We start from the raw sequence: 128032 nt of genomic DNA on the forward strand, positions 1-128032 counted from the left end.
TAAGGTATATATTGTATGGGCGTTAGTTGTCTAGGCAGATATTAAAGAACATTATTTGTACAATGGAATTCAAAACCTTTCTTATACTACTGTAAGAAAACTAAAAAACGTCGCTTAATAACGAGCTCGACTTAAATAAAACCACTGCCTCAATAACGGAAATAAAATCTCAACTAAACATCAGACGTGGGCCAACAAATTACATATATTTGCTCTATATACATGCATTATTTGAGTATAACTATTGCAAGTAACAATTTGGCCCGCAGTACCGTTGGAGCTATAGATTAGCTCAGGTGTTGTCTGCCTGCGGGCGTGTAGTATGGTGCAAGTTATGAAATGATGTACCTAACTGAAATATTTTATGACTATTAATTGTCTTGCTGTTTAGATAATGAAGTATTATCACTTCCTTATAGGGCTTAACGGCCTCTGTGGTCCAGTGGTTGAGCGTTGGACTCCCCGGGGCCCCGGGTTCCTGGAATCCCTAATGGTTTGGACATTACAGGCTCATCACCTGATTTTCCGAAAGTGAAATGATCCGTGCTTCGGAAGGCACGTTAAGCCGTTGGTCTCGGTTACTTCTTACTGATGTAAGTATGTAGTTGTTACATGAGTCATTCTTTTGGCGGGTGAGTAATAACCCTGACACCAGGGGCCTGTTTAATAAAACTTACAATTGTAAATTACAATGATAATTTGATGTACATTGTGGAGTGGATGATCACGAATATTTTGCAGTTTCATATTAGAACACCAAATTGTCGTTGTAATTTACAATTGTAAATTTATTAAAGTCTTATTCCACTTCACAACCCACGCGATAAGAAGAAGAACTATCGATAAAAAGGAAAAGCCGAAAAGAATAATAAAAGACAGGTTGTTTAAAAACAGTGACGTAGTGGCTTTTACAGAATCGCATTTAGCTTTATACCTAGACCACAGTATAGGTATAAAGAGTGGCAGGTGAGATGGTATGTTATTGCAGCCACCACGCCCGGCCATATGGATGAGTGCAGTGCTGGTAAAATATCATTGCTGTGGTTTACGACTCGCAACTGTCAACGGACTTGTACCCACATGTATTTGCTATAAAGCTTCACTTGCAATCATGACAATTGACAAACTTGTTGCTGTCTCTTTTTTTAAATGCGTGTTCTATCTTTTAAAATAGTCCCAGTTATTTGTAAAAAGAACACCAATTATTACTGCGTTTTATTATATTATATTGATACATACAAACATACATAAACTCACGCCTATTTCCCACCGGGGTAAGCAGAGACTATAGAATTCCATTTGCTTCGATCCTGACACACTTCTCTTGCTTCCTTCACATTCATCAATCGCCATATATTGATATATGTATGTGTGCATATATTGGTATATTCTATTGTTTTATATTGATAAGTTTAAAAAACGTTAAAAAACTATTATAGTTAAGATAAAGAAGGAAATGTGAAGTTGGTTTGGATACATAGAGAGGATGAAGGATATTATGGTTAGGGGTATTATGTAGGGATATTATGGAGAGGGAGACCTGGAAGGGCGTAAATTGATCAAATTGGAGACGTCCTTAAAAAAGGTAAAGTACGATCTACTCTGAACCGGCGTGCGTGTATGAATGAATGTGGAACAAGCAAGAGAATTGTGTCAGAATCGAAGCAAATGAAGTTCCACAGTTTTGTCCGGCCAAGTAGTTCATGCCATCTGCGGCAAATCTACAATAAGTCACATAAAAAAAGGAGTTCCACAGTCTTTGCTTACCCCGGTGGGAAATAGGCGTGACTTTATATATGTATTTAAAAACTAAATGCCGACTACGGAAATATCGCGTTTTAAAAAGTATGAAACAAGAAAATAGTTCTCTGAAATTCTTCGGAATAAGTAGTGATGTTTGGAAGATAGCCGTCGTATGCCAATCTGTCCTAAGAGTTTACTTACCACGACATACCACCTTTTTGGTTCACCGCAGACGGGTAAATTATTGTTTTTTTTTTAAATATCATCGTCGTTAAAGGGTTCTCTAATTCCATTTTACTACGAACAAACCCAGTTACTAATAGACTACTCTGGGCGCCATCCCACTTGCGTCAGACAGAGTACTGCGAGGCGGAAGGCAAGAGAGAAACCACTGCCCTATTTTTTCTTAAAAAAGTAGCATGGAGAATGCTACACCGACAAGAGCGTGGCTCTTAAATTAGTGATGATGAACAAACCACACTTCAGTAATTAATTTATAACTTCTAATAACGTAAACAACACAATCCATTCTCTCTGAGGTAGGTCTTTCATCAGTCAAAAATTAAAAAAAAATGAACAGCGACGGTAGATTCGACTGTATTCGGACACTATTAATCTACCTACATCAAGTTAGGCACACCACACACTTAGGGTAGTATCAAGTAAGACCTACCGACTGTCCACCTAACAGATCCACTATGGTCGATTAATTCTTTTAAATATTATCTTCTCAGTTGACGCCCTGAGCCGAAGTTCGCGTCCAACTAGGTACCCTCAGGCCTTTGTCTTAAATTTTGTTGAGAGCGTTCAGCGCTCCTCATTTGTCCGGCCAAGTAGTTTATGCCATTTGCGGCAAATCTAAAATAAGTCACGTTAAAAAATCTCTATATAATCAAGTACTTAGTGAATAGGGCCAATCTATACTAAAACAATAACAGTTCATCGTAAATCCTTCTTAAGACTTTCATGATACTCGTTTTATGTCTTCAACTTGTTATCTTGCGGATTTGCCCGTATTTACAAGGTCTGCTAACCTAACATGATGACTGGTCTGGTTTTTACAGAAGCGACTGCCTGTCTGACCTTCCAACCCGCGAACAAACCAGCCCAATACAGGTTAGGTCACATAAACCCGATGCGCATTTCTCCGCAATGTGGAGTTCCTCACGGTGTATTTCTTTACCGCCTGGCATTGCGCACTGCGACGGGGACAAACGCATACTATATCTGTGACTGTGTAGGATTATTATATGTTTTTTTTGCAAAATAACTGCTGCAACAAAAATATACTATAGGAGGAGCGGAAAAAAAAAACGATTTCCTGGACCCTAAACTAGGAAGAACCTGTATCTTAGGGATCAGTGACTCAGGCAAAGTTTTAGCACTATAATACAGACCAGTGTATGACGTGCCTTAGCAGTGTTGTCTTAATCAATTAATTGAACTATATCGTATCCCGTTATAATGGGTCTACGATCAGATTGATTTGTAATATAATCGAATTATAACTTTTATAACCGACCCGTAATATATCATGGGGGAATAATTGAATTTCCTGTGCTTAATAGGTTTAGTGCATCTTTATAAAATACCGTCACCGAGGTTAATAAGAACATCTGAGTTACTCGTAGTAGCTACTGCAATTTAATCACCAAAAAGACCCACTATATAAACAATCGGTAATCATTCATTAGTAATACAACTAATTATGTAAGAAATAAGTAATATTTGTAGAAATGGACATGGTGAGGAGCTCGGTGGCGCAGCGGTAAACGCGCTCGGTCTGCGATTGTTCAAGTTAAGCAACTTTCGCAAAGGCCGGTCATAGGATGGGTGACCACAAAAAAAAAGTTTTCATCTTGAGCTCCTCTGTGCTTAGGAAGGCACGTTAAGCCGTTGGTCCCGGCTGCATTAGCAGTCGTTAATAACCATCAATCCGCACTGGGCCCGCGTGATGGTTTAAGGCCCGATCTCCCTATCCATCCATAGGGAAGGCCCGTGCCCCAGCAGTGGGGACGTTAATGGGCTGATGATGATGATGTAGAAATGGATTGTCAAAAGTTTATTTCTTCGATAAATCGAATAATTTTGTATATTTTACTTTCCTTCTTCTTCTTCTTCTAATCCTTTTATCCCCTGTTGGGATGGTGGGCCAGAATAATAGATTTCCACTCCTCGCGATCTTTTGCAGCCTTTGTAGCTTGGTCCTCATGATGTGCCGAGAGTTGTTAATTCCCGGTCAACCGAGTGTCGCCAAATCTCTTTGGGCCCTTTTGCGTTTTCCAAGCGCACACCAGGGGGGTTAAATTGGCCACATCGAAGCAATTCATCTAAAAAAGCAATATTGCAATTTGACATTTACGCATATGAAAGTAAGTGCGCAATGCAAACAAATGTCAAATAGCAATATTGCTTCCCTAGATGAATTGCTTCGAAGACAGTGGCCATTTTAACCCCCCAGGTCAGAGCTCGTCACGACGGCTATTTTGTATTTTGCAGAGTCAATCTCCACTGTTCTTTGTTTGTAATAGTTTTAGGTCAGAAGATCTTTAATATTTGCCGTAACGTTTATTAACAAACTCTTCGAGTATTACTTTTACCTACGTATAATATACATACATACATAAACAGCCTATATACGTCCCACTGCTGGCCACAGGCCTGTCCTCAATCAACCGGAGGGGTTATGGAGCATACTCCACCACGCTGCTCCAATGCGAGTTGGTGGAGGTGTTTTACGGCTAATAGCCGGGACCAACGGCTTAACGTGCCCTCCGAATCACGGAATCATCTTACTTTTTCGGACAATCAGGTGATTCATGCCTGAAAAGTCCTTACCAAACGAAGGACAGTCTCACAAAGTAATTTCGACATTGTCCCCATCGGGAATCGAACCCGGACGTCCAGATCGTGAGCCTAACGCTCTAGCCACTAGACCACAGAGGCTGTACGTATAATATATCAAATGATTATATAATCGAATTTCCTGTGTTTAATAGCGTAACTGCGACTACCGAATTCAAATTTTAATGGATAAATTGTAATTGGTATACGTTTACATGGTCGAAGACTATACGGATGTAATTAAAATAGCTAAGAAGTACCCAGTAGCTGTAAGTGGTACGTTCTCTGGAAACGATGAATGAAACCATAAGTCTCTACATATAGAGACCGAAAAACGGATATTACGTTCGAGTTATCATATATTTACCATTTACCTTAAAGGCCGTATCTCACTAGGACACCGTTGGCACTGCCACTGTCGCGTCACCTATAAAATGTAAGCATCCACTGTATTTTGCCCGGACACAAATCCTGGATGGCACGTAATACCAATTATCTACATCATAAAGTCAAATTCAGTGATTTAAAAGCGCTTCGCATCGTCCTTAATTATGCGCACTGCTAGGGAGTGGAATTCTTTGCCGTCTTCTGTATTTTCGAATGCATAACCCGGGTGCTTTCAAGGCCAGAGCGAACAGGCACCTTCTGGGCGAGCTCGCTCCATCTTAGGCCTCGTCAATGCCTTCGGGCAAGTCTGGGGCCAAGAGCAAACCCATCAAAGGTAAAAAAAAAAAAATTACAGCCCAAGCCAAGATTCGAATCAGACTACACACCAGAACATAAACAGAAAGCTCGGTGAGGTGCGGGTAATTACTTCATTTTGCGATGGATGAACCTGTTCCTACCCCAATTGGGATATAGTCGTAATGTTATATTACGTTATATGTGAAGCATCGATGTAAATTAAATGTTCACCAAACAGTGCTATCACGGATTTAGCATGAAATGTATGAGAGACGTAACTATAAAAACGGGACAAAACACGAGCCCACAGTCGATTTCTATGGAATTTCCGGACTAAAAACCCGCATGAACCATCCAAAACGAAGTGAACACCGGTAAGACACAAAAAAAAACACGTATAAAAATTACCAACGTAATTCACTGCAGATTTAATTAAATTTTTAAACGAACACAGTACCGGGTCGGCTTGTCTAAGCAAACATAGCTTATCCAACCAAACTTAATGTCAAGACATAAATCATTATCTTAGCCACTTCAGTAACCGGCGAGTCAAAGAGCTGCGTAGGCGACCGACGCTTTGCGGTTCGAAATAGTGCTGTCGATTACGGATATCGATACGTTATTCGGATATTTTATTTGATTGTTTTGTAATGAGTAGATATAATCAACAGCAGCAGCAGTCCCGGACCAAGCAGCGACAGGATTTAGCAGAACGTAGTCGGTAGCTCTTTAGGACGGGCTAACCTATAAAATGCTACTTAGGTTCCATGACGATCTTGTAACGTAGCGAGTAGGCGCCGCTACTTAAAAGCGCACCCCTGATGCCAGACATCAGCGGTATCAGTACTGGTTGGAGGCCGAGGAAATGGATTCTGGTAGGACTCTAGCTAGAACATCACCGATTGAGAAATTGGTCGGTGTACTGCAGAACGGAAGGCGATTGGGGCAACCACCGTTCTACACGCCCTATCTATGGAGTAATGGCGATTACTCCACCAACAAGAGCGCAGCTCTTAAATAAAGAGAGAGATATAATTACAATCAGTATTTATGTAAGTAGATAAGACTTGTAACTGAATAGGACTGACCGCATAATTTAACATAGTTTATCTCTTTTTGAATACATCTCCAAAGCATTAAACTAGGTGTTTATCATTTGCCATCAGTAGATAATGCCATCTGAGGCAAACCTACAATGATTCATGTCAAAAAACGATTTTGCTGTGTATTATACACTTCTCATCAAAAAAATCGAAACACCTTGCAAGTTTACGTTTTGTCAGGATTATCAGAAAAATGTGTACATTTAGGAATAAATGTTAAATGTCGTTTAATAGTGAGTAATATGAGCTTATCAAATCTTAATGTTAATGTTCTAAATTTAAATGAATATTTCATAGGTTTCGTATTTTGTTAAATGAGTCATTTTTATTCCGTATGGAGTATAAAGGAAATGGATAAAACAACACACGTAAATGAAAAAAAAAGCTAAAAAACGTTTATTTAATAACTTGTATTCCCTCCCCGAGCTCTAATTACTGCTTCCATACGGTTCTTCATCGATCGGATGAGAGTCACGATCACATGCTGTGGTATATTGTCCCATTCCTCTTGGATTGCATCTTGCAGCTGGCTAAGTGTTTCTGGGGCAGGATCTCTTGCTCGAATTCGTCTCTTTAATTCATTCATTCCACAGATGTTCAATGGGATTCATGTCCGGGCTTCTTGCTGGCCATTCCATAATAGAGATATCGACTTCGTTAAGATAATCTCGTACGACGCCCGCGGTGTGAGCCCTAGCATTGTCGTGCATGAATATGAAGCCGTTGCCAATAAAATGTGCATAGGGCATCACATGAGGCTCGAGACACTCTTCGACGTACCGATGACAGTTTAGTGCAGGCAGACGTGGCCCAGACACGAAAGCAAGCTCTGTCTTACCGTCGGCGCTGATTCCTCCCCAAACCGTCCACGAACCGCCACCATAGCTGACCTTTTCTTCAATGCAGCATTGTGCATAGCGTTCTCCGTCTCTTCTGTAGACCTTGTTCCTTCCGTCGTTACCATACAGCATAATTTTACACTCATCAGAAAAGAGAACTTTGCTCCACTGTAGGTATGACCAATTTAGGTGCTCACGTGCAAAGTTAAGGCGCGCTCTTCGATGGTCTGCAGTTAATTTCGGCCCATTTGCTGGCTTATGCGGTACCAGTCCACGATCCTTCAACCTTCTTCTAATTGTAGAGTCACTTACAGCCACCCTTCGTACAACACGAAGCCGCTGCTGCAGTTGAAAAGCGTTAAGGCGTCGATTTCTTAAAGAAGTTGTTACAATAAATCGATCATCTCGCTCAGAAGTGACCCGATTCCTGCCAGATCCTGAACGGCGCGTGAACAAACCAGTCTCCCGATAACGTTTATAGACTCTATGAACAGATGACAGGCTTAGATGCAGTCTTGCAGCCACAACACGCTGACTAAGGCCAGAATCCAGCAATGCCACAACTTGGGCGGCTTCTGTGGGCGAAGTATCCATACGTTTTAGAAAAAAAACCTTTTTTCAGACGTCCCAAAGTCACAGTATTGAAATAAAAAACAAAAAGTTTAAGGATAGGCGCCAATTTTTAGTTTTTAAACGCTAAATGTACTCCAACCCTAAACACACATTTGTCTCAAAACAGTGATTCATTTCGTTTATAAGATAAACAAATGAAATTCTAATTTTGAATTTAGAATTTTCGCTTATTACTGTAATGGCCAAACTGCCAGCTATAAATTTATGTATTTTTTTTCATCGTATGAATTCTTTTTTGTGTTAAATTCGGACAGAAACAATGAAAACGGAAGTGTTTCGATTTTTTTGATGAGAAGTGTATAATTATGAATTTTTGAGTTAACCGAAATAACTTATTGAATATAATTCTAATTATGTATTTACTGCAGGTTATTTTGTATTTAAACAGAAACCTCGTTCTCAACTATACGTCATACGTCTGTTGGAAATGAATATAGTTTACTTAATAAATTTATAACAGAACAGAAAATGTATGTGCATTTTCCTTACACAGGAATGTACGGGTGGATTTCACGAATTCGAAAAAATATTGCTTTTGATAAAAAATAAAAGGTTAAGGAATATCTTTAAGTGATCGTGAAATCAAGAATAATAATATCCGAATTTTCAAATTTCGAATACCAAGACATTACTGTCGAGTCTAGTTCATAATTAAAGTTAGCGTTAGTCGATATCGATCACGGTAATGACGCCGGCTCGTCCAGCATGTATTTTACGCGTTCTAATTTTAATTTTTACGCCCACATTTTTAATATAACTATATATTAATGTGAAAGTGTATATATAAAAATAATGAGTATGGAATTGTTATCTAGGTTTTAATTAAAATAAATGGGGTAATCACAATAAATAAAGTGCTTTTACATAGAGTATGAATATAGTTGTCGTGTTTAAATACAAAAAAAGATTTTAAAATAAGAATATATTATAAGATTTTGAATTGAGTATTATTACCAAGACTAGTATTATTATGATAAAAGAGTATGAAGTTTTGTTAAGAACTTCCATGTGTCTAAACAGATTAATTACCTATATTTAAATGCTAATAAGCTCTCAATAATATTTGTTTTATCTAACAACTAAAAGATAACTGCCTTGATTTATATACTTACTCCGATTTTAAGTTTGGTTTTAAATCGAGACTTTGTTACACTTTTATTATCTTAAAGAACATTAATTTACTTACATTAAAAAATTAATGCCAAAAAAGTGGTGTAATTAAAAAATATTGCCCAGAGGAGCCATTTACGCATATTCAATTAATAGTAAACACTAAATCATGAAAGAAAATAGGCGAAAAGGTGGTGTATATTAATAAAATAATTATTATCTACTGATTGCTAAATGTATATCATCGGAAGGCGTGGCAAGTTCACACGAAGAAACGATTTATGTGAAAGAATAACCTCCTTATTCGACCAAATGCAACAAAATGTAACGTAAAGTTTGATAAATTTCATATCGATTGCTTGTTCAAACAGAGTGGAATTTCAAACATTCCCAACTTAAACAGTAATGAACAACGTAACTTTTAACAAATTCTTTTGGAATGAGATGATATAATACAATGTTTTGCGTTGGTAGCACTCAACAGTAATTTTGATTTTATTTTAGTCAGAATACAATTTCCTGTAGGAGATAGAGGAAAGTACAATACTGAATTAGGAACACTATTAAATCGCCTTGTAAATTACTACCTACTTAATAGTGGTAAGAAAGGACAAAGTTCTGCACTTACAGGTATATTACTATGAAGAGCATAATATTATTTATTGCTATTTCAGCTAATAGGTAAGTAAAACATGATATTCTAATATATCACGATTTTTTGCAACCTGACTTGTAATATTTTTAATAGTCTGTGCTGTGCATATTGATGCATTTTCAGATGATTATAACCTCTTTAATACAATATAATTGATAGCTTTGGAATATTCTCAGTCTTTTATTAGACTCCAGACTCCAGTGCATTAAAATTAATATTAATAAGTAGTGTTTTTTAAAAGTCTAGACATTCACACAGTACCCGATTTGCAATAAACTTCAATTGCAATAAAACTGATCGTTTTAATCTGTCTAACATTAAAAACATATCAATCAACCATCCTTTCACCGAAAAATGGTCACAAAAGCCGTTTCCTACAAATTGTTCCAGTCAGAAATAAAAATTATTCCCAATAATACCAATACCACCTTATGGTCGAGTGAACATGTGGCGCACATATGTTCCCATAATGATATACGTACATAATAACAAATGATTTTTACTTATAGAGCCACCTTTTGTAAGGTTTTTTTAACCCTTTGACGTGTCTACAACAGAATGGTAGCAGACAGAACGTCAATTAGTACTATTGTGTACATTAGATTGATTAGTTAGAGACTTTTTGTGGATTTGTGAATGTGATTCATGAGTTTTTTAGGAGTTATGCTTCTTGTCTGTTGCGTTGGTGGTGTATTGTTACGGATATTAATCTTAGAAAATTTAGTACCTACCACATATTTAGCAGCAAATGGGTGATATTTTGCAACCAAGAGTACATCTTCTTCAATTTATATATCGTTTCAAATATTCTTTTATGTCTTCCTAGTAACAGAATTCAAGCTTTGGGTGTTTTGATTTCGCAGACTTAACATGATATAAGTTAGCGCTGGGTTATATAATATGTTTGTGCTGTTTATACTCATTTCTTGTTTTTCGTCTCTTTTCTTGCTTCTAACACGTACATTGTATTACGTTTACTGAATGGGTGTGTTCACTCAAGCTTGCACTAAGGGGTGCAATAAGGGCTTGCCTAATTCTACTGAATGGAAATTTCTACTCAAGAAATCATTCTACAGGTTTGCCATCTTCAAGTTACGCTGGTTTATTTGCTTCTGTTTCGAATGACCATGTTTATTTTGTAATTGTTTTACTTTTCAGTGTAACATTGTCACTAATGAAGTCATTTAAAAACATAACACCTATTACGAATAAATATTAACAACATATAACCCGAATGCTTTCAAGGCCAGAGTTAACAGGTACCTTCTGGGGGAACTCGCTCCATCTTAGACCTCGTCAATGCCTTCGGGCATGTCTGGGGCCAAGAGCAAAACCATCAAAGGTAAAAAAAAATACTTAACCACGTACATAATGTGACATCGTTATAAGTACCCCAAAATAGACTTCTTCGTAATAAAAGTATGCAATGAAATTTAAGCAACAATTTTATAAAACTATCCAACCCCTACGATAAAGAACATCTTTGCTCTAAATAGAAACGATATAGCCTTTAGAAGAGCTATATTTTTTATTCAGTTGTCGCCCTAACGACGTTTTTACCCGCTGCGCTGGCGCACCCGTCACGGTGTCGCGTGTTCGGATTCACCGCGGTCCATTGCACCTTGCTCTTTCATATTTTTTATACAATGTGATGTAGGCTTGTCAAGGGTTCTGTAGAATGACGTGCGGATAATAATGTTTTCATATTTTCTTTTAGTGTTTCCAATAAAATTGACTATTTTGAGAGTTTGAATCGTTTTGCAGGAGGGTAGCAGGGTTTAATAGTTAAAAAAATAATAGTCGAATGAGGTGAAGCTACTGGTGACATTTGAAATAATTACAGTTAGTTAAACCAAATAAATCGAAACGTGAAATAAACAAATACTATGCCTTCGATGCAAAAAGATCGTTAGGCTTCGCTATTTTTTTAGTGGAACCCGAATATAGTCACCTACTGTACAGTGACGAACGGAAATTTTGTGGTCCTGGCACGCGCGGTGTAATGGTCACCACAAAAAATTCCACGCTGTCTCAAACAAATTCGTGGTCACAACTTAATTCGATTTTGTTATATTTTGTACAATCTTAGTAATTGTGTCATACCGTCATTCCGGTTGGAGCGATTCTAATGATTAATCTATCATTTTATTTATGGTTCCGTTTTATTTCTTCTACCTCTTCTTTCCTTTACATCATATCTGAATGAGGTAGGTAGTTTAGGCTTAAAACATTTTTGTTTAACTTTGACATGTTTTGTACTCTTTAAAAAAATATGTACCTTTACGTATATCATTATTATGTGTAGTTTAGATGATTGATATTTTTTTTATTATTTTGCTCTTATTGTTTTTTAAGTATATTTAAGTTTCGTAATGTGGCGCCCAATACGGAAATAAATGATTTTTCTTTCTTTCTGCTTTTTTCTATATTTAGGCACATCTATAAACTGTTTGTTCACCCTTCACGTTTTTGCAGTGCACAATAAAATCACAGACTCCGTTTGATAAATGACGTATGTCTAGGTAGTTTAGGATATGTTTTCTCTTTAGATAGATAGATAAATAAAATACTTTATTGAGCACAATGGACACAAAATCTAATAATCTATTTGTTACCTATTAAAATTTTAATTTTAACATTCCTACTAATTAAAATACCGGCGTATTTTAACGAAACTATAAACGAAATCCACTCAAGGTCACAGACTCAGGGCATGTAAAATCGTCCGTTGGTCCAACCGTTTTCGACTTCCTTTCCTTCCCTTCGAAATAAAAGTAGGAAGTAACGGAAATTGTGTGGCTTGTATAACAATTTGAACAAAAGTTTTAAGCGTATCTTTATGAATAGGTAATAAATATTACATTTATTTTAATTCTGCGTGACCTATTTAAAACAAAAGATTCAAATAGAGATTTTAAATTTTGTACCTACTCGTTTACTAAACAAGTGTCTATATTACGCGACGGAATAATATGCGTTACTATGTCGATTTTATCGATGTGTTCATAAGAAGACATTGAATATGATTATTATCATTAATCTACTTGATTCCACTGCTGGGCAAAGGTATCACTGTCTTTTCACAAGTTGCGATCTTATACGAACTCTGTCCAGAACCTCTATAACAGCCAAGATCATTGCGCCATTTTTTCCTGAACTATAGGCCAGAAAGTATAATAAAACAAGGTATGCTCAATCCTACCTTGACCTAATAAGACACGACGAATTAATTAAAAACATCATAGAAGGAAAGCTAGAAGGAAAGAGAGGAAGGGGAAGACCAAGAAGAGCTTACATGGAACAGATTAAAGAAAAGGTTAAAGTCGTGTCTTATAGGGAAGTCAAGGAATTGGCCTTTGATAGACTGGAATGGAAAATGCTACACCGACAAGAGCGTGGCTCTTAAATTGATGATGATGATGCTCAATCCTATGAAACGTCGCCATTGCTAGCTGTTTGATGACGTTAGTGTTACCATTAAATTGGTATCTCCAACATTTTAAGGGTTTACATTTTATTATTGAAAATTAAGCGAGTTACTGACTAACGTACGCAATTAACACATATATCAAAGTCTAAATATATAAAACTGTAAGTAAATCTTTTACTAAAAGTTCAAAATTGTCTTGCAAACTAAATAAAAAACATTAGTCGTGGGTAATTTATTTTTATACAAAATGACGTCAGAGGGGGAGATGACGTCAGCGCGGCTAACCTTGAAATGTAAGCTGTCACTTTTGAGCATACCTATGGGTCAGATCACGCATTGGATCCCGATGGGTACCGATTTCGTGTAGGTTTGAATATGGGGTCAAAAAATAATTCTCATCCATTACCATTCACTAAAAATATCAGCCAGTAGCACACGTCACAGTACTCCCAATCTATTAGAGACCCCATACGAACTTAATCACATTCGTATGCAATAAACTCACTTATAATTTTCATTCCTACCTCGCGTCATTGGCTTGATTCGAAGCAATTCAACCGTAAGTTCATAGACTGAGACTGATTATCCATAATGACATAGTTCATTGATAAACAAACCTGAAAGAAGAGTGTGTAATGACTAAAATGGCGATTTAATTCCATACTCTGTGCGGTAGCAGTCGCTCACTCTTGCGCAGCTTCCGTCAATGAATAGCTAGTGATGTAGAAATGACTTTAGATAGGCAATCCGCCAAGAATCTTGGGTATTCTCGATTTGAATTCTAAAATCATCAACATCCCTATACTATTTATATCTTATTTTTCCAGGTTCTGCTTTTCTTCTGACGTGTGGGTGGAGTAAGTGTTAAAAGACTATCAATTTTCAAGGCGGGATATTTTTTACAATTTCATTTTTTATTATTAACTAGCGACCCGAAGCCGGCTTCGCTTGGGTGCAATGCTGAGGCAAAAATGAAATTATTTACGACATCACACTAAAATCCTCAAAAATAACAGTATTTCTCCACTATTTAATGGATGTTATTATACATATAGACCTTCTTCTTGAGTCACTCTATCTATTAAAAAAACCGCATCAAAATAAGTTGCGCAGTTTTAAAAAATTAAGCGTACATAGGGATATAGGGACAGATAAACCGACTTTGTTCTATACTATGTAGTGATTCACGATTGAACGCAATTATGTATCACTGAACGTTGCGTCGTCATTTTTTTTATCACGAATGTTCTGAACTGTACGGAGGTATTCTTCGATAAAAACTTTACCATACTTTACATAACTCATTGGCACGAACTGGGGATCAAATTCTTAACCTTTGAAACGGGAGCCTACTGCACCTGCAAGAACTATCACGGCTGCTAGCCAGTACCGAACAGTGAACAATAGAGCTATGGATATAAGTAATGCCTTCGGAAAATGACGATATCTGTTCTACCCATTTGTCCGGCCAAGTAGTTAATGCGGAAAATCATACAATAATATAAATTCTTTGTTCACGTAGTTTCCAGGATTTGTGCTCGGGTTAATGGCAATAGACTCGCCCATGGAAACATGGGACTTAAACAAAACTTAGCTAGCCAAGAGTATTACCTACTATACAACTCTGCCTAACTCTTCGGGAATATATTTTTGTAGGTTTATATAAGGGCCTTTCCCGAGGATTTCCTTGCAGCTTCTTTTCCCCGGCAGGCCTTTTATACAGGTTGTGAGAAGCTGCAATAGTTTTAGGCGGATGAGACGTTCTTTATATAAAAAAATACGGTTCAAAGTGTTTATTGAATTTGCCTATTTATTAAATTTGTGTGGAATTTTAATTTACATCCGTTATAATTTGTTATGTAAAATAAAAAGAATATAATAAAACATAAGTCTTCAACAGTACAGTCTCTTCTACATTTTAATCTTAACCACTCATCATGATAATTTTCTTAAAACATTAACAACTGCTCTACATTCGTATAAAAAGGCGGCGTGCAGTTAAGTAGACAAAACAACAGCACCCGTCAAATTTCCTTTAGACATTAATCACACTAGTATGTTCGGTAAGACGGTAGGGTGACCATGAGTTAGGTGTTAGATTAGATAGGCATAAAGGATGTAGCGAATAGAACAGATAGAGAGAAGATATAAAGATGCGGTATAGAAAGACCTGTTATTATTTTATGTAACCTTTCAAAACCGAAAATCACTATTTCTGCAAAATTAATACCTATAGTTCTTTTGCTATATAATCATCAGTATCATGATTTATTTATAAAATCTGAAAATGGCAATTGTCCATTAGGTTCAACCAAAAAAAGTCACACATCGTCTAATATTTTTCTTTTAATTTCGGGTGGTCTACTAAACAACTTTGATCCTATGAACAGGTTCTATCCAGTCTTAAAGAAGCCATAGCCAATCCGACCTTCTAGCCCAACCAAATATATATCCTTAATCGTCAAAGAACTCTTGCTACCCCACTCGCGTGCCAGCGCGGTCGCGTACTTTCTACCGCTAACGGTTGGCGCGTGCGCAGTGCACCTGTCTCGCGACCTGCCGGTTGGCATTGTGCCTCGCTCATTACATAAACTACTTATGGAGGGATAAGGGGCTGCAGTATACTCTAGTTCTTCTTGGTAGTCACCAAGTTTTACTACCAAGGTTTCGGTAGGCCTACCGAAAATCAGAGGCGTTTTGACCACGATTTACCTTGAGTTTAGTCTTTATTTCTGGACGCCAAGAAAATAATTTATTTTGTTTCTGAATCTTTCTTTGCATTTTCCGACTTCCACCGTCTTCTCCTGATTTGACTCAATGACGTCTAACATTGTATATTAGCTATAGTTTCAACAAATTTGTAATTATTTAGATGGGGATATCAAATAAAATTATCGAAATAAATGAAGCTATAGCTAAGATTACAGAAGATAGATTAGAGAAGATACTACACGTTCCCTCCTGTTTCAATATGACGCCTGGAGAAACCATTTGGAGCAATTTTTGTCTGCTGTGCTATTTATCCTAAAGAAGTAATACTGTGACAGTGAGAACATATCTATGTAATTTCTATCAAAAAAACTGAGATTGATAGGTCTCTCCTAGGTAAGCTTCTTTTTAAGGTTGAAAAACAATTGTTTCACATCAAAGAACAGTGAAACGTGACCCTTTTCGAGTCATTCTATATGGCACCCAAAGTAGCTTAACTTATTGATCGGATCCGTAACAACAAACATTAAGGCCCCTACCTAACGGTTGGCGCGTGCGATTTGCACCTGTCCACTGACTTGGCGGTTGGCATTGTCCAAGGTTCATTACATTTGTGAAATGCTACAAAGGTCTATCTAGTTAATGTGTGGGGCATTCTGCACTTGTTATGCCATGCCGGCAGCGTTATTTATGCGGTGGTAAAGTGGCACCTTTGTTTGCATTGGAGGTGAATTAGAGAGTTTATCTCTTGTTTAGGCAATTGCTTACCTTCCGCTATTTTGTCGTTGCGTTGTATCCAGGTTTGTTACCTCATGGAATTACAAATTATTTTTTTAGTTTCATTACCATTTTTTGTATCAGATCCTTGTTGATCCGAAAAAAATTATATGCTGTCCACATTTCGCACCGGATTCATCTAGTTACGTCAACAGATTTTTTTATTGACGTGACTTATTGTAGATTTGCCGCAGATGGCATTAACTACTTGGCCGGACAAATGGGGAGCGCTGAAGGCTCTCACCCGGTACAACATTTAAGACAACAGGCCTGAGGGTGCCCAGTTGGGCGCGGACCTCGGCTCAGGGCGTCGTCTGAGAGGAAAAGTATTTGAAAGAATTAATCGACCTTAGTGGGTCGATAGCGATAAGCGCTGAATGAGGGAGGCGTCAACAGAATGGTCCTTGTCTATTATGTATTAGTGATTCCGTAGAAAATTGAAAATTATGACAGCGTTTACTATGCGGAAGAAGAGCAAGCCACCAGCCAGCCAGTGTGCTAGTCAGATTTCAGCTTAAAAATAAATTTCGTGCATCTGTTAAGATTTGTCGGGCATTTTATTTAAGTGAACACGTTCTTATAAATAGTTGTTTATGTCACATCCTGTAAGAGTTAAATTATCATATCGTCGTTGCCAATTTAAAATCTATTATGTGCAATCGGGTCAAATTTACAGAAATTAAAAAAAATCTTCCGCCTGAATTTTTTTTTGTATGACTGTTAAAAATATTAAACGATAATTGATATTTACTGAAGGAGACAGCCCACAAAAACACTGATTCAACGCAATAAAGTTATATTTTTACCAAGTACACGTAAATATAACAAATATCTTCCGTTTAGCGCCAAAGCTGAAGTAGAATTGAAAGTGACGTTTTATGGTAGAGCACGTTACCTCCAGTCGGTGCCATCAGTATTGCCAGCGCTCGAAATTCGTTTTCCTTACAGTACGTACAAAAGAGTTTGTGCTGAATGTTTTAGGAGCAAAATGCTATTCGATCCTGATAAAAAATAAATTTGGTGAGAGCTTTTAAATTGGCAACGACGATAATATGATCTGTAGATAGTACGATGACATTACTAGTGTCCCAAAATGTGTCCAGGAACATCTACTGTGCCGAAACTTTTTGGCATATTATGCTGTAGTGATTCGTCCCAAAAATTCAAAAATATGTTGGCATCCTCAACAAAATTATATTTTATATTTAAGTATGGCAATACTTCCTTCTTCTTCTACAATCTGCATACTAACGTGTATCGTGTGTTAAATTCTAACTATAAAATTAATAAAAGTGCCGTCAATAACATTGTCCAGCTGTATTATTCAATCTATTCCATCAAGAAGAGCATCGCCAACACCTAGATGCCCACAAATATTTAGTGCTTGCCCTTTTACGCCTTTAAATTAGTGCCTATAAACGTATTCCACTTTGATTTCTATTAGAATTGTGAATGTAAATTTAGTGTTAATAACATTTCTAGCAAATCAAATTGCATTATTGGATTTTTACGAAAACGAATTTTGAAAGTAGATAGGTACGTTTCAGATTCGGAAATCTTTTAAGCGATCCTTTTTTTTTCAGTGCCAAAATTGACTGTAAAGCAAAAGTTTCGTGACATCCGTTATCAGGCACGATTTTGAAAATTGATTATCTAATCTTCAATATCACGGAATTATAATCGATTTCTAAGAATTGTGGATTCAGCAGCAAAAATCTTTGCACAATGATATATTCGTGACCTGCCAATAATAGAGAGCTAGATTAGTATTTCAATACCAATAATATATAAAGTAATCGATTTAATGCTTCACTGAAATCTAAATTGAGGTAGGACTGTTATGTGCTATAACTTGACAAGAATAAACTTAACAAGCCAAGATTTCTGTTCAAAAGTGCAGAATATGTCATTGACGTCTACAATCAGATTATAACTACATTTACTATTCCTGTAATATCGGCCTCCGTGGTCCAGTGGTTGAGCGTTAGACTCACGATCCGGAGGTCCCGGGCTCGAATACCGGTGGGGAAATATCACAAAAATTACTTTGTAATCCCGAATTTGGTCCTAACATTACAGGCTGATTGTTCGAAAGTAAGATGATCCGTGCATTGGAAGGCACGTTAAGCCGTTGGTCCCGGTTACTACTTACTAATGTAAGTAAGTAGTCGTTACATGAGTCATGTCAGGGGCATTCGGCGGCTCCGTAGTAACCCTGACACCAGGGTTGATGAGGTTGGTAATCCACCTCACAACCCACACAAGAGAAGAAGATTCCTGTAATATTTATTCGTTAACCTTTAACATTCCATTTAGGTCATTAATGATTAATTTAGTAATAATGGCAGTCGTGATAACATATTAATTTTCAAATCAGAACGTTTACAAATATTAGCTAAGTTGAGTCGTCGAGTTACATTTCAAAATTACTTTTCCTTTTTTTTTATTCGATCATGATTTCATGTAATTTGATTTATGGAAACTATTTTGAATTTGCCACAAAGGGCGTTAGCTACGTAGCCGAAGTTTTAGGCACATCTTTAACTAAAACACCGATGCAGATTATTTGATAAATTACTTACTACATTGCAATTTATTAATTTTTGACGTGAATTGTAGTAGATTTACCGCAGATGGCATTAACTACTTGGCCGAAACTTTTTTCTTCAAGTCATAGCTGCCAATAATTACGCGAAAGTAAGTTTGTCTACCTTTTCACAAAATGTCGAACATTGGCACATAATAGATCGAAATCTTTGGATTTTGTTGTAGCTGTTCAAAAAAAGTGATTACGGCGATACTTCGGTTATATCCATCGAGCGACAAAGACGCGACCTACTTTTTTTCCTTATTGTAGATGGCATTAGCTACTTGCCTGGACAAACACTCTGCGCTGTGGACTAAGAACTCTCCCTGGATACATAAAATAAGACCATTAAAATAACAACGACCACCTCACTATTCAACCCTAAAATCACCAGCTCTATGCAGGTGACCAATATGCCTCACAGGTTTTTTACTGATTTAATCATTACGTCACATCGTACGAATTAACGGTCGCGTCAGGGGGACGGGAGGGGGGTTAAAAGGTACATGCGCGTGGGCAACAGGTGATCACACACCTGCCCCAACGGTCGCTTCCTTTGTGCTGACATTACGATGCTTAGATAGGACAGGGACTTGTATGGAATGTATTGGCTCGTAGCTAATTGTATTTTGGCGTTTTGGAGTAAATTTTGATATTTGTGTGCAGGTGTAGGGAAGGTGGTTTTTGATGGTTTTGATGAGGTTTTCGGTGAAATCGTTAATTGGGCGGAAGAGTCAACGATGGTTTGCAAGTTGATCGGGGTTTTAGCTAATTAAGTTAATAATAAAATTATGTTAGGTAATAAGGCGATGAAAGAGGTACATCAGGAGGTTAAAAGGCCACGTTGAAGCAATTCACCTAAAAATCAATATTGCAATTTGATATTTGCGTAAGTATGTAGAAGTAAGTGCGAAATGATATTCGAGTGTTTTGTTTACTTAAACGTCTTTAAATCCCATGAAAACCTATGAAAGTATGGAAGCGGTAAAGAAACTTATTTTGATAAGAGAATCCCGGGATCAAATAAAATGTCACGATGATTTAAAATATTATACGTTTCCTTAAAACAAATAATTTACTTCAGTTATTATTTCTTTTATTGCAGTCCCATTTTCGCAAGAATTTTTCAAGTGCAATCCATTATCAGCTGAGCTGAAATTGTACTGTATTCATGTGTTATGTCTGATTGTTGAAATTTTAGTTCTGTGCAATAAAGTATATTTGATTTGATTGATTTGAGCTGAGCGTGGCTAGGAAAATGAAGTGATTCTATTGGTGGATTTTTTCCTCGCACACCGCTTAGCTACCTCACACAGCTCTGGTGGAAAAGCAGCCTTATAATGTGCTGAATAATATAACCTTTGTTTCACAGTTGAGTAAACACAGTTCCTTGTTTTACACCAGTTCCAATCACGATCAAACAAACAATAATATTGAAGCGTGCGCTTACTATCTTCAATTGTTAATGTTTCACCAACATTATATCTTAACAAATTTTAGCAATATAACCCTAAAAACATCAGCAATAAAGGCGAATAAAGCTGTAAGGTTGATGTGGGTTTGGTTAGAGAGAAATTGTTTTTGCGTTTCTGGCACGCGCCCTAGCTTAGTCCGAAGTGATTTGTAGTAGAGATGTACTATAAAATATCGACTGGAAATGTTTGTTATATAACTCTAGTTTGTTATTTTTTGCTTAATAATGTTATTCATGAATATTAGTTTGTATTATGTAAGGCATGCAAGAACATGTTGCAGCTCTTAAACGCGATTTAAGTATCTACGTGCTCTACAAAATTCTGGACTACTCGGGCAATAATTTGGTAACTTTTTCTACGTTACTTATTCTAGGTTTGCTTCAGATGACATTGACTACTTAGCGGGACGAATGGAGAGCCCTAAAGGTTCCCATGCGATGGTGGTGCCCAGTTGGTAATATTCAAAGATGCATTCATTGCGTGATGAACTAAATGTATCCTTTCCTCTGCGAGCTTTCTGTTAAACCATCATGATAGGCCACCGCCACAATACATATACCACCGTATATGCAATAAATATCGTATCAAGAGTGAGTGAGTGAGAGTGTGTGTATTGAGTTTGATGTGCTTGCAATAAGAATAATGTGAACTGATTAATTAAGTCAGCCATTTTGAATATTTATTTTTTTTAATAACTAATAAATTTTAACTTAAAATCGCAATTTAAATTCTATAAGTAAACAATAATCAACAAGTATAAACGTTCAATTGTAGTGTCGCGAGTTCAAATTTAAATATTCATTCACAGAGTAAAAAAAGAATGAAAAAAAAAGGGTTAAAAAAAAGAAAGGATTAAAAAGGATTAGGTGAAAAGAAATGGTTGGAATAGTGGTGGTGATTGAAATAGTATGGTAGGAATGATACTGCATTATTTTATTATATTTCAACTTTAAAACAGGTCAATTCCCATCACTAAACCACAATAGGGCTCAATATTATTGGCATGGTGTGATGATGGCCAATTGCTACGGTTTTTCCTCGAGTATTAGGTAAATTGCTCCTCAACTTGTACTATTTGCCTCAACGCAGTCTGTTTGCGGTTGATATAGCCCCGTGCGAGTGTTTGTTCTGTTGATTTTCACACTTATAAACTTATTTTAGTGCAATTATTTCTATATTGTTTGTGTAGGAGGCAATTTAAAACAGAGTCTAGCACTAAAAGCAGCGAACGCTTTGCTTCATCTTTGTGAAGTGAATGGAAGTGCAACATAGGTTCAACTTAAAACTTGAGTTCCTATAAGACAAGTTTAGTGTAAATAGGCACCTTCTGGGTAAGTTCGGTACACTGAAGATATTTTCTTAACCGCTTTAAAAGGCAAAGTGCTGTTTAGAGCATACCATCAACCCAACAACATACAACATTAATTTAATGATGAATCATTTCATTTCAGAATCATTTATTCAACGTAATTATCATGGATAAACTTGTTGAAGGTCAATGTAACATTTTTGAATTTACGTCATTTCGCAAGGTGTTATGGCCGAGGAGAAGAAATGACAAGAAACTGCAACAGCAACACATATTTTAAATAAATAAGGGTATACTTTACAAGTTATTTGATCACTAGAGGAACACATTTAATACCAGTCATTTGTATCATTTAGGTCATCATTAATCTTATAATAATATTTTCACAAGTACTACCTCCTGACAGTTACTGTTATGTATAACTATATTGTAAAGTCTATGAAATTCTTGACGCCCGCTGATTTAGCTATCTGACACATTGACAGCAACATTTTAAACCGCGCACACGCTTCTGTCTGCATTCGAATAAGTCACACCTTTATAGGATGGCCTACCGATCGCAGTGCTACTACGATAACTCATTCGAATATTTCGTTGAGACTTAGATGAGATCTCGTTATTTAATACGTATAATGGTAAGGACTTTCAGGCTTGAATCACGTGATTGTCAGCCGCTGGTGGGTTAAAAAGGCCACATTGTGCATTTCATCTAAAAAAAGCAATATTGCAATTTGACATTTGCGAATATAAAAGTATGTGCGCAATGCACACAAATGTCAAATAGCAATATTGTTTTTTTTTTTAGATGAATTGCTTTGATGTTTCCTTTTATCCCTCCTGTATCTAGTAATAAAGTTATTGTGTATTGAGTACTCATTATAGCAGTGGCGAAAAATGTATTGTGAAGTGCCACAATCCTTTTCAATGGTAATACGCGAGACCTGGCCATCATAAACACGGATTGCAGCTCATTCCAGAGTTATGTACGCTAAGCACGCCAACCCCGAGCATTACAACCGCCCTATAAATTAACTCTTCGCACCCGATAGTGCTTTGTGCAAATCGAACATCGATGATTTATCGACAATTATCGATTAATTCAAGCAGCGACCGTAACTTTAATCGAGATTATTAAAGAGCGCATTCGACTCTGCGAAATCGACAGCGACTAAATCAAAAACGCAGTTGAGGTGTTGGTTAATTATCGCTTTGTGTGATCTTTCTTTTTAGTTGGATGTTCTTCATAAAGATTTCAATTTATTCTCTATAATGGCTTGTTAGTCGGGGGTTGTTTGCGTAGTTTAAGTGAGGTGGGTACTAGATGCTCAGAAAGTATAAATTACTGCTTTATTATCTTTGATAGATATTGAAGTAGTCATTGATCTACCAAAAGCACACTCGTTACCTAATAAGTTACTGTATAACGTTATTTGTTTTGGGAATCGTGAATATAAGTTCTTTCACAAGTGACTTTTTCGTAGACAATTCTTAATATAAAATAATATAAATAATATAATAATAATAATAAGTGATAACAGCCTCTGTGGTCTAGTGGTAAGAGCGTTAGGCTCACGATGTGGAGGTCCGGGTTCGATTCCCGATGGGGACATTGTCGAAAACACTTTGTGAGACTGTCCTTTGTTTGGTAAGGACTTTTCAGGCTTGAATCACCTGATTGTCCAAAAAAGTAAGTGGATTCCGTGCTTCGGAGGGCACGTTAAGCCGTTGGTCCCGGCTATTAGCCGTAAAAACACCTCCACCAACCCGCAGTGGAGCAGCGTGGTGGAGTATGCTCCATACCCTCTCCGGTTGATTGAGAGGAGGCCTGTGCCCAGCAGTGGGACGTATATAGGCTATTTATGTATGTATGTATGTAATATTTTCTCTCTTTTGATTTCGTAATTAGTGTGCCTACCTATATATAAATAGATATATGTAATCCGACTGTCTTTCAAAAAACAGTAACGTTCTTTAATATAGGAGTAACATATCTCCTTAGTACCGTTAGTACTCATTTCTTACCCTCAACTGCAAGTCACTGCAAGAAGCAAGTACAAACAATTTCGATGGCCCGTCGATTGTGTCGGCTCGGACGCGCGACCGATAGGTTTTTTATCGGCAAAATGGGAGCAATACTCATCAGATAACGTAACAAAAACCTGACGACGGGCCCGATACAAAGCCACCGTCTCGCTTCGATTACGTCCTATGACATAGCAGTTTGCTTCGAACAACACCCCATATTGATCCAAACAACTTTGTACGAAGCTTTATTAGATTTTTTATGGCGAGCGTTTGATAGTTGCGTTAGAGGCCAGTGTTACTTGACCCATGATTGAGAGTAAGTGATTAGATATTGCAGGTCTGAACTGTCTGGTGATGAGTAATAGTTGATATACTGGCTCCCGTAGCGCGATCTATGGTATTGTGCGCTCGCGCCGCTCCAAATTGTTGGTTTAATCGACCTTTTTATAAGCACCGTTTGAATAGTGAATGCAATGTTTTCAAATGATCGTTTTCCTTTTGTGTTAGTGCAAAAAGAAATAATGTAAGAAGTTTCTGATTATCTTCGGAGTAAGTCACGTTTCGTACTGTTGAAATTGTAGGTACGTACGGTAACTATGTCAATTTATGGCGCTTTTAAATAGTTGTCACTTACCGGTTTTGTTGTTGTGTGTACAGAATGTTTTTGATATTTATTTTCTATTATGTTTCATGGATGCATTCATTTGTATGTAAAGCATGTATATTGATCAAAAAACATGGCTATCACGTTGGTCTAACACAAAGCTCAAGTGAAGCGCGGGTACTCAGTTCATCTTGCGATGGATATACCTCCAGCTCAATTGGAAATATTGATTCGTTTGTCTACGAATGTTTGCCAACCAAGTCTAAGTATACTTACTCTGTTACCTTTTTCGATCATTGAGAGAGTGGACTTTCCAGGCTTAGTTCCCAAAACCAATATGGAAAGAGCTGTTCAGATTCATCAATCATCAATTTAAGAGCCAACGCTCTTGTCGGTGTAGCATTTAAAATACTCTCCATGCTACTTTCTTAGGGAAAAATAGGGCAGTGGTTTCCCTCTTGCCTTCCGCCGCTTCTGTTCAGATTAACCGTGATAATTACCTAGTTTGTCATTGCTTAAAAATAGAATCTAATCGCAGAGGCATGTTAATATAGAAATGACTTGCTAAATTTTGGTAACATACATAGTTGGTAACAGTTCAAAGGAGATTGACTAAAGTTGTATGGAACTTGGTCCAAATATCCACCAGTAATGTGACTTATATAACCAAATAGGTTACTAAAAGCTGAATAACTTCCCCCAAAGCGCAATAATAAATGCAAAAAAAATATGCGCAAAAAAATCATATTTTTGAACATTTATGTGTGAAAATATTCACAAAACAACTTCATATATTAAACATAATACCACAGTTACAGGAACTACAGATTAAACTTTTTTTTTTAATTATTAATAAGTATTTATTTGAATAGGTCATATTTTTATATTCGTATTTATATAGGTCTCATTAGTGGAGGACATTTGGACTACTTTTGGTCAATCTCCTTTGAACCGACAATTTTTAAATATTTTTTTCTGCCTAAAACAAAAGATGCTACAGCAACATCTGAACTTGTAGAGTCGAAGTATTCTTGGGCTATTTTTAAGCTACAAGTAAAACCTCTTCTAATAGTTTTTTAACGATTACCCTAAACGTTACAACAATCAAACACCCACACTTTTCACTAGACATTACTGTCAGAATTAACTTTTAACTAATAGTTTATTTAAACTTCGTGATCGATTGTAAGTTAAGTATATTATCAACGAATTGAAACATTTTGGTGGTCCGATTTGGAGCACATTGGACTAGATTGGACCGCATTGGACCACCCAATGGAAAGGTATAATTGTTTTCGTGTAAAGATTTATAATGTTTAAGATTGACGCTGCGGATGGTATTGTTATAAGGTTTATAAAAGATGTGTTTTTAATATTTAATTTAAAAAAATATCCATTTAATACACTTCTTCTTCTTCTTCTATCGTGTGGGTTGTGAGGTGGAGTACCAACCCTATCAACCCTGGTGTCAGGGTTACTATTGAGCCGCCAAAGCCCCTGACATGGCTCATATGACGAATACATACTAACATCAGTAAGTAGTAACCGGGACCAATGGCTTTACGTGCCTTCCGAAGCACGGATTGTGTTACTTTCGGACGGTCAGGTGGTGTAATGTCCTAACCAAACTAGGGATCACAAAGTAATTTATGTGATATTCCCCCACCGGGATTCGAACCCGGGACCTCCGGATCGTGAGCCTAACGCTCAACCACTGAACCACAGAGGCCGTTGGGTTTGACTGTTATTAAATAGAAAAGTAAAGTTACCAAATAAAATAACAGTGACAGTATAACATTATAGTAACAGTTTACGGTATGACTGTTTTTAAATAGAACAACCTGTATATAACGGAAAAGTAAAGTTGCCACAATTAAATTAATCATCATTACGTGATCGATATATTGACGTGCCTAATTTATTTGTTAGATCATCTTAGTGAAAGTTATCAAAAGCATTTACATTGAAAAAAGTTTCTTACACCATTAGCAAGTTGAACCCGTTGATGTCTTTTGTAAGAGCGTTTTTAAATAATTATGATAAGTGAGATTTGGAATCGATTTCTCAAAAGTGAGACGGGAGAATAAACAAATGTTCCAAATTTGATTAGTTTTTCGTACAATATAAATTGTGTTATTCCATTGATAAGAAAAAAACTGTTTTATTATTAAAAACACGTTTTGGTACGTTTTACTTTTTTTGGATATTTTTGATGTAATTTGATATTACATTTGTCGCTCTACTTGGTTTTAAATTTATTACAATACAAAAATTTTTATTGCACTTAAAACAAACACTAAAAATACATTATTATAATTAGATTGGAAGTACAACAGGCGGCCTGTCCAGAAGCTAGCAGTCTCTTCCAGGCAACCTTTGGTATAGGAAATTAATTTAATAAAAACGTAGCGGGATAGATAGTGCAAAACAAAACTTCTATATAAACAACAATGGTCGAGCAAACTGTGTGCAAAACTGCATTCAAGGTAAATTACCATCAAATAATGACAATTATCTACACTCGGAAAAGTTCCTCGAGTCTATTTTTTAATTGTAAGTATTTTTATTTTTGTGTGTTCTTTGCAAATAAATAAATAAAAATATTAATAACTCATTGGTGCAAACTTGATACCGGGGTTTTAACCGGCGCTCTTCGTCTTAAATATTAGTAAAAGAACATTTAATTTGTGTTTATTATAAAGCACAGCGCCATTATTTCCCAGGCAAGTACTCCGAATGAAATGCTAGAAACGTTTTATCGTCGGGTGCATGTAGCGTCCTACGGGAGCAGCACAGCACTCCACAATTAAGACTTAATGCCCCGAGTGAAGTTGTTTTATGCTAATGAAGTCCCTGGTCGCATGTTCGCGACGCCTACAGTCCACGCTATATTTAAAACGAGTGATAAATTGTTTTGTTACTGATGCGTGATTTGAAGCGCCAGTCGTTTGCGTCGTGTGTTTTTTTTGTTGTTATAATTTTATACCACGTTCGATATTTGATTGAGCGGGAATGTGCGAAGGTGACGCATAAGTTTGGTTAGGTCCAATAGATATTTTGTCTCGATGTTTGCTTTTACTCTTACTAGGTCTGGGGGGTCTGAAGGGGGCGAAGGGGGTGTCTGGGGGTATCAATGATCGTCGAATTTGTTTTCGAATGTTTGGTCATAAATGATTATCACGTGGTCGTCGGTGAAGGGAAACGTCGCGAGAAATGCATTTTCAAATGTATGTGACCTAGCCTGTATTTCCCTTCCCGGGTTAGAAGATCAAACATGCAGTCGCTTCTGTAAAAAACCGTACTTGTCAAATCTTCACGTAAGGTAAGCGGACCCTGTGAAAAACGGAATAATGCTAGGGAGATGATGATGAGTTCTGAGGGGATAAAAATGCCACGTCTAAGCATTTCGATTGCCATTGCGCACTTACTTTTATATGCGCAAATGCCAAATTACAATATTGATATTCAGAAGAATTGCTTCTATGTGGCCTTATAGTCGCTGTCTTTGTCCCTGTGTGTGCTTCAAGCTTTCATCATCATTTATTTCAGAGCCACGCTCTTGTCGGTGTAGCGTTCTCCACTCTTGTGTATCAAAGGACAATTTTTACTTACTTACTTACTTTTTGATTTCCTTATAAGATACTTTGTCTTCACTTTAATTTGTTTCATTTAAGCTCTTCTTGGTTATCTCCGTCTTTTTTTTTATTCTCTCTTCTCCCTATATTTTTTTTAATAAATTGGTCATGTCTTATCAAGTGTAAACTAAACATGGGGGATATTTACCGTACTTTGTCGTCTTATGTTTAAATGATTATTATTGTCAAGCTCAGCGGTGAAGAAAAACACCGATAGGAAACACACTTTCCCAAAAATTGCTTTTCGAGGTATGTGGCTTAACATGTATGGCTAGGTTTTCCTTTCTGGCAGTCGCTTTTATTAATAAACCTGTCAATTCTTAAGGTTAGGTAAGAGGTCCCCGTGTGGAGGAGTTTATCGTCTCGTATTTTGACATTTGATTTTCATAGTCATGCACAGCTGCACTATTAAAGACCTTCACGAAGCCACTGACAATGCCGTAAGCGTGGCCAATTATTGGTCAGCAAAAATTTAGTATCGATCGCCATCGACTCACAAAGAAGAAAATAGTCATCACGCATATTTTCCGCCGGGGTAAGCATAGATTATGGAATTCTATTTGCTTCGACCCTGACATACTTCTCTTGTTTCCTCCACATTTACCAATTACCAAATACGCGCGCTGGTTCAGTTGTACATTTCAGTATTCGCTATTTAAGTAAATCTTCTTTAGGTTACATTATATCTACAACTATATACACAATATCATTTATATGTGACTTATATTGTAACTGTTATGATATTATTTGTTTATTTATTGACTTTTGATTTAAAAGTAATAATATGTAGTTTCCGCAAAGAAGCAGTGTGTATCAGATATACGTATATTTAAGAGATCTACATCATAATCAAAAAAATATATCTAAAAATAATGCTAATTAAAAAGAGCTATTATACTGTAGACGAATTTTTAAATGATAAGTTTTAATTTTAATACATACTTCCTCCCTTCCCTTCAACGTTGCTGTGCCCTACAGGGTCCATGTTTTAGTTCCTGTGCCTATGTAACACCCCATTGTACTACATGGAATGCAATAAATATTTGAATTTGATTTTTTTTAATCTCCGTAAATATATAAATATACAAACTCACGCCTATTACCCACTGGGGTGAGCAAAGACTGTGAAATATCACTTGCTTCGATCCTGACACTTCTCTTGTTTTCTCCACATTCATCAATCGTTTCATACACGCACGCCTGTTCAGAGTAGATTGTACTGAACCTTTTCTAAAGACATCACCTGCTAGCCCTACCACCAAACTTCGTTTCATTTACTGCTTGCCTATTCCTATTATCCTTCATCTGCTCTATGTGTCCAAACCAACTTAACATTCCTTCAATCTCAAGGATACGGTTTCAATAATAGGTTAATTAATTGTTTTCCCAGTGATACCTGATTGGATTATATTACAGGAATCGAACCTTACATAGTGTCAGTAACGACCTCCGTGGTCCAGTGGTTGAGCGTTGGGGTCACGATCCGGAGGTTCTGGGTTCGATTCCCGGTGGGGACATATCACAAAAAAAAAATACTTTGTGGTCCCTAGTTTGGGTAGGACATTACAGGCTGATCACCTGCTTGTCCGAAAGTAAGATGATCCGTGCTTCGGAAGGCACGTTAAGCCGTTGGTCCCGGTTACTACTTACTGATGTAAGAAAGTAGTCGTTACATGAGCCATGTCAGGGACCTTTGGCGGCTCAATAGTAACCCTGACACCAGGGTTGACGAGGTTGGTACTCCACCTCCAAACCCACACGATAGAAGAAGAAGAAAATAGTGTCAGTTTCAAGAGTAAAATAAGTACCCACACAGATAAAATGTAGAATACGTCGATTTTAATAAAAAATAAAACACGTTAAATAAAAGACAGGTATCGATAGAAAATATTTTATTATTCGAATAGAAACCTATTCATAGACACAAATATAAATTATTATTTTCATAACTTAATAATTCGTTGTACAAATGAAGCGATATGTACAAAATACGGACGGATAAAAATCACAATATACGTACGTACATTATGTACTATATAGTTTTTAAATTATATATATTCTACATAATACTATGTAGTTTTATTGTGCGTTTATTTACACGTGGATAATGTAAAATAACTTTAAATAGGCCAACTATCTGTCATGTTTGTGTTTACCACAATTTGCGGAACTCATTTGTGTACATTTCTCCAAAATTCGATGCGAAATAATAACTTAAAATCTTTCAACCCTTAAATATTTTTAAATAGGTCCAGACGAACTAAAAGTCAGCTAAGCTCTAAATTGACATTTCCAAACAGGTTCTTAATTATATTTCACCACTAAATCACTAATAATAAAGTTAAAAGTCTTTATTTGTTTTAAAAAATACCCCCATTCAATTCCCCTTAATTTTTAAGTTAAAACTTCCATTAAAACTATCACTATACAGAAGATAACACTTTAAAATAAATAAACGCTTAAAATTACTTAAAGTCTAATATCACACTTTGATATTGTAAAATATTTACAAAAATATGTAAGCAGTACGAAGTGTATTCGACTCTTAAAATTACGTTTTATTTTTGTTATTTATTGTAAAATGAATATAAATTGTCGTTTCAAGTGTTGCCCTCCTTGGCGCTGTTTCTTTGATGTTTAGCTGTAACAAAACAAATAAAATAAATTAGTAAACCTTCATTTTTATATTCCATATTTTTTGTTTTATTTTGTGAATTTTTATTTTATTCTTTTCAGAATTTGGAAGTAAGTATATTAGCTAAAATAATTGAATACACAATTATATAAAATATTCTGAATATTTATTATTGTATATGACAAACAATAACCCAAACATAACAAGTTCTAAGTAGTTATGCACATACCTACGTAACCATTATATGTTTAGTTATTGCACTTTGGCACTTTTGATGTCTTATACTCACCGGTATGCAAGAATAGGTGGTTCTTCAGGTTGGTATGCTTGGAGAACCCTCGGGAGCAGATGTGACATTTGTAAGGCCAGGAACCGCTGTGCACGTACATGTGCGACTTGAGGTCACCGGGGGTCGGGAACGACTTGGAGCAGAGGCTGCACTTATGAGGCTTCTCCTGTTGAAGAGAATTTCAAAATTAGTTCTTGAAAGTCAGTATTTTTCTTCTTCTAGGGTCTTTTTCGTGGGTTACGAGGTGGATTACCAACCCTTAACTCACTTTTAACTGACTTCACACACTATAATCTAGTATTTACTGGACTTAACCACACGAAGTTAAATAAAATAACTAGATTTAAAAATTTAGTATTCGCGTATGTAGATTTGATACTAAATTTAATAATCCACATACTAGATTATTAAATCCTAGTAGTAGTGTGAATGTGACATGATAATTATAAAATGTCATCGTGAAATATCGGGAAAGTAATGAAGTAATTGATGAGGTAATTTCATTTTATCTTATTAAATTAATACTACGCAAAGACACGTTTCATGATCCAGTTTTCTTTATTGATTATGAAGATGTGAATTATAATTTGGTTTTGATAAACTATGCAATATTCATTTTCTGACTCCATGAAAAAGCAAAAGAAAATCGACTACAAACTCCGTGTGAGTTAAAAGAAGAATAGTAAATTCCGACTACCCAATAAAGCTCATAGTGCTTAAACAGACCTTGCTAGAAATGATAATGGCTAGAAAAAGAAAACAAAATCAATCGTAGGAGACAATAAAATAGCTAATAATCATCATCATCTCAGTAATAAGAGTCATGACGTGGCAGTACGGGCTTGGACCGTGCAAATGAATTTATAATGAAAGACGGGTGCTGTGCCTCGTTTGAATATGTTCAAGTCACAGTCGAATTGTCGGTTCAAAATAATAGATACGCGAGATGAAAGTCACTGAATATTTTAAATGCGTTTTTAAACATTATCATGAGGTGCGAAATAGTTAGTAGGTAACAGGTTAAATTAAGATTTATATAGATTTCTTTTTGTTTGTAAATCGATATTTATTTATTTTTTGTTCAAATATTGAATATAGCTAAGCAGTGAAGGTAACTATGTGAATAAGATTGTCAACAGATTGCTTAAGTTAAGGTTTGGCTTACATATTTATCACAAAGTTTACTGAGACCCAAAATTAACAAATATACATTACAGTGAAAAGTAAAATAATGATATTAATAAATACAATGTCAAAGTTTATCCTTCTCAGACTTCTTTATCCAAATCAATCACACAACACGACAAAAATCCAAACGCTCCACGACACCCCGATCCATTAACGTCTGACAAAAAGCAGGTGTGTGCCAATCTTATCCATACTGGCTTTTACTGCCATATAATAACCTTTACCAGTAGATTTGAACGCAGCATATCGATAAAAGGAATCGAAAAAGTACGCACGGCAAATTTCTTTTAATTACTGCTTAAGGACTTTGACTCCTTATTAGGATAACACTCTGGCTCCTGCTCGTTATATTTTGCATAAATATTTCGTATAAAACCGTTCGGGTATTTTGTTTAATTAAATCTATACTCGGTATAATATTAATTTGTAACGATGTTGGAATTGAAAATATTTCGACCGTTATAGATGGTGATTCGGCTTACCACTTATCACGATTGTCTAACAGTAAGGTAGGTGAAGTTTAGGTACTTAGTTCAGGTTGCGATGGATGTACCTCTCAATACCTCAGTTGGGATATAATCAGGAGCTTATGATAATTATGTTAGTCCTTCTTTATAACAATTTAATATCATGATGAGAATTAAAAATATTTCAGTAAGTACGCAAAATATAAAATACCAAGAAAATCTTATCAACCCTGTCGAAACTCAAGTAGTCACTTTTAAATATTCACACACTTTAAATCTAAGGTGGTATTAATGAACTAATCTCAGCTGAGACTGCTCTCAAGATCATGCTCAAGTTCATGTTTTTTTATATGGGTAATAACTTTCACATTGGCATGATCTTAAGGGCAGTCATTGGTCAACTATTCTCAACGGCTCAATACGTAATTAAATGTTGAATAAGGTGAAAATACAATTAACTTAATAAAACGCAAGTACACAAGAAACTTAAATATTATTTAAGTATAATTTAAGTTTAGTAAATATTATTTAAGTTTAATGTTAAAGCTACTAAGTTCCCTAAACACTCGTCAATCGTTTAGTCCACGGTCTTAGCACATTACTACTGCATTAAGCAACATTAAGCGTGTACCACAAATGATGGAGGTAAACGACATCAGTATCAGCTTAGTGAAAAACAAAGAGTATGGAGTATGGAACGTGACGTGCGTTGTTACTCTAGTGATGGGATTTGTATCGATAGTTCTTCTTATCGTGTGGGTTGTAAAGTGGAATACCAACCTCATCAACCCTGGTGTCAGGGTTATTATTGAGCCGCCAAAGGCTACTGACACGATTCATGTAACGACTACGTACTTACATTAGTAAGTAGAGTCCAGGACCAACGGCTTAACGTGCCTAAGCAGAGATCATCTTACTTTCGGACAATCAGGTGATCAGCCAGTGACATGTCCCCACCGGGATTCGAACCCGAGGCCTCCGGATCGTGAGGTCGTTTATATCGATAGTTCTAATTCGGCCATTACATAGTCATGTAAGTACTTATGTAGTCAACTAACCAATGGTTGATGTGAGTGGTCATTGACGTTACTAAGCGCATCACGACAAGAAAAAAAAAGATTTCTGGATATCGTACTACTAATAAACACTTCTAGAGTATCAATTTGACAGTGAACCAATCACAGAATCTTGCTTCAAAGATTACGCAATTAACAATTCTCACAATAAAAATGAATTGAAATGCCTTTTAACGCAGTAATCTGTGACTTCATAAGTGACTTTACTAAATTGAACTACTTACTTAAAATTTTGCAATTCTCATGCTTAAACCAATTATTTGCTATAAAAATTTTATTCCCTGAAAAGGCAAATCATAAAAATACACTAATTAGAAAATCATCTTAAGAATGAATATACTCGTAATAAAACTGAATACATGCTTGCTATCACACTCGACTATAAAATTAACTATACTAAATTCCGTTAAATTAATTATTTAAAAGTACACTAATTGGTGGCTACTTACGAAATAATATCAATAAGTGCGATACGGAATAAAATAAAAAAAAAAACAAACTTTAAAATAACACTGTATAAAGGCTTCGGTTTTTTTTAAATAAGTACATCACTATATTCTGAGTCACCGAGAAATTGTTTGCAACAAAGTTTTATTGAATTTAAGAGACAAAAACTTGACGCCCTTTAATGTTATTCGTGAATATTAATAAGTATCATTTTTACATTTTTGCAATGAGACATTATAAAAATCAACGAAGTAAAAGTATGTACTGAATTTTTTATTTTAGTGGACGAAATTTTATATTTTAATTTTGGAAAAAAATACTTAAATCTTATTTAAATTGCGTTGTTATAAGTTAAATACTCATATCTAAATTCTATCATAGCATAGCATATTGACAAAAATCTTTCTATAAAGTCTCATACGGTTAGAGACTCAAATGTTAGAGTAGGGATGGGACTTATCGATAGATTTCTTAACAAAAAGAAATGTATCGATAAACTTTTTGTTATGAAATCTATCGATAAATTCCGACTCCACACTCGCAAAGACAGTAGTGTGAAATGTAAATTGAATGTTCAAGACATACAAGAGCCTGACGATGATGGCGTAGATGGTGTCACAAATTGAATAAACCATATCGTCATTTCCCTGCGGCTTCCCATGACTTTGTTCAGATTATCATTGCCCGGGCACTTAGGCCAAATGACTTTGTGGAGATAGTTGTGGTCGGGAGTGGAATATTAGGTTTTAATAACTGGAGTTTATGACGCTGCGATGGAAGATTGTTTTTGCTTAGAGAGTAACAGAGAGATAAGTTTTTATTCAAAAGTCGCATAGGTAAATCAATGACATAAACTTCGATTAACCGAGGCTCCACTGCAAGGTGTTTTTTTTTTATTGCTCATAGACGGCACCGTGACCACTAGAGCACGAAATCATCTTACTTTTCGAAAAATATGGTGATTTAGGTTTACAATATCCTTACCAAACAACCGACAGTCTCATAAAGTGATAATTTACAAAAATAAAGAAATACTTTAAACCACCACGATTTTCACGTTAACCAAAGTCCTTAAAATCACATCCTATGAATCAAAACAATTTCTTTTTATATAAGAATCAGCAAACTGACATTAGCTAATCTTACTAAGTAGAGAAGATAATATTAATGAATCAACTTCTTAAATCAGTTTTCTTTTCACCAAGACAGGTGTTACGCAGCCACATTTAGAACTTACTTAATTACATTACCATAACGAATTATAATACTCTAATCTTAATTTCCTGTAAACATCTTTACAAAAAGTTCCTAATCAAGCCATATAGGGCAATCCAATTTTTGTTCACCATTCGTTCCTCCCATCCCATTTTCGCTCGCCCGCCCAGTGCTAACACCCACCAAAAGAAACTTTAATTATTACAACACATATGAATAAAAACATCCAATTCAAAACTCGTCCAAGTATCAAAAGGATTGCTTTTGAAATCGGCCGGGTTACCAACCCCGCAGTAGCTCAATCAAGGCGTACAAAAAACGAGAAACGATATTACCCCGACCTTACCGCTACCGAATATTGCCAAGTATAAATCAATAAACAAAGAGCCATTAGTTGTCTGACAATTTCCGTTGGATAAATCACGGAGGGAAAAAACTGGTCTCCTGTGCCTTTGTAATGAAGAGCGAAGGAATTTCGCGACCGAACGATATTGGAACGATGCCGATGTTATAACGATATTTTGTTTTGAGAATGTGTAATTTAGATGAATGACGTTTCGTGTTTTTTGACAATGCGATTATAAAGCCGAAGGTATTTGTGTGGTCTTTTATTTTTATTAAAAAATCTACTACGCATTAACATTTCAAACTAAGCAATTTTTAATCGTGACACTAAGTACATTCCAGAAAAAAACGCTTTTTAAGTTATAAAAGAAAGTAATTTGAATTTTAAAAATCTCGTTACAAATTCGTTCTCTAAATAGCTAATCGCTCACTCGATCACCGATCGGGTTGTATCTCTTCTGAACAGTGACGTATGACCAACAGATACCCCAGGCTCACGTTATGGAAATCGAATGCAAATGTGCTTCGGTTAATTTAACTAAATAAATTGATGCAACGTGCAGAGACTATGTTTCGGTATTGCGCTCGTTAGGGCTTATTCTCGACAGTCGGGATAAAGTACTTGGTAACTTAAAAAATAAAGCGTTGTTTCTGAAATAATTTGTATTTCGAATGTCCAATTTCCGTAATTTGTGGTATGTACATAGTCTTCTTCTTTGCGAGTCCATACAAAAATGAAAATTTTGTCAGTACGTGCGATTCGAAAGAGTTCTTGTTGATCTGCTTATAGTTTTCAATAAAATTTTATAACAATGCTATCAGAGAATTTTAGTAAATATGAAATAAACGTAAAATATTTTTTTTTTTGAGAGAATATTGTATTACAATCTCTATTGTAAAATTATGAATTTAGAACAAAACAAAAATATTCTAAATTCATAATTTGTTCAGTACGCTCGCGTGCGTGTATGATTGAGAATGTGGAGGAAGCGAGAGAAGTGTCTCAAGATGGAAACAAATGGAATTCCATGTCTCTGCTTACCCCGGTGGGAAATAGGCATGAGTTTACGTATATGTGTATGTAGAATAAAATCACCTCCAAAAACAACATCGATATGACTCTTTCCCAATTTATTTTAATTATTTCCATGCGTCAATTAGACCATAAAATCCTTCTGATATGAATATAGTCAAAACGTAGGGCCAATTAATTACCCTCGTCCAATTATCTCGAAGTGGACTAATCAATATGTCGGGTACACCAAGACAGGCGGGATTAATTTAGCCTTCTGCCCCGATTATAGATTATAAATATTTATAATATATACGCTCATAATCTAATACGCCTAAAGTAAGGACTTCCTTACTCATTTTATCCTTCTTCCCCGATTATAAGTATAGTACCTATGACAGATAAAAAATATTTATTAAATGTAAGCTCATAGTCTGCCTAAAATAAGGACTTTCTAACACTTTTTTAATGCCAATTTTGTTCCATTGCTAGGCAAAACCCAACACTTTACACTATACAGTTAAAAGAATAGCAAGTTTGGTCAAAGATAAAAAAACCGGTCATGTTTAGGATGTGGTATGGCTCCTCAACTAGGTATCCATCCAAGTCATAGATATAATAGTCCAAATAATTAATGCAATTTGCGGCGAACCTTCAGTAAGTCACGCCAAAAGGTAACCACGCCTATTGATTTTTGTGAATTTAAAATTATTTATTTGTTTATCGTATTCTTTATTAAACAAAGTTGAAGTTAATATCGATATCATTGGATTTTGATTTAACAACACGTTAGGTTCAACCAATGGTGTTAAATGAAAAAGTGCTGGAAAGAGTAGAAGAAAAAAGAACCATAATAAAAACTATAGAGAACCGGAGAGGAAATATGATTGGCCACCTGATACGACCAGATTCGTTTATAAAAAAACATCATAGAAGGAAAAATTGAAGGAAAGATAGGAAGGGGTAGAGCTAGGAGAACATTTAAAAAACAATTAAAAGAGAAGGTGCAGGTCGTATTGTATCAGAAGGTGAAGGATTTGGCGGGAAGAAGAGAGAAATGGCGAATATTCCACCGACAAGAGCGCAGCTCTTAAATAAAGAAAGAGAGGTTCCATCAAGCGTCTTTAAGTCCAATACTATCAGTTGCTCTCAAGAAATAATTAACTATAAAATATATTATAATCCTATCTTAGAGTAGACCAATCAATATGGGTGTCGGAGTCAAGACAGGGAGCTTATTAATTGGAGAGCGTATCGATAGGCCTATTCTGATTACAGCTGAACTGAGATCCTCTTGCAATCGGATTTATCTGGTAAAGGTGTTTTGCAATGGGGTTCAAATAAAAAGCGAAACTTATTTTGGGTTGATTTAAAAATAAAAAAAAGGATGATTTTCATTTGTTTCAAGATGGTTGTGTGTTTGTATTGTCGCGTTTTCTTCGAAAACTAGGTAGACACCGCGGCGCGGTATCTTTATGGAAATATTATTTGCCTAGCAGTGGAAGATTAGATTAGATAGATTAGAGATTTGTTCATGGACTTCTTTCATGGCGCGTTATACTTCAACCAATTTCATCTGAGGGCACGGGAGTGCCACCGCCAAGACGACCAAAGCGAAGCGCGAGGGCAGGGTACTACCTACATTTCGTCGATTTTTTGAATCCTCATAACTCTGGTTTGGATATTACCAGCTTAACCAAATTCTCAGTATATGTTTCCAGCAGTGGATTTCTTAAATTCTTGAAAGGTTAATCTTTATATACTAACAGGAAAGTTTTATTAGGTAGATAAAAGTAGAAGATGCGTAGCAGACGGATCAGCTATATTACTAAATGAGTCGTGAAAATCGTAAGTAGGTAAAGCGAAGTTTTTTGAGTACGAAAATTACCTTATTTTTTAATATATGTCGCGTTTTTACAAAAATGTCCGCATATATAGACATACTCACGCTTATAACCCACCGGGGCAAGCGGAAACTATGGTATATGATGCGTAGCAGACAGATAAGCCCTATTAGTAAAAGAGTCGTAAAAACCAAAGTATAACAAAGATTTTTTTTGTCAAGTACGAAAATAACCTCATTTATTAAATATATATCGCGTTTTTACAAAAATATACATACATAGACAAACTCACGCTTATCCCCCACCGGGGCAAGCAAACACTATGGTTTTCTATTTTCTTCAATCAAAGAAACTATCTGCACTAAACACTAAAATACAATTTCTTTCTCTACAAATCTGTACTACTCCTTACAGCGGCTATTTCATTAAGTCACCTCTGGAATAATTTAATCAGTATGGTCGGCAAAAGAACGATAAAACATGATTGATAGTAGTGTAGACTGTACACGATCCGATCGCCGCCTGGACTCCATATCGCGTCTTTTTGTCGTATACCCGTTTCTTTTTTTTATTTCACCGTGTGATAATTCACGCTCGATAAGTGGATTCTGCTAGGTTTTGCGAAGGCAAGCTGTATTGTTTTAAATCTGTTAGGGAAATTTTAAGATGTTTTTAATCAAATCATCAAATCAATAATTTTATTTAAGACTCCATAATTGTTAGTAACAGTATAAACTTAAATACTAGTTAAGTGTTAGAGTCTTAAATATTAGTTAAGTGTTAGTGGCAAAAAACAAATCAAATCAAACAAATCAAATCAAAATTAATTTAAATTAAGTACCTATTACTATTAGTCCGGTCAATCTATACTTTCAAAGATACATAAATACTCAGTTAATATTTTAGTAAAAATCGGGAAAAACCCATTTTTTTATCTTTGCCCTCGAATATTTTTTTTCCAAGGACCGCAACGATTCCAAATTTTGAAATGTTGTTTTTAATTATGTTTTAAACTATTTCCCGGATTTTCAGCTGAATGGTAATTTATAAATCTTCATTGTGATTCTTTGGTTTAATTTGACCGGACTTTTAAGTAAGTATATAAACGTTGTATAAGGAGTTGATATCGTATTCTTGGTTCTACCCACCCTTTAAGAATCATAGGCGTAATACCATTTTTATTTTTAAATTCCTATTCGTGTCAGGTTTTTTCTTTATTCCCAGTCCGCATCTGAATGTTAAGGAAGCAAGAGAAGTGTGTCAGGATCGAAACAAATGGAGTTCCATAGTCTGTGCTTACCCCGAAAGAAAGTAGGCATGGGTATATTGTGTCTCAACTTTTTTTTATATAAAATAGATTTGGCATGTAAGCTATTTAATACACAAACAGCGTCAGTGGTCTTCTGGACACTTGTGGTTAGAGCCTTATGGCTCACGATCTGGACGTCCGGGTTCGATTCCCGCTGGGGACATAGTCGAAATCACTTTGTGAGACTGTAATTTTTTTGGTAAGGACATTGAACGCTTGAATCACCTCAATGTCCGAAAAAGAAAGATGATTCCGTGCTTCGTGCACGTTAAGCAGTTGAAGCATGCTCAATACCCTCTCCGGTTGACTGAGGAGAGGTCTATGCCCAGCGGGAGGACATATAATATAGGCTGTTTATGTTATGTTTATAGGCTATTTGTGTTTATGTTATAAGCCCTATGGCGTACCGTGACAAAACCCTATAACAATGCATACCATAATCACAGACACTATTACACGGAAGAATCATAAAATCACCGTTCTAATTGACACATCTGTCGTTTTTTGCCGTCCAAGTTAAGTTTTTTATATTGTCGACATCTTGTCATTATGCCACATCCAACTGAAGCGGAAAATGGTATTATCTGCACGCATTTCTTTTGATTGCACGCCAGTTTTGTAGCCAAGATCTAAGTTATATTAGAAGGGAGTATTTACTTTGATATTTGTGGATTAGGGGAAAATATTTAAAATTATCATAATTATGCGTGTATAATAGGGTAGATTCTAACCGGTGAAATCAGTTCATTTTTACTAATAGTCAAAAAAATAAATTGCTAGGTATGGAATTTGTATGAAATGCAACCTGTGACGTCATAGAAAAATGTGACAAAATATCCCACATTTTTTTAATTATAATTCGTTAATAAGTTAAATAGAAAAAAGGAAACGTTTTGTTACCTTTAAGGTATTTTAATAAGAGTATTTCTAGATGTTAGTTTCCTAGATCAAAAATAAATCATAAAAGTTTGATTACTTACTAAATAAAGAGAGATTTAAAGCCACCGAAAAACTCTTCTCTTTTTTCTATTTGACTTCTTTAAGAATTCTGACATTTTATCACGTTTTTCTTTGACGTCACACTGTGCTTTTTGATCCAAATTTCAAAGTAATTTCGTGTTTTGTCGTTTAGTAAAAAGTAACTAATTTGAATAGAAACTAGACTATTAGAACCCATAAGAACTTGGCATTTTTTAATCATTTAAACTTCTTTCACAATATGGTGGCACGCGCTTCTGTATAAATGAATTATGATTGTTAGTAATACACCATTGGTCATTATTTGTAAATCAAGCGCAGGTGCCACGGCACGCGATGTCATGATCTCATGCCATGCAGTGGCAGAAAAAAAAACTATAGGTGCAAAAAAATTAAATTGCCGATTGTTCTCTTACATGTAATATTGTATATTGTATTGTTTCAATTTTCTATATCGATGGCATGTTTGTTTTTAAAACGATTCACAAGTTACGTAACATGGCGTCACTCGTCTATCTCCAAAGGGGTAGGCTTTTGCTGCTGTGTGTAATATATACGCAACAGGAGGAGAGCTTATTGCTATTATCTGCGCATGAAATGCTGGAAACCACGTGATCCTAATTATCTATGATACAAATATATGAATGTAAAATAAAGGTCCGTAGAGCCCTAATTACCAACTAATAATCATTTACTGTATATCCAATCATCACTAATATAAGAGCCACGCTCTTGTCTATGTAAGTAAGTATAGTATTTATTTCCTCTACAAATATCTAACATTGTTCTTATACTAATTTATAATTATTATTTTTTTATTTTTTAATACAAAGATAGTAAAGAAAAATTGTAAGTAAAAGTAAGTACTTAGTGTTTAGAAGTAAGTAACTATGTAACATTATCCATGCTACTTTTTAGGGAATATAGGGCAGTGGTTTCCCTCTTGCCTTCCGCCCCGCAGTTCTCGAGTAGGATGGCGCCCAGAATAGTCTATTTCAAAGCCGTACTAGGACTCCTGTCCTCCGCCTCTGAATAGTACTAAAAGTTACTGCTGTCAGGTTCCAGATTACAGTCTCTGTGAATTTCTCCTTCCGTCCTGCATTGCCGTACTGATGGCTTCCATTTCCGCTTCTGCAACCATTGAGGTCTTTTTCGTATTATACCCCGATTTCCAATACGATTTCTCGTTTTTGTTATTATTTTTACATAGGTGCTAAACTCTTATACAATACGAACAAAAAACATTCATAGGGAACATGATATCACCTCATTAATAACAAGAAATATTTCTATATTGTATTTTCCGTGACTGTGCTATGGAAAACTTATAGGTCGATTGTCTTTCATCATAGAAATGAACAATACGTTATATTTCTTCCATATATAATAAACTAGAGCAAATGAAAGGGCCGCAAAGCTGTATGAATTGTTTACGGTCGAATGGAAAATGTATGAGAAAGCCCCGATTTATGAGTCTAAAGCCAGCTTCGGTTACGAATGATTTGTTATTTAGCTCAGGAACTAAGTATGATCTTTGCATTTCATCTGCATAAGTCGTGTTTACATAGTGAATTGATTGGTTTGCGCAGACGCTGCTTTCGAGAAGGCTCGTTTGCTATCTCTGGCTATGAAGGTACTTATAACGCAAGATAACACTGACTGTACACTGTTAATTAACATGACTACACAATTGGGGTAGTCAGAGGTAAATACAACGCAAGATGAACTAAGTACCCACACGTCACTAAGCTTTCTGTTAGACCAACGTGATACGCCGAGGGGTGACTGTTAATTAAGAATATATTTTTTTATTTTTATTAATCATGTTATTGAGTTAACAATGGGAATAGAATAAAAAATAATACTACGTATAGAACAGTAACTTTCCGCCCCGCACTAATTCGTATCGGGCGCCGACCATACCCCCTCTGGGTCTTAAATTCTGCTTTGTTATTCTAATAATTTTGATATTTTAAAGTATTCAAATCCGTTTGTCGCCTTACTTATATGACAACAACATGTATGCACACCAATATTTCTTTCGAAAGTTGTTACCAGACTAATAAAATTGTTAAATCGACTTCCTGTTTTAAAATGTTGTTTTCTTAAATTTGCTGTTTGGAATGTAATGTTTCTAGTTGCCACATATTTTGTCACTCTGTCAAAATCTTTTCCCTGAGCGCAACTAGTAGAATGTCGTTTTTATCGAAAGTTTTTTAACTAATATTTATGAAGAGTAGAATGTTGTAGAATGTTTTGCAGAATATTTCTAATATGAATATTTAATTATTCTTTGAAGTAAGTAACAAAAAGAAACGTTAGGTTTTTGAATAATTAGTAAGTAACTTAGAAAATTCATTATCATATTATTGGTTACAACATTTTGACAAATGATGGTAACACTACTGGCTAGCTGACATCTTTTGTTACAGGATCTTCTGTGACTTATCAAGAGCACCCTCTAAGACCCTAACTAGCCGTAGCATGCTATAAGTTTGTGAAAAATATTTAAATGACTTATAGGTGTAGGTACAATTATTATTATTAAGTTATGAGTATGAATGTAGGCGGATATAGGGGTAAAAACATAAACATAAATAGCCTGTATGCGCCCCACTTCTGGGCACAGGCCTCCCCTCATTCAACCGGAGGGGGTATGCAGCATACTCCACCACGCTGCCCCACTGCGGGTTGGTGGAGGTATTTTTACGGCTAATAGCCGGGACCCACGGCTTAACGTGCCCTCCGAAGCACGGAATCACCTTATTTTTTCAGACAATCAGGTGATTCAAGCCTGTTAAGAGACTTTACCAAACAAAGGACAGTCTCAAAAAGTGATTTCGACAATGTTGCCATCGGGAATCGAACCCGGACCTCCAGATCGTGCGCCTAACGCACTAACCACTAGACCACGAAAGCTGTTAAATTGAATCATAAAGCTTCAGAAATTGAATTGTTTTATGTCTCACTCTGTCCTTGACATTAGGCATAATGCAATGATTCTTCGCCGTGAAAATTAAGTCATTATGCAACTAATTGTTAAGTTACTCAAAGATTTTTTGCGCAATCTTAAATATTTCCTTCTGCCTTATGCCAATTACTTTTACCGAAATGAGTATTTTCAACTCGACAGGTGTGTTGATTATATAAAATCTGACGACCATTTTAGATTTTTACTCCACATTGACAGTGTTTTACAGTTATAATTACTTCAAAATCGTGTTGTGAGCTTAAAAAAGTCGCTCCAATTTTTAGGGTCGAGGCAGGTGCATCCGAAGGCAACAGTCCTATACAGTTTTAATGAGACCATAAACGCAATATGGCATCGGCAATAAACCTCAGGCAGCTTTAATACAGGATAAACATATAATTCAATTACGTAGAAATGGCGCAATTGTACTTAATCCAGTTTTACTTTATGTTTTCAGATTGCTATGTGCGCTTGTTTGATGACGTTTGTGTTAATGACACCGGATAACATAGTGTGATTTTCTAAGGTTAAGTACCTATTAAGTACTAACAGAGGAGCTCGGTGGCGCAGCGGTTAACGCACTCGGTCTGCGATTGTTGAAGTTAAGCAACTTTCGCAAAGGCCGGTCATAGGATGGGTGACCACAAAAAAAAAAGTTTTCATCTCGAGCTCCTCCGTGCTTCGGAAGGCACGTTAAGCCGTTGGTCCCGGCTGCATTAGCAGTCGTTAATAACCACCAATCCGCATTGGGCCCGCGTGGTGGTTTAAGGCCCGATCTCCCTATCCATCCATAGGGAAGGCCCGTGCCCCATCAGTGGGGACGTTAATGGCCTGGTGAAGTACTAACTGATGACTCTCTTCTTCTAATCCTTTTATCCCCTGTTGGGTTGTAGGGTCGAATAACAGATTTCCACTCCTCGCGATCTTTTTCAGCTTCTGTAGCTTGTTCCCATGACATGCCGAGAGTTTTCAACTCTCGGACAACCGAGCGTCGCCAGGTCTCTTTGGGCCCCCTTTTGAGTTATCCAACGCGCCTGTCGTCTTAAATTTTGTATCGGGTGAGAGCCCTCACCGCTCTCCATTTGTCTAGCCAAGTATTTAATTCCATTTGCTGCAAATCTACAATAAGTCACCACAAAAAAAACAAGATACTGGCGTTAAGTAAATTAATTAATTACAAATAATAATGTTACAAAAAATCAATCAATCCATAATTATTTTTTGCACAAAACGTTAACTCAGGATATATATTATACATACGTTTAAAAATCACAATAGGCGGTCTTATTGCTAAACAGCAATTTCTGCCAGGCAACCTTAGGATGAAAGAAGTTTATGCATTGGAGCGCGGGATGGCACAATTAAGTTACCCACTTGATATAAATGTCACAAAATCACGGCTTTTATATGCCTGTTTACTTTTTTAGTACTAGTTTCATATTAATAGGTACAAAATGAAATAAAACTCAGTTAAAACATATTGAACACTGGTTTCTGTACTTTGACAGATGTAATTCGTACATTGAAGCTATTTATTGTTAAAAAATTGCATTTGGGTACAAAATGTCCCTTGATAAAAAAAAAAACTAACTAACTAATCTTGGTAAGTATCCCCTAGCAGAGATGCGGCTTTAAGCTAGAAAAAAAAATACGCGTTCCTTTTTCATAAAAAAGCTTGACGATAAAGAAACTTAACACAACTAACTTACTTATGAAGTGTTACAAATGAATAAATAAAAATCTCACATAAAAACACTTAAATTAACACAAAAATTAATAAAATTAAAACAAAACAAATAGAACTATTACAAAAACAATGAGGAATCCGGTAAACAATTGACGGTTTATTGCTCAATAGTACTTTCGTCCAGACAACTTGAGGGTGAAAGACCTTGCAAAATTTCGGAGTTATACTGTCAAAGTGCCACATTTCTTTGGCTTTCACCAGGCAGGTGCCTGTTAATAATTTATGACACTGCGCATGGAACGGTTAGCCGCCATTACCAAAAATTTACGGGCTCATGCTTTTATTCGTTTACGCAAATGTAATGTTTATAAATTGTCGTTATCGGATTATGATAATAATCGTTCCATGTAACCTTCTTTTGGTTCAGCGTTGTCGGTAAACAAAGAAAATCAGTAAATCAATTTTTTGATAACTTTACCACCAAAAACCATTGAATCCAGTTCCAATTCCAGCCTGACTAATTAGAAAATAAAATTAATTGACTCTTTGGATATAAGCGTGCCAGGGCGGAGGGCAGAGGAAGACCTAGAAGGACGTACGTTGATTAAATTGGAGATGTCCTTAGAAACAACACCCAACATTCAACCACTGGACCACAGTTTTTTGTTTATTTGTAGTTGTATTGAAAATACCTTGCATCCGCAATTTTTGCATACGTATACATATTTTTCACGCCTTATGTCGTTATTTGCGATGCACAAAGTTGAGTCTGTTTTTGTAACCAATTTCTTTTATATTGGTCCAATAAAGTATGTTTGAATTTGAAAAACAACAATGGTCCCGATTCCTGCAGACACATCCTAATTTTATTTTAAGTTATACCCGTCATTTTCTTATCCGCCGCAAAGGAAAGGGACGGATGATTGACAGCTGTTAATTTTAGGAAGAATGAGTAAATGAATGAATAACCCGGGCGAATAAAATAGGTATCTCGCTCATATGCAACCCGTTTGACGCGTGCTGTCAACTTATTTCTGTCGCGTTATTGGCCGTGTAAAAATTTTAAACGGTTGTTTTAGATTTCTGCTTAAAATTGACGGGTGTTGCATAAATTTTATGCCTGTCGATTATCCCTCCCTTTCCTTTTCGACATATAAGAAAATGACATGTATAACTTAAAATAAAATTAGATGATGTTTACAGGAATCAGGGCCAATGCTGTAACAAAATGTGTTAAGCTAATTAATGTCAATTGAAATCTTAGGACTTGTGTATCTGAAATCGAGAATGTTTTATTAGACAGCATTTTGTACTTAAAACAAGGAAACGATTATACGAAATGGGAGCAAATATTTTACGCAGGTAGTGCCAGTCAGTCAGTCAACTACTTGACGAACGCAAATCGCACGCTGATTTGAGACAACTACCAATCTCCTTGACTCCTCGTTACTTACCGCGTTTGGTTCGAATTGGAAGCGATAGCGGGAATTCAGGATAATAAACATTCATACACATAGATAAACTCACGCCTAATTCCCACCGAAGTAAGCAGAGAATATGAAATTCCATTTGCTTCGATCCTAACACACTTATCTTGCTTCCTCCATATTCATCAATCATTTCATTCATCTCTTCTTCTTATCGTGCGGGTTGTGAGGTGGAATACCAACCTCATCAACCCTGGTGTCAAGGTTATTACTGAGCCGCCAAATGCCCCTGACATGGCTCATGTAACGACTACATATATACTTCAGTAAGTAGTAACCGGGACCAACGGCTTAACGTGCCGACGTGATCCATCAATCGATTATGAGCCACGTGCCTTAATGCTGTAAGGTTCATTATATCCATCTTAGGACTTGGTATTAACAGTGGTTGTAAGTTGTATTTGATTACTTGTGGCTTTGCCTAGGGATCACGCGCGTGAATTTATGTTTGCATGTATGTAGGAACGTGAGTATAACGGAACGTAAGATTATTTGAAAGTAAAAGAGAATACTATGGAAGGATAATGGGGATTTGGTTGTTTATGGTTTGAATTATGAATGGTTATTAAATGGGACGGAATGTTCTTTTTTTAAATAAGATTGTCTTTGCGAGTATTATTCGATTGAAGACGGACGGTGTCAAAGTACACATGTATCAAAAAAAAAATAATTAGAGAAGTGAAAAACAATTGAATATCCCTTTTAATTCTATGTCCCATATGTGTGTTCAATTTTTACAGCGTCTACAAGCCTACCCGCTGCTCCTTACAACTTAGACCATACAACGGCTTTGTGTGGCCACCAATTGTGAGGACGAATCTTCGTCCCGTCTGACGGACGGACAGACAGTGACAACAAACAAATAACAACGCTAACGAGAGAGAAGTGTCAAGTGGTTACCAGATAGTGGTGGTTGTTACGTGATTTGAACAATAAATATCAAAGACCTCCGTGGTCCAGTGGTTAAGGGTTGTGCTCACGATCCGGAGGTCCCAGGTTCGAATCCCGGTGGTGACAAAACACAAAAATCACTTTGTGATCCCAAGTTCGGTTAGGACATTACAGGTTGATCACCTGATTGTCCAATAAGTAAGATAATCTGTGCTTCGGAAGGCACGTTAAGCCGTTGGTCCCAGTTATTACTTACTAATGTAAGTACGTAGTCGTTACATGAGTCATGTCAGGGGCCTATGGCGGCTCAGTGATAATCCTGACACCAGGGTTGATGGGGTTGGTAATAAACCTCACAATCCACACGATAGAAGAAGAACAATAAATATGCCAAGTTGTAGATATCTTATACGCTGGACTGGGAATAAACACAGAATGTGAATCACAGAACATTGATTTGCTTAGGATAAGTAAGACTGAACCAATGGTGTTTTATTGTACCTATAAATATGTTGTATGTATATGTATGGGCCTTTAGAATGAAAATTCTCTGATTAATGGAAATGTTTATTTATTTTATTTTATTTATTTATTTATGTTGTTATTAAATTAAAATTTCACTCCGCAATCATAATAATGGCGCGCGAAAATGGCTACGTAGTAATATAACTGTTAATAATAACTGTATTTAGGCATTAATCAAATCAAATCAAATATACTTTATTGCACAGAACTAAAATTTCAACAATCAGACAAAACACATGAAACATATGATTAATATAAGGTTTGACTTGGTTACATCCAATCATTTCAAGTTAAGAGCTTTCTACAATTTCTGCTCTATATTTCTATCGATGGTCACTTAGAAGCTTATCGAAATACCCCTATTGTGAAGTCGCGCATCAGCCTATTGTGGCCGTTATTATACCACTTCCATACTTAACTGACATCTGAAAAGATCCCTTGCCAAGAAAGTTAGATCAATCAGAGGTACAGGCAAGTACAGCAATATATTGTAAGACAATAGAAGTAACGAGCTGGAGTGAAGTTGGTACAGAAATAGAGACGATATATTGAGACCGGTTAGAGCTATTGTTACGTACCTACTTACTTTATAAATTGTATTAGGTATTTGCCAATATATTTATAATATAGAGGGTGTTAGTGACATCCTAACGAATATTGAGGGTGATGATTCAGACCATGATCCTGAGTTAATATGAAATGGAATTTCACCGTAACGAGTGTCATTAACACCCTGTATAATCTGACATATATTAAAAATCTTGAATGTCTTAATATATGACACTTACGCAAGAGTCTGTAAACGCGAAGGATGCCGTATAAAAGTACAGTGAAAAATTCATAAACATAAGTACGTACTTACATTTCTACAGTGCACGGTAAAACTTTTTAAGTTTGTGATGTACTGTACTAAACATGATAATGTACTTTGCAATTGTTTATAAAAAAAAAAAAAAAAAAAAAAAATCTGACAACGCGTATGATGTGGAAGAAGAATTCTGGAATCTAAAGACAGATAACTAACAAGACAATTTATTAAAAGACAAAGATTTTAAGAGTTCTCTTTACCAACACCCTCAAGTGTAACATGAGATTATGTATGTACATGATGTAACAACAGTACAAAGTCAAGGCATTGTAAAATTTCCCGAAAAGGTCGAGCCTTCCCACGAGTGGTAAGGAACCGTAACGCACAAGACTATACCGAAGACGGAGCGAGCAGTCGACCATGGCACACGTGTGAACGGCATGGGAAAACGTATTATTATATCGTAACGTCTTAACAAGTGAAGAATAAGGATTATATTCTGGTTAATATTGGAAGAAAAGCAGGGAAAACACCGTCGTTTTACTATAATGTAAAGTTGGTAAACATTAAAGATAATGATGATGACGTCATGTCATAAGACAGCAAATCAATCGTAGTTAATAACTCAGTGATATTAAAAACAGCTTCCAAAAATGTACAACAAAACAATATTGCCCTCATAGAAATTATAAAATGTATTAAATCACAATTTGTTTTTTATGTAACTTCCACTTTATTTAGTTTATCATAAGACGGAAAGTAAAACAATTTCAGAACTGCATCAGATATCTTACTGTAGATCTAAATTCCTATATGAATTATTTCAACTCAACAAAAATAAAATCGACGCATTAACAGACTCGAGCAAAACAAACCAACCCTTACCCTACAAAAGAAAGCAATCAAGCAGTCACTTATGGTAACCCATATGAAGTAAGAAGCATAAAATCGAGTCGTCACAGTATCCTGAACACTGTCTTTTCCCACACTGACCTGACCCGGTAATTTATTGGAGGGACCTTAACTGGGCCTTAAGTATCGCTCCCTGACCGCACCTGTGCCCTTAAGAAAACAGGGCTGTCACGCGTAAGGACTTTGGGTTTTTTTTAAATATTTTGTGAAGTACAAGTAACATGTTTGTTGTTTTTGGTTTTAGTCTTATCTATATAGGATATAATGTTCCCGTACAGTGATTGTGGTCACACATTCACTCTTGAAGTTTACATTATAGTCAGTCTCATGAGAGTGCATTCTCGGCGTTCCTAGTAATGATTGAAAGTAAGTAATTTAAGGAGCCAAAATCAATCTTAAACGTATATATTAGTGAGTACTATTTTTTCAGTGTTTTTAAAAACAATACATTTTTTGTTATTTTTTCAAGACTCTTATTTGTTTTAGTCAACCCTGTGACCAGCCACTCACCGTGTGCACTGTAGTGTGATTTTCTTAAGTCGCGGACACATGAGGTCATAGTTAAACAAGAAAAACTTAAGGTGGGGTGTTATGGGAACTGAGCACGGTAACACCACCTTATAATGTGCATACGACTTTACCGCTCTGTAATATGGCACTTTGAATAAATTAACATCACTTGTTCTTAGAGTAATTATGTTTTTAGACACGTCTCAGATTGTTCATGAGAACTCATTATTCTTAGTTGTGTAATATGCGGAAACTTTCACATTTACACGGATTCAAATTTCTTTATTTGGGTGTTGGAAGCGTTCGTTATTGTCGTACGTAATAATTATAATATATTCAAGCATTAAGTACACGTTTCAAGTTGCAGCAAATTTTGTTTTCAGAGACAATCATACTGACAGAGCGCTTTATATAATAAGGCAAGAAGACATTATCAGAGATTTTTCTATCTTATGCTATACTTGTGACTCCTGAGTAAACATTTACTACTATTCTCCTGGAAGAATGCAGGTAGCAAAAGAAAAAATGCGTATGCAAATTCATTCAGTACTTCTCGAGATTGGCTCAAACATTACATAGGATAGACTTCCTTTTCTTACTACAAATCTCATTGCTGGGATAAGACTCTTATCTACTCTCTCCTCAGCTACTTGTCATTACAAGACACAATAGAACAGGGATTAACACGAAATGCCAGAGCAATAAAATTAGTTCTACAGGATAATCGTTGCAAAAACCTAGCTAGATTATAAATTCTAAAAAAACTCACAAAGAATGATAAGTGCTCTAACCACCCTTCATAATCAAAGACTATGGCATAACCATTGTTGAGATACATGTTGTCATAAGAACCTCTCGTGACTTTGAACAGGATAACACCGCGCATTTCATCTACATTGCTTTAGAACACAATCACTAACCACACAGTGTTCATAAAAAGGCAATTAAAGACTACTTCACGCCATTTTATCATCATAGAAGGATATACTCATACTTCTGTCATGTGAATTATCAGTAGAAAAAAAAGTAATGGTACTATTGTTTGTCGCATCAAGGATAACAAGTTTTTGCAATAGTTTGCAAACTAATTATGCTATGGTGTGTTAAGTTTCCGTGATTGAGCAAACGAGGCACAATAGGATATGAATAAGTATTGTTTCAGTCTTATCACGTAATTGTTCTAGAAACATTTTTTCCTCATTTACTTGTGCGTATTATCTATTAGTAATATTATTAAATTTGATTTCAGGAACGATGAAATTGTACTCACTTACAACAACAAAAGTCAAGTACATAAAAGTAAGATTGATAATAATAAGTTAGCCGATATGAGCTCAATGAAATACTATCCTGAAAAATATGTTTTCTTCGAGTCTGATAAACATAACGTAATCATCAAAACAAACTGGTATTGTCGTTTTTTGATAAAATGTCTAAAAGTTACTTTTATTAGCAGAAAACTCCAAAATAGGAATACAAAAGAAAACCAGTACGATACAAACGAAGGAAAAAAACTAAACTAAACAAAGTGATTTTCAAATTACCTTACTATACACAACCTCCGACCATTCTCACGACCACGGTCCAAGACACAAGACTTTTCCGCCTGGCTGATCACGACCACGCACTGAACTATGGCTTTGTGTGAACATGCCAAAACAAAGATTGTATGACTAATGCGAGAGGGAAACTGATTTTATTTCCATGGAAACTATCAAAAATATGAAAAGTGATGCCGCAGACCTTAGGCCACAAATAGATGCAGGTAGGTGCCTTTATAATAAACGTTTCTTTCTTTCTTTTCTAAAGGACAAGCAACAATAAAATCCAATCTTAGCTGCGTGTGGAATTACTACCTCTATGGTAATTATTACTCGCAGTAACTACTGAATCTATTAAACAATTGTGATAATATAACGTAATTATGATCGTATTGATTATGTCTACCACTACCACTAAATAACAATTAAAATATTTACCTATGCTTGAAATTAGATTCAACATGAAAAAGCTTTGGTGCTTTTAATAAAACTGTAAGATAAAAGTCATGATGTCATATACAACATAATTTATTAGTCTCTCATCAATTTCAAAAGAACCAGATCGTGAAATAAATAAAAGTATTCTAAAGAGAATGAGTCACGTAGCAGATTCTAAAAAGCCTAATCACCAAAACTTCATTAGAGAACGACTGGAACACGGATGATATGGCATAAAGAGTGGTAAATTGGAGAACAACCGTAATAAACCTGCTGAATATATAAACAATATTACAATTTTATAGCAGAATTATTATTTACACGTATTATCTTGAAACAGAAACTGAAAGGGTAGATATTTTCTAAGTAAGCCTGTTCCGTACCCGACGAATCAGTGTTTAACAATTATTATGATCTAAATGCTTGTTTTTGCTTTGCATTTAGAATCTCTGTAACATGAAAAAATTGCAAGACCCAATATTCTTTCAATTACTGAAAATCCATCTGGCGTTCCAACTTCAAACACAAACGTATTCGTAAAAATAAACTAACTTACCTTTATATGCGTCATCCGATGGTAGTATAAATTCGAACTGGCTGTGAACCGTTTCCCACAATGCTGACACTGATGAGGTTTTTCGCCGGAGTGTATTCTGCGATGGGTGTTGAGACTGCTTGACGTGCTGAATCCTTTGTTACATACCATACAGACGTGGGGCTTCTCGCCTGGGGGCAGACAAATAAGCTTGCTATGCTTACATTTATCAATATACTAAGACGTAAAAATTACTTAGTGAAAGTAAATCTTAAGTATAACGTATTTTTATACAGGGTGTTAGTAACATCGTAACGAATACTCAGGGGGATGATTCAGACCATGATTCTGAGTTAATATCAAGTGGAATTTTTCGTCGCAAAATTCATGTTTTTTTTTTTAGTTTTTTTAAATTATTTTCAATTCTATACTTTTGCGATGGAAAATTCCACTTGATATTAACTCAGAATAATCAGCTGAATCATCCCCCTCAGTATTCGTTACGATGTCACTTACACCCCGCACAAGTACATACAATAGCCATACAAGTAGGTATGGGTGTTAGTGACAACGTAACGAATACTGAGGGGGATGGTTCAGACCATGATTCTGAGTTGATATCAAGTGGAATTTTCAGTCTGAATATTCCTGAAAATTTTTGTGTTTTTTTTAATTATTTTCAATTCCATACTTTTGCGACGGAAAATTCCACTTGATATCATCTCAGAATCATGGCCTCAATCACCCCTCAAAGATTTTGTTACGATGTCACTAACACCCTGTATTTATTTGTTTGTCAAATTTACACTGTAATTGGATGTGTCAGACATCAATGAATATAAAAATATTTTTCGCTTAATGACTCACTAATTAATCTGACACTTTCATGGAAAAATCTTGAGTTTGATAAAATGTTGTAGTTTTAATTATTATGTTACCTGTATGTGTTCTCATATGTCTCTTCAATAACGAAGGTCTATCAAAGGCTTTCCCACAAACTTCACAAGGTAAAAGCGCTCTTTCTGATTTCGCTGGTCTTCTCTGAATTTTAGGTGTCATTTCCAAAATTTCACTTGATGACCCAGCTGATGATGAGGTTAAGGAATCTCCAGAGACTGACTTGTGTTCATCTTCGGTTCCTGAAGGTGGTGAGATAGGAAGAAGGACTCTTGATAGAAGTGAAGTTGAAAGGTCTAGAGGAGAATCTGTGGACAAATTTATTGCCTTATTTATTACGAATTAGTCGGAAATGACCATAGTAACTGGTACAATATATTAGTTTTAATCATTTATAGTTTAAACCTGTTTCTGATTAGTAGATGTCTTCAAAACTAGAAGTAAAATTAAGTAACAGCAATTAAATTCAAAAAAAAATTTCAAATTAAATCTGAATTCTTATCTTAAGAACGCAATTTATAGTATGACTTCATATTATTATGTTTGATGCAAGCAAATCGTGTTCAAAAGTTATGTTTTTTTTTTTTTAAATGGCCCACGCAAACGAACTTGCGGACACCAGTCGGCTATAAATATACTTTTTATACAAGGGAATACTACCGTGCAATATTTTATTACATTCAGACATACGAAGACATGGTTGTAAATCAACTTGAGAAGAACATAATCAACATTCACTGGTAAACAGTTGATCCAATCAACCACATTTTTCTAATGAACCAATTTATTGACAACCGTAAAAGTCGTATAGACGAAAAATTAATGTTTATATCAAAGCTGAGCTGAGTCTTAATTAATAACTGAAAACTATTATTTAAGTTATGCGGAACGATCACGAAGTTATAATCTATAGAGATTGGCTATAAATCTTGGAGTCTGAGGTCTCTGTCGCGAGATGGAGAGGTTTAATTAGTTGTAGCGTGTTTCTATTCTAGATCGACGGATATGTATATTCGTTATCCGGTACAGGGTAGGTATATTTCAAGATCGGAGGATACGAAACACTCGATATGGCGCGGCGGGCAGACAGATGGTACTGCGATACTATCTTGCTTGATGTCTCTGCCTCCTCTATTTGCAAATTTATCAACAACTTCACTTACTGCTACTTTAAAATCATCCTCACGCACTTTTCTTTAAATATCAATTATGGCTATATTTCAATAAGAATCAAAAGCGGCTTTATTATCGAAGTTAGTGAGTTATGTACGTTTTTGTATAGCACATCCGTCGACAGCTGCGTTCGTATAATCGATATGGTCGCAGTACCGATCGGATCGGTCTGCATTGAGGCAAACGAAGCCGCTTTCGTTATCGATTCATATGTAACTTAACTGGTCGGTTAAGGTTTGTTTATAAAGGAACAGCTACTTCGGTAGTTAATAATTACAAGTGCAATTAAATAAGTGTACCCTACATACATAACATAAACTGCCTATATACGTCTCACTGCTGGGCACAGGCCTCTCCCCTCAATCAACCGGAGGGGGTATGGAGCATACTCCACCACGCTGCTCCAATGCGGGTTGGTGGAGTGTACCCTACAATAAAATAGTATTCTATCACTTCTTTATTTTGTATCAACAACTTTTTTATTTATAACAGTTGCTTTAGAGAAAGAATGTAACACTAATTCTGAAATACGTTATTAAGAAAACAAAAACAGATGCTATAAAAGAAAATACGTGACTCATTCGTTACAAAAACGTATGCACCTCAAGGCACGATCTTGGGGCCTATATTCTTAAACGTCTGTCAAAGCTTTCTTCAAACAAAAGAGGCAATATCTCACAGCTCCACACACTGGCCTCTGCCTAACGCGATAAAAAAGCAATCATGACGGCGGACTACCGAACCGAGACGCCTGCGCCACTCGGAATGTCCTTTGATGCGCCGCTCTGACTAGTATGGGAATACGTCGCGATACTAGCAGTGTGAATTTTGTAGTGCAATTTATAACCCAGCTAATTGAATGGAAGTTAGTTTCTATGCTGTAAAGTATTGAAAAAAATGTGCTTATTTTCAGTAATAGAATCATAAATTAAAAGTTACAAACCTTTGAATACCATTTCTACGCTGTCAGTTTTTTGAATCTATATGAAATTAACTATTCCAATAATGATGAAAGTCGGTAATGAAACAAGCAATAAGGATGTGCTGAAAAGTGGTTCACGTAATTAAAGCATGTCATAAAAACTTAATCTCCACATAAAACACTATGCAGTCAACTCAATATAATATAATATCATAGAGAAATTCCTGAATATTAATAACTTTACGAGAGAGAGAGAGAAGTAGTAAAGATAATGACAAAGTAACAAAATGCAAAGGGCACCTTAGTCTAGTTATACTGTTAAATTACTCTGATAAATTATATCTACACAACCACTACACTTACGAGCCTCTATACTTAATGTCAGTAATTAATCGCAATCAAATTATTTGAAATTATTAAACTTATGATTATTAGGTACTTTTTGTTTCTATGGTAGTCTGGTAACGAATAAATAATTTCTGTTCTATGTTCAAATTTATCTGCTTATATTCCTAGTTATCATCCGTTTCATGGCTCTTATAAATGTATGAATGTAAAGTATTATTAAACACGAAAAGCTTAGCTTAGCTTAGCTTACAGAAAATTAGATTAGATTATTTTCACTACTTGTTTACTTGTAAGTAATGTTTCTTTAATCTTTAGTGTATTGACGTTAAGGCACATTTTACCATTAACTGCCCTGTTTTATATCGAACACACTGTCTTTATCTAAGTACATAAAATAATTACTATAACCGACAAGATTTTTGATGTCTCTATGTACTTATTCACTTATTACTTTGTTGACCAAGTAGATAATGCAATTCAATAAGAAATGTCAATAAAAAGGAAAATATTTGATATTTCGTTACACTTATGTTTATACACATACATACATAAACTCACGCCTATTTCCCACCGGGGTAAGCAGAGACTATAGAATTCCATTTGCTTCGATCCTGACACACTTCTCTTGCTTCCTCCACATTCATCAATCGCTTCATACACGCACGCCGGTTGTGTTTATGTGTAAGTATAAAGATAAAAAATGTCATCTGCTAAATATCATGGCATTATGCAAATTTTATTATGCCTATGGACATGAAATGATCAGTGCGGATGACCGCCCGCTGTGACATTTTCAATTTTATCTTAAACTAGGTAAAGTAGTCGTATTTGTTAATAAAATATTTATTAGAATTGTATTTCTTTTCTAGTAATATCTTCGGCAAGTCTACAAATCGATTTGTATGTTTTTATAAATTCATATTGTCATTCTTCTCAGCAGCGCGTCTTTTTTGCAAAATGACATTTTGTTATTTTCTCCATCCAAATCACGTATTTATTGGCGATTTCTAACTAATACTTTTACTAATAACCTTTGGTATTTTATTGCGTCTATATAAAGCTGAAAATTAGAATCCAAGTCATCACTCCACTTTCACAAATCATTTGGCAATATACGACGAACCCAATTCTTAATTAATTAACATCATACATCGGATCTAATGGCTATCAATTTGTTCCACCAATATATGGAAGTGCACTAATTTAATAAAGAATACATTGTAATAAAATTGACAGGTTTATGGTATGATTGGAGGTAGAAAACCGTTTTGGCCGATTTGTTATAGTAGATCTAGAAAAAGTATCTATTTTCTTAAATACTTTTATGGTTTTGATTACACACAACTTTATCTTAATTTTAGCTCTCCTAAAAACTATTAAAATTTGTTAATAAACGCTTGTCGCAACAAATAATTCCATTGCTCTATGATATGTACTAAAAAATGTTGCTTTTTATTATCTAAGTTATTTTCCAAAAAACTAATCTTTTCAAAGATGATTTTATTAAGAATCATACCTTCTAATATAGAGTCCATGGTCTGTCTGTACAGGTTGTTCCTCATTCTGACGAAGAACATCTCCTCAGGTCTCTCAGGCAAGTAGTAGACCACCAGCTCTGTGTGTGGTGACACTGGCTTGACCGCTTCGTATACCGGCTCTCCCTTCACTTTTGTGCAGACTAGGTTTACCTAGGAGGAGACATTATAATTATTTCATTTTTAAAGATAGTTAATAACCATGCCTATGTGAAAGATGGATCAGAAAGACCGGCCTTATTCAGAACTTCATCAAAAAAGCAATTTCACTATTTGAGATTCGCGTTCTTGGGAGGCATAGATTAAACAAGCACGTCACGCGTCATGTCAATTGTATTATTTTTATTAATTGTATTGTTTTTATTGGTGAGAATCAGTGTGATAAGAGAGATATGTGGTGTAAAAGACGATGTAGATGATGATTTAGATTGAGAAGGGAATATTAAGTGGATTTGGACACGTAGAGTGGATGAAGGATAATAGGATGACGAAAGCGGTATATAAAGCAAAGGTTGGTGGTAGAGCTGAAACAGAAAGACCTAGAAAGACGTACATTGACCAAATTGGAGATGTCCTTAAAAAAGATTCTGTACGATTTACTCTGAACCGGCATGCGTGTATGGAACGTTTGATTAATGTGAAGGAAGCAAGAGAGGTTCATCAGGATAGAAGCAAATGGAATTCCATAGTTTCGGCTTCCCCTGTGGGAAATCAGCGTACGTTTATGTATGTACGTAAATATGAAGCTAATTAAAAATACATTTCAAAGTAAGGTAAGCATCTTACTTGAGGTCCATAGTTCTCCGACACACGAAGAAACCGAACCCAGTTACAGTGACGAACTTGCACACTCCCTGATGACGTCACTTCGTCAAACAAGCCAAATCGATGACGAATCTGCAACAATACAAAAAATAAATAAATAAATTGTTACATGAGCTTCTTTATGGGACAAATTATGAAACCTTTGCACGAATTATGTTGTTTGTTGTACCGGGTGCGTTTCAAATACATCAAATAGGAAACAACCTCATTGACATAGATTTAACATTGGGCATAGATCTTGGGGATTAAAAAGTTCACATGGAAGCAATTCATATAAAAAAGCAATATTGCTATTTGATATTGCACACATTACTTTTATATGTATAAATTGTTTCCATATGGCCTTTTTAAACACCCTGATCTTATCACCATCACTAATTTAAGAACTACGTTCTTGAGGGTCTAGCATTCTCAATGCTTGTCTATCAAAGGCCTTATTTTACTTCCTTATAAGACACGACCTTCTGTTTAATCTGTTACATGTAAGCTCTTTCAGTCTTTCGATTCCTCTCATTCCAAGATGTAGCTTATCTTCTATGATGTTTTATCTTGATTCTGTTATATCTAATTTTTTTTTATATATTTGAGCCAATATTGTAAAATTGACACCAGACAAATTCCCAAAGTATCTTGTTTGTCAATCTTATTCATACATTTTACAATTCTTTATCTTCTCTAGCTTCTCCAAAAAAGATCAACCGTGTAGAAAACGTAGATTAAATAACACTATTTAATCGCAAACGCACCGTTCCTTTTTATCAATGGTACTTATTCTACTGATTTTATTACTAAAATTATTATCTCGGAATAATCTTCACATTTAATCGACTGCTTTATTAGAATTTCAATTGCTAATAATCGTCCACTATAAATTGAGATAAAATATTATATTTTCATCTTTACTAGCAGTAACTCTATAAGAGCCGTGGTAGCCAAGTTGATAAAACGCTTGCCTCTCACTTTGAGGTCGCAGGTTCGAATCCAGCACAGGCCTAAACCAATGATTGTCGAATTAGTTTTCGAATTGATGTTTGGATCATAAATGATTATTACGTGCTCAACGGTGAAGGAAAACATCGTGAGGAAACCCACATTCAAGAGTACTGCATTTTCAGAGGTATGTGACCTAACTTATATTGGTCTGTTTTTCCCTTCGCGGGTTGGAAAATCAGACAAGCGGACCGTTTGAAATACGGGATAATGCATTTACGTATTGCTATTTCGTTTTCACGGGGTCCGGTTATCTATTATTATTTATTATTATTTGAAAGTTGTGAGGGCCGGACCGAATGCAGCCCGCGGGGTCACTGCGACCTTGACAGATCTATTGTGACCCTAAGTCCCTACATTTAAATATCCTCCTCTAGACCGATCCGTTCGAATAGATCCAACGTCTTTTTGGGAGAAAGCTCCATGACTTCCTGGGGGTCCATTATGTGGCCCCCAAGTGTACGGCTTCTACTATGTATGAGAGCCTCGCAGCTGCATAGCAGATGTAGTGGCGTCTCATCTTCCCCTAAGCAGAATCTGCATAGAGGAGACTCGGTCAGCTCCATTCTGTGTAGGTGCTTATTGAGTCTACAATGCCCCGTGAGGGCCCGTATCAACAACCTAACCTGCCCCCTAGTGAGAGTAAGGATTTTTGATGATAATTTCTTAGAAAAAGGTCTAATCAGCTGCTTTGAATGTTTTAGGCCAACTGAGTTGTACCAAAATTTCCGGTTATCTAACCTGAAAATTTAACAGCTTCTGTTCCGGTTTATATAGAAGCGACTGCCTATCTGACCTTCCAAACCGAACGGAAAACTAGCCCAATTTGGACCGCATGCTTCCAAAAATACATTTCTACCGCAAAGCATGTTATAATCATATAAGACCAAAACATGAGTAAAATCATACAGAAACAATTTTATTCGAGATTCAAAAACTCAATTATCAGTATGTTATCCTCACAAAGAGAAAAAAAAACTGATTTGGACGGTGTTAACCATTACACCACCGGGTCCTCCTCCTGTCCATGCAAAATTCTTCGATCTATGGTCATTAAGCCGACGCCTGTTATTGTCCTAAAAGGAAAGTAAAGTAAATCGTACATTACGAGACTTTTTTAAAACTCATACTAGATACAAGCCTAGATAAAACCTTCAACCTTTAGAACGAATACCGATCTAATCTAAGTATAAAACAGAGCTGTTTATTCGTATTTCAATTATGTATAATATCGTCGACTATCGCATGAGATTAGATGTAAAATGGTTAAGTGCAATATGCATGGCTACATTATCACTATACGATTTAAATTGCGTACATTTCCCTAATCGGCATAGATTATCTAAATCACGCAGATAGGACAAGATAGTAAAGTTATATTTGTAATGATTGTACTTATGCTCGCGGTAGATAGTCAAAAGGCTACGGTAGATGTATCAATTGAATAAATTATTTCTTATCAATTTATTAAATATTTTTGACCATTAATTATAGTTTGCGACACAAAAAGTCGTTTTTTATTTCTTTCTATTTTAACTCTTGGCATTTACGTCAATTGTTTTCTGCCTGCCTTTTTGTTTAAATTGACAACTGTAATCTTACTAAACTAATAAATGTGCACGCGATGTATAGTGCAATTTTATCAATTTATATTGTTAGTATTATTTTTCAATTTCGTATATTACAGCCATTTAAAATTTCTAGTATCACATTCCAGTCTAGACCCGTCTACCTCATCTATCACATAATCTATGCCCCAAGTTAGCTTTCAACTAACCGCCAGTTCAGTGAGGTTATGCGTAATGACGTGAAAATTACAACGAATATGAGCGAGCTACGCGCATGCGCTGAGCCGCAAGATTCAATCCGCCTTGCAATTAATGGATGAGAACTAAAATATATGTAGGTAAATAACTGGCGGCATCTGAGAACTTTTATGAGTGTATTTATGTTTTGTTAACATTTTATAGTCTATGATTTGTGACGATGTTTTCTATGTTCTTCTTTAATTGTCTCAACTTGATTTATATTTATATTTGGAAAATCAAATCAAATATACTTTTTTGCACACAACATAAAAGAAAAATAAAGGTATTTGTCAAAGTTTTGAAGTATCTGAAGGCCTCCAACTTGGAGTTTTACAGTAAAATCAAATACGAGAAAAGATTTCCTATCGCATTATTCTTAGAGCCATATAATATCTCATTAGGACACCATAGTAGGTCCATCACCCAGTCGGACTACCAACATAATATAATTTGACACGTGATGCCATCATCAGTCAGCATTTATACAACTGAAAAAAGTTTGTTACTAACGCGACTACAGTTGCGTTGCCTTAGGTGCTGATCCCTGTAGAGACCATCTAATTTTATTTTAAGTTATACCTGTCATTTTCTTATCCGCCGAAAAAGAAAGAAACGGATATTCGACAGCATAAAATTTCGGGAACACACGTTAATTTTAGCCAGGAATTTTAAAACCCTCCCAACTTTTTAATATTGGCCAATAACCCGACAAAATTAAGTTGACAGCAAACGTCAAACGGGTTGCTGGTATGCAACCAGGGAGATGCCTATTTTATTCGTCCGGGTTATTCATTCATTTTAAAATTAACAGTTGTCAATCATCCGTCTCTATCCTTTTCGGCGGATAAGAAAATGACTGGTATAACTTAAAATAAAATTAGGAAGTGTCTGCAGGAATAGGGGCCATTGTCTCTTAGTGAGATAGGCTACTTAATTTTTATGTCACAACAATTATGTTTAGATCTATAAAGTATAATTATATTATACTAGATATTTTGCATAATTATTTAATATATTTACAGAAGTAATAGAGTTATAGGCACAATATTAGTATAAATTAACATGTTTATAGCCATTTAACATAATTTCTAGCGTTATGGTATTTTTAACACGAATGTGATAGCTTCACCGTATGTAATTATTTTTATTTTATCAGATGCCTATTAAAATTGGCTATTAATTTGAAACAGTAGCAATATTATAATGATTTAAAATAATATATAAACTTAATATATCAATATATTTTTTTAAAAGCAACCGTGGTAGCCTATTTGGAAGTACACTTGATTTGCAATATGAGGCCGCATTTTTTTTAATTTTTTTTTGACGTGACTTATTGTAGATTTGCCGCAGATGGCATTAACTACTTGGCCGGACAAATGGGGAGCGCTGAAGGCTCTCACCCGATACAACGTTTAAGACAACAGGCCTGAGGGTGCCCAGTTGGGCGCGAACCTCGACTCAGGGCGTCGTCTGAGAGGAAAAATATTTGAAAGAATTAATCTACCCTAGTGGGTCGATAGCGATAAGCGCTGAATGAGGGAAATCGTCGACCACGCCGGCGGGGTCGGTATCGGGGTAATATGAGGCCGCAGTTTTGAGTACATGGTGGTTAAAAAGGGCACATTGAAACATTTCACCTAAGAAAACCATATTTGACATTTAGTTGACATTGCGCACTTACTTATATTATGTGCAATTTGTCAAATTGCAATATTATTTTTTGGATGAATTTTTTCTATGTGGCTTTTTAACACGTTCACTGTGTAACTGAAAATTAAATATCAACCCCTCATGTGCAATGTTATTTTTCGATAAACACATTGAAATGTATTTACATAAACACACTGTGGCAAAAAAAATGTGACCCACATATGGGTCCTGCACGTATAAGTTTCAAATTTATTGCCTCATGTGTGGTTCATACACAGGCATGCGCCTAATGATTTTCGAATTGTTTCTATTACCAACACTGGTTCTGCTCTTCTCGAAACAGTGTTTTATATTTTTTTTCCCCAACACCAAGTTTTACAATCCATCTAAGATAAAAAATAAATAATAATCACTTTCACTAAACAGATTAAACATTCAAAATAAGAAAATAAAAAGGGGTTCAGTAGGTTGACAAGCCCCGTATTGTATTAGGTGGACACAAAAAGCAGCCGACTGCAAATTCTTTTATTTTCACAATGCCATAGTTGGTTCCATAAATCAGGAGCACCGTTATTCTCATCCTAAATGCGTTGAGCGCCTTAATGTTTAGAGTTTTTGTTCTATTGATACAGATATATGAAAAAATACAGGTACGTAAGAATGAACCTGCAGAAAATGGTAAGGAATCCGCAGATAGGTATGTGATTTTCCTTTGAAGATAAGACTGTTCTAAGAATCTACGTAAAAGATTCTAAAATTAAAAAGTAATAATCTTAAAAACACGTAGCTAAAAAAAGATACATTCAGGATTTGAATTTGGAAATTAACAATTAATGTTAGTAGTATAAATCAGATATTAATATTGTTATGCAAGCATAGTTTTCAATTCATAAACATTTAAGTTATGTCCAATAAGAATTAAGGTTTTTATTTTTATTCCAAATAGTCCTTATTTTGTGGAATCCTAAAAGATAAACCTTAACGGTGAAATACTTTTCTTTGGAAAGCATTCTTTTTTACCTTCTAGCAAGGTCTTTGAAAGTATTTAAATTGCAAACTCGCTTAAGTATATCGGGGTGGTTAGATAAATCTTTAAAAGGCACACTTGCTACTATGTACGTATATTTGCAACGTGAAATTTTGTATAGCTTATCCAAAGATTGGGTATATTTGAGTTAATTACCTTCACATTGAATTGGAGAATTATTTTTTATTAAATAATAAATAAAAATAGTTTTAACTAAAAAACTTTATCTAACTATAAAGAAAATCATGTGAATTTTATCGCCTTCCGAATTAAGGCCAATATTTTTCAAATTAAAATTCCACACATGGCAAAGGAATCGCGATTCGAATCGATTTCAATTCATTACGGTAGAACGATCGTTTCTGTATCGATATTTAATCAATCTTTATCGAACTTAATTGGCATCAATCGAAAGTTTTAAATAAAAAAAAAACTAAAGCGGCCGATTGATTTTAAACAATCCAGAGCAATTAAAGAGTTGAACATGTGATGGGTTGTCTAACAGGATTTCGGTGCATTATATGAGGATTTTCTACCAGAATCGTGAAGGTAGTCCGCGTGAATTATCCAAGCTACTTTCATTATATTAGAAACTTGAGTGACACTGAAAATTATAGTCGATATAGTCAACCCTAGCGCTTCTTCTTCTATCGTGTGGATTGTGAGGTGGATTACCAACCCTATCAACCCTGGTATCAAGGTTATTACTGAGACGCCAAAGGCCTCTGACATCACTACGTACTTACATTATTAAGTGATAACCGGGACCAACGGCTTAACGTGCCTTCCGAAACACGGATCATCTTACTTTTGGACAATCGGGTGATCCTGTAATGTCCTAATCAAACTAGGGATCACAAAGTGATTTTTGTGATTTGTCCCCACCGGGATTCGATCCGGGACCTCCGAATCGTGAGCACAACGCCCAATCACTGAACCAGGGGGGTCCTCTCGGAACCATAGCGCTTTAAAATACAAATCAAATCAAATACTCTCTATTGCACAGAACATAAAATATCTACCTATTTATTATTAGAGTGAAAGCCCTCAACGTTTATTATTTATCTGGCCAAAACCTAAGCAACGTACAACCAAAACCATAATAAGTCACGTCAAAAAAATAAACTTGGTATCACCAATAGCAGTATTAGTAGTGTAAGTCATAATTAGTCAATGAGCTCAGTTCAGCGACCCAATGTCGTTGACGGGTCGTAAAATAGTATTTACGATCTTGGTACTTAGGCTGTGAAAATAAAGTCACATCACTATAAGAGTACAAAGGTGGCAACCCGTCTATTGCTCTCAACAACAGTAGGTAGCATAAGACTTCGCCTCGAGTGGTCACGACACGGCACAGAAGCGCGCCGGAGGCGGCAAACCGCGCTCCGAGTGCACGTAATATAAAGCTACGTGCATACGTGCACGGTAGGCGCTTGACGCGTGCGCAAATACGATCAGGTAAAAGCGTGACTACTTTCAAATAATTCTCCAAAGCTATAATACTCGGAATTTATACTCGGTATTATTACTTTTAGAACGCGGTAAATTGAAAAGGCTGTATAGGCTAAGCCTCTGTTAAAAAGCAATTAAAATAGAATCTAAATAATGGTTTTGTTTTTAAGAAATTAAATAAATAAACATAATGAAATAACCACAAATATGCAAGGCATGTGCCCCGCATGCTGTACACAATGATTGCACCTTTATATTCGTGGCGAAGCATATGCTACGCGCGTAAAGCACATAATAAAGTGTGCGGCGTGCGGAACATATGCCTCGCAATGGTTGTATCATGCTTAAATAACACATTAACAACCTCACAGTAGATATGTAACCCTCCTAAGAGCAACAAACAGATGTAGTACCTACTGACAGATCCTGACTAGCCAGCTGACGCGGATACTCTCGAGTGGATTGCTAATAACAAGTTTCATTCACAACTACTAGTCGATTTTTATTCTCGAATAACTACTTCTAGAGTTCTAATGACTTTTCATTGAGTAAAGTTAAATCGATATCGCACGAAGAAAGTCTTAAATGTCAAATAAAACAAGCTCTACAGCACCCCAAAAAACGATTTAGTGAAGGTATTTAGTACATAGATCATACTGTACAGTCATGAGCAATATCGTGTAACCACTTTAGAACCCTGTCGCAGTATCATATTTGACATTTAATGAGACTTACGGTTTAATTTGTCAAAAAAGTTAATGTGACATGGTTTCAAAGTGTATACATATTAGTACTCGTAACCGTACATATAAGTACGACACATTATCAGACGTAGCTTAAATCATACGAACACAGACTTCGGCTGGAACTGTGCTGTTATTTTAAATTCAATTTCAATTACCCAATCCTTTTTTTTTATTTTGTTTAATAAACTACAAAGAAGTTTACTCTCCTGCGTGGGTCGTGCCATACGTGATGGTATATTAAAATCATGATCATGTTTTTAAACAGAAGCCAAAATGAGCGTCCGGGCCTGAGGCGGCTCTGGCGGGCTCGTGTGATGAGCCACTAAAAATTCTGGAGCCTGTTTTCATTGTCTTGTTTAAGACGTAAAAATGTTAAAAAAAAAAGAAAATCATCAGAAGGGTGATTGGATACTTAAAATAAATAAAATATATTTGTTTATTTCGGATCAAAACACATTACATCCATATATGTTAGTAAAAGCGACGTAGCTTAGTTATCAAATGTATGAATATTTTTTGTAAAGGAGATAAAAGCAGGAGGTTGATCATGATATAAAGAATTTTACAAAAATATATCTTACATTCAAATGTTTGTTTTTTGCGTGCCTAACCAAGACCACTCTGGAAAGTACGATTTAAAAATCGGACTAAATAAATAATCTTGTTGAATTGTATGAAATTACACTCAAAACTACAATATCATAAGTGTTATTATTCGATAAGAAGATCAAACTTGAATGAAAAAATAAAATAATAATAATTGTTTATTGTCGTAGAAAAAGATCGACCCAACATTGGGTACTACAGCTAGGACAGACAAATGCTACAGAAGTATAACCCTGCTATCTGAACTAGGAGACCTGTATCTCAGGAAGCAGTGTTCAGCAATTACATCTTTTATAACGTCGGTTTGAAATGAGCTTCCAATATGAAACATCTAGCAGTTCCAATGAATCCAATATTTCAGTTCATCCTTACTTAATCACTAGGCGCTCAAACCTCTATGGACCATCGCTTCCTATACACAACATGCGTTACAACTGGCTTGGACCACTCTTGGCGTGTCAATGAAAACCTGCCTCTATGATTGCGCACGGCAGTCCCCCGAGGCGATTATTTGCTGCACTTCCACCAAATTGCGCCCGCGCACCCGTTCGTGTTCATGCATTATTATTTATAAGAATGTTGTTAAAAAGGCCAGTTAGACAGCTGATGGATGTTGCGAGTGGGTTTCGTTATTTAGTTGGTTTAGTTAAATTTTTATCAAGCGCTTTAGTTTTCGTAATATTAGGTGTCTTTATGGAGACTTATTTATGATTTGAAATTGAGTTTAATAGTCACGTACACCGATTACTGTGTAATTTGTTTCTAAAGTAATCAAGAAGGTTATGCTTGTGAGTGTATAATTTGTTTATTTACTTACGAATAAAGTTACTCAATATTAATTCAAACAGTAATAACCAATCATTCATTTTATTCTACCTTTATGCTCGTTTTAGCTTTGTCTTTTCCAAGGAAAACATCAGCTCCACAAAATGTATTGTCAAAATAAATCTCGCATTGTTTTGATTTATATTCCAAACGGTCGTTTTGCACTGTCGAAAGTACACTTGCTGTCAAATTGGTACACAATCATGGCAACCGGTAGGTGCAGTAAAATGAGATGCAATTTGAGATCATGACTGTACTATTTGGGACTGCCGGTGTTGCCCTGAAGACATTATGGATAAGATCTTGGAAATAAGCGGTAGCGGGGTATCGATGGGAGTAAGAGAATTAAAAGAACGAGTGTCAAATGAGATGTTTCAGTAATGGACAAAGAACTTTCCCTGAAAGTAACTTATAGAGAAAACCTTAGTAGAAAAATGCGTAAAAAGTAATTTACTTACATCAAATTGCCAAATATACATATAAAACTACGTATCTAAAGGAACAAACGGACTCTTTCGTAAATTGTAGAACAGACGACGCAACCTCGTGATTTGTTTTTATAACGATGATGAAGTTGTAGTAATTTTTATACTCGTATTAGAGGGTTTGTTAAGTGTCGTCAAATACATTGTTTTTTTTTTTGGGCTAGCCTCATTTTTATAGGGAGGCAATCAGTACTTGACTTCAGAGTATGTTAAAAAGCCGAATCTAAATTTGATATTCAGCAGAAAATATTGACATCAAACGCCGTCTCTTTTGCCTCTGTCCACACGCGCCACACGGGCAATGTGTCCAGTTGCAGTAATGCGGTGTTATTACTGTCTACCCCCGGCCTTCACGACTCGTACTATTTCAGAAATTGTTTCGCTGACCGGCGGCGAGCGCGGCACGTGCTCTATTGGAGGTTCTGCTTCCTTGAACCCGATTTCTGTTTCGCTTGTAATAACATTATTCGCCTCAACTTACTTGCTTACTTTGAGTTCCTTAAAAGTCTTGTCTGTAATATTTGAGAGAAAGCTGAAGGATATAGGATTCCCGGCGTGTTAAGAATCACTTTAGGAGAATAGTAAAAATTACTCCAAGAGACAAGGAAGCGTTGATTATGTGTTGTACTGGATAAGAGCCGTCCGTGCCCCCATTTGTCCGGTCAAGTACAACAAATGCCATATACACAAAATCTTCAATAAATCACGTCAGAAAAGGTGCTTTAGTTAGGACATTACAGACTTATGAACGATCGGTATATATTCTACGTCCGGACTTTCGGAACCTTATTCTAACTTCTATATTGGTAAAGTATATCTTCAAATATCTGAGTATTGAGAGTCTAAAAAGGCCTTCAATGTGAAAAAGCAAATTATTGTTACCTCATGTACGTAAAAAATATAGAGGTAAATATATCAGGGAACCAAATTCCATCGCTTGATCAAATCTCCGACGTTAAAATAACGACAGTATTAGATAAAATCTTGTTATTTATCTCAACCTGTTACTAAATAACGCCCCATTTAGTCAAAATTCGTGACATAATTACAATGTGAACTTGGTTAAATCAAACAAATACAAGTGTAAAGACACCGTTTCTCATCACCTTACAGGTGTTAACATAATTTTCATGGTCTGTCAGTCACCCTACCAGTAAAGCACGTGGTATACCGAACCGTGAAACGATATGGTACCATTATGGTATTGCCTACCCCTTCGTCACGCTTAGTATTGCACGCAACGAGCATGTAAACGTTTAAGTGAGAGTTGTTAGTTCTTTTGTACTTAATTGAATTAGCTTAACTGTCTGTCACTAGTTTAGCTTCCTGTGGTTCGTTTTGAATAGTTTTATCGTGGCGATTATGGTTATGGCCATTATTCATTTTAATATTAGATACTTAATCAATATTTTCTTTCTTATAAACATTTTTATTATTCGAAATATCAGCGTCGCTATTAAACGTTACGTGAACTACGATGTTAGCTTCTTTAATGGAATCTGTATGGAAAATTACTTCTAGTTTGATAGTTTCTTTTTTCTGGAAGCAGTCGCCCAAGCGATCACAATGTTATCACGACCGTAACGGAGCGTGTGGTCGTGAGGACTCGTGCGACAAACAATCAGCCGGATAATTTGATTTGTATGGTTTGTTAGTAAGAGGTGGTGTGAAATTCCCGACTCGCTTTGTTGTATCCTCAGTAGAAGGAAACGATAAACGGGATAGTGTCTTAGTCGGCATGAGTAAGAATTTCTTACAAACATCCAAATCAACCAATTCGTTTATTAGGCCAAATACTCTAAAAGGATTTTAGGAATGTTTTGGAGTAATAATTAAAGAATTCTTTTATATTAAGGTATAACAATCAAAGAGGACAAAAAACGCAGAGTAAAATACTATTTGAATTCCAACTTTTTGCAGATAGTATACCATAAAATATAACATAGCATCACGCCTGTATCCATGAAGGGGTAGGCAGAGGTATATACTATAACAGTCACTCCTTGCCAGCTACACTTCACGCCTCTCGAAACAAAAGGCGAGTTTATTGCCATTTGGTGGGAACAAACCCTGGAAACCGTGATATCAATTATCGATGAATTCATACTCATGAATTCGAATTCAGTGGTTTAAAGTCAGAGCCGGAAGTCAAACCCGTGACACTAAGAGGTTATCACGGATTGCTACTACAATTTCTGCTAAACCTCTAAATATGATTTAAATAGAGGGTGCGTGACGGACCGTATCATTGATGACATTTAGTTGCAACGCGATAATTGATTACGTTTACGATAAACCTGTTGTCAGTTAATAGCCAGCCGATGACATGGTCCGTTAAGCACCCCTTTATGGTATCGCACGTGGTATACCAGACCATGACGATGGTAATAACATCACACATTACACTAAATGAATTATTACTTTGAATTGCTACTTTTCTTCTAATTTCATGTTTCATATCCTTAGTACGAAGAGGTGTTTTTTTTTTAAATCTTTTATAACATCGACTGGAGCATCCCGTTTAATTAAAGTACCTATTTTATAGATTGAAAAGTGGCAAATATCATTATCAACATTTTGTTTCTGTTGGGTTATCTCTTCGGTTTGAAAAATTTTAGAGGCAAATTTGTTTGCTAGAAACAGAAAAGTGATTGACAACGATTATCAATTTCCTCTTTATAGTGATTTACTTGCATAATTTAAAAGCAATTTACGCTACTGTAAAAGTGTTAAAAAACCTGCTGATCCAGAGTAGAATGTTGTTCACAATCAACCCGTCACAAATTTAATCAAGGGCCAGGAACATTCTAGCGCTTTTTTTGCTCAAGGATTCTTTCACGACGTTATAATTGCGCCAAATAACAGGCCGGTTGATTCCAGGTCTTTCGGGGTTTATGCTACCGAATTGCTGGAAGTGAAATCAAAAGCTGATTGGTATTGCTTTATGGAATAATTGTGATTGTTGGGTTGAGTTGAATTTTATAACGACCCTTTTTTATTTATATTTTTAAATCCCTCTTTTGAAATCTACTTTCCTTTTATTGTCAAACGTTTTGGAAGTTTTGATTTGACATTTAATATCTGACGTTTACTTATGTTTGCTAGACTTTTATATAATCGTGGGCGTTTGGATGATCAAATATTTATTCATAGAATAGTTTTAAGTTTATAAGTATAATAAAAATGGCGTCTCGAAAACCACAAGCAGGGCCTTGCAATGACTATTTGAAAAAGTTAATGGATTGTGTAGCTGAGGTGATTTTATGTTATTTTATCAATTTATTTATCATAGACGTATATTTTTAAGTTAAACACATGCTACAATAAATGGTAACAATCTTATATTCTGTCCCCGGATTTTCGGAAAACAGATCGACGGGGAATCTCTTTACTGTTCAAAATGAGGTATTTATTTTTATTACTATTTACTTTTATTGCTTCAGATCCACAATTGTCTTTATTTATTTCATTTCCAGCATCCATTACGAAAATATACGGGTATTTGCACAGCATTGGACAACGAACTTATTAAGTGTTTAAAAGCCGAACGAACTCGGCGTCAGAAAGAAAATCTAGAAGAATCTAAGAGAAAGACAAAAGAAGTTCATCAGAGAATACGTTTAAGCCAGAAGAAGAAAAAGCAGGCAATGCAGGCAAGTCCTGAACCAAATTAATTTCTGGGATTTTAAATAACTTATCCAAGATCACTATTGAAGAGTTTACTAGATATATTGCCGACAATACCAATACGACTACGATTTATGCTGTAATAATGTAGTTGTACTTATAATAATATATTATGTTGCATTAATAATTTTCATTTATTCTCTTATTATTCAGACAGTAAAAACTCTTATTGGTTTTATTTGTCAAGCGCCAAAGGCATCCACATTGGAGCAGCTTAGATGTATGCTCCATACCTCCTCCAATTGATAAGCTTCCCGTCATGGAGGCCTGCGTCCAAAAATGAGACGTATACTTATAGGCTGTATTTGGTATTTATTATTATGTACAATGATGACTTTTATGGAATCACTTTATTATGCGCGTTTGACGCGAACATTATTATGAGCTTATTAATCTGTACAAGAATCAACGTCGTACCACCTTCTGCCCCATCAATCATCATTACCTCTATTACGTGTTTATTTTCATTTACGTATGTTATATACACAAATAAATGTTGCTATCCGCAATTTTCTTCGTGATGTCTTGACCGTCTAAACTACGGTCTAAATTGCATTTCATCTGGCCATCAAGATCCGTAGTGCATCCAGTTTATTTTAATTCCATCCCACAAACCCATAAGCTTTGTAATTATTTAGTAATTGGTGGGTCGGTGCAGCCTCGGTAGCAGATATATCACGGCTGCAGATTAAAATTTAGGGATGTGAACTTTCGTGTGAATATCCGGATATATGGAGTCAAATAAAATAAAAATGAAAAACACATGTAGATAGTAAGTAGACAATATAAGCTCACGACTAGGTAAGTTTCTATTTAGGTAGACTAGAAGTACATCCATCCATGATAAAGGAAGTATCTACATCTCGTCGAGACAACTGAATCTATATTGAAAAAAAAAAAAGTAGATAACGTACATTTTTTAACGTATTGCTGTTTAAGATGCAGTAGAGGTGTATATGCTTATATTATAAGCTTATGTTCTGTTATCCATTCAGGTAGAAAAAATTGCTAGTAAATCTATTTATTACCTGCTTTTTTATTGTTTGCAACTACGATTTAACCATTTCATGAATCACATCAACTATTGCTTACTTCTTTTTTTGCATTTTTCTCTATAAATACATCATTGTTTTCAACCAAAATACTCCAATGGCCCCTCTAATACCAACGGCTTCCGTGGTCCAGTAGTTGAGCGTTAGGCTCAAGATCCGGAGGTCCCGGGTTCGAATCCCGGTGGGGACAAATCACAAAAATCACTTTGTGATCCCTAGTTTGGTTAGGACATTACAGGCTGATCACCTGGTTGTCCGAAAGTAAGATGATAAGTACTTCGGAAGGCGCGTTAAGCAGTTGGTCCCGGTTACTACTTACTGATGTAAGTAAGTAGTCGTTACATGAGTCATGTCAGGGGCCTTTGGCGGCTCAATAGTAACCCTGACACCAGGGTTGATGAGGTTGGTAACCCACCTCACTACCCACACGAGAAAAGAAGAAGACCAAAATACTTCATCTCAAAATTAAAATTTGCTTGGCCCATGACGGATATTTACCATGCTATCAGCTCAACTCTAAACAGTCTCGTAATTCTATTGTGCGTGAGCGCTGTAGGCATTACATTCTTTTATTTCTGTTGTTCTTTAAATCAGCTTTGGGATAGAGGTAGTTGGAAATAGGATCATTCATTAGCATATTAAATGTTTTAATATTACAATAAATAAAGTGTGTAATGGTCATAAGTTTATAATGAGTGGATAAGTCTCAATTTTTGTGACTTATTGGTCTGATTTCATCTAAGAATTTATCATTTAATTAGATACTTTAAATAGCTGTCTCTTCTTCTATCGTGTGGGTTGTGAGGTGGATTACCAACGCCATCAACCCGGGCTTCAAATAGCTGTTAATGCAGTTTTCAGTAATACGGTTGGCTCGATCATTGTAGACGGCGATACGGCTCACCACTTATCACGTTGGTCTAACAGAAAGCTCGGTGAGGTGTGGGTACTTAGTTCATCTTGCGATGGATATACCTCTGAGATATATCCCAATTGGCATATAGTCGCTAATGTTATGTTCAAATAGTTGTATGAAATACTTCATGTTATTTTTGTACATAAAATAAGTAATAAATGTACAAGCGGTATTTTTAGGCTGTCATCTGATAGACAGAGTTTATCAATTTTTTTTAATTTTATATTTTTTTCGCACTACACTGCAATTGTACAAGTGTACTATATCCTCTGCCGAAGGTTGTCTAGAACAGATCGCCCTTAGCCATAACCACCTTAGAATAAATTTCTTCTGTAAATGTCTTGTTTTGTGTGCATTAAAGTGTTCTGTTTTTATTAATTATTCTTCTTTGGAAGTTTTTAATGTGCTTCGACTTAGTTTTCTTAATACCAAAATAAATTAATTCAACAATAAAAAAAAAAATATTTATGCCTATGTATTATCTTTGCCCAACTGGGCACCTTCAGGTCTGTTGCCTTAAATTTTGTACCAGGTGAGAACCCTCAGCGGTCCCCATTCAGATTTGCCAAGTAGTTAAAGCCATATGCGACAAATCCACAATAAGAAAATGAATTTCATATTTCATTTATTCGTGCGTCACGCATCACATGCGTCACGTCAAAAAAAAAATAGAAAAAAGCATGTACCTCACCAGACTAAAAACTCAAAATGACCAAAGTATTACCTACAAAGAAGTCAAGAAGAAGAAGCAAGAGAAGTATGACGATCGAAGCAAATGGAATTCCAGTTTCTGCTTACCCCGGTTGAAAATAAGTGTGAGTGCATCTATATGTATATGTATATGTATATGTATATGTATATGTATATGTATATGTATATGTATATGTATATGTATATGTATATGTATATGTATATGTATATGTATATGTATATGTATATGTATATGTATATGTATATGTATATGTATATGTATATGTATATGTATATGTATATGTATATGTATATGTATATGTATATGTATATGTATGTATTGACTACCTAAAACGACTCTGTTAATCAACTTCTTAGAAGCTAAATATCGAAACAAGCCATCAAACGATATAAGATGAAATGAATTTAACAGTCATCAACTTGTTAAAAATGGATTAGCCGTTCATTCATTTGTCGACAAAAAATACTGAACTATCAAATAGTTTTTATGGGCATACAAGCCGTTAGTTGGATAAGTAACCATTACTTAGTAATACGGACAATATAGCTCTGTAGTTATTAATAAAGTAGGTATACTGATATGACAGTAAGTGCCTGGTTAGAAGAAGTTGCTTTACATCGTCCCTCCGGTTGTATGAGGGGAGGCCTGTGCCCAGCAGTGGGACGTGTATACGCTCTTTATGTATGTTTAGACCGTATTATCACGGGTTCGAATCCTCGCTCAGGTTTTAAACCACTGACGTCGACCTTATACTATATGTAAGCTTTAAATTCATATTTGAAACATAATATAATTCATATGACGCGGTTTCCAGCATTTGTGGCCGGTTAATGACAATAGGCTCGCCCCTTTTTATAATCATAATCATAATCATCATTTATTGGTAAAAATATTACACGTCAATATAAAAAATAAAAAATTCTTAGTAATTAGGTAACTTATACCTATAGTTACATAGTTCAAACCATTTTAAAGAAACATTAACAAAAAAAAAAATGAACTACTTAAATACAATTATTATATTTACATTTATTGTTGTGTCATGAATACATTAAATATTACTTTTTAAAATTAACAAACTCATCGTACGAGTAAAATGTGTGCTCGATAAGCCATCGCTTGAGTCTGCATTTAAAGCAACTGAGGGAGGGGGCCGACGTGACATCCACTGGGAGCTTATTGTACACAGTCGGACCCATCACCCTAGTGAGCTTTGACGACTTTGTTAGTCTATGTTGCTCAGGCAACAGCTGAGTCACGTTCCGCAGGTTACGGCTGTGTATGTCCATCGGTCTCGTATAGGTGGAGATATTAGAGAAGACAAACACGGCTACCTGAAATATCACTATCGAAGGCAAGGTAAGGATTCCAAGAGCCTTAAAGTGAGGCCTTGCAGACTCATCCTGCGCCACATGCACTAACGCCCTTACAGCTCGCTTCTGCTTGCGGAAGGCGAACTCCCAGTCGGCGGCTCGCCCCCACAGCTCAGCGCCATATTGCAGTAGCGAGTGAACTGTTGCGAAGTACGCGGTTCGCGCCACCTCTCTTGACACTATTCGTGCCAGTCGTCGCAACGCAAAGCACGCTCCTCCCAGTCTCTCGCACAGAGTGTCAATATGCGCAGACCACGTAAGACAACGATCTATACGGAAGCCAAGGAAGGTCGTCACGTCAACCTGCTCCAATTGCAGCCCATCCACGAGAACTGTCATGGGAGGGGGTAATTTACCCCCGAGATGGAAGTGCATAAAGTGGCTCTTGCTCAAATTGAGTGCCAAACCATTGCATATAAACCACTGGGACAGTTCCGTGGCAGCTCGGTTCAATTTCTCCTCCAGTACCCGCTGGTTATTGGCAGAGATGATACAGGCTACATCATCTGCATACATCAATGCTTCACCGGACGAGATCGAACCCGGCAAATCATTAAGCAGCAAAGAAAACAGTATGTTTGACACTGACGACCCCTGAGCGACTCCTTGTGTTGTTGGCAGGGAGTCCGATTTTATTCGACCTCCACCACTCACTACCCTCTGAGATCTACTTGCTAAGAGGCTTGTAAAAAGGCCAAGGGCTCCGTGTCGTATACCATAGTGCGACAATTTCATTGCGAGCACTGTGTGGTCGGCCACATCGAAGGCTTTGGACAGGTCGCAGAAGATGACTGCAACCTGTAGCCTGTTGTCGCGGGCGCCAATTACCTTACTCAGTACTTCGCGTGTCAAAGAGGATGTTGATCTCCCTGCACGATATGCGTATTGATTTGCGGACAGTGCGTCAATAGCAGTCAGATAGTTCGTGAGTCTGTCACTCAGTCCGTTCTCCAGCACTTTAGCCACTGCTGGTATAATTGACACAGGCCTGTACGCATCTAAGTCTTCCCTCTTTCCCTTTCCTTTATACAAGGGGGCGATTTTGCTAATCTTTAGTGGCGTTGGATATACTCCTTCGCGAATACAATGATTAAATAAATCAGCTAGAACATACGATATCGGCTCAGCAATAATATTAAGCAATTCCATAGAGATATCATAAATATCTTTCGATGCTTTATGTGGAATGCGTGTTACTATGATGCGGTGTACTTCCCACGGAGTAAAATACTGCAGGCGAAGTGATCGATCAGCAGGTGGGGTGGCAGCACTCAGCAGACTGTTCGAATCGGCAAGGCTCGCACTAGGTGCACCGCAGGCAGCGGCCGCCCCTACGAACCTAGCATTCATCGCGTCTAAGACGTCCTTTTTACAGGAAAATTGTCCACTACTCTTACAAGTAGCAATATCCGTGACGTCAGCTGCTGGTCGGTTTTCCTTGCCCCTCTCCTTGTTCACAACATACCACATCGCTTTGTATTTATTATCGCTATTTTTTATATAATTAGTATAATAATTTGATTTTTGTGTAAATAATATTTTTTTATATTTTTTATTTAATAAGTCAATCCATTCTTTTATTTTATCATTATTAGGAAACATATAACTTAATTCAATAATATCAAATAAAGTAAACTTTGCGTTCAACGTATCCTGATTAATCCATTTATTATTATTAGTATTACATTGCGAAATTGATTTACGCTTCATGGGAAAACAGGTGTTTATCGTATTAACAATTACGTTAATTACGAAAATAGTTAAACTGGTCGCTGACCAGTCCCTGCGACCCAGTACTTCAATCCAGTCAATGCTTTCTATTGAACATAAAAAGTTAATTTTATTCGCTTTAGAATAGTCTCTGATAATACGAGTGTATGTGTCACGGAGCGGGCGCGGCACAGTGAGCTCGGCGCGCACGGCGCGGTGGTCCCCGAGGTTGGTGATGACCGGTGATACGCTCAGCGAGCCCCTGCTCGTGTTCTCTACACCTGTGTATGTGACTCTACACCTATGCATACCCCTTCGGGGATACAGGCGTGATGTTCACTTACACATGTAAAATATAATCGACATTGAACAATGTGCGTTTATCGCTTGTAAATAGTTACGTTGTTTAGTCATAGTCATAGTTTTTATAGTCATAGTCATTTTAAAACACATAATTACGGGTTCTTACCGCGTTTAAAGTAGGGATATGAGACTCCCAATATTGCGACACTGTTGCAAGTGCCATGATCACGGGATGACTGATGAGATTGGAGTGGAGTAGGTAGATTATGATAATAACCGCGTAAACTTAAAACAGTCATATTTATTGATAATAATAATTACACGTCACAGATATTAAAAAATTCAATTAAATTCAATTTATATTAAATATATTATCAATTACAGGTCGTCAAAACTATTGAATGCCTGCTCGATAAGCCATTTTTTATGTCTTAGTTTAAATATAGTGCAATTCTTTGCTTGTATGATATGGTCAGGCAGGTAGGCAGTTATGGTCAGTTGGTTAGAGTCAATAAATACCGACCTACCTATATTAATTCGCCGATTTTGTTTTCAAGTACAGCTTCCTTTATAAGACTTTGCCGTTTTGAGAAATAGCCATTTAGCAAGTTTGCGTTCGACAAAGTTTCCTTTTAGCGATCAAAGGATTCCTGCATTCTACGTCATTGGCAGGCGACCGCAAACTAACACATCACCATCGAAAACACCGCAGCTTCGGTACTATCGTGCTGTAAGTACGAAAAAACTTTAAATTACCACAAAGACAAAAAGGTATGGAATTCAATCAGGCATTTTATTGCACGGCAAGTGAACAAAAACACGATTCTCGCGCGCAGACCGGATAAAAACATTCAATTTATCCAACAAGTCCTGATCGATTAATTCTGATAGCGCATTGCAAGCCTTTTAGCGCATATTGGGTTCGAGTTGACATTGTTTTGTATTAAATAGGGTAGGTTCCAACTAGTCAAATCAGTTGCTTTTTACTAAACGTCAAAACACGAAATTACTATGGAATTTGTATGAAAAAGCAACCTCGGTCATAGAAAAACTTGATGAAATGTCGCACTTATTATTACATTTAGTAATCAGAATTTTATAATTTATCTTTGATCTAGAAAATTACCCAATTGGGTACTGTAAAGTATTTAAATTAGATTTTTTTTCGATTATGTGCGATGTCAGACTGTGGAAAGTGAAACGGTTGAGTATTGAACACAAATTCAAACTCAGAAATAATTCTACTCATTTTTTACATATTTATATTGTGTTTTGGTCAAACGATGTTTGATCTCCTGAATGCTAAATATTCTTTTTTTGTAAATCGACACAAATTCTCGCACTTTTCTAATTTTGCGTACTTATCACATCAAATTAAAACATAAACCGGCACACCTAAACCACCTGCAGGCACAACCTCACACTAGATTTAATTTAGGATTATTTTCAACTAGCTATAAATCTTATATCATCGAATCATCGGCAATTTCACACCACCTTAGCGTTGCCATCGAAGTTGATCTAATCTGTTTCATATCAAGCAATTATTAAGGGGCCACTAAACTTTATTATGGACCGAATTACAGCATGCACTACTTGCTTCGCGTGTGTTGTAAAGATCGGTCTACACCGGAGGGGAATGCGTAAAACGCATGTAAGAACACGTTCTAAAAATTAAAAAATGCGTGCATCTATGTTAAAAAAATATCAATTCTGAGTAACTGATGTATTCATTACTTTTATAATTAAGAAAATTTAATACGAATAAATGTGCCAATTTATCTATATCTGATGTAAACAATTGAATTAATCTATGATCTAAATTAGCAGAAATAGATTATATATTATAAAAAGAAAATAAGAATTAAGTACAGTAGAAACAGTAGTTCACAAAACTGATTTTCTAATTTTATAATTGTAAAATTGTTGCACTCCTATTTTCTGCTCCTTTTTTCTGTTAAATGGAAAATACCGTTGGAAATAAAACGGTAAGTTTTTTTTTTAATATAGGCTCGCGTTTGACCACAATCTCACCTGATCGTTGGTGACGATGAGGTCTAAGTGGATCGCGCTTACATAGCACATGCTAATACATTGTAGCCTTGAAGCCTCCCAGATTATAACGAGTTGGAAAAACAGACGAAAAAGTACAATAAAAATGATCTTTTCTTTAAACAAAATAACAATACGTTAAGTCGCTCGTTTTCAAGCCTCTACCACGTTAGGCACGCGTTGGTCCCGTCTACTACTAACTAATGTAAGTTAGTAGTCGTTACATGAGCCATGTCAGGGGCCTTTGGCGGCTCAATAATAACCCTGACACCAGGGTTGATGGGGTTGGTAATCCACCTCACAACCCACACGATAGAAGAAGCTTCTACCGAGACGAGTCACGTTATTAACCGCACGCGTTCTGTCTACACCCAGCTTAACAGTAGTAAAGATAAATGAATATTGCTCGTTACCGATGAAATTAGCATTCCTGATTGTACCGTTAACCGATACAGATTCTTTGTCGGTCTTGTTAATAGGCAAATCTTTGGAACTTGTTGCGCACGCTCATGAAGTTTGACATTACTTAATAAGTGACGGCTGTTGATGGTAAAGGGATTTGGGTAATCCGATGTTCGTCGTTTTATCGGTACTGTTAATCTTAGAATGTGTATTGAACATCTGTTTAAAAAAAAATATATATAAAAAATATACAGGTTGTTAGTGACATCGTAACGAATACTGAGGGAGATGATTCAGACCATGATTTTGAATTAATATGAAGTGGAATTTTACAAAAATCGCAAAAGTATGAAACTGAAAATAATTAAAAAAAAGAAAACATAAGAATGTTCATGAATTTTCCGACAAGAAATTTCACTTGATATTAACTCAGAATCATGGTCTGAATCATCATGATTCATCATTTCGTTACGATGTCACTAACACCATGTACGTATATATTGCATTGTTAATAAGTGTACGAAAAATTTATTCAGGGTTCTTCTATTAGTTTGAGCCGCATCGTGTGTTTTTCTGTACATTATATGACATACTTTTGTTCTACCAATATGTATGTATGTATGCAATTACTTAATATAGTCATTTCATTGCTGCGTATGCACTCATAATATGCAACATTGAAATAACTAATTTAAATTAAATGTCCCTAACATCAATTGTGAAACGCTAAATTTCATCTTCCGTCATTCATCAATACTTGTTACTACATACCAAACCTACATTATCTAATAACATAAAAAACTTTTACTAATATGTATCTTCGAGAAGAAGCCACTTCTTATCTTATGGCATCCGTGAAATGTGTATCGGTAGTCCATTAGTGGTTAAAACTGATCATGACTGATGATACACATATACAGGTAATGAATGTTGTACAGAATTGAACAAATTGACGGGCAGGAATTATTTTTTTTGTATGTCTTGTGCGAATGTCGCCATATATAATACGGTAGTGGTTGAAGTCTGTGACCGTATTTCGAGAGTCTAGATTTTTCCACATTCTGTAGTAAGTAAATACTTACGTAAAAATCAGTAGGGATTTGAAATTATAGTTTTCATTGGCGAAATTTTGAACAAGTTATTTTGAGTTTGTGTGGTTGATGAAGAAAAATGTAATGAATGCGTAGAAACGAATTAAGAGATTGTTCTCATATATATGTTTTTATGTGACTCACTGTAGAGTTATCTTGAATAGTACTTTCAGACACTGCGCGGGTTATGCCTTGCATGCCATGTGCTGTACGCCTCGCATAGTGTGTACCTTCATATTAGTGGCGAAGCGCGTGTTACGTACGTAAAACACATTACAAAGCTTATGGCGCGCGTATACGCGTTTACTTGGCATATGTCTAATTATAGAGCATACTTAGTAGACAATAAAAATTTTTAATTTTCTGTATCAGGTATATCAAGGGGGTTGAAAAGGCCACGCCGAAGCATTTCATTTAAAACAAACAATGATGCTATTTGACATTTGTTTGCATTGCGCAATTACTTTTAAACGCACAAATGACAAATTGCAATATTGTTCAGTACAACCTGATTTGAGGACTAACTAGTTTTTCCTAGGCTAACAAAATTTTATTACTTAAACTCTCTTCATTCTCACGAACGTCTAGAAAAGCATAAACTTCAGCTACCGTTACCTGTCAAACCAAAAACTTATCTACCTACTTACTGTCAGTGAAAAAATACAACAATTAATCAAAATCTATTTTAATAGCATCATTATCGCATCGGAAAGTGCTAATAAAAGTAAGAAGCGTCGTCGGCGAAACTCAAACGTTGATTTTTAGAAAAAAGAATGTGGTTAAAATAAACAAGGTGACCACGATGAAGCTATAAATATTTGGAAGCGGCACTTTTGGTCTCCGATCTAACAAATTAACTGACGATTAAGCTACTGATGCGGGCCAGAAATGCTCTTTCGAACATTAATGGGAGCCAACAAATAACATCGATAGGGTAACAGTCGAGTGAAAAAATATAAAAACGTAGTTAAAAGTTTATGTGCCGTAAACCTAAGTGCTGGATGTAGTAGCTTTATGAAGTCATTAATGATGTTGTTTCTTATTTAATTTCCTTTCTGCAGGATATTGAAGTAATTGCATTACGTTTTTATTTGTATTGTGATTTAATAAACATACTTATTTACGTTTTATGTGGTCATAAAAAATGTTATCAAAATTCGTCAGGTAGATTTTTCTGACCGGGACATTATTAAAAAATTAATTCGGCTCATTTATTACAAAAAAAATTCATTTTTCTAAAAAGAAAAAAAAAGTGGTAATTTGTTTGTTTCTCCTACTGTACCTAATAAATTATGCGTCCTAATGTATCACGCGGCACGTTAGATGTCACAAAACGACATAAAGAATCGAAAAATCGACTTAACACCGATTAGTCTCGGCAAATATTGTGATAAAATTAGATTTATTAATTATTGATTCATTTTATCTTTGAGGGTATCTCTTTAGTACCACGCGGGGGCGTAAAATGTAGACTTTTTTATTTTTACTAAAGTCTGAATGTGTAGTTATAATAAAAGTAGATGAATAATACCTAATGCAAGTGTTGAAATTTAGGGTAAATCAAAATGCATTTATTCATAAGGGCAATGATAATGACAGTAGTAAGGCTTTTGGAAATATAAATGAACAAAACAATATCATCACCATAAGGTGAAATCCACTTAAGCGCCTTTGTGGAAAAACACATTTGGATGTGATTTTTGTTAACAAAATCTAAAAATTTTAAAAACTGTGTTATCGCATAAAACTTTTTGTAACGAATAACTACAGCGGAACTACCACAAGTAAGTATACGATAAAGATCAGACAAATATAATCAACATAAAATTAAATTAGGCAATTAAAATTTCGATCGCGACAAACCGGAAGCGGATACGAACTTTATAAATCGAACGGGAAAAACAAGTCAGCTATAATCTGAGTAAAAATATCTTCAAATATTCTAGTTCATTTTACCACTTTCTATAAAAATATTTATTGTTACTACATTTCTTATAGGAAATAATCAAAATGAGGTTACACAGGAAGTAATATAAAATGTCGTGTTAAACAAGACTACAATTATTTATCAAATAATTGAAGCAAAGATTTGTATAAAATTGACGCTATCAAAATTTGAAATAAATCGATAGTAAAACCTATTTTTACATTGATATTCTCGAAAAAAAATGCAAATTAAAATTGTTATATTGCATTTGATTACTTTTATCGAGTTGGTTTAGATTGTTAGTAACGTCTATAAGCACAATTATAGACAGACATTAGATGTCAATAGGCAGACTACTAAATACTTTTTAAATGGCTGTTTGATTTTTTTGTTACCTGGGAACAATAGACACGGACTACGAAGTATTATTAATAGTAATACCTAGCAGAACAAAAATAACATAGGACCAGCTTATACCCCGAAGGGGTTTCTTTACACTAGATGTGTAAAGAAACCAGTAACCAAAGTAATCAAACTGTACCTAATAGTAGTAGTATTTCAAATGGCACTTATTAACGTTTATGATTATAAACAGAAATTCGTCTAAGATCATTAAACTGACAGGAATAAGTAAAGATACCGAATTAATATTAATCGGATCAAAGCATGTACTCCTAACGAGTACTCGTTTAACATCTAATAAAAACTCAAAGCTCACTATAAAAATTGAACAGCGAAATCCATCTGGTCTGGAATCATCTAGTTCCTAAGAAAAAAGGACTAAATGCTCCCCAACAAGTTTCATTTATTGATCCAGATTCCCTGACTGGGTCTGCTATTTGCATGTTGGCTGCTTTATGAATAACTATGACGCTGTATGATCTAGTGGATTGCTACTGCAAACATGCTCTGAAGATTTACTTGTTGGTTCGTACACAACGTCGTTTGGAACGTTAGCGAGTTTGATGGTTGGATGTGTTTAGTTTATCTCTTTCATTATAATTTCTGGATGAATTTTTAAGTCGTCACCGTATTTTTATTTATCATCTATAAGTATGTCTATTTGGATATTGACCATTATAGATATTCTATCGTTAATATTGTTGTTATTTAGCTCATGCATGACATGCAATATCTTCATTTTTACATTTGTTGAATTGCCATAATCAATCAATCATTTAAATCACTGTATTCCCGAATATATATTTTTGATAACATCTCCTAGTATTTCCATGCTCGACCAAAAAGAATCTTGACATGCCTAACAAGAACCTGCAACCGACAACGGAGACTTATGCGGCGCACAGTGAAATAGTTACCGGTAGTAACGAGGCCCCAGGTTCGATTACCAACAAAGTTTACGACTGAACCCGTCACGATCCGACTCAGATTGAAATTACTACTTTTTAACCGCTATTTTATTACTGTTTGCAGCAAAAAGCTATAATCATCGGTAATGTTACCATTTCCATATTGAGCTTCATTGAAATTTAAGTATGGTGTCTATAAAAAATCGGATTGCTTAGTAATAATATTGAGCTGTTTATTGAAATTGATGGTTCGCTAAGTTTATACATATAATATGGTTCTTGGAAATGGTTAGGAAGACGACGTAGCCTTTTGAATCCACCCGTTTATGTACCTGTTACAATAAAACTTCATAATAATCCAACTGGTGAATTCAAAAGGCTACATTGAAGCAATTCACAAAACAATATTGGTATTTGATATATGTTGATATTGGATATGTCAATATTACTTTTTGAGATGAATTGCTTCAATGTAGCCTTTTAAACCCCCCTGGCCTTATCGGGCAAGCAGCGCGTCTATAATTTTTTTCCAGCCATAACAATGTCAATCATGAACTATTATTTTGTATCACACTCAATTAATGGCTAAGGGATCAATGGTTCGACAAGCTGGAACAGATCTACGTGATGAAATATAGGCACATTATCATACTCTGAGACATTTCAGAGGCCAAAGGCCCTGACACCAGGGTTGATGAGGTTGGTAATCCACCTCACAACCCACACGAGAGGAGAAGAAGATCATACTCTGTAAGTTGGCTGAGTAATTTTATGCTGCAATACTTTTTATCTAAAAAGTGGTATATCTATACCTCTGATATCATCTATTAGGACTGGAATGCTCTGTAGTAAAACATAAACTATGCTTTTGTTTAGTGATATACTGCCACTTATTTGAATTTATCATTTTAATGGTGTGAACCAGGATTTTTCAAAAACCGTGTGAATTTATTCTTTATACTAGTACAAATATATTATAAGTTGCTAATAAAATAGTAACAATCTGTCTAGTTTGTCTACTTCTATAGATTTACTGCATAATTAATAACGATGAATATCTAGAATCAAAATAAAAAGTTGCAAATTCTGCTACTTTTCATAATAGAACAAAACTATAAATTAGCGTTTTAACCCAACAGGTTTTAGTCACTTTGATGTACCGTTTACTGATTGATGTGCATTTACGATATTACTAATTATTTAGAAACTACCTATGTGGTGCCAATTCGACTTTTATTTTTGGTATCTTTGGGCTTTTAAAACCTGATCGCTGTACATTTCAGGTTTAAATTTAAATCTGGTGTCTTGTATGGCGGTAATTGGCTGATAAATCAATGACGTAAGACTATTTGGGTGGATTACTGATGTGAAGCTGTTTAAGGTAATTAATTTACGAACACTGCAAATGCCACTTGAACTATTTTATTATTACTAGTTTCCAGAAAACATGTCAGAAAAAGATTATCAGCATAGAAGTTACGTACACATACGTGTAACCTTACCAAATAATATTTCTTAAACCAATGTTAGAAGTATCACATAACAAAGTAAAATCGACCAGAATAATCCACCAAGCAATGAATAACAACACTTGCTCCAATATCGTATATCAATAAGTACAGGTATCATTATGGGCCTGCGGTGGAATATGAGTGATTCGTTTGCGGTGAAATATGAACATGGGAAGGTTACAGCTGTGGCTAGAGATGAGCAGACGATTACAAGTGTTATGTTACAAGACAAAAATAAGATTAATAAAGATTTTGAAGAGGTGGTTTCAGATAAAAAAGTATAATAGGCTCTATACAGTGTCTCAATAAGCAAAATAAAATAAAATATGCCTATCGATTTGGAAGACCTAGCGTCATTTACGAGTCTTACTGATTTATGACAAAGCATTCACTTAATGAATAGTAAACAACAAAGAGCAAACATTAAAGAAATTAAATGGCAAGGTTGAAAATCTATTTGTACAATACAAACAAATAAAACGTATTACAGATATTTAAATTCACATTTCTAAGAAACTATAATATAAAGATAACTCAACCTGTAGGAAGACGTTACCAGATAATACGTAAATCATGAATACAGCGGATACAACCAAAGCTGCGTTTTAAATATCTCGTGATAGTGTTAACTAATCATCGGAAGTCCCTCCTGAGACTGGATCTGGGCAAAACGTTCACACGCCAAGTCGATCGTTTCCGTTGTCACAACACGCTTTTGAAGCGGAAACTGATAAGGTGCTAAGATTCGATCATAATTGGATGGTGAATTTTGCCAAGAAAAGATACGAATGCGAGCATGTGTAAATAAATGAACATCCTATCTGCTGCGATTTAGGAATTCTGTAATGATAGGTTTATTAAATACCTTAAATATGTCAATAAATAGATTAATAACACATTTTAGTGCTATGTGATAAAATCTTTAGTTAAACTATGGTTGTCATCAACAGGAATTGATATTTATGTAAAAGACTCTATTTGAACACTAGTAATAGCATATAAGATGACAACAAAATATTTAAATTGATTCTATAATATTATAATTTGCGTGTTTTTTATCTACCATCAAAGTTCATATCAATTAAGCAAAAACATAATTTGGCATAGACATAAAACATGACCAAAACGATAAACGGAGGCAAGACATGAAAGATGTTATCACGTAATATATCGTCTACCGTTACTGGCGCTATCGTTAAAAATGTCTACTTTTACTTTTATTTTTCCTCTAAATGTCCAATAAAAGAGCAATTTACAAATACGGCTTCCTTCTAAAACAGAGTATCGGAAGTAATGGTCGTTATAATTGACAAATGTGAGATTTTACCGGTTTACCGTAATACCGGTATCAATAAAATCGATGATTCCCGCTTCGTAAGTAACGGTGTCACTTACATCTCTTAGTCTAGTTAGTTTGCATCATGTCATAATTTTGTAATTCCTTCTGTGTTCTAAGGTAGAATTTACGAAATTTACATATTTATAACTGTACAGCTGACTGATATTTAGTGTTTTTATTCAGTATTAAAATCAGCTTAGTCCCACTTTATTATCAAAGACATCATTAATAAACCTAATTTAGTAAGTTAAATGCTGAAGCCTCTTTACTTGTCCTGCAATTACAATATTTTGATTAATATCCCAGGCCCCGAACGTTACCTAAAAAACTGTGTGAAGTTAGTTTGATTAATAAAAGTTCACATAAGTGGACCCGCTAGGTGGCTAATGCATTTGACCCCACATCCACGGGTGTTAGCGTTTGAACTATGCTCTTAATATTCGGCCACAAATCACCATCTGAATGTTTCCCATCGCCCATCAACCGGCAGTCACGACAAATCGTATTAAAATTAACAACTATCTATAAGATTCGTCCGATCAAACTCAAAGTTGCACTGACCATTGCTAAACCTGTAAAGTAAACGAAAGATAGACACGCTTTTGGAGAAGCATTGGATAGAAAGCAGATAGAAAAAGTCGAAGCAATGATGAATGCTTTAGTACACGAGCGAGTGTGATGTATAGACACACGTCAACTATCAAATCGTTATAACTATAAACACTCGTTTCACAATTAACAGACTATATTTGAATAAATTTGCGTCAATTTTCAATAGCATCATCATAAATCTAATTATCAAATGAAGTATTTTGTGAATACGCATCCGTTTTATATATTACAGTGCCAATAAAACAAATTATGGCTGAAGACGATACATCAGAATAATATGAAAGCTAATGATGAGAATTTTGTAAACATAGATCATTTACATTTACAACACATGTTTTACTTTCTACTTTATCACCTTCAATACTTCTTAACTGTAAATCAATATTTTTTATAAACAGAAAAAAGAAAGTAATCTTGAAATATTTAATTACTTACTTAACTTCTAAAACACTACCCGTATGTAAAAAGTGACACGTTAGGTACATTTTAATCTGAAATACATTTTCATAAACATTACTCTGGCCGAATTAAGACTCACATTATAAATCTGTAATACCATCCGATGATGAACAACACCAATTAATTTACTTTACCATGTATTTTGTTTAAAAATCTGTTCCCAACAGTAAAGTTCTAAAAAGTTTCTCGTAAACTAAATTGGCCGACCAACGGACATCCTGCCTTGTTTCCCAAGGGATATTAACATAAATTATTACGTGTGATATATAAAATTTTGATTGAAATAGCACAAATTACAAGTAACTAGTGTAAAATTTACTTGTTTCGAAGTTTTAAGTTACGGAACGAATCATAGTAACATATGAGTGATAAGCAATTATTATTATTAAGATTTTTTAAGTGTCATTTATGATGTCTTAAATATTATTGAATTTATGTCAATTATGTATTAATCAAGTCTTTACCTGCTTTATGATGTTCTATAGTGTTGAGTTCTGTTGCTACCAGAGAGATCAAACCGACTCGGTTGCTACCTAGACTTCGTTTTATGTCTAAATTGTATCTGTCTTAATCACACACTTATCATTTGGTCATTTCAGGTTCTTTCAAATAAAAATCCGACTTTTTTGTTACTGGTTTTATAGTACGTGATCTAAATATTAGTTTTATGGCTGTGCCAATATTTCTTGTTTGGGTTAACGTCCGACCAATTACTTCCTTTGACTGTGAGTATCTACTGGTATTTGAGCTTTCTTGTATTTGTCGTCAAATGAATAATAAATTATCACAACTGTACCAATTAAATGATAATTATCTGTGAATATGTCACAATTATCAAATGTATTCTGGGTTTTAAGTTTTGGTGGAGACATGACCTTTGAGTATTCTAATGGAGATCAATTACTGACAACAAAGGATTCAAAGTTTCACTTAGTTACATACACTATAAACATGGTAGAGTAAAAAGAAATTCTACATTGAATATACCCGTTGATTATGTAGCCTAACTTAATCTTCTTCAACTTCAAATGTCTTAGCATATCAATTCAGCCAGCGGATTATTTTCTTTATTCAATCTCTTGTAAAATCGATCACCAAGATTTGCAATTCCCTCATAAATCTTTCGTTTTCGTCATCGATCTTTATCCATACTATACGTATTTAAGCCTTACTGTCGTTATGGTCATTGCATTTGTGACCATCTACGTCGACATTGTCTTTGTATCGAGATAAAGATATTTATTTGAGACTCGATACCCCCGAGACCGAAACAAGAGCGTCACGGTCAGCCTCCCATAGCTTTCCCATACCAATCTCACAAGATATCAATGTCGTCACACTGTCATACCTTCAAGCGTTGAAGAGAAATTCTACGCCTTCTGTTTCGAGTAAAACTTAATATGGTTCTTAGTTAGTTTTTCTTTTTGCAAACCAATATTTACTTTTTTTGTAACTTGTTAACACTTGCGAGGTGTCAGGCGTTTTTAGGAGTTCATCAGTTCATGTTCTTACAAGATCATGTTTTGCGAGACCATAACCTGTAAGATTATATTAAGATATTCATGTTTTAGTTTTTATAACATGCAATCGATCTTCTTTCTTATAATTGACACATACCTACTTACCACGTTGTATTTTATTTCTCTTTAAAACAAAATTAAATTTATCTTTGTTACATCGTTGCATCATTTGTAGGTTGTACCATCATCATTTAAAAGAAAAAAGGTGTCCATTCAAACATTGTAACATTATAACACATTAGTAGAACCTTTTTCTGCAAACCACATGTCAATTCGACCATTGATAGTTTTTTGTTGCAGGTAACTTTTTTTTGGGATTACGCACTCAAAATTTTACAAATGTCAAAAGTGATTCTTTTTATCTTCTATCTTCCACGGCCGTTATAAAAGAGTACTTGTACTGACTTCTAGCGGCAGTAATGTGAAATAATTAAAATATACGTGGTACAAAGATCTTTATCTCGTAGTGTCGATCTACTTTTTACGTTCAAGGACCTTATAAAGTAAAGACACGTGTACTTTCCAAGTCTTATACAAGCAGACTAGCGTTAATAGTGTCTGACACTGAAGGAGATGACAGTTTACTGACAACGGCGTACAAAAAATAGGTAAAACTCTTAGGTTAGAAAAACTGTCTGCTCATCAAAACAGGTCACACTTGTTAAGTTTTCTACGTGTGCGGAACCTTTTTGGATTGAGAGCACCTACCACCTTGCAACTTTTTTCCTTTTTCAAAAAGGTGCCTTTTTCAAATTTGCACCACATAATGCGCGCTTTTGTTTTTTTTTTCATCGTTTTTTGTTTTAAGTTTTAACGCAATTCCACTAACGATGCATTCGATTGAGGATTTCCGGGCCACTTTTTTGTTTTATTAAAATAGAGTTTTGGGAGTTACCTACCCTGTTTTTTATCTTTTTTTGCTATAACGGGACCCATATGTCATTGCAAAATTACTGCCTTTTTAATGGTCGAATTCATTGCATGAGAAAAGTCACGTTGTAAATTTATTTTTAAGCATCCCATTATCCACTTGTGTGCTGAACTAGGGTATAAATTACATTTAGCTGATCATCATCAGAGCCATGTAATTAAAACCGACTAAGTGACTATAGAGTAAGTGTAAAGAGCTGGAGGAGGCGTTTGTCGAAACACAAATAGACGAGGAAGAAAAATAATATCTTTAAACATACTTTAAATGTTATCTTTAAGCTAAATATCAAGTTTGTATAATATTGTTTAGACTAAGTCCACCCTAGTGCCCTGGCCTTTTTTGGTGAGCTGCGGCACACATATACCTTTATGTTTTCCAACTAAATACTAATGTGTGTATATTTTAATGTTGTAATTGTATGTGTGTCGTAGGTTTTACCTAAATAAACTTTTTTTTTAGTTCATAATAAAGGCTTTAATCTATCGATATAATCTATCTAAGTGACTATGGATTATTGAGAACTATTGTTGGCTATGTGCTGGTAATCTGTCCCCATACGGTCCATCATCTTTGAACGACAGTCCCAAGTGTGGCTGTAAGTTGTCTGAGAAGAGAGAAAGAGTAAGAGATCTCGCTGACCTGTATGTCTAGCACAAAAACGACGAATATAAAGTGTACGGTCACGAGCATTAATTATATCCACTTTGGTACCATGCCACATTAACTTTTTTGACAAATTGAACTGTAAGTCTCACTAAATGTCAAATATGTTAGTGCGACAGAGTCCTAAAGTAGGTACATTGTATTGCTTATGACTGTACAGTCACTTTACTAGTCACGATAATTGGGTAATTTCCTAGGTCAAAAATAAAACATGAAATTCTGACTAAATAAAGACAGATCTGAAGGTGACAAAAACATTTTCCTTTTTCTATTAAACTCATTTATGAATTTTAATAAAGGAAATTGTAACAATAAGTGCGACATTATGTGACGTTTTTCTATGACGTCATACGTTGCTTTTTTATACAAGTTAGATAATAGTTTCGTGTTTTGACGTTTAGTAAAAAGTAACTGATTTGACTAGTTGGAAACTACACTATTACACGCGTGGGTTTTGTATATGTATGAATGTATGTACAATGTAAATTATTTATGAGTTCCAATAAGAGTCACACAATTCTCACAGGGGAACTTATAAATAAGTAAATAAGACAGATGTAAAGCTCCCGGGCTAGTTAGTTAGCTCAAAGTTATGTCCCTCTGTTATCAAGCACGTTGCTGTAAAATATAATTATTTGCCGCAAACCAATTTGTTGTTTACTATGGACAACGTGATTTGTGGCCGGGAAAGGAACTTTCACTGTGGCGGAGGTGTGCTTTATTTTCGTATTCGATCTATACGCGGTCTGGAAAGAACTCTTTTCCTATTTAACCATTTGCTGATGAAGCACCTGGTAGAAGTCTTTTTCTTTCCTGCGGATTGTGACATCAGTGACCGACCTGATCAACCCTACAGGTCTAACATGATAAAATTATCGATCGATTTACTTAATAAATTTTGTCGAAATCGATAAGTTTGTTTTATTCATATTCTGATAGAGTGACATCACATATTAGCAGCAATCAACAAAACGACATAATTATATCGTCGGAATCGATTAAATGACCGTGATAAAATTTCATCACTTTGTGCATGTTAGCCCTACTGATCAGGGTTACTTCGAGTATCGAGCAGGCCCCTGACATGGCTCATGTTACGGCTACCGTATATCGACTGCTTAAAAATTTGCCCTCCAAAGCACGGACCATCTTTCGGGTCAAAATCGGGTAACTAGCTTGCTATATCCTAACCAAACTGGAATCACTAAGTAAATTTTGTGGTATATTCCCACCGGGTTTCGAACCTGGGACCTCCGGACCGTAAGCCAAACGCTTAACCACTCCAAGCAAGTAAAAAGGTCTACAAAGTTTGCATAATTGAACTGCAGAGACTTATCAACCGCATCTGCATAGAGTTATAAAAATTCTCAACAAGTTTTATCAAATATTACCATAGAAACTGTCATCAATATTCCGAGGTAAAAGATAAGGTACGATTTGCTGCGAGTGCGTTATCCTTTGAATAAAATATGAATTTTAATGGTGACTATTAAGTAAGTATTACAGAAAATATTTTAAACTCTATAGAATATGTTTTGAAAAGAATACAGTACTTAAAGGTTTTTCTTGAATTCAATTTAGTTCACCTAATCAGGACAATCAGGTGATTCAAGCCTGAAAAGTCCTTACAAAACAAAGGACTGTCTCACAAAGTGATTTCGACAATGTATCCATCAGGAATAGAACCCGGGCCTCCAGATCGTGAGCGCTCTAACCACTAAACCACAGAGGCTGTGAAATATGATTTCCAATTATTTTATCCCAACTTCAATCGGAAGTGGTTTGGCTATTAGTTTTCTTGTTATAGTTTTACAATAAACTATTAAAATGCCCAAGGCATGATATATTCAAAACTGCCAAACCCAAAATGAGAACATTTATAATCATTAGAATATCTTTGAACATTCCCACACTTAATTATGCTTTTAATTTCGCGATTCGTAAAATACCTATTTTGAGAATTAAATGCGAGAGAATGCTTATATGCGCAAAAAAGTATTATCAAATAAGCGAATCGCTCATCGACCTCAAAATTATATAACTTGACCTTTTTTACCAATGGTATCGGATTTCGTACATACTTAATTGACCATTTTTGTGATATGTCGAACAATAGGTGATTATTCCTTTATAGAAAGGCATTGGCTCTGCGGGTGATCTTTGATGGTAACCATTGCATTTTACCTATTCATTGTCCATAGATTTTTCAATTAAAGATCAATTCGTAATAACGCGACCGGCTAACAAGGGACCATCTGTTTTCAATTAATTAAGCTTTGAAAGAAAGTCGGGATCGATCCGAGTCAACTGTTAATGTTATCGATATGTCTTGTCGAATTGAATCGTTTCTAGCGAATGGGTTTTAATGGTTGATAGGAGTAATTGATTAGTGCATTTTTTTTTCTTTTTAATTTCGTGTTGATACATTTAGCTTCTAATATGTAGGTAGATAAATGAATAGGTGCATTGCTCGTTAAACTAACTATTGCTTGGTGGTTGGGCAAAGTCAACTTGCAAGCACATTATAGTATTGCTGTCCTAAATAAACAAGCCGACTGAAACTGAACAAAAAATCAATAGGGATGACGGGTTTAAATTATAGAGTAAGTATGTGGAATCTAGTGATAGGTATTCTAAAAACCTTAAAACGGCCTAATGTGGTGACAAAACACGAGGACTCAGTTAGTGCTGTTTGTCGTAGTGAGTTTGGTGCGAGTTCAGATGGTTCCGAACATTCCGATATCAAATGTAAAAACAAGCGTCAAAGAAAGAGGGAAGACAGATATGTTTTCCGTTAGAAAAATGTGGGTCTACCTACTCCACTCAAATTTCATCAATCGTCCCGTGATCATGGCACTTGCAACAGTGTTGAAATATCGGGAGTCTCATATCCCTGATAATATTGCCTATTAACGGCGACCATGAAACTCGCTGCTCAAAAAAGATGACAAAACATGCTTCCATGACGACCTGGATCGTAATAAAAGTTCATGGTAGGCCTCCTGGTCTGAATAAATTTCCAACATGTAACTGACCAGTTCATTGGCAGCATATGAATAGCAAACGAAGTAAACCAGGATTGCTTCTGGCTACTTTCGCATAACGCTTTCCTTAGGGCGCGAACAGGACGGAGCTACAGCGATAGCGGTCTTCTTCTATCGTGTGGGTTGTGTGGTGGATTACCAACCCCATCAACCTTGGTCTCAGGGTTATTATTGAGACGCTAAAGGCCTCTGACATGACTCATGTAACAACCGGGACCAACGGCAACGGAAGCACGGAACATCTTACTTTCGGGCTATCGGGTGATCAGCCTGAAAATTAAACGTCCGAACCAAACTAGGACTCACAAAGTAATTATTGTGTTATGAGTTTCAAACCAACTACTCTACTACCCTCAACTACTGGACCACGGAGGCACAGATTCTTATGAAACCTTAGTAGATCAGGACAAATTGGACTTTCCTATGCTTGTTTTCTTTTCTATCTTTAAAAACCGTCATTAGCTAGAGCGAGATAAGAGTTTGGATAATAAATAGATAATATCACGTGGATTTCGGGATTCACCCACTATTATTATGGGCTTCGCCTCCTTAAACATAGCTAGCAAGGAGTGGGTGTATATACTATACATATTCACGTATCCCTTCGAGAATATAATTATATACGAAGCTATGTTATGTAACGTTTCATAATCGCTCTCGCCAACGCCTCCGATTCTCGCTATCACTCAGTACGCAGCCTTATTACAGGCTGTGATGCGTTATTGTATTATGCTAATACAGACTTGTTTATTGGTGTGACTGTTTATGTTGCTTACATTTATTTGAAAAGCACTCGACTGCAATTTGTTACCTACTAAAGTTTTCGAATAGGAGTGTTATACTACTATTAATTTCTCAGCTTGCCTAGAAGGAAACAGCTCTGAATACATTAAGTAACTTTTGTCTCTAAAGTGGGTTGGGTAGTAATTTTGACAAGATTACGTTCCTAAAACTTATGTGAAAAGAGCGTTATTATCTAACCTTTAGGCGGATAAGAAGGCTTAAAAAGACTATATCAAAGCAATAAATCTAAAAAAGCAATATTGCTATTTGACATTTGTGTGCCTTGCGCACTTACTTAGAATAGAATAGAATAGAAATAGTTTATGCCATTATATTATATAGACAATAACATCATATCACCACTAAACAATTACAAAAAAAGCAAGACGGATATTTGTCGAAATGATCAGAAGTTGGTGGTGGACGTCCTGAGAAAAGGGCCTCACTCAGCACAAGTCGCGGCGTGAACTACGAAGCTGGTATTATGTGACTTAACCTTCAAGACCAGAATACAAGAAAGAACAATTTGAAAAAGATATGCAGCTAGTGTTGACGATGAACGTTATCACTTTGCGGAACCTCCCGGGAACATCACATCACTGGATGGGAAAGACTATTAAATTGGGATGGATAGTAGCTTGGAATTGGATGGGAAAGTAATTTTTCATCAAAACTTATGATTTTGTACCATAAATTGTCTTTGATGAGGTTGATGTGTCTTAGATGGCAGTAACTACTTGGCCGGTCAAATGTGGAGCGCTGAGCACCAATAATCGCGGAACTGTTTACCTTAATAAGGAAAGAATTTCAATACCGTACATTCTTTTGTGGTAGGTAGCCATTTTTAATTGTCATTTTTATAGTTGAAAAGGCTGCAAGCTACCTAAAAAAGTAAAAAAAAAATATTAAAAACCAAAGTGTTTTTACTTTGGTTTTAATTATTATTTTTTACGTAACGTACAATTTACTGAAACCGTGAGAACTAACGACTATAACCAAGAACCGTTACATAGATTCAACTAGTCAATACTTGTTTAGACTGCGTTATCAATAAGTACTAATTAAAAAATAAATGAGCTAGAATCTAAACAGATATCTAGACTAATAAAATAAGGCAATAAAAAATTTAAAATCTTTGAACATTTTTGATAAAAAGCGGCCAAATTTAATTAAAGCTCGCCCACTTTCATTTTAATTTATATTACAGATAAAACACATACGTTCTTTGAACAAAATCAGTCAATATAATGAATAGTATGTTTTGAATAATCACTTCGGACTTCGTGGTTCATCAATTAGGTATATGCCAGTAATTACTTGTGGGTTTATGGGCACTTTTAATTATAATATGAACATGAATTTCTAATGGAAATTCACTCCGATGTTTATATTAGTAATCGGTTATGGTTTAGTGTTGTTCGATGAAGATAAGGTTGTCGTGTCGATAATTTTGATATTACATACATGAAGTCCTTTTTACAATCTTTGCATGATTTTTATAATATAAGTCATCATCATAAACTCACGCCTGTAATCCCTAACAGGGTGAGCAGAGACTTAAAGCTACCGATGATACGAAGTCCTAAGATGAATATGATGAACCTTATGGTGGCAAGGGATCAGCTAAGGGGGTATTTAAAACACATAATACCGGGTTTTTACCGTGTTAAAAACAGGGATATGAGACTCCCGATATACCAGGTTCTTACGAACCCCTTTAAGAACCCAGTATTATGTTTTAATTATGAAAAAATGTTTAAGGGGTATGATTTAAATGCACGCTCATTATTTTATCTATTCAAATTATTATATTTCTCAGTAACATCTATTGGATTATGAGTATATCGTCGCGGATTCATGCAATATTCAAACCTTCCGCATTTCCCGAACTTCTTAGGGCCTAGAAATGTTATTGTCTAAAATCTAGAAAAAAAGTAAAAATATCTTTTGCATCAGAATACCTACTGATTCGTAATAATTATCTACGTGTGATTGCCTCGTACTAGCTATACATACCAACCTTTATTCTTGACTTGACTTATTGTAGGTTTGCCGCAAATGGCATTAACTACTTGGCCGGACAAATGGGGAGCGCTGAGGCCTCTCTCCCGCTATTTACCAACCAGCAGTAGGTATCGATATATATTATACGTAGTGTCACTAACAACACTACGCCTATACATCGATAGTTAAGAAGACGATTCAGTCGTGTATCATTAATTTGAACTCTATTAGAATTTGTGTTAAATATGAAGTGGAGTTACTTATTGCGTTTCTGATAACTTATTTTTATTGCCAATTTTGACTGTCACAACTACTCATTGCATGGTAGCAAAATTTTAAAATATCTAATAGTACGTTTGATCTCTCAAGAGATCAGACTCGTTTTTGCACTGGGAGTAAAAAAAATATCATCCCCCTAGCATTATTCCGTTTTTACAGGGTCCACTTACTTAACCTGAAGATTTGACAGGTCCAGTTTTTTACAGAAGCGACTGCCTGTCTGACCTCCTAAAATGCATTTTTCGGAAATGTGGGATTCCTCACGACGTTTTCTTTCACCGCTGAGCACGGGATAATTATTTGTCATCCAAACATGAATTTGAAAACAAATTCAAAAATCTTTGGTTTAGGCTGCGACCTTAATGTCAGAGGCAAGCGGTGTACCAACTGTGTTACCGCGGCTTTTTTAGAATACATTCAGATATGTCGTCTCAAATTTTATACCGAGTCAAAGACCTCAGCGCTCCCCATTTGTCCGGCCAAGTCGTCTCTGCTATATGACTTTACTATTGGAATTTGATTTTCTTGTCTATTTTATTTCTAAAATTATTTTGGTTTTGATATCAATGACCTCATTAAATCTGAATTCAGGGTTGCTATGTCTTTTGTAGCAAATACATACTCAAGTAAATAACAGCCAAGACCGATTGAAGCACGGATCATTTTACTTTGGACAATCAGATCAGCTTGTTATGTCCTAAGCAAACTGGAGATCGCAAAGCGTTCTTTTTTGGGATTATGTCTTCATCGGGATTCGACTTTGCTCCTGCTCAACGATCAATCGCTGGGGCAGGAGTATTCTGAAAAGACATTTCTATACAAGCAAGAGAAGTGCGTCAGGATCGAAGCAATTGAACTTATCTAGTACCTACTCTGCTTACCCCGGTGGGAAAGAGGCGTGAGTTTATGTATGTATTTCTATACAATATCAGCAGCTATCTCACCCATACGACAGTTATCTCAAACCAGCTGATCTTGGTATAATCCTAGCATAATAACTGGTAAAAACACGATGCGTTACAGAAGAGAGTGCATTGTTTCTACACAAAAGCGAAAGTTTATTCATTCATTATGAGATAATCAGGTGTTTCACCCGATTGCGTCATATATTTTTCCACGCTCGTATGGCCAGTGAACTTGGGAAATCTTTTTTTACGGCTATATTGTTGGTGATATGTCGGAAGCAAGAGAATAGAGGCTTGTTCAGCTGTGTTTCATTGATGGGGAATGTTATTCTATGTTGATTGATGACTGAGGAAAGAAAGTTATTGTCAGCTGAGGCAAGTGGACTGTTGGGTTGCTTGTAGGTTTGAGCTGTCTTCACTACAAAGTAAACACCTTTGGTACTTGAAATAACACTTTTATTTGCGGTAAGACGCGGAGCAATACGGAGCGTATAGTACAGACACGAATGTAAGACAGGTAGTGACGTGAACAAAATCTAAGTTTATATTTTTTAAATATAAGTTCTGTGTTGGTGTTGCCAACAGTTATTTATGGCAATTGTATTTATAATTTGTATGTCCACTAGTTTCATGATAACTGGAGTCATGACATGACTAACGAAAAAAGCAAGACCTCAATAAAAAATCCTTCATCACCTCACCTCAAAATAAAAGACCTCAATAGTTTTTGAGACAAAATAAGAAAAAAAATAGAATCATCAAAACATCCTTACAGGTCACCCTATACACAGTGCCACAGTCTCTATTAGGATAGGCAGTTGGAAGTCGAAATAAGTACGGGTCATTGACCTTTGTGTGACAATTGGTATCAGGATCATGGCTATAGATGTATGTATCCAGAAGTGATAAATACAATGTTAACCAAAATAATTATCATTACTTTATCATGCTTTCATTACCAAGTGACTGCTACGAGTTGAATTCTCGGGGTCAGCCAAGTTGCAAACTTATGTGACAGTCATAAAATTATTGGAATTGACCTGTCACTTTTTGTCACCTTCTGTCAATCCTAAACATTTATATCACTGTCCGTCACTTTGGCATCCTTCATTCAGGACTCGCCGGCCGATGCCCACTAGAGTCGGTTTATTCTTCCAATATAACTGCCATTTACCCTGCCAAGTAGTTAATGCCATGTGCGACAAATTTACAATAAGTTACGACAAAATAGCACCTTGGCTAAGACCTCTGATTTGGCTCGATTTAAAGTGATAGATTATCGTCGATGTCTCTGTCTGCTCTAGCCATAGAGGCGGCCAATCAGCTCGCGACACCAAACATTTCAGAACCCCGATACCGACCTTGCCGGCGTAGTCAACGATTTCCCTCATTCAGCGCTTATCGCTATCGACCCACTGGAGTTGATTAATTCTTTCAAATATTCTTCCTCTCAGACGACGCCCTGAGCCGAGGTTCGCGCCCAACTGGGCACCCTCTGGCCTGTTGTCTTAGATTTTGTACCGGGTGAGAGCTTTCAGCGCTCCCCATTTGTCTGGCCAAGTAGTTAATGCCATCTGCGGCAAATCTACAATAAGTGACGTCAAAAAAAATCTGTCTGGTTTACTAAAATGCCTTTAGTAATTGGAGGTACGTATTTTATGAAGGTAATACAAACTAATTACACAAATTAGCTACGTAAGTTTGATGGTTGCAATTCTAATTACTTAAATGTTTTAGTTTAGAAAGTATTTGAAAACTCAACTTATTATTGGTATTGAATGAATTACACGTTATTAAGGGCAGCATTACACTTGCACAGCGTCTTATTATCATCGATTGTAAAAGTATACCATTAAAACTTTTCAATTTTACAATCACCAAATTGTGTATAGATCAATAAATACGACCTCTTCACCGCTTGCTAATAAATAAGTATCTAATAGCTAGTCTAGCCTTTACCTTGTATATAGCAGTTATGGTATTAGTTATCTATTTTTATTTATATAATATTATTAATTTATAATTAAAACTTTTCTATTATTTATTAAAAATGTGACAAAAGGGAAGATAGAAGGGAAAAGAGGAAGGGGGAAACCAAAAAGAGCTTACATGGAACAAATTAAACAGAAAGCGAACGTCGTGTTTTATAAAGAAGTCAAAAAATTGGCCTTTGATAGAAAAGAACGGAGAATGATAATGCTACCGACAAGAGCATGGTTTTTAAATCGATGATGATAAGATGATATTTTTTTTTTATTTAGAACTTAAATATGGTAACCCTTTACAGAATATCCCTTCAAATCTTTTCCACCAATCACAAACGAGCCACAATTGGAGCTGAGCGAATGAAAACTGAAAGAAATCTTGAAAAGGCCAATGGCGGCACAATATCACGATCAAGGCGCAATGCGCCAGCGCAATGTCAATGCCCCGTCATAATTGCTTCATTTTTGTCACTACGCAACTCGCCACTATTGTAGCATTGTTTCACTTTTCCCAGGTTTTTAGCTGCCTTTTGTTTTTTTCTTTTATAGCCACATACTGTATACGTTTCCTAAAATTACTGTTGATGATTTAATTTAAAAATATGGTTGGTTGGGTCGAATGATGTTGTTTCAGAATTCGGTTTTAATTGTGCTCGTAGGTACTTTGTTGTAGTTGAAGGTTCTTTGTTTTAACTGATTTAAATTTCTGTTTTAAACGTGTATTGTTTTCTTTTGTACAAAAAAGAATAACATTTTTTACAAGTTTCTAAGTAAGGTTTTAAGATGGCGCTAGCATACATTTAGCTATATCGATCGCTAATATTTTAGATAACTTTTTGCAACTAGCAGTTTCATTTCTAATACACAGGTTAGATTAGATTTCTCAGGGCAAATCATCTGATTGTTCTAAAAATGAAGGTGGTGTCGTGCTTCGGAAGGCAACAGTTGGTCTCGGGCTTCAAAAAGATATAAAATGAATTGAGCATTTTACCTACTTCCCTAAATTGGATTAAATTTATAGAATTCAGGCCAAATCAACGGATTGTCTAAGAAATTAAGATGATCCCGTGCTTCGGAAGGCACGTTAAACAGTTGGTTAAGGGCTTTACAAATTATATAAATTGAGTTGAACCTTTTACTTACCTATTTATTGCATAATTAGATAACCAGAAGATAACAACGACCCTATAAACCATTTTATAGAATAGAATAGAATAGAATAGAAAAAGTTTATTATAAAAGGACTTTTCATAAACCCATAAGTTAAAATCTCAGCTTTATAGCTCTAGAATTCGTAGGATGTATAAATCATACACTACAGAACTAAACCTTTATAAATTCAATCTCTCAAAATTCAAGTCTTTAAAAATTCGGTCCAATGGAGGTGGATATGAAATTCGGTTATAAATGGCTCTTGTCAAAATATTGAGAACAATCTTAATTAGCCTCTTGTACGGAACAAAAGGTAGCTGGCAATGAAACGGCGCGTGCGGCGAAAGCCACAAAAAGCTACTAGATTGTGTGGTGCGATTAGTGAGCGTAGCGGGTTTTGATAATACGCGCTTTGGTTCTTTATGGTGATTTTTTTATAACTACCTAATATAAAACTTATATAGTTTCAGATTATGATTTCTTTCTGCTTCGTTTTTATTTTATTCTTTAACTTTTGTCGTTTCCAAACTCTGTCCAAAATAATTTCTCTGAGACGCGAAAACTCTATTTTAAATCAAGTTTTTTTTTCCACCAAATATACCTCTACATACCTTCAGTAAATTACTTAGTGTTTGTTAGGGTAAAAAAAAAATCTTGATGGTTTTTTTTTTAAGTAGCTCTTAAGTCTCCAGTTAAATAGAGAATACTGCAAGAGAGTACCGTCTTTAATACCTAATGTGACTTAAAACAGACGCAAAATAAATCCAAGGGATGTTACTATTGAGGTTCGGAACCCTAAAACACTGAAAAAGTTCATTCACTTGAATTTATAAGTCTTCTTACTACCGCTTTCGCTTCTAATTTAAGTTTGCAAATCGTCCTAACAAAATATACCTAACGAAGTAGAATAAATAACCGACAATATAGACATTTATAACATTCTTACATGCATGGAAAGAGACAAAAAACATTCCGAATGTTTCGGACAAGTAGACTTTATGAAATAAAGTACTATTTTTTTTGGCCTGAGTTATTTATTTCCCTTTGAGCGCTATTTGACTTTTATTAAAAAAATAAACCTAGGTTAATGAAGAAAAGAGATGGCAATAGGCTCGTACCCTATTGGAACTTAAACATAGCTTGTTTTAAGTTTACGCGGTTATTATCATAATTAAAGCACATAATAACGGGCTCTTACCGCGTTTAAATGGGGATATGAGACTCCCGATATTTCGACACTGTTGCAAGTGCCATGATCACGGGATGACTGATGATATTGAAGTGGAGTGGCACTTGCAACTGTGTCGAAATATCGGGAGTCTCATATCCCCATTTAAACGCGGTAAGAACCCGTTATTATGTGCTTTAATTAAACATAGCTGGCGAAGATGTGTGTATATGTAGGAAAGTGAGAATACTATGGAATGATAATGAATGGGAATTTTATTGTTTATGGTATGAATGGAGGATGGTTAATGAATGGGACCTGATGATGATGATGATGATGATCTCTCCGACCGATTTCGGCCATGGCCACCACTTCGACTCCTAGTCGGCACGACGCTGATACGCCCGAAGATGGCTTATGTAGCCTATCTTTACAGTGAACTCCTGCGCACAGTGAGGGCACGTGAGCACACCGTTTTGGTAATTATAATGAATGGGAACTAAGGCAGTTTTAAAAAGTAAGAAAGGGAGTCTATGGTGGGATGTCGGTCAGAGTTAGAGGATAAGGGAAGAATTTTTTTTTGTTTGGTTAAAATTAATTAAAATAGAAGGAGTAAAGATGTTTAAAATATCCCGTTTTATTTCTATATCCCACAATATATACTTTACACCTTTGCCTACCCCTTTGGGAATACAGGCGTGATACTTTGTTATGTTATGAAACGCACGATAAAGTTATACATGCCTGAAGATATCGATAAACCTGCATTTACGTAAGTAAATATAATAATGAGGATGACATTAGTCTTGTTACGGCTAGAAATATTCTATAATTTCCATTACTAATCCTAAAACAGTCTCCTTTTAAAAACTTATCAATAAAGGCGCGACACCAAATGACAATAAAACTATGAATAAATTATAAATGAAGTCATATGTATTTTTTTTAAGTTTGGAAAAAGATACTTAAGCAACGTATCAGTTTAAAAATTATGTTTTCAATTATCGAAACAGAAGCGACAAAACCATAAAAACATCAACACAACTTTTTCCAATAAAATATCTGAGCGATCAATAACTGGTATAATTTTTCAATAATAACAATTTGTCAGAGCACCTATTTAAGCTTAAGTTAGAAGGAAATAAATAACTATGGTGTGATATAAAAAGAAGACTCAGGCGTCTATGATGCTACTCTACTTTTTTGTCTAATACGTGAGTACTCGAGCCCTGTAGGAAAGATTTATTCTACTTGTGACCTCGCATAGGGTCTTTTAACAGTGAGACTAGTAGCATACTCCCCATATATCGCGCTTTATTTTTAAATGAAGTTATCGTAGATTTGCCGCGCTAACTACTTTTCTGGATCAATGGGGAGCTCTCTCTCACTTGGTACAAAATTGTATATCGCGTGTGACGCGATAAATCCAATCTTTTGACAAGATGATAAATAAACCAATATTGGCTCAATCATTTTCAGTTTTATTCCGATTACTTGTTCCTCTCCCCACCTCATTAGAGATGATTATATATCTATGTTTGAAACGTTCTAAGGTTTTATTTTAGTTCATTATTTTCATACCTTTGATTTTAATGTGATTTAGAAAGTTAACGCACATAAATATTAGTATCTTTTGAGCAGAGCGATCAATCTCCGAATCAAGTTGAGGTTGTTTATCTTGTATTAGTTCATGATAGGCTTCTAGTGTGCCTTAAACTCAGAAAGTTACATAATATATTATACAACAATACTTAATCTTATAATAATCAAATATATTTTATGTAGGGTAGACAAAAGTCGTGTCTTATTAAGTGTCCAATCATCTTACCTCTTCTATCCTCAATAATTCTCAATATTTGCCTCTTTTCCTTTACTCTTACTAGCACTTTCTCATTAGTAACATCATAGAAGGAAAGACAGGAAGAGGAAGACCAAGAAGAGATTACATGGAGCAGTTCAAAGAGAAGGTGAACGTCGTCATTCTCATCATCATCATTTCATCTTATATGGAAGTGAAGGAATTGGCCTTTGATAGACAATAATGGAGAATGCTACACCGACAAGAGCGTGGCTCTTAAGTTAGTAATGATGAGACAAAAGTCCTATTTCGTACCCCGAAAGAAATGCATAATTACATCTGTCAACACGGTTCTTAGTTCATACCTCTAGTACCTACTCACAGTTGTTACGCTAACTAAGCTATTGTTTAAGCTAAGTAAAATACTTATGCCTATTGTATAATTGAACTAGTCTGTATATTCACACCTTTTTACTATTCTCAGGAACAGTACGGACAATACAAAGTGGCAGTCGCCTCTCATGCGCATTGCGATCTAAGTTTTTTACGCGCATGAGCCGACCAGTCTTATGCGGTGAAAGTTTGTATTTGTGCATACGATAACGTTGTAGGGATGCGCTTTGGTATTAGGTAGGAAATTAATTGTGTTGTTTAATACTAGGGTCCTCAAGTAAGTTGCGAAACCGTGCAATTTTATTGAAGTATAAGAAATATTGACGTTAAAATGTTGTTCTTTAAACTGTTACAAATTTCGTGCTAAAGATATAATTTGTAGTGCGATATTTTCAATCATATCGTCTACCTGCATATGTGAAAAAAAAAAATGTTGTTGCAAGTAATACCTAATCCTTTTTTTACAAGCGTATTTTTGTATCCCTTGATACAACTATAAGTCAAAATAAAACTTAGATACTCATAAATTTCACTAAGTATTTTGTCACTGTTCTTTTTTATAGCAGCTAATATGAAATACTAGCCTACTCCCATCCCTAAACTAGCTAAGCTTCCGGTTCTATCTAAGGTGTTGTTCGTGTTTATAATTGTCGGTTAGAAGAGAGGTATCTATTTCGATGCATTGCGGAAGTGTTTATAAAGTTATTCTACATACTCATATTAAATATTCATCGTCACCTTCTAGTGAAAACCTGCATCTATGGTCCAGTGGTTGAGTTCATATCCGGAGGTCCCGGGTTCGATTCCCGGTGGACTAATCACAATAATTGCTTTGTGACCCTTGGTTTGGTTAGAACATTGCAGGCTGAGAGATGCGTGTTTCGGAAGGCACGTTAAGCCGTTGGTCCCGGTCTCAGGATGTGGGTTACCTTTACCACTGAGCACTTGAATTCAAAAAATATTTCGAAATTCATTGCTTGAGGCCCACCCTGGAATCCAACTTGCGACCTCACATTGAAAGCCGAGCGTTCTTCCAACTGAACTATCACGGCTTTTAATGTATCCATACCTACTGTTTACAAAGAAAGCAATAACCGTTCCTCCGATCTGTTTCTTCACAATACTAAAGTGGGCTTGGAAGGAAAGCACATACACCTGCGGTTTCAGTTATGGTACAGTTTTTGTGTTCCTTGTAAAAAGCCTATCTCGTTGGTAACCGCTTACTACGTGAGTGTATTGAGTCTAACTGGAAACTGCTGTGGTTTTTGATACCTATTTGATCTTTATTTGAGTTGGAAAAACAAACTTTACTTCTAAGGAAATTACTGTTTTTATTGAAATCGGGGAACAACGGTATTTATTGAGGACCCGACTACTCTATCCACTTCAGATACCCCCATGACGACCCCGCCGGCGTGGTCGACGTTTTCCCTCATTCAGCGCTTATCGCTGTAGACCCTCTAGAGTCGAAGAAAAATGATTATCACGTGCTCAGAGGTGAAGAAAAACATCGTGAGGAAACCCACATAACCAAGAAATGCGTTTCGGAGGTATGCGCCCTAACCTGTATTGGGCTGGATTTCCCTTCACGGGTTGGAAGGTCAGACAGGCAGTTGCTTCTGTAAAAAACTGGACCTGTCAAATCTTCAGGTAAACCCTAGGGAGATGATGAAAGGAATGGAAAATATAAAACGCGAACAAAAATTGCAAAAATTGGATTAGATCAGTTAGACGATTATGCAAACAAAAACCTTCCATACACCTACACGATTGAACGTATGTGTGTTGGAATTATGTGTATGTATATCTTTTTTTTGAGGCTAGAGGACCCAAACACAGTAACAGCAATAGCGAAGCATACAAAAACAACTTGGTCTATAAATAACTATATTATTTTTATAAGACCAAGGACAATAGATCGATTAGATATGAAGAAAATTCCTACAACAACATTAACACATACAAACTTCTAAGAATATGTTATGATATGACAATGTATTTAAGACAAGCTCACGACTGTATCCCGATTTCGGTAGTCAGATGTACTCACATCTCATCGACCTTATGTATTTTTATTTCTTCTTCTATCATATGAGTTGTGAGGTGGAGTACCAACCTCATCAACCCTGGTGTCACTATTGAGCCGCCAAAGCTCGGCCAATGGCCAATGGCTCATATAACGACTACTTAGTTACATCAGTAAGTAGTTACCGGGACCAACGCCTTAACGTGCTATTAATATTAATATAAAATGTATTAAATTTATTTCATATTTATTATAAAAATAATTAAGCATTGTCTTACACGTGGGTTTATTTTTGCATAAGAACTATTTAAATTTAAAAAAGAATATCACAATACATTTTAACGACACAAATAAATTTAGAATTTCTCACGATTATAAATACCTATTAGGTTTTAATTTGTTATTGCCCTACGCACCGGTACATTAATTTTATTTAAATTAAAAGAAAAATTAAATAAAATTAATGTACTTTTTTAACTTTTCTTTTTTACAACATAGATTGCTAATTTTAGAACAATTTATGATTTATTTAATAATGTATGGATTCTGATCTAGTTTGAATAAATAAAATATCCGTAACATTTAAGTACATGACAGTAATTTGGGTACATTTTTTTGTGTCAACATAAATTCCTGAGTAGGTGATACCTATCATTTTTTTGTTCCAATATACCTATCGAAGTTTGGAATGCCTTACGCGATGTTCTTCTGATTAGTGTTGTTTAAATTGCGAATGTAATTATATTACTTATAATTATATTCGATTGAATATTATACTACTATATTACATAATTTGCGCTTGGAAATATACAGGACAACTTTCCTTGATACTTACTAACCTCTTTTATTAAAACACTTTGATAAACTATAAATTACCCGAATACAATTTGGTAGACTAAATCACGCAATGTGGGCTGAACTTGCATTATTCATTTTTATAACTTACGGGTACTTGTTACTATCCATCATCGTCCTATAAAATTCCATAAATATATATGTTCATAAAAACTATTAAAAATAACGAATTCAATGGATGTCTCACGGTTGCTTTAATTACTTCATCCTTAATAAAATAATCATTATTATTTTGACAAGTTTTTCAAGTGTTATTTGCTTAGCTTTACCGCGATTAATTTACATATATTACGCAATTAAAATAAGTTGGTCACTTAATTACATATTTAAGTTGAAAATTAAGTATAGTTATAATTGAATCGTATAATGTTGAATGGCCGTGACGGGATTTTTATTATTAGGTTTTATGTCGCAAGATCATTGATAAAGTATTAACACCTAGTTTAAATTGTCTCAGGGACATATAAATGATTTTTGAGATTTAAAATATTAAATAAAATAAATAATATAAAAAGATATACCTATATTTAAATAAATATTTATATATTTACTATTGTTACTTTAGTGTCTTCTCAAATTCTGCTATATATTCCTGAGTTATTACTTACAATCGATAAGAAAGTCAACAATAAGTTAAACCACTGATAATTTTTTCCAGGAAAAGTAATTACTGTCTGAATTAAAACTTCAATAAGTCAGTCAGAAAATATTTTTGTTTTGTACCTCACTCTGGCTTATTCATTGTAAAGCCCTCTCTCAATCAAAGCTCCTATAAAATTTAGACATCATGTAATTTATAATCTAGATTGATAAACCAATTAACCCACCCAAAATTAGTAGGTACCTTTTACCTTACGTAGAATAGATATTATACATCATTTAAACCAATGCCTATCTATATTACTGAATATAATTTTGATTGATAATTATCTGATAAGAAAAAAAGATATCATGATTATCATCACCTTTAAAAACAGATCACCTGATCTCCAATGCGTGAATCACGTTTACTCATTCAAAATATTAATAAAATTTTAATATTTTCATTAAAGTATTTTATGAGCAGCGACTGAATTTTCTTTCAAAAAACTAAACATGTTTGGTAATCAAGTTTGAAGTCTAGACTTCATAAAAATAAATTATAATTTTACACTCCCGCTTACAGCAATTAGGTATACAACATAATTTAAATCTCGTTAATAATATGATTAAATATATCGAACAGAACAATAAAATGATAATAGTGTCCTCATCACGATGGCGAATTGCAAAGGATATTATGATATCGACTGTCACTAAAACGAAGCAGGTTTTATAATAAAAAATAGTTATGAATAATGATAACTAAAATAGTGACACTAACAAAAACCGAAACAACATAACAAATTAATAGGTAACATTAAAAACTAAATAACAAAGAGTAAACTTACATCATGATCAGGCACGTAAGAGTAGACATGAAGCTTGTCAATCCTGATGGTTCCTTGGAAGGGGTAGAAGAGGGTCCCTCGCTGGACCTCAGTGGACGTCCAAACGCTGACAGAAGCCTCTCGTCCCCTCGCACCACCAGGCCTCAGCGCCAAGCTCAGGTCTTGAGGGATCAGTACCAAAGTCTCCATCTTAAGCAGCAAGTTTTACCCAAGTCCTATACACCCACAAAGCTCATGTCATAAATGAGTAATCTCCAAGAATGCGACCGAACTCGTCCATCACAGTTAATGAGGATAAATAAATTATTAACAAAATAAAAAGAATCGGGACGTCGCTTCGATTATCGGCCGGTGATGTCGCCAACAAAATATCGGTTGAGCGTGATCGATCGGCCGGTGAAATGTCGGGATTAATCACTGCACATTCGAGTCACAATAAAGTCCAGAATTGATAGAGTCCTTTTTTAGGTGATGAATATTGTTGGAAAAGTCTTTAAGTCATAATGTTCGGAACAATATGTGAGGGCGAGTACGGATCTCTCGCACGGGGTAGGATGCGCGCGCGCTCTTCTCCGAACGTGCACTGAAGGAAGCGCTAACATTGACCTTAGTTGCGGCCGTGATCGCGTTTACAGTTCATTTTTTGTTCCGATAAAAAGGAGAGGAGTAAGGCCCTACAAGGTAGGTTTTCGTTTACGATGAGCGAATCTGAGCTCTAGGTGGAGTTAATAAGCGTATGGGCGAAGGTGGAACAAGTTTGTAAGGTGTTAGAGTAAGGTGCCCCCTCCAAAGGCGGCACCTGCGCACACGCAACGCCTCAGAGCGACGGAGGCTCGCGCGCTGAGCGCACCTGATGCTACCTGTGTCGGAGCTTTTTTAGAGACATTATTTAAAGTTTTTTCTTCGTTTTTTTTTTTGCTTGCAACTGTTTTAGAATAGCTATTAGGGGGTGTTGGAATTATAGTTCTGTTACTTTTTAAAAAGATAAGCGATGTTATTTTTGGATAAAAAAAAAATATAGATTTAAATTTTCAGAAAGAGATACTACATTTATCTATAAAATCTACACTCTAAAATAAAAATAAATAATATTTCATTTTGTAAAAAAAAAAAACAACTTGGATATTTCTGAATACAACAAATACAATACTCTTTAGTTTTTTAATATGCTTAGTTTTAAATTTTCTGTTCATATTTTATACTTCTATTATAAAATATAGAATAGAAAAGTTTATAAATTTAAGTTATAGACTAAGAAAGTGGCACGAAATCCTAAATGAATCATTCACATGTATTTTATTACTAATACAACTGATAGTTGCTGGAACTTTATAATTTTATGCATTGGACTACATTTGCATGCTACAATTTGTGTAGTAGAATGCAAACCCCATGTTTACATCGGTTATTGAGGAATAATCCTTGAATAAAGTAGGAATATTTACACTTTCATAAGTAAGTCATTGATTTACAAATTGAAAACCAAGATCCAGAAACATGAAAATTCTCTAAGGAGAGTTTTAAAGATGTTTATTATATTCTCTAAAGTACTGTGGTAGCTTAGTTGGCAGAATGCTTGACTACCAATTGTGAGGCCACCGGTTCAAATAGGTACAACGTAAGCCTAAACCAATGATTTTTTAAATTATTTTTGAGAGCATGTCTGAGACACCCGCCGGAGTGGTCGACGATTCTCCTCATTCAGTGCTTACCGCTATCTTATATATTAATTCCTTCAAATATTAATCTTTCATAAGACGCCCTGAGTCGAGGCTCGCGTTTTTAGGGCATTGCTTAGTTTTTAACCCCCCAGGGTCCCTATAACAATGGGCCATCAGCTGTCGGTTTTTACGACATGCCGGGGAAAACAAGCTAAACGCGATTATTATCATACATTATTAAGGAATATCACAAAATAGGAAGTATTATCCAAAAATGGTTTAATCAAAGAAAGTCAACGACATCTCGGATCACAACTTATATTAATTACATCGTCTTATCCAACATGTCATATTCGCTTCTGTTTCTATAAAACCAACGCAAAACAACCTCTAACATCCTTTCATAAAGTCCACTTTTTATAACTTTATTATTTCTTCCACCACCAGTTATTGAAATATACTTACTTCAAAGATGGAAACTAACATGTTAAAGAAAAAGTTGTTTTATAATCTCTCGACTTAGAGTTTATTGTTACTTGGCATGTAATTACGATTAAGATAGATGATGCTCAGTAAAGTAATATGAATCTAAAGGGGATGTGAATAGGGTTGATTATAACTACGTTTGTGATTTAGTACAATGTCGACGACCGACTCAGGCGCACCTGCCGTGCACCGCAATCCTTCGGTATTAGTGTTCTGTGGTATGTTGCCATTTGAAGTTCTTTGTTTTAGTTGCACCATTTTTTTTTTAATATTTAAAAAGAGAAGAAGAAGAAAAACGTCACAGTCGTCCTGTGGTACACAGGCTTGCTTCTCAATCGAGGAGCAACACTGGACCAATAAGTTATTAAGCAAAAAAAAATATTTTTCAAAATTGGCTTACAAAGTTAGCGCTTTTTTAAAGGTCAAATAAATTAAATTACAAAAATAATATTATGTAACTAGCTGTAAAACTACTACCGCATCGGAATCTGTAACGCTGAGGGAAAGACGTGGCCAGAAAACCTCCCAGCACAGGGCCCTAGTCCTACTGTTTCATGTTTTCCTTTCTTTTCTTTTTTTTTATAAATTCAGTTTATCCTAAGTGCAGTTTTCAATAACATACTTGGCTCGACCATCTTAGACGGCCAATTAGGCCAAGTAGTTAATGCCATCTGCGGCTAATCTACAATAAGTCACGTCAAAAAAAAAAACATCATGGACGGTGATACGTCTCATCGCCTACCACGCTGGTCTAACAGAAAGCTCAGTGAGGAGGTGTAGGTGTTTAGTTCAGCTTGCAATGGATGTCTCTTGACAACCCCAATTAGTTTTAAGTTTACGCGGATATTATCATAATAAAAGCACATAATAACGGGTTCTTACCGCGTTTAAATGGGGATGTGAGACTCCCGATATTTCGACACTGTTGCAAGTGCCATGATCACGGGATGACTGGTGGACTCATATCCCCATTTAAACGCGGTAAGAACCCGTTATTATGTGCTTTAATTATAACCCCAATTAGGATATACCTTAGCTTAACTTATGTAAAAAGAGAAGATAAAGAACACAGGATTAGGTTAAAAAAATAACTAGTATGTAGTACCTTATAGGTACTTACTTAACTATACCTAAAATAATATAAATAAATAGCTTAATAATAGCTTAACAACTGCCAAAAAGTAACTTTGGCAAATAAATTATTTATGTCAGAAATCATAATCATTTATTCAACGTAATTATCATAGGTACTCGTAAACTTGTTAAATTTTAATGTAACAATTGAATGTAAGTACGTCATTTCGCAAGGTGTTATGGCTGAGGAGAAGAAATGTCAAGATACTGCAACAGCAGCACATATTTTAAATCAATGTAGGTATGCAGGCATTTTTATCTTTTAGGTAATCATTAATTACATTACATCATATTATGTTATATGTATAAGTACATCAAAAAAGTATAACGCCATTGAGTTTATTATTTATTAACTACCGCATCTATCACTTCCTTGACTTTTAACCCTAGTCTGCACTTGGTAGGTGCTAACGTACCTATTGTGATTTTGCGTGAAAGTTATACATATTTAAGGGGTTCCAATGTCTTGGAGTGAGTTTTAAGAGCAAGGTAATGTAAAGCGACTTTTTGCTCTCGAAGTATTATAGTTCAATAACAAAAAAAAAAAAACAACAGGCATAGTACAGGAAAAATAAAATTTTGACCAAAAAATAATTCTAAAAATTATTTAAATAATTATTTTAATATTTCTTCCAATTCGAGTAGGCACGTACTTAGGTATCGCACACCTATACCTAAGTACGCACCATACTTCACTAAGTATAACACCGTACTGACTACGTCCTTATAAATTCGTAATTCAAAATCTCCACAAAAGTGACTTGCAACTACGCCATGAATTAAAAAAGAAACCAATAAATCACAAATTGTAGAAGCGCGCGAGGCGGGGCTTCCATAAGGCGTGGCCTATCCGCCCCTCCCTACAGTGCCTTACCGTCTGCTATTGTTATGGCATTCTACGCTATTGGCCAATGAATTTGGCTATGGATTGTATTACCGTGATATACTTGGTTTTGTATGTTTAAAAATATAACATTTATTTGCCTTAGGTCGATGGGAGTTGCGTCAAAATTGTTTTGTGAGTCGTAATGTCACATTTGAAAGGTCGTTTGCAGCTGACTTGTTCGATTCAAGGTTTGAATTCGCTCGTATTTGTATAAAAGGCATTAAAATGTGTTAACAAAATAATTATTTTAAATAAATAAATAATTGGATAAGTAGGTTAGAGATTATATTATACATATTATATTATTTTATTTTATAGGAGCTACGTCATCAGTAATTTAGTTAGGAACAATGTTAACTCTACCTGTATCAGTGACTATGGGGCTAAGAAGACCTTTTTTTAAGAAGGCTAAATCATTTAAAAAAGTTGTTCATTCAATTGACATTTCCGCACATAAAGATAAGTGCGCAATGCATACAAAGTCAAATAACAATATTGCTTTTTTAAACCCCTGTTCTTAAAAAAATAACAAGGAAAATATACCAATAATATATAAATTAGTTGGTAAATAGTAGCAATTGTGCAAATGTAATATTATTTTCTAAGATATCCCAATAATGTGTTCTTCCTAAATATATTACCTATTAATGTTGTATAATATAATTTTTTCTTTTACTTGCACTTTCTGACAAAAAAATCATAATCACAAAGAAAATACAATTAAATTTTATTTTTATATTACTTACCTACAATGAATTAAATAAAAAGTCTACTTATGTCATTAGGTATTCTAAAATAAACTTGAATAATTGTAATTAAGACATAAACCCCGTACTTTAACGATTCATATTATTTGTTTTGTATCAGTATCATATCGAACAATCACTATGAAAACACACGGATATGTGTTTGATTAAAAACGCGAAAATAAAACGCACGGTATTAGACCATACTTAGTTGGTAAATAGTAGCAATTGTGCGAATGTAATATTATCTAAGATATCACAATAATGTGTTCTTCCTAAATATATTTACCTAAGTACTTACTGGTATAAATGTACAATTATCGTAGCAGCCAAAAACAAGCCTAACCCATGGTGCTATTATTGAATGAGAAGGTATAAAAAAATAAAATATAATTTAAATTAAGCTGGGATTTAAAGAAAGCTAGGTTATCTATTATTGGTTTGTCAAACTAATACTAGCTGTAATACTAAATTATAAGCTGTTGATTACAAATAAATATATAAAAAATGTTTACTATTAAAGTTAAAAAAATTAAAGTTCAATGCTGCAATGTATTGATACGGCGGGGTACCGTGGTGTGTGTTTGTGTTATTTTTGAATAAAGTTAAAAGAAACTGCCCACGAACACTGAGAACACTTTATTTCAATTCCACAATTAGGTTGTCACACACTTAGCATTAAAATTACACGGAATCTAGCTAAGAATAATATCGCGATATCGCGCCGGTAAAACGTCATAATATTTCATTACAAAAATTCCCCGTTAAGCGGTCCTTAACTTCGCAGCGTGCCCACGCCAAGCCACAGCCAAAATGTTTCCACAAATTAATCCCACATCAAACAGACGTTAAGCCATGTTAAGCCGATCCCATCACAGGCTGGCTTAATTGTTATTAATTTCAGCTCAATTTGGTCGCACACGCATATTAGTACGTCACGTTCGATCAATATGGCTTGAGCTTTTTTTGGCTTGGCGTTAGGCGTTTGTCTTGCCGCGATGGATTGTCTTTATGGATTGTATTTTGAATATGTATTTCAATAAAAAAAATTCTTGTTATTTTATCGTTAAAAGTTATTAGTTAAGTAATTCTATAACGGCTTCCGTGGTCTAGTGGTTAGAGCGGTACTCTAACAATCTAGAGGTCCGGGTTCGATTCCTGATGGATCACATTGTGAGACTGTCTTTTGTTTGGTGAGGACATTGCAGGCTTGAATCACCTAATTGACCGAAAAAGTAAGATGATTCCGTGCTTCGGAGAGCACGTCAAGTAGTTGGTCCTGACCGTAAAATCACCTCTACCAACCTGCAGTGGAGCAGCGTGGTGGAGTATGCTCCATACCCCCTCCGGTTGGTTGAGGGGAGCTCTGTGTCCAGTCGTGAGACGTATATAGGCTGTTTATGTTCACTCTATACTATATTAGTATAGTTTTATTAGAGACCAAGTAGTCAGAGTATATCTATCACTTTTAGTACGTACGTTTATGTGACTGAAGTCCAGCAAACCAACTCATATTGTAATTAAAACACATAATAAAGGGTTCTTACCGCGTTTAAAATAGGAATATGAGACTCCCGATATTTCGACACTGTTTCAAGTGCCATGATCACGGGATGACTCATATGTTTAACTCGTATTGTTAAACTAACATGATGGAATAATTATCTTTACTCATCTAGATGGCCTGGCTTTGTATCACTATATATGGACTACCACATTTTATCTTTGGGAAAAAAATAATCTTTCCGTTTGAATTTGTTTTTATTATTTTTATTTATTTAATTGAAACAATCATAATGTATGTGTACAATTTAACCAACTTTTAATCTGCAGAAAATAATAACGCACATTGCTTTGTATTAGGTAATTAGGTGCCCAGCAAGATATCAAGGAATTTGTATTAAATAATCCTCAATTATGTCCACCAAAAACGTCAATAATCATCAAAACCAGCATTCTATATCGTCAAGACAATCCCAAATAAACCTGAGTCAAATTTTTGAAGCGGCCCGCAATCGGATCACGTCGTCCTAATCTATGCCGACGAATCGAAGCGACACCAACATGACATCTTTGTTTTTTTACTTCGATTTAGGGATCCTTCTTGATATGAGTTAAACGTTCGTTCGTTCATTAGTTTCATGATTATCCAGCACGCATAAAAGACCTGAGAGATTAGATATAGAAAATAGTGTTAAAAAGCAGCCACTTTTGTCATGTCATAAAAGGTCCTGTAACGTAGTAAAAACTGAGATATTAAAGGATTTTATCCACAAATTGAGCATAGTAGGAGCAAAGCATCATCAGAACAAAGTGAAAGGGAGGCATTTGGCCTACAGTGGCAACGGATAAGCTGGCCTTCTAGATGGATCCACCATGAAAATATACACGATGTAACGGCCTCCGTAGTCCGGCCTTCGCGGGTTGGAAGGTAAGGCAGGCCGCCGCTTCTGTAAAAAACCGGACCTGTCAAATCTTCAGGTTAGGTAAGCGGACCTTGTGAGGAACGGGATAATGCTAGGGGGATGACTGATGAGACTCACGCCGCCTTATTACAAAACGAATACTAATGACAGTACCAGAAGGGTTAAAATAGCCACATCGAAGCAATTCATCTAAGAAAGCAATATTGCTATTTGACATATTTGTTTGCATTTCGCACTTACTTTTAATATGCGCAAATGTCAAATTTCAATATTGCTACTTTAGATGAATTGCTTCGATGTGGCCTTTATAACCCGCCCTGAAATTCGTCGATGCGATGTTAAATCAATAAATAAGCAGACAGAACCCTTCAATAAGTGTGAATTTCACACTTACTTCTTGTTATTAATAAGAAAGAGATAAATCTTTATGACGTATTCATTGGATTCGGACGTGTGGTTTACGTCTGACATGGCTTAGCTATTGAATTAAAAGTAAGTATTCCCAACTCATAATGTTACCCTGGTCTTTTTGATCATCAAAAAAAAAAAGTAAATACGGCATCGTCTTCTTCTCTCGTGTGGGTTGTTAGGTGGATTACCAACCTCATCAACCCTGGTGTCAGGGTTATTATTGAGCCGCCAAAGGCCCCTGACATGGCTCATGTAACGACAAGAAGAGTGTTATGAAAACGAGTAAGGCATCATTTGTGTGATTATTTACTTGTTGAAGAAAACAGAAAATGGTTCCGAGAATATCCCCATCGGGATCGAACTCGGTTCTTCAGATCGTGAACCCAACGCACTAACCACTCGACCATGGAGGCTGTTACTTTAAGGTATATCAGAACTTCGTAAACTGTAAGTACGTATGTAGATATAGGTACATTTTATAAACGCTGGACATATCGTGTAAGAATGCAGCGCAAACGCCTGAGGGCCGGAAGAGAAGACCGAATTAAATGGGCGCGCGCATGCAAAATGAACGCGTAATAGCAGGAGCACTCTTGCGCACGCCATACGTGTCTTATAGGCAGTGGTTACGAGAAAAAAAGAATTTCGGAGGATGTGGACATTTTGCAGCCGGTTTCCGAAGAAAATTGTTTTTAGAATTTGCATGACGGGAGCTGATTTTGTTGAGGGATAAAAAATTGTCATTTTTATATTTTTATTCTTTTTTTGGTCGTTTAACTCATCTTTTAGTGACAGGTTATAAACACTTACTCACCTTAGTCTATTTGTTAAACTTGTCTGAGTTGACAGAAGAGAGAAGTGTTTTTTTTTTCGTATTTGACCGTGTAATAGTAACAACATAATATTAAAAGAAATACTTTATTGCTCATACCTCATCATTCTCCTGCCATCTTCTTCTATCGTGTGGGTTGTGAGGTGAATTACCAACCCCATCAATCCTCGTGTCAGGGTTATTATTGAGCCGCCAAAGGCCCCTGACATGGCGCATGTAATGACTACTAACTTACATCAGTAAGTAGTGACCGGGACAACGGTTTATAGTGCCTTCCGAAGCACGGATCATCTTACTTTTTGGACAATCAGGTAATCAGCCTGTAATGTCCTAACCAAACTAGGGATCACAAAGTGATTTTTGTAATATGTCCCCACCGGGATTCGAACCCGGGACCTCCGGATCGTGAGCCCAACGCTCAACCACTGGACCACGGAGGTCGTCGCTCCTGCCATTATCCCGCTCTATGCGGGGTGGGCATAACATGAATTCCTCTTCCATTCATGACGACTAACAGAAGTTAGTCGTCATCCCAGTACTCACACCTTTCACACACATTTCCTTACACAATCCATCCACACTTTCCTATATTCATCCACATTTATACTTATAACTTTCCTCGTTATATACCTTTAATCTCTCTTCATTACATGGCCATACAATTCTAACCTGTTACTCTTCAATTTCTCAGTCACTGGGCGCTACTTTCAAACTTCCTCTTCTTCATTCTGATCACACCACACATACATCCATCTTAACATTCGCATCTTTGTCACTTCTACACTTCTTTCATCCGTCTCCTTCGTTAAACTCACGGGAAACACAAAATACAGACCATGGCAACATTATATTACAACTTACATCTTTTAGAAGTACTATAGCGAGTAAAATAAACGCGCCACCTATTGGTGTTAATCGCGCGCCAAATAAGCGCACTGTCCGCCCGCCCGCTCGCTACCGCTCGCCATAGTTTTGTTGTTAATTTGTTTTTCACTGATTTATTTTACAATATTCTTTATATTTTATAGTTTAACTTCTTGACTAAATAACTAAACAGTGCAAAGTGTTTTTACTTGAAGGACGGCTATAGTACATGACAAATACAAATCTTACAGCTAAAATAACAATTTTACAAATAAATTATAATACCTATATCATCTTTACGCTTGGGTGCGTGTATGAAGCGATTAATGAATGTGAAGGAAACAAGAGAAGTATGTCACGATCGAAGCATTCGGGATTCCATAGTCTCTGCTTACCCCAGTGAGAAATAGGATGTTAATTTAAAAAAAAATCACTAACTTGATTATTGCTAGGTATAAGGCCACGATATGGTGACGTCTATATCTCTCGTCTGTCTAAAACCATCGAACAATCAAGACATTTTCATCATCAGCTTCTAATGACTTGATTTGTTAAATTATGATAAGTGCTTTAAAAGTTAGGAGAAAATTTTACTTTACATACACACATATATAGAGCTTAAACACATGACTCTCCTTTTTCTTGGTGGTCGCCGAGAGATGGTACAGACGTACGTACATAACAAACATAGTGGGTAAACACATAACCCTCCTTTTGCTTCGCCGCAGTCGGGTAATTACAACAACAAAACCCGGCATGTTTTAAGAGCCCAATCTTTTACCATAGCGTCTGGGCTGCTCCCGTGAACGACGTCCGATTTAACATTTAAATTTGTACCTCGGGCAAAACGGGTGCAGAGCTCTAATTGTCGAGAGACGGTGCAAATTATAAATTCATTAAATGATCGCTCTGGAGGCTACGGAGTTTTTCATATCTTTTTTGTTGTGGTTTGATTGTGGACTGCGTACTGAGAGTGCTTAAAACGTTGAAGATAGATGGAGAGTAATATTTAGGTGCTGTACAGTGAAAAGTGTGGTTTTGTGGTATTCACAACAAACATAAGCTCACAAGCCCTAATCACTTTGTGATCCCTAGTTTGGCTAGGACATTACAGGCTGATCACCTGATTGTTCAAAAAGTAAGAAGGCACGTTAAGCCGTTGGTCCCGGTTATTACTTTCTGATGTAAGTACGTACGTAGTCGTTACATAAGTCATGTCAGGGAGGGGCCTACGGCGGCTCAGTAATAACCCTGACACCAGGGTTGATGGGGTTGGTAATCCACTTCACAATCCACACGATAGAAGAAGCTCACAACTATATCCCAATTGGGGCAGTCGAAGGTACATCACATCCATCGTAAGATGAACCAAGTTACTCATGCCTCACCGAGCTTTCTGTTAGACCAACGTGATTGGTGATAAGCCGTATCGCCGTCTATAATGGTCTGAATCAACTTTTTAAAAACTGAAGTTATAATAAATGAGTAAGTCATTGATGCTCTTCCCTAAGCCGGTGAACCATAAAACCAATGTGATTGAGTCTTTTGACTGCACAATGAATACAATGAATAGTCAAAATTCCAAAGGAAATAATACTTACGCCATCGACACGGAAAAATAAAGTGCCTAATTTACAGTAAGCTACAGACTGTCATCATCTCCATTATTCAAAGGGTCCGCTTACCTAACCTCAAGATTTGACAGGTCCGGTTTTCAGGACCTTCCAATCCGCTAGCGGAAAACCAGCCCAATATAGGTTAAGTCATACACATACCTTCGTAATTGCATTTCTAGGGAACGTGGGTTTTCTCACGATGTTTTCTTTCACCGCTGAGCTTGTGATAATCATTTATGATCCAAACATGAATTCGAAAACAAATTCGACAATCATTGGTTTAGGCCTGTGCTGGATTCGAACCTGCGACCTCAATGTGAGAGGCCAGCGTGACCAACTGGGCTACCACGGCATCTGCAGTAAGCTACGGACTAAAGAGACCAGTAATTAAAACTTCATCTCACATTTACATTCGAAAGCCTGACACCAAAGTAATGTTCACTTTATAGCGCATAAGTGCACCCATACTTTAATGAAACCCTAGCGGCGAACAATATGACTTGAAAAATCGTTTCTGACTGTACCAACAATTATTTTAACTAGACTTGCCTCTGGCATTGCCTGGACAATTAATATTGTGTTAAACTAGTGCCCGCTACTGTCAAGATTGTTCGTTTGATGAAAGGGAAAGGCGTGGCTATGCGAATGGGTTTTCGTCTATCTTTGTATTCCGATAGAACCCCTTTATGCAGTTAGATCAAATAACATTTATATATGAAATGCAGTAATTGAGATTTTATAAGGATAATCATAGCTTCGGCTCTAGATTAGGAGGTCCCAGGTTCAAACCTCATTGGGGACATAATCACTTTGTGCTAAGGACATTGCAGACTGATCACCCGCTTGTCAACTGTCACTCCAACCAGTCGTTTCTGTAAAAATCGGACCTGTCAAATCTTCCAAGTTAGGTAAGCGGACTCCATGAGAATCGAGATAACTCGATGATTAGGATGAGATGTGGGAGGTATAGTTCTAAACCTAATTCCAATTGGATTTAGCTATATGCAATTTGCAGCATTTTATACTTTGCTTTTTTTTTTCTTTTTTTTTGCAGTGGGACGTATATAGGCTGTTTATTTTATGTTATACTTTTAGAGAATGCTATATACCCTTTCCGGCTTTTGCCCATCAGTGGGATGTATAAGGCTGTTTATTAGACATGTAGGTACAGTCATGAGCAATATCATATACCCACTTTAGAACCCTGTCGCACTAACATATTTGACCTTTAATGTGACTTACGGGTCAATTTGTCAAAAAAGTTAATGTGACATGGTATTAAAATACATATTAGTACTCGTGACCGTACGTACATTACGAGTAGTTAAATAACTGTAGAAAATTATAAACAATTATATTTTCAAACTTACCAAGTCTTCACTTTTACGATCCTTGTCTATTTTATTTATCAAATTATGTACAGAAATTAATCGCTGCTGTAATAGTGAATAGCTAATCGATACAACTTTTTACATCGATGGGGTCCGCTTATCAGGGGCTTATAATAGCGATATTCTTAAGAACCTCACTATCCTGTGCTAATTGCGAATAAAATGAAGCAATAAGGCTGGCTATTCACTGAACGTTTATTTTAAAAGTCCAAGTAAAGTATTCGTTAAATAATCTTCCGATGAATAGCAGTAAGAGGAATACTAGGTGGGTTTATTACTGATGTAAAAGGTTGAGGTTTAAAAAGAATATTACTAACATTATGTATGTATCATAATAATGTATAATTGTTAAATCTAAAAAGAAATTGCAGTCCAATATTGCGGATAGATCGATCGCATGGATAATATGAAGACGGCTACAAAACGTACGGCTTTGAAATAGACTACTCTGAGCGCCATCCCACTTGCGTCAGACAGATCACTGCGGGGCGGAAGGCAAGAATCTCTATAATGTTAAAAAAAGTAGCATGAACAATGTTACACCGTCAAGAGCGTGGCTCTTAAATTAGTAATAATGATGAATATAAAGATAGGAGGTGTAATAATTAACACGCTTGTCCCGGCTTGACTAGAGCTGCGGGTTCAAGCCCCGTCTGAGTCAGATTTTTCCATTTAAACTGTGAGTTTCTCTAATTACGGGTGCACCCACCCGTTTTATGTAAACAAAAATCCTTTATTGTTTACAGAAGGTACATCTACAGCAATCATAGCTAAACTGTAATAATTCAGTTACCCCTCCGCTGCATTGTAGACGACAAGCAGTATGGCCTACCAGGACTTTTTTTTTAACAATTGTCGATCACTATAGAAATCATAATTTAAAATGAAGTCGCTCCGTTTACAGACACCCCTATTGTGCTTGCAAGATAACGTGGGCTATAGACTTACCGTAGCGGGAATCAACGTTTGGGGACTCACTGTCAAAGCCATCGCTGTTCGTCCTCGACCTTCCGTGTCCGATTCTCCCACTAACATCCGATACATATTCGTTAATATTTCACAATTTATTTACGCGACCAAAACCTATAGTTATCAAATCAAATCAAATCAAATCAAATCAAATCAAAATCAAATCAATCAATTTATTTGCGAGAACACATAGAATACAAAAAAGGTGGTAAAATAATTTAAATAACAATGTTGTGATGTGTTCGGCCTGCATGCAGGCGTACAAATATACATAAAAAAATAAAAAATAAAGAAATGGTAGGTACATTGAAAGAAAATTATTGAAAATATACTTATTATTAAAAAATTACAAAATTTAATTATTTTTATGTTTAAAATATTCCTTCAAATTATAGTAACATTTGTCCATAAGCCATTTCGTTAAGTTATTCTTGAACTTTTCCATTTATCCTAACTGTCTGGGCCATACGTCTCACATACTGACACATACCCTATTCACACATACACACACGCACTCTTACACACCCTCTTAACGAACATACGCACACACATCCTAACAAACACACGCAAATACACCCTCTACATGCATTGTAATCCACACTTTATTAACACAGTTCATAAATTTTAATTTGTTTTGTTTATTGTTTAGATTTAAGCATTTATATGTTTTTAGTGTTTTTGGGGCACAGCTGAGCGTTGTGGCACTTCCTCAAAGTCAGATTGTCAAAACATATTGCTGAACTGACGTCCCTTTTTAGAAATAAGTTTTTAATTACTATGTTCACTCCTACTGTGTACTAATACCTACTTATACATAAACATAACATAACATAAATAGCCTATATACGTCCCACTGCTGGGCACAGGCCTCCTCTCAATCAACCGGAGACGGTATGGAGTATACTCCACCACGCTGCTCCACTGCGGGTTGGTGGAGGTGTTTTTACGGCTAATAGCCGGGACCAACGGCAACCTACAATACCTATTAATACCGCGGCGGCGGTAATACCTACTTATATCTAAAATACATGATTTTTATTTTATTCAATTTTATTCTCTCTATTATATTCTAAGCGTTTACTTGTCGTTCCGTTTACAGCCACCCTTATTGCGCTTGCAAGATAACGTGGACGGCACCAAAGAGATCCGACGCGATATCTTTAACAATTAACAATGAGACATTATGCTCTGTGCTGCCGATAATTACCGCCGATTTGTGCTCACTGACTTATGGGAGCTTGTATGGCAGGCTTTAGCCCCTTAATTGACTACGAGTTTAGACAACTGCTGGGTTGAAAGATGAGAGCGTGTTTGGCTGTTCGGAGTACGTTTTTTTAGTGTACAGGATTTTTACAAAAAAGGTCGACCAGTCAGTCAGTTTCAGTACGATATACTTTGAACCGGCGTGGTGCGTGTATGAGACAATTGATGAATGTAGAGGAAGTAAAAGTAGTGTGTCAGGATCGAAAGGAATTCCATAGTCTCCGCTTACCCCTGTCGGAATTTCATTGTTTTTCATTGCTGATTGATTTATATCGTGTTTGAATTAGCCCTAGTGGTTAGGGGTCATGCGGACAACGAGTTTAATGCATGGGTGTGCAAGATAAGAATCTTCCCTAGGATTTTTTTTTGACGTGACTTATGTTAGATTTGCCGCAGATGGCATTAACTGCCTACTTGGAGCGCTGAAGGCTCTCACCCCGGTACAACGTTTAAGACAACAGGCACGAGGGTGCCCAGTTGGGCGCGAACCTCGGCTCAGGGCGTCGTCTGAGAGGAAAAATATTTGAAAGAATTAATCGACCCTAGTGGGTCGATAGCGATAAGCGCTGATTGAGGGAAGTCGTCGACTACGCCGGCAGGGGCGGTATCGGGGTGCTATCCTAGACACTATGTTATACCTTCCTTCAATTTGCCCCCAAATTCCATAGAATACGTAACTTGCATCGCAGTGTAACAAAATTCAAATTCCCGCTCTAAACCACTGAATTCGTCTTTATGAGTTTGAATTTATGGTTTCCAAGATTTCTGGCCGATTACTGACATTAGCCTTGTCCCCTAATATATAAGACTTAAAAATATCCGGCGAGGAGTGGGTACAATAAACCACATACCTACTTACTACCGAACCATATTTCTCGTATAATTTGAAAATTACTGAATTACTCTAGCAGTTTTGGATGAATAGACAAAAAAAGTAAAAGCAATTAATTTTACTATTAACTGTACCTGACATAGTATATCTGTATTCAAATTCATAATTAAAAAGAAAAAACTTTCATAACGGCCTGTTAGTCACATAAATAACTTTGAAATTAAATAAAAAAGAATATCACACATAAAAACGGTTGAAATTTTGCATATGAAACAAGCATGTGATTCTGATTGCCTTAAACGCAGTTAGGAACAGTAGTCATCAAGATATTTTCGCAATTCAAAGTCCCTAAAAAAAGATATCATAAACGCAGGTTGCCATTTTGTTTCCGTAGGCGATTCCTTTTTTTAATGAATTCAAAATTAGGTTTTAGGTTTTAAAACGCACGCGAAGCTATTAGAATTTCTTCGGTAGCTCTCACGTATACGAAGACAATTTAACGGTTTTTACACTGCAAAAAGTCGCAGTATGTTAAGGGCTATATTTTTGGACATTGTCCAGTAGGTAGATGTGTTTAAATGTAAATATAATTTTACAGAACTGTTCATACCAGCTATCACATTGGTATTTACTGTAAAACAGTTTTAAGGTTCATCATCATATTCGAGAGTTTATGTTATGTGATAATTAGTAAGCAGATACAGGGTGTTAGTGACATGGTAACGAATACTTAAGGGAATGATTCAGACCATGATTCTGAGTTGATATCAAGTGGAATTTTCCTTCGCAAAATTTATGTTTATTTTATTTTTTATTTAAATTATTTTCAATTCTATATTTTCAACTCAGAATCATGGTCTGAAGCATCCCCCAAAGTTTTCGTTACGGCGTCACTTACACCCTGTATATAGGTTCTGACATTTTTTTACATATCGATATTGGAATCCCACTTGCTTATTATTATTAATTATTAATATAGCTTAGTCTTAGACACAGATATAAATAGGTAGGTACCATAGCTGACTAAGTATATGAATACTTGTATCACAGCCTATAATGCCTCTCTCCTGGATATTTATGTGCTACGCCGGCATCCTGACCCATTACTTACGCATGATCTACTATCATAAAATTCTTCATCTTCATCTTTAAAACAAACTAAATTCGATCATTGTTTGATCACCTACTTTTTCCTTTACTGATTCTCCCAGTAACGTCCGCTTCATAAATCTGGTTAGTTAATCTTCTTACACATTTTCTTCTCTCTTCATATCCGAACTCTTAACTCATGCCTTTAATTCTCATACTCATGAGCAAATCATGCTCGTTGGTTCAATGTTTCTTCTTTGGTATAAATTGAAAGTTTTATCTGCTTTCTTCATAGAGTTAGAATACTTGCGCATGTAAGTACAGCATAATTCTACGGACTTCTCTATAGGTAATGGATTTAACTTTTTTTTTAAAAGAACAGGATATACAGGTTGTAAGAAGCTGCAGTAGTTTTAGGCGGATGAGACGTTCGTTATGTAAAAATTGACAACTATGTTACCTACTGAATATAGATATTTTTGAATTTGAATTTCTTTAGATTTTTTATTGATTTTTTAAACATAATTATATGCAAAATATCACCCTTTTTTTGACGTGACTTATTGAAGATTTGCGCAAATGGCAGTAACTACTTGGCCGGACTAATGGGGAGCGTGTCCAGAGGCACGAGGCCTGAGGGTTCCCTGTTGGGCGCGAACCGCTGCTCAAGGCGTCATCTGAGACAATAATATTTGAAAGAGAAAACATCACCCTGTGATATTTCCATCTGCTTAAACTATGCATATTTCAATCGACTCCAGTTTTAATAAGTCACGATTCTTTCACTGTCTATCCGTTTGTATTTCCAAACCAACATTTAAGGATCTGCCTAATAGTCCGTTGCCCGAGCCCTTTTGGCTACAAATCGTTTAGGTCTTCACAGAAGCATTTTAATTGCATATTCCGAAAATTATTTCGTTTCGATTTGGTAGCCGTTTTTGGAAGATTTCGCTTTGCCTTAAGGCGTTTGTTGAACAGTTACAGAGTAGACGGGTAAAGTAATAGCTTTTGCGTTAGTATGTGAATTTAAGATATGGAATTCAGAATCCATACAAACTTATGTCTCTTGTTTTCGTCCTGAAGAAAATGAGCTTTTTTACATAAAAGTAGGTAGACGCGTATAGGTATTATAACACCATTCCCAAGGCCCAAATGTTGTCATTTTATTCGAAAATTAAAAAAAATATATTTTTTTTAACGCCAGACGTCTTATTACATAAATAGCCTATATACGTCCCACTGCTGGGCACAGGCCTCCTCTCAATCAACCGGAGACGGTATGGAGCATACTCCACCACGCTGCTCCACTGCGGGTTGGTGGAGGTATTTTTACGGCTAATAGCCGGGACCAACGGCTTAACGTGCCCTCCGAAGCAAGGAATCAACTTACTTTTTCGGACAATCAGGTGATTCAAGCCTGAAAAGTCCTTACCAAACAAAGGACAGTCTCACAAAGTGATTTCGACAATG

General features: G+C 35.6%; 1 protein-coding gene across 1 annotated transcript; it reads right to left on the bottom strand.

The window, feature by feature from the left end:
- Positions 1-30109: 30109 nt before the first annotated feature.
- Positions 30110-110534, bottom strand: LOC126368450 (zinc finger protein 177-like). Its single transcript, XM_050012451.1, has 7 exons — positions 109957-110534; positions 58934-59044; positions 58129-58300; positions 54211-54477; positions 53294-53463; positions 31087-31252; positions 30110-30803 (listed from the first exon to the last, which is right to left on the bottom strand). Exons 1-7 carry the CDS (start codon positions 110143-110145, stop codon positions 30763-30765), a joined length of 1116 nt encoding a protein of 371 aa, XP_049868408.1. The 5' UTR covers positions 110146-110534; the 3' UTR covers positions 30110-30762.
- Positions 110535-128032: the final 17498 nt, after the last annotated feature.

Source organism: Pectinophora gossypiella, chromosome 7 (assembly GCF_024362695.1).
Source record: "Pectinophora gossypiella chromosome 7, ilPecGoss1.1, whole genome shotgun sequence".
Classification (NCBI taxonomy): domain Eukaryota; kingdom Metazoa; phylum Arthropoda; class Insecta; order Lepidoptera; family Gelechiidae; genus Pectinophora; species Pectinophora gossypiella.

What these genes read in the sequence shown, in the direction of transcription:
- LOC126368450 (XM_050012451.1), bottom strand. Translation starts at nt 110,145, where the DNA reads ATGGAGACTTTGGTACTGATCCCTCAAGACCTGAGCTTGGCGCTGAGG. An exon ending in CTTACGTGCCTGATCATGAT is followed by an intron (nt 59,045 to 109,956) that starts GTAAGTTTACTC and finishes GTATTGTTGCAG; the next exon opens with ATTCGTCATCGATTTGGCTT. An exon ending in CGGAGAACTATGGACCTCAA is followed by an intron (nt 58,301 to 58,933) that starts GTAAGATGCTTA and finishes GTCTCCTCCTAG; the next exon opens with GTAAACCTAGTCTGCACAAA.